The following is a 120,816-nucleotide window of genomic DNA, read 5'->3' on the forward strand; positions in this document are numbered from 1 at the left end:
CTCAGCCCTGTGTCCGGCGAGGCGCTGGAGCCTGACAGAGCTGGGCTCAAGTCCTGCCTTGGTGACTCATTGACTATGTGACTCGGGGCTGATGTCTCATCTGTAAAATGGGAATAATAACCTTGTCATTAGGTTGTTATAATAATGGTTATTATTTGCCCCAACAAGGGGTGGGCCAAGACAAACCTGGTATATTTGTGTATCTAGAGCAGGGGACACAGGTGAGTCTTGGGGTCCACCTAGAGCTGTCCTAGTAAAGAGTTCAGTGAAAGGCCCGATTAAGGGGGGCTGGTTGGGGCTTCTGGGTCCAGGAGTCTGACGCCTCGTCCAGAGAGGCCTGAGAGGGGCCTTCACGCCACAGCCTTTGCCACCAATGGTTTGTACCCGTCCTTGTCCACAAGATGTCACCCAAGCAACAGCAAAGCAGGGGCCTCGAAACCGGCCAGTCCAGACGTCAACTCAGGGAACAGCAAGGTCCGGCCACAGTCCTCTCTCACCACCACTGGAACCTCTGGGATGACCCTGGGGAAGAACCCATGCTGCCCTGGGTTCAAATCCCAGGATTTCCTACTGAACATGGTACTGTTGCCCCCAGAGGACACCAGTTTGTAGACTCCACCTAAAGTAATAAATAAATAGGGATAATAATTAATCCTACTTCTCCACAGAGTAGGATTAACCCCCGCCTGCGGAACAAAGAGGATGGGGAGGCAGTTTAAACAGACAACCGCACGTGGCCTGATTCAGGGCTGCTGCAGCCGGGCTCCACAGGGCACCTGGGATCCTCCATCCCAGCCCCGTGCTTCATAAGGGGCGGGGAGCAGACACCGGACAGGCGACAGTGTGGCATATCCTCGGTCCCCACCTGGCGCCGGGATCTGGACTGCTAAGAGGGGTAGGAAGGGCATGACCCCAGCCCCGGCTCCCCGGGGGCAGCCTGCGGCCCCGAGCGCAACACAGGACGCAGAAGGAGCCGCCGAGGCCCCGCCAAGGGTCCTGCAGTCTCCAGACCTGCGGGCCGGCTGGAGCTGGACAACCCGGGCATCCTGGGCGGCCAGCCTGACCCCACCCCCACCCCAAGCTCCCCGCCTCCAGGGACTTGGTGCCGCTGTGCCCGCACTTCGCTGGGTGCCGCGCTCCTTATCCAGCTCGGGTCTGGGCAGGGACCACCTCGGTGACCCGTCCTCTCCCACGGGGGGGTGCGTGGTCCCAGCCGGGCGGCGGCCCGCGGGAGGGAGCCCGGGCTGGACACACGCGCGAGCGGCGGGGAGGGGCTGCCGCGAGGCTGCACCCACCTCCAACTCCCCGGTGGAGATGGAGGCCTTGGGGTGCAGTGTCTTCTTCCCTGAGGACATGAAGAGCTCCCGGCCCCGGACCACATGAAGGTAGGGGAGGGAGAGCCCCTGTCCCGGCAGGGGCCGAACTGGGGAGGAAAAGAGAGCAGAATCCTTGATCCAAGGGCTACTGTCTGGCTTCTCACCCACCCCCGTCTGCAGACATTTGGGGACACCTGCCATTTGGAGTAGGACGTCCCCAAAGAGAGCACAGGCTCCAGAGAGAGCACTACGTTGTAGAGAAGTGTAGAGGGGATGAGCCTACTTGGAGAGAACGGGAAGGATGGCGGAATCTGGGGAGTCTTCCTCCCCAGGGAGCCATTGGAGGCTGGAGGAGAAGGTAGTTAGGGAGAGTGTTGGAACCAGAGGAGTCAGCAAAGGCGGAGGCTCAGAGGCAGGTGTCAACCGGAAAAAAAAAAAAAGCACAACGCGAGAGTTGTGAGTTAAGTTTTATTTGGGGCAAAATGAGGACCATGGCCCGGGAGACAGCATTTCAGATAGCTCTGAGAAACTGCTCCAAAGATGTATTGGGGAAGGTCAGTATATATGTGATTTTGGTGAAGGGGGAGTGAATGCAGTCAGGCACATATTTTTTGCAGGTTTCTGCTAGTCTCTAGTGAAGGTTACTACTAGTCATGAGCAGACGTCACCAGGAAGGATTTTAGTGCTTTTCTAGATACGAGGAGATACAAGAATTGGGCTCATAAAATCATCTCCTGAAAATATCTAACTAGCTGAAGACCTGTTCTGCCAGTTTTTTCCCAGAGCGCAGAGTGCCTCATTTCTGACCTCCACCCTGAACTCCTTTCAGGTGGTGTTGAAGGTCAGCAGCGGCAGCGGCTCATAATTTGATCCTTGTAGAGGCAGACGGTAAGTGCCAATTTGTAGCTGATGCAGGCAAAGCATGAGTTACTTTGGGGTAAAGATGAGAGGTTTGAGGGGTAAGAGTGGAGCTGGAGGGGAAGAAGGGACAGAGGCATAAGGATGAAAATCCAGATTGGAAACAAAATAGGAAAGAAAAGCTTTTGGGCAGAAGAGGAATCTGATCAGACTTGACTAACTCTAGGAGGAAGGGGTAAGGGGTGGGGGAAGGGAGGCATGGAAACCAGTCAGGGGGGTCATTGTGATAATGGAGGTGAGAAAAAGCTGTGGTAGTGAGCACACTGGAGATGCTTCCTCAGTAGACTCTCCAGGGGGCGTGAGCGATCCAGGGATTGGGGGCAGTGAGGAACAGGAGAAGCGGGATGGGGTAGGGCACTTAAGGATTGAAATATCCAAATCCAGAAGGGTACTGACAACTAAAAAGTCACTCGCCATCTGGTTCTATAATTAGTTCACTAGCCACTGCAGTCGCTGACCTTCAACACAGCCCTGAAAGGATTTCAGGGTGGAGATCAGGAATGAGGCACTCTGTGCTCTAGGAAAACTGGCAGAACAGGCCTTCAGGTAGTTTCAGGAGAAAAGTTTATGAACCCAATTTCTTGCACCTTCTCGTACCTAGAAAAGCACTAAAATCATTGATGGAGACATTCGCTTTTCCTGACTAGCGGCAACCCTCTACCGAGATGTGTGCTTGATTGCACGTACCCCCTCCACCAAAATCATACATACTGACCTTGCCCTTACTCTTCAGAGCAGTTCCTCAGAGCTATTTGAGAGCTGTCTCCTTAGTAAGTCCCCAAACAAAACTGGACTCACAGCTCTCATGCTGTGGTTTTTGTTTTTCAGTCAACAATATAAAGGGAAGTTTCAGAAACTGTGTCACTGTTTTTATTATTCATGATCACAGCAGCACAGACTTAAGCGCACAAGGGAACCTTTTAGTTAAAAACAGGTGGAGTGGTTTCTGTGCTCACAGGTGTTTCGTGTGTTCCTGGGATATCTTGAGGCAGAGCCAGTGCTGCCCCTGTGCTCCGCTGGCTGCTGTCGGGGAGGAGTGCTACTCCAGGGTTACCCGGCCTGTGTCTTGTCACCCGTAATACATCAGTCCTTTTTCTTTTTCTTAAATTCTATATGTATGTGTTAGCATATGGTATTTGTCTTTCTCTTTCTGACTTACTTCACTCTGTATGACAGACTCTAGGTCTATCCACCTCACTACAAATAGCTCAATTTCGTTTCTTTTTATGGCTGAGTAATATTCCATTGTATATATGTGCCACATCTTCTTTATCCATTCATCCGATGATGGACACTTAGGTTGTTTCCATCTCCGGGCTATTGTAAATAGAGCTGCAATGAACATTTTGGTACATGACTCTTTTTGAATTATGACTTTCTCAGGGTATAATATCATGAAGAACCTAGGGGTAAGACAGGAATAAAGACACAGACCTACTAGAGAATGGACTTGAGGATATGGGGAGGGGGAAGGGTAAGCTGTGACAAAGCGAGAGAGAGGTATGGACATATATACACTACCAAATGTAAGGTAGATAGCTAGTGGGAAGCAGCCGCATAGCACAGGGAGATCAGCTCGGTGCTTTGTGACCACCTAGAGGGGTGGGATAGGGAGGGTGGGAGGGAGGGAGACGGAAGAGGGAAGATATATGGGAACATATGTATAACTGATTCACTTTGTTATGAAGTAGAAACTAATACACCATTGTAAAGCAATTATACTCTAATAAAGATGTAAAAAAAAATACATCAGTCCTGATTCAAGTTCATTAAACCAGATTAGAAAGAAGCTTGGTGCCTAAATTTGTGTTCACTGGCTGGAGTCTCAAGTCCCTCCCTGAGTCAGCTCACTGGGCAGCCTCTCCCATCAGGGCTTCCAAACACCCATGGTCCTTCTGGCAACTTGTGCAGTGTCACTGCAGTTTACTACATCCCTCAGTTAAATGCTAGCATGGGAGAAATATTTCAAAACCATATATATGTGTGTGCGTATATATATACACACACACATATACACGTGTGTGTATATATACACAGGTATACACGTACATATATGCATATATACACATATTCATACATCCATATGTATATGTACATATATACATATATATTCACCAAGACTGGATGTCCAGGATCACTAAGGTAATAAAGCCCAACTCAGAAAAAGCCCTTCAAAGAGGTTTTCACTTGCCTTAGACCTGGTTAGTGGCAGATCTAAGATTAGAACCGTCTTCAGGCCCCTGGACCTGGTATTACAACCACACACCACTTGAAACCTGTGGCTTTCCAGTAAGTGGCAAGAGTGATCCAGAAAGGGAAAACATTTCTCTAGTCTCATTGGTGTGGCCCAGTTTTGCTGTGGAGGAGGTGTTTCTGGGCATCACTGTGACACTGTGCTAGGAGGATGGCCTTAGCACCTCCCCTTCCTATCGCCTGTTATTTTCTTATGCACGCACCTCCTTCCAGTTTTCCTCCTCACTCCCAGCTTGCTACCCCTAAGCTGCAGCAGACTCAGCCTCAACTGTCACCATCGCAGCCACAACAAGGAAAACAGGGATTGTTACTGATCAAAAAGTGAGCAGGCAAGAGGGAGGAGTTGGAACCCACATAGCGACTGAGGGGACCAGAAATAGGAGGGGAAGCTCGCTGCTTACAGGTTCTCTCACTTTCAGCAGGGGGCAGGCCAGGCTGCCCTTTGGGGGCAAAAGTCCACTTGGAGGCCAGAGGCTGCCGGAACCAATGCTGTTATTTTACATGGGACACCACTTATGAATGGAAACTAAACACAACAGAAATGAAACAGCAACGTTAAAAGCTAAAACAATGAGGAAGATTAGACAAATAAGTTTTCATACAGAAATTTGAACACCAAGATCATCAGATGTTTAGCAGTTTGAGGTTTGGGAAAGAAAGTTTTTACATAACCAGACAGATTATCAATACAGATAATACTTAGATTTAAGCAAATTAAAAAAAAACTGTCATTAAAGGATATGGACTGGATGCCAGGTCCTTTATCCTTTAAAAGGGACTTCCTCCCTCAGACCCCTTAGGGACGTGGAGCTAACTAAGCCTTTAGCAATTGAACACCTTTTTCGCAGATCACAAATTTTAGTGAGCATCAGAGTCAGAAGGGGAGTTTGCTAGGCCTGCAGATTTTTTTCCCAGGCTTTTCTCCCAAAATTGATTCAATGCGCCTGGGGTGGGATAATGAGTTGGCAGTTTATCATCCCCAGGTGGACGGTGCAGGTGGTCCACTGGTCCATACTTCGTGAAATGCTGACTCACGGTGCTCCTTAAACTTCCGTGAGAATAAGTCACCTGGAGTACTTGTTGAAAGATTCCTGTCCCATCCCCTATGGGTTCTGATTTACCAACAAGAGTACCAGATGATTCTCAACAGTGAAGTCTGGAAAACATTGGTTTCTAGAACTCCCTAGGGCACTTAATAATGGACCTGTTTTGGGTGCCACCCCCAAAGGTTATAATCCATTTGGTCAGAGTGAGTCAGATCAGATAGATCCCTTGACTGAATTCACCAGGAATTACTGAGATGAAACATCAGCAGTTATGTATATTAACCAACAGCCTTGGTAACAAAAGTTTTGTCAAAACTACAAACTAGGAGGGCTAAGGAGAGCTGAAATGAAATGTTCTATTTTAAAAAATCACACTGGATACTTTTTTTCACAGGAGCATAAAATTTAATGTTTTTGGCCAGCAATATGCTGAATTCCTAGTTAACAGAGATAAGATTACCATGGTTTTCATGTGCACTGTCTACAGCAGGTTCGGTGACTGGGAACTGAGAGCTTTTTCCATTTTAGCACAAAATGTGGAAGATGTTTGCTGGATCCCCACAACCAGAGATTTTCCAGCCTCTTCGATCAATTTTTTTAAACGTCTATGTACTGCATTTTGATACCCTAAGAAGATGGAGTAGGATTCTTCTGGAATGAAACGACTGAAGCAAAAGCTTTTCAATGAATACTTAAATCTCTAGGTAGAGGACACATTGCAGCCAGGAGGAGCTTCCGTCCTGATTTCACGTATTCCAGGCAGCACTGCAGGGAGGCTTAGCTAAACACCATCACTAGCTCTGCATCCTCTGGGAAAAGCTGCAGAGACAGTTACTTAGAGAGAGTGTTGAGTGGGCACAAATATAACAAGAGTCCAGGTGACACAGGTAATTCCAAGTTGGCAAGAAACGTTGAATTCTATTTTCAGTTCTAGGCAAGTCACAGTATTAAGTTTAATACTGAACAGACTGAATGAAAACTGAGCCCTAATCCAATTTTTAAGTGTTCCCTTCCAAATGAAGTGCAATCAATATGGGGAAAGCGCCTTTCCACCAGCGAGTGGAGTGAGCTTGCCTCCGATACAAGGGCTCCTTGGCTAACAGAAACTCCCCTCAGCTGAGATTAATATGGGCTTCGGTGACCACCGTGATTTAAACTTCTGCGCTCAGAACTAGGGCTGATGAACAGCTACCAGATACAGGGGTCAGACGGGAACCGGGTTAAAAGAGTAAACGTTCACCATCTCTTTAGGAACTGCTGGATGATTCTAATTCCTTCCTGTACTGCACTTCACAAATACCCTTAGATGTTCAGATGAAAAAGACAGGTGTGAATTCATGGAGAACATCAGTAATATCTGAGAAGTCAAAGAAATTTTCAGAAACGCTTCTGAATACAAAATAGATGATGGAAACATAAAACCCAATGAATTCAACTGCTCTCCCTTTTTTAATCAATTTTACACAATGATATCATACATGAGTAATCACATTAGGAGACATGATGGGTTTCCTGTACATATACAAGATGGTGCAAGCTCGTTAACTGAGGCTTATATAAGGTTTTATCAGTTTCGAGAGGAGGCAGTACAGAGCTATTGAATACAGGTGAAGCACAAGAATACAGTAGACAAGACAGGATATCAACTCAGCAGAGGTGAATTCTTAAGGCGTGTGGCCCCTGCCCACACTGTCTGCCATTAACCAAGTGTAGAGGACTTCCTCTCTCGTGAAGTTAACCTGCGCTGAGCACAGGCCTGTAGGACACGCAGCTCCGTGGTGACCCCACAGCTCAACTGCACCCACCTTGATGCTGAAGCAAACTGCATCTTCCTTTCTCCAAGTATTCTCAAGAGTAATAAAGCTATTCCCGGTCACCCTTACTCCTTGGGTAACCTACACTATAAAATATATTAAATGATTATTAATCTGGCAACATTCTCAAGCATTTTGGCATTCAAAGGATCTCAAATAGCTCATCACTATTCATCTACTCACAGAAAATTCTTTGAGCTTCAAGACTGTTTCTGATTCCCACCCTCCCGCCCCCCAAAGTATGGCCATTACACATAGGATAAACTTACTAGAGTCAAAAGAACTAAAAAGAGGGCAGACTTTTCCTTAAGAAATAAAGCAGGAATGGGGAGGGAAGAGAAAGTCTAGGACACACATAAATGGAGGAAGCTGAGTCCACTAACGTTTCTATCACTGCTATGCAATCCATTAACAATTTTGAGCAAGTGTTTCCTACTTTCCTTTTTCACACTCAATCTCATCAGAGAGAGGAAGTGTTACAACTTCACAACATCGACCTTCACTTGGCCCGTGGAATTCCCACGGTAGGCAATGGGGAAACGGTGCCGACTGGCACGCAGTCAGCTACAGCTTCTCGTGGCCAGAACGTGGCCTCCTCACGGTCTGACACGGGTTTTTGTTCTCTCACTTATGCATCTCAGGAACATGTATGCTGAAAGTCTACATTAAAGGCTTCCAGGACACAACAGGGAAAGAAAAACCATGCATCACATCCACATCTATTTTCGACCCTTCACAAAGCCTAATCCTCTTACAGCAATTTCATATCTGTATAAAAAAGGCTTTCCTAAGCAGGTTTTTAAAAAGAAAAAGCAGGAGAAATCAGTAACTGTGGCTGAGATTTGACCTAAAGTAGAGAAAGAAAACAAAATGTTTACTAGATTTAAAAAATAATAATTTTACAAGGACAATCTTCAATCTGTATTTCTATTACTTGTCTCCAGAAGCAGAGTATTAATACAAAATATAAACTGATTTTTCATTACATAATTCCACAAGATTTCAGTGAACATTTAACATTTATTACCTTTGTAAATTCCATGTAATAATCGGTGGCTACCGAATGTTTCCTATATGTGATTTTATACTTTTGCACAATCCTTCATATAAACTATGTACCGGGAGGAAGTGTGATAAGAAACATCTAAAGAACAACTATTCCTCTTTCCTGAAAGAGCAAAATCAAATTACTCCCTATCTCACACCCCACCACTGCCATGCAGAAAGTTACCAATTCCTAAACTCAGAAATCAACACTATAATAAACGCTGTCATGAAATTAAACCAGTGATGGTCTATGCTGAAGTAGTCCTCACTCCTGACAGGTTTCCAGAGGAAAACAGCTTAGACAGCTGGGCTGTGCTTCTCTGCCACCACATGCCTCAGGTGTAACTCTGATGCCAAAGCCCTGGGGTCCTACCCTCAACACTGTCTCAAGCCCAATCTCCAGCTCACTGCAGAGTCCAATCTCCTGCCTCCACAAAATACAAACCCACCACGCCAAACTCACCACCTTCTCTGCCACAGGAAAGAGCCCTGTGCAATGTCTACATCTTCATATTTATTTCCACAGTGACAACATGGACTAGATTTAGTAACCATCATGGGGGAGAGAAATCTCTCATTGACCTATGAGTTAAATCCCAAAACAGTGAATTTCAATTATTCCAAGTCTTCTGTTGACTTAACATTTATTGAATCAAATGCTAAACTCCCCCTAGGCCTTAGAAATAGTGGTAGACAGTTTGTCTTGTCAAGTATTTATGATGGGATTTGACTTCTAAGACCTAGACAAGCTTGACAGTTACAGCCCATGAAGTACATGACTCAACACAGATTTTTTGATCCAACATTCACAGGACATTTTTTTAGTACTACTTTAATTTTGATCTCCCCCTGAAAGGCAGAAACCACATCCCACACTCCTATGCAACTTGTTATCTCGGCATTTTAGAATAAAGGAACAAGAAGAGGTCGAGGCATAAAGAAAACCCAGCTTCTCTAGGAACAATGGAGCACACGGTTCCTGGAGAGAGGGAGGAGACAGCCTCTGTACCCATCTGCTCAAGGCTGTTGGCCACAGTTCCCTTAAAAATGCCTGGAAATGCTGCCAGCAACAAGAGACTCAAAGTAGGGGACCAAATTTTATAAAAGAAGCTAAACATGTTTAGGAAACATAAAAAGTGTAACCAGTCAGTGATGACCTATGTATAAGACTTGTGCTTGAAGCTTTGGTGGGCTTCCTTGGCCAGTTTCTCAGACACCAAAACCCATTCCTGATTAATTATCAACATAAAATCAAACCAAAATACAGAAACACATACTTTTGTTCAGAAGAGGGAAACAAAGGCACAGAAACCTGCCAAAATAGATTTTTTTTCCCATAAGAATAGTATGGTTGATTAAAATAGTTTATCACTAGTAAAACTTGTATCACTAGAGCGGACAATACAAATTAGTTTTTAATAAAATGACATTCACTGAATTCCTGGTATGTGCATTCAATGTGAATCATCATCAAAAATATATTACAGTTAAAGGTTTGTAAGGAGTTCTGTTTGGGGTTTCTACACTATATTTAGCATTTCAGATGAGAAGTACCACAAGAACGTATTAGATATCTACTGTTCCTTTGTATGTAATGTATGGCAATTAAAGAGTTTAACTCCTACTGCGGGCTCAAAGACATCCATGGTGAGAAATGTCTAAGCGATGTACTCAGTGATTTCTACACCCTTCATCAAAGGCAGCCCTGTGCATCAAATTCCACACCTAGAAAGTTCAATAAACTGTATTACACTTTAATAAATACTTCTGTGTATTTGTTCGCCTTTTGCTTTTAAGCTCAGCTTAAATTTTGTCAAGGAAACCATTTCACAAGAGGGTACATGACAACCTACTATCAGCAATATTCCTTGTTTATTAGAATCTGAAGATGTCCATATTACATCAAATATAAATATATATTATATTTACATTTACTTCTTAGCTTTTCAATTTAGGTGAGTATATTTATAGATAATGCCACTAATGTCACCACTATTATAATCCTCAGTGCAACTGGTATTTTCCTTCCATTAGATGCATATAAGATTAGACAGCACCTTAAAAGAGGTGTACTATTCTCTCTCTCTCTTTTTTTTTTAAATGAAAAGAAACAATGGGTATCCATAAACGGAAATCTAGGAATTTTCTAGGAGATTCTGTTTTGTTTTTCAGTATTTCAAAATACCTGAAAAATGTGGTCCCTTTTTGCAGTACTAGTCTCTACTTGGGGACAAGAAATTAATGAAATATGCAACTCAGAAAGGAAAAGAGCCCAAAGAAAAGAGAACCTGCTTGTTAGCTCATTAATCTGTTTAGTAAAGATCTGTTTTAAAAGGTCTCAACACTGTACAGTACAATATTATACAAAAACAATCTTCAGCCTTCAAAGCAGCTGGTACATTTTCTAAGAGATCCGTGTGCCCCCCTAACAGTCTGCTGCCTTGGTGGGCCTTGGTCTTGGTTACTTTCGGTCATCGATAGTCTTAATGAATTCAACTGCTGCTGTGAACTGCATCCACCAATAAGACTCCTCTCCAGACAGACAGCTGGCATAAAAGCTACTGATGTACTGAACAGTGGACAGCAAACAGGGTGGATTTGCCTAGAGAAGTGAAAAATAAAAGAGTCAATTACTCAGCTGTATAGCTCTGCAAATATAGTTTACAGTAACATCTTCAAATGTTTTTCTGTGGAGAGAGATACTAGTCTTTTTTCCATGTTTCCACTGCAGGGGGCACATGTTCGATCCCTGGGTAGGGAACTAAGATCCCACATCCCACATGCTGCACAGCGCAGCCAAAAAAAAAAGAAAAAGAGAGAGAGATACCAGTCTTTTTGAAAATAATCCCCCCAATCCTTTCTGGAACTAATCTGTAAACCCTAGCTACTATGAGTAGCAACAGTACTGGAAAGGCTACTCAGGTTCTAATCCTAGCTGAACTATCTAGAGCTTTCTATCCTAACAAAGCACTTGACCTCCTTGGTCCTTAAAGAGGCTGAACTAATCCCAGTGGATTTACTCAACATCCCAGGATTTCAGAATGTTAGATAAGGAAAGAAATGCTGTAGGCAAATTGAGTTATATCTGGTTCGTTAAGTCCAGCTAGAATCAGCTGCGGGGGGGGGACTAAAAAAGAGAGTATGTCCTCTGCTGCAAGAGGTAACACAGAACATTTCCTGCTTTTTCACCTTCATGTGGAGAGAAAGGACACAGGTGTATTAAGTTAGGAGGACAGGCTAAGCCCTGCTCCTTCAAAGGAGCTTAAACTGGCTCTGCCTAGAGACTAAACACATCACCTGTGGAAGAGAGAGGAGCAATGGGCAACAGGAAAAGTTATGAAGGCTGATCACACATTGATCCTAAAGGTTCTGGCTCTGAGATAAGAGTTCAGGTTGCAGAAATACTGCAAACATTAAGAATTAGTAAGCTATATGTCAAATATACTTTAGACATCAACAGAGGGCTGAGCTGACTGGAGCACATGGGTGATGCAGTTATTTGGTGGTTGTGTGCACCCAAACCGTATGGTTCCCCACCCCCCGACCAAAATGTTCAAAATAAACCGTTTAAATGATGCAACTTTAAAGTCAAAAAAAGAAAAGAAATGTCAGTACTTTTAAAAATAATATGGTAGGGCTTCCCTGGTGGCACAGTGGTTGAGAGTCCGCCTGCCGATGCAGGGGACACGGGTTCGTGCCCCAGTCCGGGAAGATCCCACATGCCGCAGAGCGGCTGGGCCCGTGAGCCATGGCCGCTGAGCCTGTGCGTCTGGAGCCTGTGCTCCGCAACAGGAGAGGCCACAACAGTGAGAGGCCCGCGTACCGCAAAAAAAAAAAAAAAAAAAAAAAAAGGTATAATTACAAAATATGAGGCTAAAAGAGGAGAAAGATGATTGGTAAATGTAGTAGTTTATGTGATAAGTACTATGAAGAATTCAATGAGAAAGAAGATGGTAAAAACATGATAAGGGCTTCCCTGGTGGCGCAGTGGTTAAGAATCTGCTTGCCAGCAGGGGACACGGGCTCAAGCCCTGGTCCGGGAAGATCCCACATGCCTTGGAGCAACTAAGCCTGCACGCCTATAGCCCGTGCTCCGCAACAAGAGAAGCCACCGCAATGAGAAGCCCACGCACCGCAACGAAGAGTAGTCCCCACTCGACACAACTAGAGAAAGCCCACGTGCAGCAACGAAAACCCAACGCAGCCAAAAACAAATAAATAAATTTACTTAAAAAAACAAACATGATAAAAAGAACTTGCCCTCATTCATCCTTTCATTCAGTAATTATCTGAGTTCCAACCAAGGCCTTCAGGTACTGCTTTAAAAGCTGAAAATGTTCTAGCAATCTAGTCCTCCCCTCCTTTCTTCTGAAAATCCTAACTTCTGGACAGAACAAAACTTGACATTAGATACTTCCTTTCTGGGTAACACAGAGCTTGAAACTTGTAAAAGAGCCAAAGTCTCTAACATCTGGTGACATCTGCACCACCCGACTCAGGACACCCAATAAACTATTCTCACTAACGGTAGTGAGGGACCCACCTTTATCAACACAAAAACCAAAACAGGGACGAAGTCATCTGCTCCTGGGACGGAGTCCTCGTTGGCCAGGCTCAGGAGGTTCATGATCGTGGAGCACATTCTCAGGATGCACTGCACTTTGTCCCGGGGCGTCTTGTAAGCACTTATTGTCCTGATTTCTGACTGTGCAGATGGCCATGGTGCCTCCCGAAGATAAACCTAAGTGAGACAACACAGAGACAGTTAGACAGATCTTGGATCAAGCGGCAACTACGTGCAGCGAACAGAGCGACCTCCACATCAGGAGGCCGAAGGGTAAGGCTGTTGCCTTTCCCTTTTTCCAGTAAAACCAAATCGCGATTCCTCCCCATCCTCCCGCTTAGGATCGAAGCTTAACTTTTAAACTTTTAAATTATTTGCTTTGCATTTTAAGATAAAACCACCCAAGGGAATTCCCTGGCAGTCCATTGGTTAGGACTCTGTGCTCTCACTGCCACGGGCCTGGGTTTGATCCCTGGTTGGGGAACTAAGATCCCACAAGCCCCGGGCGTGGCCCCCCACAAAAAAACCACCCAGATACATATTAATAGAGGCATATGATAACACAGAACCTAGAACTCATAAAATTTCAAACGTTTATCTTTCTTAAAGAGCTAGAATGGAACTTATCTCTGTATTGTAGCTGATTCCAAAAGCACAAACAAGCTACTTTTAAGATACTTTAAAAATTAATATGTACCTTTGTTGCAGTAGTTCTAGAAATCGAAGACAATTAAAAATTTTATGCCAATTTATGTTTGGATTTTATTATTATTATTTTTTGGCCACGCCATGCGGCATGCAGGATTTTAGTTTCCTGATCAGGGATGAACCCGTGCCCCCTGCACTGGGAGCACAGAGTCTTAACCACTGGACTGCCAGGGAAGTCCCCTTCATGTTTGGATTTTAATAAAACAACCAGAAAACTCGTATACCTAAAACGTTCCTATTTTCAGAGTTTGTAAGAGTTGTATGACAGATAAAAATGCTAATATAAATAACTAAAAGGTAATTTTGAGGTCACATTCAGATTCAATTCCCTCTCCTGGACAGTAGTTTTCACACTCTTTGAAGTACCACCGGATCCCTTCTTCATATGGGACTTTCCTGCAGAAACGTGACTATAAAAGCATCAGTGCAGAGCACTGCTGCCCCAGGAGGAGCAGAGCTATGGACAGGAAGACCCGTCTGCAGGGGCTGGCGTCAGGGCAGGGCCTCCTCCATGCTGGCCCTCCCTCCTCTCCACTACTAAGGTCCCTTCCCATGCCAGGGAATTTTAATCCGTGGAAGGACCTTTGAGAACTTTACAGTTAGACCAAATTGCATCTAGTGCAAGCGGTGTTGTACAACTTATCACATTCTGCTTCCTTGAAAAACTGGTAACATGCACATGGTATACCAAGCAATTTTTAATTAAATAATACCACCCACACTATATAAACCTGTATTACCTCTGGTATCTGAAGAGCTCTGTGATTTGCAGTCACTACTTTAGACAATCTCTGAATATGTTCATGAAGAACTCTGAAAACCCCAAAAAATACATAAGTAAATATATATTTCAGAAAATAAGGTACACCAATAGTCATAATTGATGTTTTTCAAAACATTTAAAACGTTTTAAACTTACTTCTAGATACAGATTACAAATACAGTTGAGACTATCTCTTAGCTGTAAGTACTCTGTCTTGTCAAAAAAAAAATCTCCTATTTAGGATCTGCTTAGAAATGCTGAGTAAGCCAAGGGGATGCAGGGAGAAGAGTAGAGAAGCCCTCCTTTCCTGGACTAGGACAGCATTCCAAGGGAGAAAGCAGAGGAGCCCTTAGTCTAGAAGCTAATTGGACAACTAATTGGTAAATAGGCCAAGAGGAAGTAGAGGGATCAGGGGTCAGAAACCAAAGATCAGAGATGCTTAGACAAGGGACTCTGAAGACACTCCACCTCTCATTTCAGAGATGACAATAACTAGGCTTAAAAAGGAGAAGGGGGATTCCCTGGTGGCGCAGTGGTTGGGAGTCCGCCTGCCGATGCGGGGGATGCGGGTTCGTGTACCGGTCCGGGAGGATCCCACGTGCCGCGGGGCGGCTGGGCCCGTGAGCCATGGCCGCTGAGCCTGTGTGACCAGAGCCTGTGCTCCGCGACGGGAGAGGCCCGCGTACCGCAAAAAAAAAAAAAAAAAAAAAAAAAAAAAAGGAGAAGGATTTGCCTAAGGCCACACAGTGGTTAGGAGCAGAGACTAAACCCAGCTTTCCTGACTTCGAGTGTTCTTTCCAGAACAGGATTAACTCTCCACTCTACAAACCCACAGAAACACCACGGAAGAGAGGGTAGGAAGAACCTGCTTCAAAGGTGCTCTTTGCAGTAAGTACAGTTTGAATGTCCCCATTCCTCATCCCACTGTGGAAGCCAAAAACTGGTGCTCTGGAAAGAAAACAGGGCCCATTTGGCAAATTCCACACAGAAACTTGGGGAGGGGTAAAAAGCCTCTGAGACTATGAACAAGTGAGAGAGGCAGGTTGGAATAAGCCTAACCCACCCACAGGAAAGTGAACTTTCTCAAATGTACATACAATATTGTAAAATTTCCATGAAAAAAAAAATCTTATGGAAACAACCAATGCCCCACCCTATTACACGGGCCCTTGAGAGTCGCCCACAGAGAGAGCCCATGTCACTGCTGGGGGACACAGTGGCCATCTCAACATGCTTGGGGCAGAAACCGCATCGTAAAGCAGTGGTCAAGAAAATGCAGAAAAGAAAAAAAAAAGCTAAGTCATCCATAGCCTCATTACCCCAAAATAACCACTGTTATCACTCCAGATATTTTTTTCAAGATTAATTTTTTTAGGTTTACTTTTAAGAATAGGCTTTATTGAGATATAATTCATATACCATACAATTCCAGATATTTTGATTTTCAAATATATAACTTTTCATTCCAAACAAATAATAAGCATATATTATAATAGAAGTCACGCATTGTGCTGGATGCCCTGATGGAGTGATGAATAAGAGCACTATGCTGCTGCTCTCACAAAGGGAACAATCCAGTGGGGGATACAGGCATTCATCAATCGATCACACAAACCAATGGCCAGGAACAGGGGCGATTCTGCCCCCAAGGGACATCTGGCAATGTCTGGAGACACCCTTGGTTCTCACACCTGGCAGGGTACTACTGGCCTGTAGCATGTAGAGGCCAGGGATGCTGATAAATGTCCTACAGTGCACAGGACAGCCTCCCACTCCAAAGAATTATCTGGCCCAAAATGTCAGTAGTGCCAGCTTGAGAAACCATGCCTCCAACAAGTGTAAAAACGCAACTGTGGCAAGTGCTAAAGGAAGGTATCCAGGCCTGAGGGAGGGCTGACAGGGCGTTTAACCTAGTCAGAAAGGCCAGGAAACGTTTCCCCGAGGAAGTGATGTCTGAGTGAAGATCTGAAGGATAAGAGTAGGTAGAAGAAAGAAGGGAAGAACAGCTGAGACAGAGTAAACAGCAGTGCCTTCCACAAAGGCCGTACCAATTTATACACCCTCCAGCCTGATTCCCCACATCTCTGAAAACAGAGTATTTTCATTCTTTCTGATAACTCGGATAGGTGAAAAAAGGTAACATGTATTTTTTCCTTCACTACTCAGACACTAAGTCTCACGTACAGCTTGTCTAAAATAATGGGGTTGGCTGGTATATTCCTACTTAGTCCAACACAGGCCGTTACACTTAGAAGCACTCACTGGTCACGGAGTATGTCCCCGTCCTGATTAGGGTAGAAGGCAAGTTTGAAGATCCGATTCATCACACTTCGCTCAATGGCGAGCTGGGCATCCTGAAGCTGCTCCTCACTCGCATTCTGCCATATGACATCCTGGGCCATGGCGCCGTACAGGAACTGCAGAAAATCTTCCACCTGAGCAGTTTTGTCATCAGCTGCCGTGAGTTTCTGAAAGTCTCCAATGCAAAATAATAATTTTTAAAATACAGTATTTGAATAATTTCAAATAGGAAATTATTAGAATTCTTTTTTTTTTTTTGCGGTACGCGGGCCTCTCACTGCTGTGGCCTCTCCCGTTGCGGAGCACAGGCTCTGGACGCGCAGGCTCAGCGGCCATGGCTCACGGGCCCAGCCGCTCCGCGGCATGTGGGATCTTCCCGGACCGGGGCACGAGCCCGTGTCCCCTGCATTGGCAGGCGGACTCTCAACCACTGCGCCACCAGGGAAGCCCTCTCCCAACTTTTTAATAAACTACAGATATTCAATCCAGGATAAACATGGAATTTATTGGTTTGACATCAAGGTTTAATAACTAAGAAATAATTGCAAATTTAAGGAACTTCTCTTAGACAGGTAGGTACTCAAAAAAAGCAGCAAAAGAAAAATTCCCAAATCTTCCCAATAACATACAGCTTAACCTAAAGGTCTCTAGTTACCTTGAATGAATTCCCTGATCTTCTTTTCTTTGCTCTCAAGCAGCAACCTCACACAGACAGTGGTGAAGTATCGATTGGCCACCTCTTTGTCCCGCAAAACCCTTTGCAGTAGCCTTTCCAAGTGAGCCTGCGTGGTCTGCAGTCCTTGTCGACAACGAGTGAGGTAAGCAATATAGGGGGCCCTTTTCCTAAAAGGAAATATGCTCTGCAGGACATCAGACATACATGGTGCACACTTTCTTCGGAGACTAAGAGTCCTGATTTTTCCTTAAATGAAAAAACTACTCCGAAGACTTTGGTTTTACAAATTAGCATGTCAGGCTGCAGACAACCATCCTGAGGACTAATTATGCTCCAGATCAAGAAACAGAACCAGATGCAAGGATGTAATGTACAGCACAGGGAATAGAACCAATGTTTTATAACAACTTTAAATGGAGTATAATCTGTAAAAAAAAGCGAATCACTATGTTGTACACCTGAAACTAATATAACATTGTAAATCAACTACAATTAAAAAAAAAAGAAAGAAACAGAACTCTTCTGCATGTGTGTCAAGAACATCATCTACTGGGCTGAACACTTAGCCCCTTAATTCCCTAAACATCGCTAAGTCCCTTTGCATCGTTGGTCTGCTATTTTGGAGCAGTCTCCATGCTGGTAGAACCTCATACTTAACAGGAAGTTGACTGCTACAATGACTAAAATGACAACAAAATACAGGTTAATATACTGCTAGATCATTAAACATACCACTAATTATTTGCTTACAGTCTAAACGTAGCAATCATTAGAGCACCCATTCCCTAAGTCTCTTTACTTCCTAAGCTTCTCAACTACATTTTAATGTCAGCAAGGGACTGGCAACAGACAAAGGGCAGTGATTCCAAGACCTACACCTGCTTCCCTGGTCCAAGGAAGCAGTCTTTTCTATCCCTCTAAAACAGGGAAATGATATCCTAGTTATCCTGGTGTCCCCTCCGCTAAAGCTGGGGCAAAGCTGAAGTAAACTGCACTCTGTGTTAGGAAGAGCTGCTCATTTATAACTACATTTCCAGACTAAATATCCAAATGTAGTCCTTGGAAATCTACATCCAGGTAAACATAGCCAAGCACTTTGTGGTGAGTCTAGATTCATTTCCGAAATAAGGACCGAGAAGAAAATACCTGCAGCTGAAAAGAGGTGTATAAGTGAAACATGTGGGGTATAATTACCTATAGTCCTCAGCGATAGAAGCCAGTAGTTTCCTACAAGTCCTGTTATCAAAGCGGCACACACAACGCATTGTTTCTTGAAGTTGAGCCATTAAGTTTTTATCTTGTAAATTAATTGCTTCTGCTATTTGAACTTTCAGGAAGCAGACAATTTCATTGTCTAAATAAAAAAATTAAAATTCTGTTATTGTTGAGAATTTCCACAGGCTTTTCATAAGCTGAAGGTCATCCCTCAGCCTTTGGGATGTCAATTACGCTTGTATCAGTAGAACTAAGCAGTATCAATCAGAGAACATTTTAATGAGCCATCAATAATCAAAGTGCCCTTAACTGATAGCTAATATAAATGTATTACATTGAACTGTACAGAACTGCTGTAGAGTTTATTTTTTTATTTTTTTAATAAATTTATTAATTTATTTATTTTTGGCTATGTTGGGTCTTCGTTGCTGCGTGCGGGCTCTCTCTAGTTGTGGTGAGCGGGGGTTACTCTTCATTGCGGTGCTAGGGCTTCTCATTGTGGTGGCTTCTCTTGTTGCGGAGCGTGGGCTCTAGGTGTGTGGGCTTCAGTAGTTGTGGCTCACGGACTCAGTAGTTGTGGCTCGTGGGCTCTAGAGCGCAGGCTCAGTAGTTGTGGCACACGGGCTTAGTTGCTCCGCGGCATGAGGGATCTTCCCGGACCAGGGCTTGAACCCATGTCCCCTGCATTGGCAGGTGGATTCCTAACCACTGCACCACCAGGGAAGCCCTGCTGTATAGTTTAAATACAGTTGAATACTGGCAATTCATATGGTTCAACGTATAAATATAGGAAAAAATAAGCTATCAGGCAGCAACTTACCTTCTGGGTCTGTATGGTCTGGTAAACCATTCCTTGTTGAATGGGTTAGCACTGGGAAAGCAACAGAATCCGCAGAACAAAGAGCGAGCCTCAGTTTCTTTTTTGCATCTCTGAAGAATGAGTTGAAGATACATTAATTTCTTTGTACACATATGGTCATATTTTATGAACTATTATCATATTTACTATACAAATCAATAGGCTACCACGTCAGGACTCAAATGTTTCAAGTGGTCATAAATAAAAGATAATTTTCAACTTACTGACACCTCACTTAAGGAGTGGGCTTTCTAGTTACCTGAGAAGCAAGGCTGCAAAAGTGCTCTGGGCAAGGACCATTCGGTAAAGTCACCAGAATCAAACAAATCCTTTTTGACCTTCTAACATACGCTGAGTTCTATGCTAAGCACTACGAGGAGAGTCAAGGCTGGATTACACCCAGGCTGGGAGGGAGTCAGCAGACGTCATCAGATCCATCTCACCACCCACATTTAGGAAGCCTTCTACCACATCTCTTGAGGAATGTTGATCCTGCCACAAGACAAGCTGACCCCCGACAAGAAGCCCTTTCTGTTGCCTTGCTGCTTGAAACTTTGTGTTGAGCCAAAACCTGCTTCTTTTCAGCTTCCGCCACTGAACCACCTGCCACCACCAGGCAGAGCACCCTTCAGTAAGGCATCACCCTCCACAGCAGGGCAGCCCTTCATACTGGGAGGGGAATGTAGGGCGTGGACCAGAGCTTCTTCAAAGCATCCAAGGCTGCCATCCAAAAAAAGGAGTCGAAACACCTCCGAGAACAAGCCAGAGTTTGCTCCTCCTGCGGGATTATCACTTGTCCACCTCATCTGACTAGTTCTGAGTCCTTCCTTATTGGTTTGCTTCCTCTAAAACGAGTAACTTACAAATCAACCCAAACAAATGTAATATTTGCCTACTTTGCAGAGACTCCGAATCTATATAACAGTAAAGTCATGGCTGGAAAATAAAAATTTAAATCTTTAAAAATTGTGAATCACTGTGTTGTACCCCTGAAACTTATATAATATTATATATCAACTATATCTCAATAAAAGTAAATAAATAAAATAAAATGATATGCTGCTTAGAGTCTGCTTTAAATTAATTGGGGGAGGAGGTAAACATGAAACAATATGGGCCACGTATTAGTAACTGTTAAATCTGGGTAACAGGCACATCACTGTACTCTTCCATTTTTGTACATACTTGAATATTTCTAAAATAAAAAGTTTAAAAACAGAGAAAGAAAGACAGAGGCAAAGTCATAGATACAAACAAAGAGATGGACGGATGATTAGTGCTTTAAAAGTGATAATCCATGTCTGGAAAAACACAGGTTCCCTGTGAAACGAAAGCAAATTTTTCAGGTTCCTAAAGTCATTTTCTTTCTCAAGCCCTGTTAGAAATGGAGAGACCTGCACAGGTAATGAGGACAATGACAAACTGGGAGGCTTACTGGGGACAGTGGGTCATTCAACAACTCTGCAGCGGACCCTCCTTCTACTTCAGTCCTGCCCTAGCACCTCTCACACACAGAGCTGGGAATTCTGCACAGGCACAGGCACTGCCACTGTTCCATTTAAATTACTCATGTGGGGCTTCCCTGGTGGCACAGCGGTTAAGAATCCGCCTGCCAATGCAGGAGACACGGGTTCAAGCCCTGGTCCGGGAAGATCCCACATGCTGTGGAGCAACTAAGCCCACGTGCCACAACTACTGAGCCTGCACTCTAGAGCCCTCGAGCCACAACTACTGAAGCCCACATGCCACAACTACTTGAAGCCCGTGTGCCTAGAGCCCGTGCTCCGCAACAAGAGAAGCCACCGCAATGAGAAGCCCGCGCACCGCAACGAAGAGTAGCCCCCGCTCGCCGTAACTAGAGAAAGCACACACGCAGCAACAAAGACCCAACGCAGCCATAAATAAATAAATAAATAAAATAAATTACTTATGTGGCCCCTGTGAGCATATGAGGTTTCCTTGTTTTTGTTTTCAATCCCTGAATTAAAGCCTTTGATGTATGACATCCACAAGGGAAGCAAAGTCTTCTCAGTGAATAGTATTTCATTCTTATCTCTCTGCTTTACACACTTATTAAGTGACTCAATGAAACACCTGACTTGAAGTGACTGCAATGGTGATGAAAAGTTCAAACCCAAAGGTCCTAAATCCTATAAAAGAAATACCTGTAAGAGAAAGCTGAATCCTGAGGGTGGGCGGCTTGGCTCGCGGAATCTGGGAGATCATCAGCTGAGATGTTTTGCAGGGTTTCGTCACGAGGCGAATCGTGCGCACTTTCACCGTCACCCATAACTTCTAAACAAAACCCAGCCCCCCAAAAGGATAAGCAGGTTAATCTGGAACATTCTGGCACTGGTAGGTATTCAGAACAACTCAACAATAAATTAACTTGCGCCTTCCAACAAGAGTTCTTTGAAAGAAAAAGGAAAAAAGGAACTTCAAACACTTAACTAAATTATTGATAGCAATGATAATATATCAAGAGAGCAGTTGTTGAAAATAGTTTTACTTCTTATCTGAATCCTAATCTAAAACAATGAAAGTCTTTATTAACTTAATAAGGATAATACTCTGTAATCACGATCACGGAACCACAGAACTAAAAGGGGCCTCAAAAATCATTTCAGGGCTTCCCTGGTGGCGCAGTGGTTGAGAGTCTGCCTGCCGATGCGGGGGACACGGGTTCGTGCCCCGGTCCAGGAGGATCCCACATGTCGCGGAGCGGCTGGGCCCGTGAGCCGTGGCCGCTAAGCCTGCACGTCCGGAGGCTGTGCTCCGCAACGGGAGAGGCCACAACAGTGAGAGGCCCGCGTACCGCAAAAAAAAAAAAAAAAAAATCATTTCACATGACACCCTCATTTTACAGACATGGAATCCTGCCCAGTCAGAAAACAGCTGGCTGTGAACCCCTTGGCCAGGCTGCACTGAGGTCTCCGGTCCTCATTACCAGGGCTGCTCCCACTGCCTGAGAATGAGCTGGGAACGAACTCACAAATGCAGCCAGGACAGACCTGTGGTTCCCACAGTTGTTTTTATGTTTTTAATGAATCAATTTAGTTAATACATGCATGTATAAAATCAAAAGAAATAAAAGTTCCTTAGTGTAATAAAGATACTGTGCCTACATAGAAAAAATATCTTTATTCTTAGGAGATAGTTTCAAATGCCTCAGGAAAAAAAAAATATAGAAAATGTGGCAAAATGTCAACAATTGATAAGTCTAGGTAGATGGAATATAGACCTTCACTGTACTATTCCTTCAACTTCTTTGTTATTTTAAAACTTTTCAAAAACAAAAAAAAAGGTGTAGGATGGGACTTCCCTGGTCGTCCCGTGCGTAGGACTCCGGGAGGCCAGATTCGATCCCTGGTTGGGGAACTAGATCCCGCATGCTGCAACTAAGAGACCGTATGCCGCATCTAAGAAGTCCACCTGCTGCAACAAAGATCCCTTGTGCCGCGACTAAGACCCGGCACAACCAAAATAAATATAAGTTAAAAAAAAATGTAGGAAGTTCTCCTCTCAAGCTCCCTATGAGTCCCCCCCCCACCCCGAGTCAACTCACGTTATCAGTTTATCAGAGATTCTTCCAGAGATACTCTAATTTATCTTGGGAATTGTACCATATTTTTCTGATAACTGTTCAAAAGTAGTTATTACAAGGTTACTTTTAATTCGGACCACCTTTATCACTGTGATACGAAGGTTACTATTCCATTCTTTATCATGATTATCACCTGCACTTTCGTAGTTTGCCAGTGCTCCTTCACTGGGACTGGTTCGTTTAATGGCATTCCTGTATTTGTCCAGAATATCCTCAGCAACCTGAGTTTGTGCACTGAGTCTAGGGCTCGGGTCATCTGAAGGGGAAAGGAGAGGGAGAGAATTAGCTCCCCTTGGTTTTCACCCACTCTGATGTTAGTACGACACCAGTAGCATAATCCCAAAGGCGGATTAGGAGGTAAGACTTAAAAAGAGCACATATCTCAATGTTATAAGAGGCACCATGCAGCTGCCTACTCATCCCATTTCTAGGTCTGAGAGCCTTGCCAAAGCACGAAATTGGGAGGATTACTCCACTTTCTCATCATTGTCAGAATTCTGCATGACAGTGTCAAAAAGTTCAGTGCAGACTGAATGGATGATGGGTTTCTAAAGTGTTTACACTCAAATCACTGTTATTATCAATTCATGCTACCAGAACTTCCAACACTGCACTTTTATATGTAGACTTCATTTATTCAGACATCTCTATGCTGAAGGAAGAAAAGTACTCCAAATTCAAATTAAAGCCTTTTAAATAATACTTTTAAAATGTCTTCCTCCACTCTTCCTTCATGAATTTCTCTCACTACACCACATTTGGAAACTTCAGATATTCACATTCTATCTTACTAAATCTCACTATGACAGTACAGCTGCTGGATTTAGAGCACTTCTGTGCGTGCAATGGTGTCAGAGGCACTCCTAGAGAATCTAGACACTGTTGGGGAGTGCTGGAATTGTACCTGGGGTGCACAGAGAAAAAGCTTATCATGATCATAGGTGCAGCACTGGTTACTGACTGGCCCACTATCCGGTCAGCAAAATCAGCACATCAAAATGTTTTCTTGGAGTCAGATGGCAGAGTCACTAATTAACAGTTAACAAAGCAAAGAAGTGCTACAGATCTATGGGACAAAATACAGTTCCATAGTGAAATGCAAACTCCTGAGACAGATCTAGGCCAAGCAGGTAATGTCTACATTCTGGTAGAATCCCATTTGTTAAAAAGTCTTAAAACAGATAAAAATCACTAGAATTTATATATGTGTACGTGTTAATAGCAGCTAATATTAACAGCAGCTAACATTTATTGAGCATGTACCACGTGCCAGGAACTGTGCTAAACACCTTATATGAATGATCTCAATTAATCATCGCAACAACCCTACATGGAGGTACTACTATCACCCCCATTTTTAAGAAGAAGAAATCAAGGCAGAAGGAGGTTAAGTAGTATGCTCATAGGCTCTTCTTTTGTTTCCATGAAAAAAATATTTAGTGTTCATGTCTCCGTAAAATTGTGGTAAACTGTAGGGAGAAACGATTTCCAAAATAATATAATCTTTCTGCTACAATGATGTTTGAATGCATGATAATAGAGTCCTAATAAAATCTGATCTTCTTCAAAATGTAAACTGATAAAACCTTTATCATTACAAAATCTTTTTTTTGCTGTTGGTTTTGAGTGCTGTTGAGGGCTCTAAAAACTGGTTAAACATAGTGAAAGCAATAACGTTGCTTATAACTTTTATTTCTGTAACACCGTTCTTAAAATTTTTATCTGAGGACAATTAAAATAGACAAAAAATGCTATATATACAAAGCTGTGAGCAGTATTTTCATAGTAAAAAAAATGGATACAATTTAAATATCGAAAAGCAAGAGAATGTTCACACCGCAATAAAATAATGACAGATGATCTCAGAGCCAATAAAAATTATTAAAAAACCAACTATGTCAAGCAGAAATTGGGACAGGGTTTATGAAATAACATGTGGTAAAAGAATACAAAGTTACATACACACTCTGATTTCATCATGAAAAGCCATGTATAGATAAGGAAAGATTGGGAGAGAACATGGAAAAAAGAAAATTAAGGCGGCGAGATTACGGACAGACTGTTAAGAAATTCCCTCTCATAACATTTAAAAAAATTGACTTAATGATACTTTTCTTTGGGTCATTAATTAGGAGTGGGTAGAAATTTCTGCACCAGTAGGGAAGCTAAACTGCTTGAATCAAACACAAACAAAATGAAATATTTTATGGAAAAAAACTTACTCTACCTAGCTTACAGTTTAGGCACCAAGGACTAAGAAAAATGTATTGCCTAAAGACACGAGTAAAAAAATAATTTATAACTTCTCTAAAGTTATTAATTCAACATTTTGAAAACCTGAGATTTTATTAAGAGCATTCTACTCTGTGAATGGTGGTGGTGTTCTAAAGCCAGGAGCATGGTAAGAAAACATAAAAATCTTGCCGAAAGGATGCCTTTCCACTGCTTCTCGATAAGGCTGTAAGTCCCTAAAGAACAAGAGTCATGTGTGATTTGACTGAACACCTACCACACTTAGCACAGTGCCTGGCATGAGTCAGATGTTCAACAAGCATTTGTTGACTGAATGAGATAGGTTTGACTGCTTTCAGCAGGGAACCTGGCCTCAAAGCACAGCTCCTGCTGTTTAAAACCCTTTATTCCAGGCAAGTCACCTCATCCAATAAACAGGGATGTACACTAGGACATGGAAACGTCTACATTTATTTTAGAACTAGACATGACAATAACTATGCACTGAAATGGGATTCTACCTGTACTACACTGAGCTCTTTGAGGAGGATGTTCTTTTGAAACCTATCCCATTTTTAAATAAAAGTCTTCATTTTACCTTAGTAGGATAACATAATTTAAAATCAAGACAAGAAAAAGAGAGGTGAGAAATTAATTTCCCTCTAGACGTTCTTCAGTCACTGGAGACAGTATACAGCTATCAAACTCAAGGTTGGGTCATCAACACTACCTCTCATACTTTTTCCTTTCAGGGTGATCATTCATAATATGCCAAAAAGAAGCTGCAAAAATACAAATGCTGAATGAGGTAAGAACCCAACCCCTAGTTGTATTTTCCTTGGGTCAGATAGCAATGTTAAAATGATTCAAGCTGTAAAAAATTGGTAAAGTTTATAAATTTACGATATTGTTTGAACACTTATCACGAAAAAAGGAAATCATTAGGTAAAATAGAATTTCACAATGATCCTGAATAATCAAGAACTACAGATGGAAGTAAATTTAGAATTCTACAATCAACGTTGAAGAAAACTATTCAGTCAATGATCCAAAGATATGGCATGCATAGCACTAAAACCATCACCACACTTTCCTGAAAGGCACTGTGTGTCATCATCCCACTAAAATGTCGGGTTCTAGGGTAGGCCTAGAGGCTCAGGATCAGGGGCCTCATCATACACGGAAGTTATGGTAATGAGGATGATGATGGTGGTGGCGGTCTGCAGGAAGAGCGCACTGAGATTCACTGTGGCCGCCAACTGGAAACCACAGAGCTATGAAGAACATACTCCCCACTGTACACACACAGACACACTCTTCTAAGAAGGCAACGCTTATGGCACCCAAGAAAAAGTGTTATGAAATATGTGCTCTGGGAATGAAGGAGCCAGGAAGTCCATGGGTCTACAAACCTGTGAGTGTTGAGAATCTGTCAGGCCCCAGATCATCTTTGTCTTTTTCTTGTTTTTCTTTCTTTCTAAATGGTATAGGAGCTGGAAATTAAATAAAGTCAGTAGTGTGACATATAACATACTGCACTACTCGGAAGACAGCAGTCATTCTGGAGTTAACTGGTGTGCCAACATTTCTAAGTGGAAGGAAGGTGAAAAGTTTAAAAGCTAAGAAATCCCGAGTGTCAACTGATAATCATTCTTAAAATAGCATTGAAGGTGCTTAAAGAAGCTTCCAGAATCTGCTTTGGGGTCATCTGCCACAGGAAGAATGATTTAACAGGAATCTCTTGGGACTGAATCAAAACCACTGCCTCTTAACCTCTGCTCAAAACACGACACATTCAAAGCTCTGAGCCTCAGTCTCTCCTCCTAAAGTGGGCTGAGTCTGGCGTGAAAGCGGTGCTCCGCGGCTCCTGAGCATCACAGAGCCGAGAAGAGGCCTTTGGAAGAAGCCCTTCCCTCTAATCCTGCATGATCTCTCCTTCCTGGAAGAGATGCTTTTGCCAACTCAAATTTCAATACCTACTGGTATGATGTCAGGCTATTCACAAGAAAAGCAAACAATTCTACACAACTGCATTCCAGAATAAACACTAATATTCAGGGTATTATCATTCTCAATGAACATAAACATAAGAAGCTTAAGTTTATTCCAGGAATGTAAAGGATAGATTTTCAATGTTTGTTTACTAAAAGCATCCCTTTTTCCTGAAATAATTATTAGCAATACGTATGTCAAAAGTCCTGTATATTTAACTTCAATGGTATATGATATTTAAACAACCGTGACCTGCCTGCCTTTCATTTATGAAACCGCTGCCACTTCCTGCAAAGAACAGGAACTGTCACTTCCAAAGCTGTACCTTGGCATTCACCTGAGTGAGATCATTTTCCATACCCTCAAAACAGCAAGAAACTGAGGCCCCACAGGCCTCACGGAGGAGGTCAGATTTTGGCTCTCTGAAAGAGATTTTGGGGCTTTACTTCTCGTTGCTGATATCACATTCTGATATTTTATAAAATTACCTTTGGGCATGGCAGAAACAAAACGCTTTCTCCACCAAGGTCTGTTCCTGTCTGATTTCTCATCATCGCTATCTTTGCGTTCTTCAGTCTGTAGAAAAAGTTTGATGCTTTATTTGGAGTTGGACAGCAGGATAAATTACTATGAAAAGGATTTTAGTTAGTCTGTGAAATACAAAAACCACTAGTTTTTCTTCAAAGCAAAACTGTTCTTATTGTTGTACAGGCAACTTCTGGAACAGGGATGTATACCTTTCAAGCACCAGACTATGATGGATCACTTGAGGGTGGGCACTATCTCATTACTGTCAGTAAACCAAAAGCTTAATACAGAGTCTAGCATAGAGTAGGCACTCAATCAATACTCATATGGGATGAATAAATGCAATGCACATAAAATCTAGAGGGGTAGTAGAGATGGTAGCAGTAATATTAATAATAAAACTATGTATATACTGTGTGCCAAACACTGAATGTGAGGACATATATTATCTCATTTAAACTTCACAGTAGCCTTAAGAGATAAATACTGTTATTAAGCCCTTTTTATAGATGAGAAATATGAGGCTAAAGAAGGTTATCTCCTCATCTTCCCAAAGTTATACAGACCATATGGGGCACAGCCAGGACTCAAACGTAGATCTGACCAACTTCAAAGTTCATGTTTTGATCACCAATTATAATGAGTTATTATTAAGACACATGTCAAAAGGCAGAACCGTAATTCCTGTACTAACCTATCATGTGACTTTAGATAAATCATTTTATTTCTGTTTTTTTCATCTACAAAACTGGAACTAAAAATACCTTCTCTAAGGGCATCCATGTGAATGGGATATCAGAACCTAAGCAGAGGAACGGCATCCAGGGAGGGTTTAGTGGTGGGGATGGGATATTGATTACATACAGGGGGACTGATCAAATGAGTACATACATGAAGAATAATGAAAGCAGTTTTCTCACTGCTGGACAAGGGAACTGCAAATATGGAATGGAAGGAAGATGAAACGAATTCTATTGTTTTTAGACTGGAAATGGTTCTATACATATAAAAAGAAAGATATAGAAATAAATACACATGTTAATGTGCATGTACACACACACACACACTCTCTCCCTAGCTCTGTCAACTGAGAGGTCTTGGGAGCAGCTACACCCCTACAACAAAGAGCACACCTAATAGCCAGATCCTGATTTCTAAAAACCATTTTCTACTAAAAGGAACAAGGGCTCCTTGGAGAAATGGCTGATTCCAGGACTAAAGCAGACACAATACAATACAAGCTTATAACGTTTTGTTCCAGAAAGCAGAGAGATACTCAAAGAAAGATACCCAAATGTCAAAAGAACACAGGAGCCAGCTTGAAGGGGTGACCATTGGCCAAATCAGGGACAACTGGGCTTCAAAATAAATGGCCGTAACAAACGCATTGACTAAAAATAGAAAATCATGAGACCATAGATATGATTAATAAGTGGATAAATTTAAAATTTGAGAAAGAACAGGATATTTACATATTTTCAACGGCCTCTCTCCTCCCAGAAATACTTATTAATTACAAAGGGGAAAAGAGTAACTTACAGTAGTGAAGCCTGGCAGACAACACCTTCATCAAATGATCCAAGTGAACACCAGAGTAGTGGGACAAATTTAAATTGTGTGCTACCTGGTAGCATGCAGTGAAATGAACACAGTGTCACTTTAGTGATATTCCTGCCTAAGATGAATAACCTGAATCTAATCATGAGAAAATATCAAGCAGATCCAAATTGAGGGACATTCTAGAAAATAACGCCTGTAACTTTCAAGAGCATAGGGACTTCCCTGGTGGCGCAGTGGTTAAAAATCCGCCTACCAATGCAGGGGACACAGGTTCGAGCCCTGGTCCGGGAAGATCCCACATGCCGCAGAGCAACTAAGCCCGTGCACCACAACGACTGAGCCTGCATGCTGCAACTACTGAAGCCTGCGCGCCTAGACCCGTGCTCCGCGACAAGAGAAGCCACCACAACGAGAAGCCTGTGCACCACAATGAAGAGTAGCCCCCACTCACTACAACTAGAGAAAGCCCGCGCACAGCAACGAAGACCCAATGCAGCCAAAAATAAATTAATTAATTTTTTAAAAAGAGTATAAAGGTCGTGAAAGTCAAGGAGAAGCTGAGGAAATGTCCTAGACTGAAAGAGACTAAAGGGACTTCCCTGGTGGTGCAGTGGTTAAGAATCCGCCTGCCAATGCAGGAGACATGGGTTCGAGCCCTGGTCCAAGAAGATCCCACATGTCACGGAGCAACTAAACCCATGAGCCACAACTACCGAGCCTGCGCTCTAGGGCCCGCGAGCCACAACTACTGAGGCCGCATGCCACAACTACTGAAGCCTGTGCGCCTAGAGACCGTGCTCCACAACAAAGAGAAGCCCCCACTCGCTGCAACTAGAGAAAGCCTTCGCGCGACAACGAAGACCCAACGCAGCCAAAAAGAAAGAAAAAAAGCCTAAAAAGACATAACAACTAAATACAAGATGTGATTTTGAATGTGATCCTTTCATTATAAAGAATGTTACTGGGACAACAGGAGACACATGAATGGGGTATGAAAATTATCATTAATATATTGATACTTTTTTTTTTAATTTAATTTTTTTTTGCGGTACGCAGGCCTCTCACTGCTGCGGCCCCTCCTGCTGCGGAGCACAGGCTCCGGACACGCAGGCTCAGCGGCCATGGCTCACAGCCCCAGCCGCTCCACAGCATGTGGAATCCTCCTGAACCGGGGCACAAACCCGTGTCCCCTGCAGCGGCAGGCGGACTCTCAACCACTGTGCCACCAGGGAAACGCTGATACATTATTATTAATGTATGCATTTTAATTTCCTGATGTTGATGGTTGTACTATGATGTGTAGGGGAAGGTGCTTGCTTGTAGGAAACTTACACTAAAGTATTCATAGGTGATGGAGCATTGGAGCATTAGGTTGGCAACTTACTCTCACATGGTTGTGGGGGAGGTTCTTTGTATCTACTTCCAACTTTTTAGTAACTCTGTGATTGTTTCAAAATTAAAAATAATAACGCACTGGAAAAAAAAGAAAAAAAGTACTTCCTCTAACCATTTCTGAAGGAAACTGTGAGGTTTAAATGAGATACAAAATTGCTTGGAGGAAAGTTAAAAGTATTATAAAAATGCAAGATACATTATTACAAAACCAGAGTAAAGGCTTTTTATGGGTTACGGTCGTGGACATATAGGATTGACAAATCACCTTTAATCATGACTACTGTCCACCCTTCATCGTAGATTTATATATTCCACACTAATTTCAGGTATCAAGAGAACTAGGCAGATGGAACACTAAAGCTGACCATAATTAGCAAGTTCTTCTACAAGGCCTGCGTCCCATACCTCTCCTCTTGAGGAGTCCTTACTCGGGGATGAAGATGATGAATGAGGTGCAGCCACCAAAGAAGTAGCACCAATGGCTGCGGCTTGGGGGAGTTCTCGCTCTTCATTCCCTGGACGTCGGTTCCAGCTGGGGTCACTCATAGGTCGCCGGACAGAAGACACTATATCAGAGCTCCTGCTGCGAACTAATCTCTCAGGGTAAGAATGCCTTTGCTTAAATGCCTCCAACTCAGCTGGAGTTAAGACATGGGAACTGAAGTTTGGCAACCTGGCCTCGTTTCCTCCTGCAGCTCCTTCCAGGATTGGGGGATCTGGTGGTGGATGCGATGGCCTGGCATAGTGAACCTTTGGCCTTACTACAGCAGAAGCCCCTGGAACACAGAAAAAAAGTCTGCAGCTGAGACACAACAAAGTCCAACAAAGGCATGAACAAAGGGTTTTGGTTTTGTTCTTCTGTCCATGATAAAACAAGAGTCAAAAAGTTCATTTGACTACTTTACCTTCATGTGAAGACAGTGGATCAAACATGGCAAGGAGAGACTCTGACTGAGAAGGAGGAGAGGTCAGCTGGTGGGCACCTAAAAGAGATGGGCAAACTGTGTGACCAAGTCAGAACTCATGACTCAGTAGGAGTTACAACACTGTGAAAAAGGTTCTCTTCCACAGTCTTCCTTTTTGACCAATTACAACTTGAGGGGCATATCAGAAAAAACATGATCTAATAAATAGCATATTCTGCTTACCTCAAATTCATTTTATGTTTTTGTCTACATATTTACATGGATTTTAATTACATTTAAGTAGTCTAGCATCCACTGCCTATTACTTCTAATGGCCAAACTGTACTATGGTTAATGCAAAGAGCAGAGCCAGAAGATGTAAATCATCAAAATTTTCAGAATGTCACAAGTTCCCTGAATCTCACCTTCCCTCCACCTATAAAACTAGGGGCAATACTACCTACAGAAGGAGTATAAATAAAAAGTTGTAAAATTTGAAATTCTAATATTGCTCTCAGCAAAAGACAATTTATAAGATAACTCATAACAAAAATGAGTAATACGGGACTTCCCTGGTGGTGCAGTGGTTAAGCATCCCCCTACCAATGCAGGGGACAAGGGTTCGAGCCCTGGTCCGGGAAGATCCCACACGCTGTGGAGCAACTAAGCCCATGCGCCACAACTACTGAGCCCGCGTGCCACAAGTACTGAAGCCTGCGCGCCTAGAGCCTGTGTTCCGCAACAAGAGAAGCTACCGTAACGAGAAGCCCGCACACCGCATCGAAGAGTAGCCCCTGCTCGCCGCAACTAGAGAAAGCCCTAGCGCAGCAACGAAGACCCAACGCAGCCAATAAATTAATTAATAAATAAATTTATTTAAAAAATGAGTAATACTACATTATACTACAAAACAAACTTGAACTTCTAAAGTACAATATTTTAAAACTACAGAGTAAAAGATGACTCCTCTAAGCATATGTCTATAAACAACCAAAATCAGAGATATTAAAATATGCAGAGACTAAAACTTATAAATATATAAAAGAAACCGTTCCTCTAAACTTTTTGAGTCTGAGCTCTTTTTTGATAATGAATAATAGTACTATTTTGCCATTTGATTTTCCTTTTGTTCTGTGTCTTATAATTACCTTCATTTAAAAAAATTAGAAATAGTGTATCATTATGAAAGATAGCTTAGAATATCAGTTCTCAAAATTTTGGTCTTAGGACACTTTTACATTCTTAAAATTTGTTGACCCTAAAAGCTTACTTATGTTGGTTATATCTAATGATAATTACCATATTAGAAATTAAAACTGAAAAGAATATATAAATAAAAATTTTAAACTTTTAATAAATTTTATATTAAAATTTTATGTTAATTCATTTAAATATACTTATTAAATGGTAACACAAATAACCCTTTTAAATGAAAAATAATTATATTTTCCAAAATAATAAACCAGAAGAGTGATACTTCTACATTTTTGCAAGTTCCTTCAATGTATAACTTTATAGAACACAGCTAGATTCTCATACCTGCTTCTGCTTTCAATCTGTTGCACATGTTGTTTTGGTTAAAGTATATATAAAGAAAAGCTGATCTCACAAAGATATGCAGGTAGAAAAGAGACAATATTTTAACAGCCTTTTGAGAAAACTGTGGATATTATTGTTTCATACTCTACCAAATCTTGCTAAGTTTTTTAAAGATTAGCTACCATTTGGAATCTGAAACCAAATCACTCTAATGTACTCTGTTACATTAAAATTCAATTGGTCTGTCTTGCACTTTGAATGGATCTTTTACCCAAGCGTGATTTTGTAACATCATACATTGATCATCTGGAAAATACTGGTTCAATTAGATATGCAGATCTTCCAAATGTTGACACATTTCATCATATAATATCAAAAAAAATGAAATTCTTGATATCACCACCCATCTCACCAGAAAAGTTTTTAACTAGCAGGAAGTTGTCAAGCTCGTGGAGGTAGACACGAGTTTTCCAAAATTCTAATTTTTATCTGTAAGCTTGGATTTTATCATTGGCATCAAACTCTGTCCTGTCAGTTGTTTTCCTTGAAATGACAGGCTCATTTAGTTAATTTTCAAGAAATGCCTGCCAAATATCCAAGTATGAATAACTACAGTTTGTCATTCTTTCAAGTAAAAATGGTATTTCATGAAAAACAAACAAGAAAAAAAGGCAGCTACTTAGTTAGCTCTCAACTCAATCAGATAAGTGCTTTTCCTTGAGACACTTCATCGTATTTCAGAATGCAGCAGAAATGCGTTAGGGGTACTTCCTATTCCTTCACAATATTAGATAGATGTGTACTCAAGGGTTGAGATATAGCATTAAATAATTTTTACCGCTTCATCAAAGACATTCATAAGCAAAGTTTGTTTTTTTTTTTTAAACTGTGAGAGAAGAATACAGTGACTGCTAGTCTGGTCTGGTGCCATTGCCTTGCTTCATGCTACGGTCTCAGCAAATTTACCCACCTTTGCAACGTCAATATGGTAGAAGGGACAATAACCTTTTATTACCATGAAACCAGTTTTGACCTCATACCTCCCCAGCCCCCAGAAATGTCTTAAGGGCCCTCAGTGGTCCATGGACACTACACTTGAAAACGGCTGGTTTAGAACAGTGGTTCTCAGCTGGGGCTATTTTGCCCCCTAAGGGATCATTTGGCAATGTCTGGGGACATTTTTAGTTTTCATCACTGCACGAGAGGGAGGGTGATGGTGTGCTTCTGACAGAGACCAGAGAGGCTGCTAAACATCCTACAATGCACAGGACAGGCCCCCACAACAAAGAATTACCTGGTCCAAAATGTCCATAGTGTGGAGGATAAAAAACTTTGGTTTAGAATACACAAAAATGTAAAAAATGAAACAAAACAAAAAAAGTACTTCAAACCCAGTGCCCAATATATAAAACCACTACTTACTAGCACTCTGGTATTTCTTCCCAGTGCTTTCTTTAGGATAGGTTTTTTAACATTTTATTATCTTATATATAAAATTCTTTAAAAATAAAATTTCCAAGTGGTATTATGTTCTAGGTATTTCTCCAAATTATTTCATATTCTTTAAAGCATTTTAAAAATAGCTGTATAAGTTCAAATAAGTGGTTACATCAAAATTCACTTAGCCATTCTATTTTTCAGTTCTTAGGTTGGTTCTAATTTTCTGCCAATATAAATATTATGAAGAACATCTTTGTGCATAAGACTTTCTCCATACATGAACTGTTTCCTTATGACTGATTCCTGAAGTGGGCTAACTGAACCAAATTTAGCATGTGAACCTTATTTTAAGGCCTTACACACATATTGCCAAACTACACCCTGAAGTGCTGCAACAGTTGATACTATCACCAGCAATGTGTCAAAGGCTGCCAGTTTCAGCCATGGATGTGATCATTTCTAAAACTCATTCTCATTTCCCCTTCTTACCATGAGTTACTTCATCCATGTCTGGACTAGTGACAGAATCTTTACCCCCAAAATCAGAGCTGCACTCAGATCTCAGGTCTTCAATCTTATTGGGAATATCCTCAGAGGTTGCACTTATGCCTTTAAAAAGAAATGGTAAAAAATAAACAGCAAGAACAAAATAACCACACAAAAAGTATATGAAGTTTGGAGAAATGTATACATTCTCACATTTTTTGTATCTCAGTTCTTTACATGTGAGTTGTTTGGTATTATATCCTTTATTGTACAATTGCTTAAATATATTTACCTTGATTTGTACAACATAATCAGAATTATCATGTGATGTCTAAATACAGTAGCAGAGGTTACAAGAACAGATAGAGTTATAGAGGGAACACACACAGACCATTTGTCAACTACTTTGACAGGCTCTATAACGGCACACATTAACTTCTCATAGATGTCAGGTCCCACAGTAATAAGTTTACTGGAAATTACTCAGATCTTAAATAAAATACATCTCTTTGCTATCAACTTTATAAATGGGGAGGTGGGAACACACCTTCAAATCCTTATTCCTTAAAACAAGCCAGACATACCCGACACAACACTGAGGCCTGGTGTGCTGGGGCGGGAACTGACCTCCCTGACATCCGTATCATCAGATGTGCTACCCAGTCCTGAACAGCTCTCCAGTTCTTGCAGTCGCTCCTCCTGCTTTAGATCTGGGGCCTCTAAACAGAAAAAGTGAGGTATCACATTAGTGATTCTACTAGCACATCACAGTTTCAACTTTTGCAACCCAGATGAAGAAAGCTACCAAGGGCATGAATGAAATCAGTGTAAACAGACTTTTAAGTCTGGGCCAGTTAGCAAAGTTAGTTAGATCAAGTGTTAAAGAGGTCTAGGTTGTGATTTTCATCCTAATACAGGCCAGTTCACTGTGCGCAGATGAAAACTCTGCTTCCAGATCACTAATCTCATACAGTATTCTATTGGTTAACAAGTAAACTAAACAAGAGAATACAGAACAGCTTAGCATTAAATCAACCACTTTCTAAAAAATAACTCCTATGGATGTTCAATACTGAGCTAATCCTACTGTCTCCTTATGTAAAGGTTAGCATGTCTGAATGTGGTAACATTAAAAAACACATATCAAGATTGCTTCATTATTCTTCAGCCAAGCGATCAAAAAGAAGGTAGTTCAGATATATAGTTACTTATATTTGCATTCTGGTAGTTGACATTTAGTTGAAGACAAGGATTTATATTCATAATCAGAAAAAAAGCAGAAATGCAATACATAAGAGAAAGTACAAAATACTTTATATATGTTTATAATAATCTTGCACAAAATAATTCTCAGGATTCCAGAGCCTCAATGTCAATGCATTTCAAAAATACATTAGGTATCTTTGGGTCAAGTTCTCCAAATCTAAACATGCTTACCAGGCATCCAACCACTCAGAGTGGTTGTGATAAGTTAGTGGGAGATACTGAACTCAATGTCCCACATAGAATCCTGATGAGTTACTAACGATTGCTTCCAAGATAACTGAACAGAGTCAGAAAGCACCTGCCATCTTAGCCTATGCCATCCAACATGGATTTTTTCTTGATGGACAGAAAATACCCTAAACTAATTTTCCATTTGAAATTCTTAGCAATGTGATGGCCTCATACTTGTCAAATGTATATCTGACAAAATGTACATAATATAGAAGTTAGGATACCTTACATTTAAAACTTCTGTGCAAATCAAAAAGCAAACAATGACAGCATACTAACCTGAGTCACTTGGCAATACCTCTACACTCCAAGCTTCGCTTGTTGTCTCTGATATGGTAGAACCAGTGCAGGGGTCAAGAAGCACTGACCCTGAACCTGGCAGGCACAGTAAACTGCCTAACATGTTCTCTGCTGCTGCACCTGTATAACCAGTGGGGAGTAAAGGGTTAACAAACGTCCTCAGGGAAAGAGCAGTGATGATGGAAAAAAGCCAAACACTAAGCTAACAAAATCTCTCTACTCACAAGAAAGAAGCCAAGGAAAGAGTAATTTCAATCAATAATACCACTAAAAACATAAATTTCCCACTTTGGTCACAATAACACAAGCTCCTTTTCATCAGTTTCCTACTGTTCACCTTAGTCTCCATCGAGAAAACACAGATCATTAGGACAAGTCATTTCAACTAGTTTTCACCTTGATTTTTTAGCAAATTTTACGTGTCCCTAACATCTCTCTAATATTTTAGTCCTTCAGGGATTAAAAACACTCAAACAGAGACTTTTAACCATAGAAAGTTATACTGGCCAAATATGTTTTCTTCTGGCACATTAGCCACATATTCAGAGCAATAAAATATATTTGCAGGAAAACACACATCTCCTCTGTAGCACTCATTCAACTGCAAATACAGCTTATTGCCCAAATACAGCTCACTGCCAGGAAAAATACTATTGTACTTTGACACCTGGAACAAAATAATGCAAAACCAATTGAGAAATCTATTTACACTGCTTAAAAAATACAAATAGAAAGATTAAACATTATTGTAAACCTGTGTTAAAAATACTCAAGTTCAGAATGCTCCACTACTTCTGATTAAACCTAATAAAAGAACAATCTTATTTCAGTAGATGAAGAACCTTTGGAAAAACTGGTAAAAGGTACCTTTTAAAGATACGTCATGGTTACCAAGGGGGAAAGATGGGGGGAGGGATAAATTAGGAGTTTGGGATTGGCATATGCACACTGCCATATATGGAATAGATGGTCAACAGGGACCTACTGTACAGCAGAGGAAACTCTGCTCAATGCTCTGTAATAACCTATATGGGGAACGAATCTGAAAAAGAATGGATATATATATAACTGAATCGCTTTGCTATACCCCTGAAACTAAGACAACACTGTATTGATAAATCAACTATACTCCAATATAAAATAAAAGTTAAATTTAAAAATTTAGAAAATAAAGATGCATCATGAAATAATTACAAATAAAATAATGTCTGGAACCTGCCTGATTAACCTGTGATTACATAACCGGGGGAGGGGATAACAAGGTGGGAGAAGAGATGAAACAAAACTGGCCATGTATGTATGTGTAATTGGTGAAGCTGAGTGATGGGTACATGGTGTTCATTATACTGCTCTCTCTTGTATTTGTTTGAAATGTTCCATGATTTAAAAAGAAAATAAAGATGGTGATTACAAGACTGTATGAATCTTTCAGAACAGACAGAACAATATCCTAAAAAGGGTAACTTTTAACGTATGTAAATTGTACCTCGATAAACTTGATATAAAAAAAAGAAAAAAAGAAAACACTGGTCATTCTTTGGAACTGAATTAAACCTTCCAGAAGTAAATCCGGTTTTTAGAGAACAGTATCATATTATTCTGAAAGATTTTATGGCTGTAAGAATTTTCATGTTAGGGCAAGGTGTTTAGTCTCAAAAGAAGAATATGTTAATCATAGACTAAGAACATATACTATGCCCTGCAAACAAGAATTGACAAGAAGTTGATTCAAAAGACTGTTTTTTCTTTTTTTGCAGGGGGAGGGGCACTTAAATGTAGACAGGGGAAAATACTACCTATATTTAAGTAAAGAAAAAAGAAATACACAAATGCCTTGTCACATACAATTACCTCAGTTTCCCAGTTACTGCTAACATACACACCATGTTTGTCAGAGCACTGAAGTTCCCTCCCATGAGGGGTGGGTGGATATGAATAAACAGCAATCTTCCAGAGACATTAAATAGCAGTTACCTGCGATTTCTTGCAAGCGATCTTCATCAATGTTAGGGTCAAAATCACTTCCCAAGACATCTGTACTCCACGTCTCACTCACTGTTTCTGATATATCCCTATCATCTGTCAGTCCCATCATGTCACGAATTTCAAACTTCCTTAGCTTATCATCGAGATTATCCTGGGTTGTAGCTATCAAAAACAAAATTAAGCACTTAAAAAATGGTAGCACAGCTATCATTTTTTATATCAACTTTAAAGACCTTTTTGTCTTTGAACTTCAAGTTACATATTTTAACATTAACACTCAGCACATAGTACTAAAACACTGAATTATTCCCTCATGGATGTACTCTTTCCCTCTCTGAATTGAGTTCTGCATATGTCCTCCCCCTTCCAGTAAATTAACTGGGGCCATCCATGCAATCAGTTGTCTCCCTGTCCTCTAGAGTGTGACTTTGGTCAAGAATTGGGATATACTCCCCTTTCTCTGAATTTGCACAGGCCTGGTTCCTTGCTTTGTCCAAAAGGTAAGGAGGAAGTGCGCCAGTTGTGAGTTTAGGCCTCAAGAGAGAACTTAGAAACCTCTGCTCTTTCTCATCCTTGTTCTCTCATGAGGACAAGCTGAAACCAGTCTGCTGGAGGATGAGGAACCACATGGAACAAAGCAAAGGTCATCCTAGATGAGCCAGCTCCCCAGTGACCAACGGACCCCCAGCTAAGATTAGCAGAGCTCCCTACTCAACCATGATGACGAGAGATGCATGAATGAGCCCGGTCCAAATCAGAACCACCACCTGGCTGACCCACAGACTTGAGAGCAAAAATAAATGTTTATTGTTTTAAGGCACCAAGTTTTGGGGTGCTTTGTTATGCAGCATTATTGTGGCAATAATTAACAGATAAACCCACACCAAAACAAAAAAAACAAAAAAAACGTGAAGCCTTAACCACTGGACCACCAGGGAAGTCCCCACTCACTTCTTAACCTAGTATTCACGAGTGTAAACTGCCAACCACCCATATCAGAATCACCTAGACGGCTTGTTAAAGAGGTGATATTCTCTCTATCTTAAGCTAATATTATTTTAGGTTTCTGTTATCTGCAGAAATTTTAATCCTAAATAATACAGTGACAAACTGATCCAGCAAAAACATAGCATTACTTTTATTCACCCCACACATAACCCAGTTGGCAATACTCTTTTCCTTTCCAAAAATAGACTGATCCAGGATTTCTAGAAATGAGACATGGGAAATGCCTGTTTTTCCCCCCTAACTCCCCAGGTGATTTTTACACACACTAAAGTCACTGCCTCAAATCCAGTTGAGGGCATCTGCCCTCAACATTCCTCTGAAAGCCACCACTGATCTGTAAATGGACAAATCCAAAGGACTTTTTCATGTTAATCTTCCTAAAGCACAAAAGGGATCCATCTACTTTTCAGCCTTACCTCACCCTATTACCCTACATGACAGTTCCTGAGTAAGTACTATGGCTTCCCACCTCCCTGACTTGCTTATACTACTATTCCTTCACCTAGAATATCTCTAGTTTCAGCCAATGCAATGCCAGCCAGGCTTTGAGGTTATTATTTTCTCCCAATAAGCTTTTCCCTACACTTTCAACCACATGTATTTCTCACTCAGAACTGCCAAAGCACTTTTATGATAATTTTAATCATTTGTGTACCATTCTCTCCCTATTCTAAGTTCCTTGAGCTCTGTGTATTTATCTTAGTATCCCTTAAAAATTTAATATTACAGAATTGAAACACCAAATATTACAGAATTCAAGCAATTCATTTTAATTATTCTATGTAATTTTAGCCTGAATAATCCACTTAGCAACTAAACACACTTTTTTTTTTTTTTTTTTGGCCAAGCCGCGAGGCTTGCAGGATCTTAGTTCCCCAACCAGGGACTGATGCTGGGCCACCGCAGTGAAACTGCTGAGTCCTAACCACTGGACCGCCAGGCAATTGCCAACTAAACACATTTTTAAGACCTGAAGGAACTATGAGTAAATGCAAGTTTAATGGTCATTATATAATCAACTGAACACAGCCAACTTACATGGAAACAGATTGTTTATTCTGCAACCAGGTAAATTCTTTTGCTGCTTGAACAGCTGAATTCAACCTCACTTTACCTTGCTCATGCTCTAACAGCTGTAGAGCTTCAACTCCATTACTCCCAGAAGGTCCTGCTCCAAGTTCTGATACAGATTCCCCTTCCAGGTCTAGTGAGGATACTGAATTAGAACGATTTGAAGGACCTAGAGAAACGTTTATACTGTGAGTGAGCTTTTTTTTGACAGTCATGAGCCACCATGTAATTTTTCATGCCTTGATAAGAGACTAAAAAGACTGATTAAAGTGCTTTTAATACTGTTAAGCCCTATAAATAAACACGCCCTTTAAGCCAGAATTTCTGCTTTTAGAAATTTATCCTAAGGAACTAATCAAAAATTCACCTAAGGTCGCTTGTTGCAGTGCTTCTTACAATGTCTGAAAAGTGAAAGCAATCTACATGTGTAATCACAGAAGAATGTTTAAATTATGATAAATGCCCAACTGAAGTTAAAGAAAATAGACATTAAAAACCATGTTATTTAAGAATGCTAAATTACAAAGGGAAATGTTACTGTTATATTGTTAAACAAAAAAAGGTTACAAAACAGCCTAAGCCTAATTTTGCTATAAACAAACCAAAATGTTAACTGTTATTAACAGAATGGTAGGGTCACAGATGGTTCAATTTTTCCTTCATTTTCTAGAATGAATGTACACTACTTATGTTGTCAAAATTGAGAAAAAAAGGAAAAGTTATTACCATCTATGTTTATTTTAAAATGTTAGTCAAATTGAAACTTTTTCATTAAAAAAGCTTGTTCTAGCGCATGGAGTGACATATTCTCACTTTACAATCTTGCCTTTTAATTTTTTTTATTCCTATCCTACTTCCATTGTATCTTTCTGCTTCATTAAAACATTAGCAGTATACACAACACCCTGAAATACTAGTGAGTCAATTTTTCTCCATTTAGACATGCATTATATCCCTCTAAAGGAGCTCTACAAGCTTTGGTATATGTTAATACTAGTGAAATAAAACTTGGTATTATTCAAGTCTCAAAGCAGACTTAGATCGTCTCCATTTTATATGACCAAAGGTCTCTTGCAATGTCAATTTTATTCAAAGAAACAATCTTTACAGCCAACTGTTCAAGATCATTAGAGGAAAACTTCATTACGCTCCTCAGTGAGAGGCACAGGTGGCATAATTGTAATTTTTAAGGCTCCTTTAAAGAACACAAAACAAAATATTACTTGAATCACACAACTCCTTGAATGAAGTAACCCTTCACCTTCAGATATTCCTTCCAGATTATCACTGCAGAGGGAAAAGCGCAAGGTTTTATCAGGTTTACCGTGGAGTTTGTTTTCATCGACAGGGACATCTCCTTGTCCTCCATCCGAAAGTTGCATGTTTAGGACCTGAAAAATAAAATGCCATTAGTTTATCACAACTGAGAGATTATTGATAAGAAAACAAACCATGGCAAATGCATATTTAAGTTCGTCTTAATATTATCATTTTTAACTGAAAACCCATTTATAGGGCTCCAATCAAGTTTTTAAGTACCCCTGGGATAAAAGTGTACCAGTTAGAAGAACTGAGCCTATGTCTTTCCATCACCCTACCAGTTTCAGCAACTGAACAGGCAACTGGACATCGATGAGCAGTGATTAGGTTTGCAGGTGTCAGAGGCTTCAGACTCAGCAGTCCGATCCTCCCAGTTCTGCCATGGGCCAACTATGTAAACTTGGATAAGTATTTTAAGCTCTCTGAGCCTCATCTTCTTCATCTATAAAATGGTGATAGTAACAGTATATATGCCATGGAGTTGTTGAGGATTAAACAAAAAGATGCACATAAAGCATTTGGCACAGTAAAGTGACATATTAATTTTGTGTGCATTTTTCTAAAAGTTAATCAACTAATTAATAGGAAAAAAACATGTAAACAAATTATTTTGCACCAGAATTAATCAGTCTAGTTAGAACCTCCACTTGATCACCATACACACGGCCACAAAGTCCATACCAGAAGCCGAAGTATGACTTCTATGCCACATCTAGCTTAGAGCTGATTGTCTTTTTACAGAGCTTTCTATCTGTTAGATGATTTCCAAATAACAATTACTTCTCACTCCCCACAAACCTCATAACTCAGCTCTGTATGTGTATCTCCAACTTAATGAAGAACTGTGTGCTTTGCTGGATGTCACAGCATGTATTAAGCACACCTGGAACTTGAACTCACAACCACTGGGTTCCTAGGCTGCTGCTGGAATGTGAAGAAGAGTGTCCTCAATTAAAAAGAAAAACAACACAAAGCCAAAAAAAAAGAAAGAAAACCCTTAAGTCGCTGTTTTGACCCTGCATTTAAATAAGTAAATTAAAGGTTTTCTAATGGTTCCATCTATTTATTCATGTGATGCTTTTAAAAGGTCATTTAAAAATAGAATATTTTCCCTGTTTGCTTGAAATTAAATGCAGACATAAAGATTTTACATTTTGTATTTGTAAAATAACTTGAGCCTTCCCACTCATCAGAGTGAGCAATGTGCAATGAATCTTCAGGAAAAATCCATCTAAAGGCCTTGAGAGTGGTATGAATTAACGAAAAACAAAAGGATCATACCACAATCTAGATATTTCCCTGCACAGGAATGCTGGCGGCTGTCTTCAAGGCTGCCATTGGGGTGGGGGGGTCGGGGGACGGTAACAGGGGGAGTAAAATGCCACAGACTCTCTTACTGAAACGCAGCAGTTCTTTTCTTCATTAAGCATTTCCCCTGGTTGCCACAAGTTTATTACATTCTAGAGTTCCCAAAAAGTTGATTCTGACAGTTTTTGCCAGCTTATTCACTTTGAATGTGTGTGGGGGGACAGGGTTGTGGATTTTGATGGTCCTCTTTCCTACAAGTCACGCCACTTAATCAACCACCATCATCACTGTATCAACCACTATAACTGGTCCCTTCTTCCCAGGCCAGGAATAGGCTTTGTTGAATAATAAGCAGGCACTGCTGAAGGTAAGAAAATGCTTCTTTCTCAAGAGGTCACAATCTATGACAAGAGGCTCCTATGTTTAGAGAGTCAAAACTTCTTTCCTCTTGCTTCTGTCCCAAGTTCTTCTGTTTACAAATATCTTAAAACTGATTCTCATATCCCCACCCCCATTTCCTTAAAATATTTTACTTAGTTTTCCTTTCAATTATCTCTTCCATTTCTTCCCAACCAGCCAAAGAACAGAAATTATTTCTATATACTGTTTGGCTCTTTAAAGCAGGAATACCCTACTATATCATTAAAAAGAAAAGAAACATAAAATATTTCCTACAGGTCACTAGAAAAGTCTCTTCAATTTCCATAACACAATTTCCTGGCTTCCTGCCTCTTCTACTACTATTAGGAAAATTCCTTTTGGTATGGACCTGGCTATCAACTACCGTGCCACAGGTTTATTAATGTGAAGGACCTCCAGAACTGTTCACAGGGAGTTGAGCATTTGATGGGGTATCATGGCAGACCCACTGAAGATAATGAAAAATATTTGTTAAATGTATACTGATTTATAGAAGCAAGTGACCTTTACTGAGAAGAAAAGAATCTGAAGTTCTTAACATTAATAGCTACAAGTTAAGGGTAACAATACAGTCATACCTCATTTTCTGACATCATCCCTGGAGTAAGCTGGGGACCTGTTCCTAAGGAAATGACCAACACCTCTTCTGGCTGCACTTCCTGGATGGTTTCTTGAGCTGATCCTTCATGGTCCATATGTAAGTCCATCAGAACATTGGTGCGGCTTCTGCTCCGAGTTGCTAATAAAACAATTTCAAGTAAGATAATTTAGAGAAAAAGACAAAATGAAGAAAATGGCACATTAATACAAAAATATATTTTCTATTAATGTAGAACATTTGCACATGCACAAAAAGAGTGGTGAGAATATGAATTTAAAAAAAAAAAAAAACCCAAATCTTCCCAGCTACTCTACTAATGACTAATACAAATTCTCCTTCAAAACTGATCAACAGAAACAATGATCCATGTTCACCTGACAGGGAGTGACACAGTTTACACGTGCAGAACAGCAAACACGTCCCAATCAACTTAAGACACGGGAGTGACAAGAAAAGCATTACTTTATTCCTTATCTTTTCAAGGTATAATAACTTCAACTATTTCTCAACAAAATGATTTAGCTGCCACAGGTCTCCCTTACTAATAACTAAACTTAAAAGCATTAGAAAATTTCATATAGAAATCTGATAGCCATAAAAAGTTATACACATCGGCAACTGCTGACAAAACCAGAATCAGTTTTTGAAAACACAGTTTTTCCTGAAATGTATTAACCTCTTCCTAACGATGCGGAAGAGTTCTCTTTGTTTGAGTATAAGTTTCCTTCCTGCTTTATGGGAACATTCTAAATTAATGAAGGATCTAATTACTTTGGGGTGTTTTTCCCCTACTTATAAGTAAAGAAGTAATACCTTTTTCTAAAGTAATCCATCCTATAGATCTTACAAGAACTTTTGTTTTTGGTGGGTTTTTGTGTTTGTTTGTTTGTTTGTTTTGTTTTCTGGCTGCACTGAGCGGCCTGTGGGATCTTAGTTTCCCAACCAAGGATCGAACCCGGGCCCTCGGTAGTGAAAGCACAGAGTCCCAACCACTAGACTGCCAGGGAATTCCCTTACAAGAACTTTTGGAAACTGAAAGATTTAGATAGTTTGTGACAATTTCTCTATGAACTTCAGTCTTCTGTGATAAGTGTCAGGTTGTTTTCAGAGGACAATAAGATTCAGTACAACCAGAATACTAAACAGATACTCCTTCAGGGCAAACAAAAGTGCAGACATCAAGCACAAACACTCAATTATAATAAAAGTCTTTCAACTTCAGTTTCGGTGAAAGCTGACCTACTTGAAGACAGAACTATAAACAATCATGTTCTCTCCACGATGCTGTAGATCAGTTCATCAATCACTCTTACTTTCAAAACTCAAAGCACACATCAACTTCCAAAAGTCTAAAATAGGTTCACTTACACCTTTCTTTGCTGACCCTCACTGTCTTCTCTTGAATTGTAAACTTAACTTCAACTTTATGAACAACTACGTGAATCTAAAGGAACAAACTTCATAATTTATAAAAATGCAAGTAATCAAAATTTATGTACCAATTTACATAAAGCAAAAGCAACATGCACATGAGGAGCAAAAGTTCATAAACTATTTCTTAAATAAAAGTTACATAAGAAAAGGAACAGCCTATTACCCACCAAAAGGGGTTACTAGAGTAATAATATGAGCAGTAAGATTGGTGGCTAAGGAATCCCAGACAGTTATGGCTGCGAACTGTTGTTCTGGGTTGTGAAAGCATTAAACAGAAAGAAAATCAACCCTCTGAATAATGGACACATCTTTTAAAATATGAAATAAGTTCAATGACCAGGTCACATGACTATACAAAATAATACTGGGCAAACATTTGAAATTTACTTTCCATTATACTCTTATTTAATGAATGACACTCTGGATGAAAAGAAACGAAAGAACACGAGTGAATCATGGAAAAAAGAATCTCTGGTTTACCAAAAATCATTTATTTCTTCATGTTAAAAAAGTGCTAATAGCCTATAATATTAAAAATCATTCAATGTCAAGTTTATTTTTTTTTCTATTTATAATTCTGAAAATTGACGTTTTGAGATGATGAAAGCCAAAGACTTGAAGAATATGATGCCACATTCCTGTTGATAATATTATTCCATATTATGTCAAAAGTAAGGTAGATTAATTTTAAGAAACTGACAATTCTTAACAAATCAGCTCATGGGAGTTTAAAAATGAAATCCCATTATTCAGAATGTATAAAATATAGGGCTTTCCCTGGTGGCGCAGTGGTTGAGAGTCTACCTGCCGATGCAGGGGACACGGGTTCATGCCCCGGTCCGGTAGGATCCCACATGCTGTGGAGCAGCTAGGCCCGTGAGCCATGGCCGCTGAGCCTGCGCGTCCGGAGCCTGTGCTCCACAACGGGATAGGCCACAACAGTGAGAGGCCCGCATACCGCAAAAAAAAAAAAAAAAAAAAGAATGTATAAAATATAATAACTATTCACGCTCACTAACTGCTGCTGAGCTCCTCATGACCGCTAAAAAGTTGGCACTAAAATACTCTGCTCCCTTGGTCTAAACACTCTCTCTGTGTCTTGTTTACTTTGTCTAACTTCCATTCATCCTCCAAGAGAAAGTGCAGCCTTCACCTGCTCCCGGATCTTCTCCTGACAGCATCACCACACCACTAAGTTAGGTGTCCCCATAACCCTCTATGCTTATCTCCATCAGACACTCAGTACACTGAAGGGTACTGGTCTCTTCTCATTCTCCCCAACTGGACTATCAGCAACTAACCTAAGTGTAAGGGCCTGACTTACGGGTCTTTGTATCACCAGTGTTGAACACAGTGCCCCGCCTGCAGGACAGTGATCAGACCACTTTTTGTGTCGATTTTTTGCATGAATTAAATGTGAAAGAACATTTAGAAAATGCTTACCCTGTGCCTGGTACATAGTATACATATGCTCAATTTGTTTGTGGATTTAATAGATATTATTACAGATTATATAGATTTATTATGGATAAATGTTTACTAAGGAAATAAGGCTTAATTAAACCTATTTCTTAAAGTTGATAAAACAGAAGTTTTGCCTTATTTTATAAAATAACAAAGCTCTTAACTCAGTCAATAAAAGACTGGCTATTAATAATAATGAAAAAATAGTAACTATATATTTTCAACTTTACTGATAGAAATTTCTAAAATAATATTATTTTATTATATTATTTAGAACTCTGTGGAAAGAACAGGGCTACATAATTCAAATGATGACAGTACATAATTCAAATGATGACTTAAAGTAAACAAAGTATACGGCAAGTGGCATGATTCCAATTAATTATGACAAGTATGTCTAGATAAAGCTAAAGCCTGGGCTTCCCTGGTGGCACAGTGGTTAAGAATCCACCTGCCAACGCAGGGGACACAGGTTCGATCCCTGGTCTGGGAAGCTCCCACATGCCGTGGAGCAACTAAGCCCATGCGCCACAACTACTGAGCCTGCGCTCTAGAGCCCGCGAGCCACAACTACTGAAGCCCACGTGCCTAGAGCCCGTGCTCCACAACGAGAAGCCACCGCAATTAGAAGCCCGCGCACCGCAACGAAGAATAGCCCCCACTCACTGCAAATAGAGAAAGCCTGCGTGCAGCAACGGAGACCCAACTCAGCCAAAAATCAATTTATTTAAAAAAAAAAAAAAAAGCTTAAGCCTACAGATGAACCTTAACTAATCTGGTGCAATTTTTTTTTTTTTAATTTTAAAAGTTGAATTAGGGCTTCCAGGGTAGCACAGTGGTTAAGAATCCACCTGCCAATAGAGGGGACACGGGTTCAAGCCCTAGTCCGGGAAGATCCCACATGCCGCAGAGCAACTAAGCCTGTGCGCCACAACTACTGAGCCTGCGCTCTAGGGCCTGCGAGCCACAACTACTGAGCCTGCATACCACAACTACTGAAGCCCACGCACCTAGAGCCCGTGCTCCGCAACAAAAGAAGCCACCCCATTGAAGAGCGGCCCCCGCTCACCGCAACTAGAGAAAGCCCTCACGCAGCAACAAAGACCCGAGGCAGCCAAAATAAAATTGAAATACCACCAGTAAAAATGAAGAGAAGAACTTCTCCAAATTATTTAAAACTATATTCCCAAATGCTAAGCAATAACAAAGGCTAAGAAAGAAATATTAAATTTAAAGGAAAGCCTCAATATGAGAAATTCTCTTTACCTATAGGCAATCGATTCTTTTTATTTGCTGGAGTGGTTGCTGGAGACAGCTGAGGAGTACTGTAGGGAGTCATTTCCAAACTGCTGCTTTTTCCTGGCTTTGCCTGGGGTAGGTTTGCCAATAAATTGTCAAGAGCCATTCTATCTTCTCTCAGTTGATCTCCAGACATCACACTCTTCATAAAATTCACCTGGCAAAAGTAAAAGGGCATTTAGCTTATGAAATCAATTTTTCAAACACAATATATATTTCTCACACAATGTACTCATCTAGGACTCTGCCCATGTTCAGATAAATGACTTTTGAGAAAGTCCTATTAAAGAATAAAGCCATTACCAGAGTAATAAGCTGACTGTAGGTTATATAAACTACAGTTCTGCTCAACCCTTCCAGAAGATTAACAGAGGACATTGGCGGGGTCTCCACTGCACGGCCTCCAATCACCACATCAAGGAAAGCAGCAACACAGCTCTGTCCAAACAGGAGAAAAAAATCACAGTGAAATACTTCCTCTTTAAAGTAAGGGAACAGGGACTTCCCTGGTGGCGCAGTGGTTAAGAATCCACCTGCCAATGCAGGGGACATGGGTTTGAGCCCTGGTCTGGGAAGGTCCCACACGCCGTGGAGCAACTAAGCCCGTGCACCACAACTACTGAGCCTGCGCTCTAGAGCCTGCAGGCCACAACTACTGAGCCCACGTGTCACAACTACTGAAGCCCGTGTGCCTAGAGCCCATGCTCCGCAACAAGAGAAGCCACCACAATGAGAAGCCCACGCACCACAATGAAGAGTAGCCCCTGCTCGCCACAACTAGAGAAAGCCTGTGTGCAGCAACCAAGACCCAATACAGCCAAAAATAAATAAATAAATAAATTTATTAAAAATAAATAAATAAAAGGAATAAAATTTCTGATTGAGGTGGACAAGCATGTAGAAAGTTTTTCTTCTTGAAAATTATATTAAACCCAACATTTAAAAAAATTAAACTCTCTATGAACTGATGTAAAATAATCTCCAAGATATTCTGGTATATGAAACAAACACGAGGCAGACAGTGCACACAGTCCTACCATTCGTAATTAGGAAAATATATTAGGAATTTGCCTGTATACATACAGACTTCTTGAAGGACAGACAAAAGATTGATAACATGAAGAACATTTAGGGAGGAAATGAAGGTTAGAGATCAGAGGTGGAAGGGAAACTTCACTATCTAACCTTTGAATTTTAGGTTGAATGTACAGCCTACTCAAAGTGTGATAAATTAAATTTTTTTATTTTTTAAAGTATTTATTTGGCTGCGCCAGGTCTTTAGTTGCGGCACGCAGAATCTTCACTGTGGCGTGTGGGATCTTTTAGTTGCAGCATGTGAGATCTTTAGTTGTGGCATGCATGCAGGATCTAGTTCCCCCACCAGGGATCAAACCCAGGCCCCCTGCATTGGGAGCGTGGAGTCTTAACCACCGGACCACCAGGGAAGTCCCTTAAATTTTTATGCAGTTATACCAACTGAACAGTGCTATGTTAACTTATGAAATACACTTAAAATTATACATTTATTGCTGATTCGTATATTCACAGACTTGATTTAGTGACAATTTTTTTAAATCAAACTTTTTTTTTAATTTTATTTATTTTTTGGCTACGTTGGGTCTTCGTTGCTGCGCGCAGGCTTTCTCTAGTTGCGGTGAGCGGGGGCTACTCTTCGTTGCAGTGCGCAGGCTTCTCATTGCGGTGGCTTCCCCTGCTGTGGAGCATGGGCTCCAGGTGCGCGGGCTTCAGTAGGTGTGGCGCACGGGCTTAGTTGCTCCGCAGCATGTGGGATCTTCCCGGACCAGGGCTCGAACCCATGTCCCCTGCATTGGCAGGTGGATTCTTAACCACTGCAACACCAGGGAAGGCCCTAAATCAAACTTTTAAAAATAATCTTAATAGCTCTTTGGCTCTCATTACAACGGCATCTCCTCAACATTTCTATAAGTGAGAATTAGTAATCTTTTTTTTTAATTGAAGTATAATTGGTATTTATATATATATATTTTGAGAATTAGTAATCTTTGATGACATCTTCCTTTATTTTCTTAATTAATTTTTATTGGAGTATAGTTGCTTTACAATGCTTTGTTAGTTTCTGCTGTACAGCAAAGTGAATCTGCTATACAGATGACATCTTCCTTTAAATGCTGCTGATCCAACACTGTATCCTCTATAGCCAAACCAAGGGTAATTGAAAAGAATATTTAGTTTACACATCACCTAGGGACAAGATTTAATAAGGAGAATAGTTAGGTTCACTAATACTTCAGCAGAACCTTCTATAAACAGTACTTCACACGACATAGTATTCACTCTTACTTTGTCAAATTTTCCAAGGCTGCTCTTTGCCCGGGGATCTCCCTCTTCAGAGCCAGTCATTGCTAATTGCTGCAAAAGACGGCCAACCTGCAACCCAGAGCAGAGGTGGGAAGACATAGGCTGTAGACACTTACACAGTCCTCACTGTGAAAGCACTTCCATTCCATTCTATAAATCTATTTCATAAGAATATTAACACACTAAATGGGTAGCTAATAAGAACCTGCTGTATAAAAAAAAATTAAATTAAATTAAAAAAAAAAGAATATTCACACCACCTGACCAGGCATACAAAACAGGATCCCAAATAAAATGTGCATCTTGTCTATGTCAGTTTTTACTATATTTTATTACATTTAGACTGAGTTATAAAGAATAAGTAGAAAATTTTGCTTTGTCTTTAATTCATATTATTACAACATTAGGAAATGAAGGTACACACCTTTGTTTCTGCTGCTGTACTTTTCATGTGTTTAGAAATTTAATTAATTTGTAAAAGCTGACTCAAACTATCTCAAGTTGTTAAGTACTTTTCCCTATAGTTCATAAAGTACTCAAGGTAAATTTTTTTTCTAGACTTAAAAGCAAAGAATTCCTTCAGAACATAAGCTGTTTTGAAAGTAAATATTAATTCCCAGAGCCAGTTCCTTACTGCCAAAAGTGAACTGTTAATCCACTCTCTCTAAAGACACTTTGCTGAAAGTTATTATCATACAGCATCATCTTCATACCTAGGACAATCCCCCTTTCACTCATTTTGAAAAGATGTGATTCAACCTCCAATGGAATGACAAAAATAAAACTATAACAACATTATCATAAGAATAAATTTAGTGTTTCAGAGATGATAAAAAAATTTTATTTCAGGGATGTCTATATAGTTAATTTCTAAACACCCCAATATGACAGAACTGATCATGAAAAAAAGCTTATCATTAAAAAAAAAAAAGTCATCCAAAGACAAGACATATTCTATTCCAAATAAACTCTGTCTCTTCCTCACAGTATTTCTTGGGATAAGATATAATTAAAAGAATCCCTTAAGAAATAATAACATGATTTCAGTAGTTCAGATGATTAGGGGAAAAAGCACTAACATAGATCCAAAAATCCTCTTTCTGAAACTTTTAGTTCCAGAGGAGTTTCAGATTTCAAAATTTGGAGATTTTAGAAAGGTTGGTTACTGCATACATGTAACATGTCTAGTACTTAGGCTGGCTTCCTATAATCAGATATATTAACATTCCTTCAGCAAAACATGAATATTCATGAACATGAAATGGAATAACTAACAATTATAAATAGCCTCATATTAGTTCAGGTTAGGTTTTGTTACCAAGTGAAGTATAAAAGACACTCAATTTTCAATCATTCTGGAGTTTGAAATCATGGGAAAGGGGTAAGGGCTTGTTCTAGATAATCAAATTCAACTATGCATTCAAGTGTATGAGGACTCCATTTAAAAACCAACACAATGTAAGAAGCAAATATTTAGGACAGTTTGGGGAAAAGGAATGGTAAGAATATATGAATAATGTCATCATATTTTCTGTTCCCACTCCCACTGCCCAATCGACTGACTTTAAACTGAATGCCTAGCAAAAGCATACCTGCATCAGATTAAATCTTGCCACCTCATTAATTGGAGCATCAGAAATTATTCCATACTGTTCTGGATTGACAACCGCAGGACAAATGAAGCAGGCCAACAGGAGGTCAGTACACATTGCTCTGACCTCCCCAACTTCCAGTCTATCTACACAGGAGAGAGTTTTGTACATCTGTGACACAATCCATCTCAAACTATGTGGAAAGCAGTATGTGTTCTGTTTGAGATAACCAATAAATTTGTTCACCAAAGCCACTAGTTTGGCCTCGTTCGAATCCACCATCTCTTGAACCTTTTGCCTGAATCTATCTGAGCCTTTCTCTCCAAAGAGTTTTTCCTGTTGAGACGGGGAGAACCTCTCAATTAGCTTGTTTGGGTCTGTTTCCAGGTGATCCTCATCTTCAACAAGCAGCTGCATGATTGGCTCATGTAAAGTTGCTGTGAGGAAAAGTTTGGCAGAAAACAGTCCTTCAGAAAAAAGTTTAAATAAGATGCTGAAGGCACAAGTTCCTCTCCTCAAAAGTCGCCTGGGGTTGTCACTTTCTTTAAGTTCAAATTCAATCAAGTATCTCAACACCTGAAGGAGGTAGCTTTCATCTTCTTGCATAATGCAGTTGCCATAGAGAGAGGTAAAAACTGTGTAAATAACACTTTGTGTGTTCTCCTGATTAAGTTTCTCTCCGGCAACCAAAGAGGAGGCAATAAGACGAGGATTTTCCCTCAATCGACTTAAGAATTCTCCATAAGCAGTCTCCTGAAATCCCAACTGCTTATACCCATCAACAAACTGTGTATCTTCCAAAATCTTGGCATGTTGGCAACATTCAGCAGGGGAAGCTTCAGCACTAAAAAACAAGCAAAGAAGCAAAATAATAAAGTCAACAACAATAATAATATACTATACTAAAACATGGAAATGTGAGTTGATGATAGTCATGGCAATGAGATCACTCAGAATTGCTAAAATCTTTTAGACCACCAGCATCTAAATGTGTAAAGAAAGTCATAACCAAAAAGTAGGACAAATTCTTCATATTAAGTCAGGTTCAATGAAAAGTGTTGAGAAATAACCATTATTCTGACTTGTATCATTGAAGATCAGTCCTGCCTCTTTTTGAACTTCATATACATGGACTCATACAGTATGTACTCTTCTATGTCTGACTTCTTTTCTTGACAGTATACCACAGCACCACTATTTCTAGACTTAAAAACTGCTTCTTGGAACAACAGAACAATCAGGTATTAACACAGTGAAAAATGAGGTTTCTAAAACTGAAAAGTAGATATACGATAGCAAAACATGCAAATGTATATATTAAATAATATTAGGAGAAAAGCAGACACAAGATAATTTACTCTCTACAATAATAAAATTTTATATAATGCCAAGATACAAAATTAACTGGTAGGGTATAAAATATTAATGCTTAAGTTATAATCCTCTACAACTGTGCTTAGGTTAATAGGTTAATTAAGCAAAATAAGCAAAGACTCACCATTGAGATGCTGATTTAAAATATCTTAAACCATGCACTTTGTTGGAAATAGATTTGTTTATTTGCAGTTAGCAATTATTAAATGCTATAAGCAGAATTATGGTGGTTTGTAACAATTAAGACCTCAAAACCTTTTCTTTACCTGGTTATAATAAGCCGATCCAAATTAATTCTCTGCTGCTTAGCGATCCATGCTGTGCGATACAACTTTTCAGCTGTCTTAAGTACATCTGCATTGAGCCTCTGAATGAGTTGTTTCTCAGAGTTTACATATAAGCGTTCCTGCTTGAGGTGATGGGCCAGAGTATGAATATCTAGCTTCACCATCTTCAAATGTGGAGAAGGTACAAAGGCTGATCACTAAGAGTAAAAAGAAAAAATTTTTATGTCACTTAAATTGTTTTCCAAAAACCAAACAGGGTAGGAGAACACATTAAATATTAGGCTACATTTAGTATCATGGTTAGCTCTAGTTTTAAAATAATCTATCTCTCTATATATTTTACAACAGAATCATTATAGGTTCAGTACAGAAAAACTGGTAAATACAGATAAGCAAAAAAAAAAAAAAAAAAAAAGGAAGAAAAAGAGAAAAGCTCTTAATAAGGCCAGTGCTCAGAGGCAGCCACTGTAAATACCTTGCATGTATCCTTCAAGTCCCGTGTCTACAAAAACAGAAACACAGATCAATGGAACAAGATAGAAAGCCCAGAGATAAACCCACGCACCTATGGTCAACTAATCTATGACAAAGGAGGCAAAGATATACAATGGAGAAAAGACAGTCTCTTCGATAAGTGGTGCTGGGAAAACTGGACAGCTACATGTAAAAGAATGAAATTAGAACACTCCCTAATACCATACACAAAAATAAACTCAAAATGGATTCGAGACCTAAATGTAAGACTGGATACTATAAAACTCTTAGAGGAAAACACAGGAAGAACACTCTTTGACATAAATCACAGCAAGATCTTTTTTGATCCACCTGCTAGAGTAATGGAAATAAAAACAAAAATAAACAAATGGGACCTAATGAAATTTCAAAGCTTTTGCACAGCAAAGGAAACCGTAAACAAGACAAAAAGACAGCCCTCAGAATGGGAGAAAATATTTGCAAACGAATCAACGGACAAAGGATTAATCTCCAAAATATACAACGAGCTCAGGCAGCTCAATATTAAAGAAACAAACAACCCAATCCAAAAATGGGCATAAGACCTAAATAGACATTTCTCCAAAGAAGACATACAGATGGCCAAGAAGCAATGAAAAGCTGCTCAACATCACTAATTATTAGAGAAATGCAAATCAAAACTACAATGAGGTATCACCTCGTACCAGTTAGAATGGGCATCATCAGAAAATCTACAAACAACAAATGCTGGAGAGGGTGTGGAGAAAAGGGAACCCTCTTGCACTGTTGGTGGGAATGTAAATTGATACAGCCACTATGGAGACCAGTATGGACATTCCTTAAAAAACTAAAAATAGAATTACCATATGATCCAGCAATCCCACTACTGTGCATATACCCAGAGAAAACCATAATTCAAAAAGACACATGCACCACAATGTTCACTGCAGCACTATTTACAACAGCCAGGTCATGGAAGCAACCTAAATGCCCATTGACAGACGAACGGATAAAGAAGTTGTGGTACATATATACAATGGAATATTACTCAGCCATAAAAAGGAACGAAATTGCGTCATTTGTTGAGACATGGATGGATCTAAAGACTGTCATACAGAGTGAAATAAGTCAGAAAGAGAAAAACAAATATCGTATATTAACGCATGTATGTGGAACCTAGAAAAATGGTACAGATGAATGTTTGCAGGGCAGAAGTTGAGACACAGATGTAGAGAACAAACGTGTGGATGCCAAGGGGGTAAAACCGCGGTGGGGTGGGGATGGTGGTGTGCTGAATTGGGCGATTGGGATTGACATGTATACACTGATGTGTATGAAATTGATGACTAATAAGAACCTGCAGTATAAAAAAAAATCAAACAAAAACTAATACTAACACTTCTTTGGGTTATTTGTATAGAAATATGTTAATATAAATGTTTCAGACATTACATGAAATTTCTAAAAATCTTACATGTTCTGGTATAATGTTATAAGTCATAATTCTAGTTATTACTTTAAAATGTATATCTCAGAAAAAACTAAATTTCCTTGTCAATTGCAAAAAAAAAAGAAAAAAAAGTCCCGTGTCTATTTATCAACACTGGACTTTCCTTGCCTGCTCTCTTTCACACTGCAATCAATCAACATAGCCTGTTGACTCTTTCTTCAAAACACATCTCACCACCTCCATCATCATCTCTCACCCAAAGGTCTCTAACCACCACTTCCTAACTGAACTCCTGCTTCATTTCTTGTACTACTGGAGTATCTACATAGCATAGAACATCCTTTAAATATAAGTCAGACCACTTCATTCCCCCACTAGAAGCTGTCCAAAGGCTTATTTTACACTTAGAATGAAATCTGAAAGTCCCACATGATCTAACACTGCTATTCCTCCAACCTCATCTCCTGCCATTCTAACTCCTGCTCACACAGCTCCAGACACGCTGGCCTCCTCTTGAACAGATCAAGCATGCCCCTTCCTCAAAGCCTCTGCATCTGATGAACCCTCTCCCTGGAAGGCTATTCCTCCAGATGGCTTTGCAAGGCTGGTGCCTTTAATTCATTCAGGTCTCTGCTCAAATGTCTATTTAGAAAGGCCTTCTGAGACAAATCATTCTAAAACAGAAAATATCACTTTCTATTCCCTCTTCTGGCCTTTTTTTTTTAAAAAAAGCACTTGCCCCAACCCAGCATGGGTTGTTGTTACATGCATGTTCATCATGCTTAGAGTATGGCTGCCCCACTGAAAGGCAAGGGCCGCCAAGGCCAAGATTTGTCTGTTTTGTCGACTTACTGCTGTAATTTCAGGGCTGAGGAGAGGGCTTGGTTCACAGCAGGAGTTGAATAAGTATTTGCCAAATGAATGAATGAAATCACACAATTCTTGTTTATCTAGTAGCTAAACAAACTGATAAAAATAGCACACATATTTTAAAGCATTATTATTTAAGCTATACCCTTGAAGCTAGAATGCCTGCCAGACCACAAACATTTTATCTCAGCAACAGAAGTGCTTGTGGGCCAAATAGCAGAATACAACATTGTGTCGAGGCAGCAGTCACTAAGTTAGAAAAATGCTTCTCATTAAGAATTAAACATTAGGGGTGGGGAAGGAAAGGACTGGGAGTTTGGGATTAGCAGATGCAAACTATTACATATAGGATGGATAAACAGGTCCTACTGTATAGCACAGGGAACTATATTCAATATCCTGTGATAAACCATAATGGAAAAGAATATGAAAAGGGATATATATATGTATAACTGAGTCACTTTGCTGTACAGCAGAAATTAAACACAACATTGTAAATCAACTATACTTCAATAAAAATTTTTTAAAAAGAATTAAACACGATTATATACTTAAAAACTGCTATGAGAGTAAAGCTTTAAGTGTTCTCACCATAGTAACAAGAAAATGGTAATTACATGAGGTGAAGGATGTGTTAACAAACCTTATTGTGGTAAACATTTTGCAATATATGTGTACCAAATCATTATTATATGACTTAAACTTACACAATGTTATATGTCAATTATAGTTCAATAAAGTTAGAAAAAAAGAAGTTGTCCCAGCCAATCGGATTCATAGTGGATTTATTTGGAATTGATAAAATACAATTTGTAGTGAATTCAGATTCTGAAAGAGGTGACAACCTAGCTCACAGAACTCTCAATATATTTACAGATCCAATGAAAATATGTTCATATATATGAAATAAATTTTTTTGGTGCTAAGACTAAAAGAAAGAGTTAAGCATATGGTAGCAGATGGAAATATATTTAAAGCCACCTTATTTAAAGAAATAGATTCAACAATTTTTAATTAAGTTTGATTACAGAAATTATTTTAATGAACTACTGATGACTAGAAAAGTTTCAGATATTATCATCTAACTTGAATTTAACTGCTTTAAAAACTTTCTTGTACCTTATCAATTCCCTAGCAAACTATACAAAGCTATTATTCCAAGTCTCCTGTATTAAAACCCTCAGAGTGCTTTCCTCTCAAAAGGTTTAAATATGTCTACTTCACCAAGATGATTCACTATTAACTCACAAAAGCATCCGAGTACATTCAAAAAAATTGGTGCCATACATACATATATAATCTCACTAACTCAGCCGAAAGAAAACACATGACTTTGCAGACTTTCATGAGGGAATTCTAACATCCTCTAGGGGGCTCTAAATCCACAGACTAAGAACAGAATCACTGAACAAATGGTTGTAACTATGAGAAATATTATAGTTAATGAAAATAGTACTGAAATGGGCTCTTAAAGATCTGTATGCTTTGGGGACTTCCCTGGTGGTCCAGTGCAGGGCGTGCAGGTTCGATCCCTGGTCAGGGAGCTAAGATCTCATGCCTCACAGCCAAAACCCCAAAACATAAAACAGAAGCAATACTGTAACAAATTCAATAAAGACTTTAAAAATGGTCCACATCAAAAAATCTTTTAAAAAAAGATCTGGGGGCTTCCCTGGTGGCGCAGTGGTTGAGAGTCCGCCTGCCGATGCAGGGGACACGGGTTCGTGCCCCGGACCGGGAAGATCCCACATGCCGCGGAGCGGCTGGGCCCGTGAGCCATGGCCGCTGAGCCTGTGCGTTCGGAGCCTGTGCTCCGCAACGGGAGAGGCCACAACAGTGAGAGGCCCGCGTACCCGGAAAAAAAAAAAAAAAAAAGATCTGTATGCTTCATTAATTAGTTCTGTTACCTTGGGGATATAATGCATATTCTGCGAACCTCAGGGGTTTTTTCATCCATATAATGTGGACACAGTATCTACATTTATTTTGTGCCTGGCATGAGCAACATATTAGGTACTAGGGATACAAAAAAAGGATAAAATCTAGTATGTGTTCTCAAGGACTTCCTAATCTAATAAAACGAGTTAGACACACAAGCAAATGGCTTCCCCAAAATGTTATGGGTATAATGCTATGGCTGAATGAAGGCTGTACAACGTAGAATACAGACAAAAGAGAAGGAATGACTGAGGAGTTAGGTACCTGTGCCTAGTCTTAAAAGACAAGTATGGGGGTGGGGGATAAGTATTTGCCAGACATAAAGAGGATAATTGGTAGGGGTAGACGTCTAGATACGGGCAGCCAATCAAGCAAAGGCACAGAAGTGTGTGACTCAGTACATTCAGAGAACTACACATGGCTTGCTACAGTTTGGGGGCATGTGTTGTGTGTGTTAAGAGTGAGGCAGGGGGTAGGGGAGGAAATGTATAATGAGATAAGGCTACAGAGACCAAACGTACACAGAAGTCAGTGTTAAGAAACTGGGACTGGACTTCCCTGATGGCACAGCAGTTAAGAATCCGCCTGCCAATGCAGGGGACACAGGTTCGATCCCTGGTCCGGGAAGATCCCACACGCCATGGAGCAACTAAGCCCGTGCTCCACAACTACTGAGCCTGCGCTCTAGAGCCTGCCCACGAGCCACAACTACTGAAGCCCGCACGCCTAGAGCCCATGCTCTGCAACAAGCTACCGCATTGAGAAACCCGCGCACCACAACGAAGAGTAGCCCCCGCTCGCTGCAACTAGAGGAAGCCCGCGCAGAGCAATGAAGACCCAACGCAGCCAAAAATTAATTAATTAATTAAAAAAAAAACCAAACTGGGACTTTGCACTGTGGGAGACGGGAAAAGAGTTTAAATGGATTAACATGATTAAATTTACATTTGAGAACATAAACTTTGGCAGTAAAGAAAAAGATGAGGTGGTTTGGGTGGAACTAGATGAAGAAAGACTAAGAAATTGTTGATAGGCAAGAACCACTGGCATTTTTCACAGAACTAGAACAAAAAAATTCACAATTTGTATGGAAACACAAAAGACCCTGAATAGCCAAAGCAATCTGGAGAAAGAAAAACGGAGCTGGAGGAATCAGGCTCCCTGACTTCAGACTATTCTACAAAGCTACAATAATCAAGACAGTATGGTACTGGCACAAAAACAGAAATATAGATCAATGGAACAGGATAGAAAGCCCAGAGATAATCCCACGCACATATGGTCACTTTACCTTTGATAAAGGAGGCAAGAATATACAATGGAGAAAAGACAGCCTTTTCAATAAGTGGTGCTGCGAACACTGGACAGCTACATGTAAAAAAATGAAATTAGAACACTCCCTAATACCACACACAAAAATAAACTCAAAAGGGATTAAAGACCTAAATGGGGCTTCCCTGGTGGCGCAGTGGTTGAGAGTCCGCCTGCCGATGCAGGGGACACGGGTTCGTGCCCCGGACCGGGAAGATCCCACATGCCGCAGAGTGGCTGGGCCCGTGAGCCATGGCCGCTGAGCCTGCGCGTCCGGAGCCTGCGCGTCCGGAGCCTGTGCTCCGCAACGGGAGAGGCCGCAACAGTGAGAGGCCCGCGTACCACACACACACAGAAAAGACCTAAATGTAAGGCCACTATGAGTCTGTCATACAGAGTGAAGTAAGTCAGAAAGAGAAAAACAAATACCATATGCTAACACATATATATGGAATCTAAAAAGAAAAAAAGAAGGTCATGAAGAACCTAGGGGCAAGATGGGAATAAAGATGCAGATCTACTAGAGAATGGACTTGAGGACACAGGGAGGGGGAAGGGTAAGCTGGGACAAAGTGAGAGAGTGGCATGGACATATATACACTACCAAATGTAAAACAGATAGCTAGTGGGAAGCAGCCGCATAGCACAGGGAGATCAGCTTGGTGCTTTGTGACCGCCTGGAGGGGTGGGATAGGGAGGGTGGGAGGGAGGGAGACGCAAGAGGGAAGAAATATGGGGATATATGTATATGTATAACTGATTCACTTTGTTATAAAGCAGAAACTAACACACCATTGTAAAGCAATTATACTCCAATAAAGGTGTTAAAAACCAACAACAAACAAAAAAAGAAATGTTGCAGTGGCAATGGAAAGAACAGGACAAATCTGAGAGATACTGGAGATAGAAAATAGACTTGCTGACACCTACACTAGGGGAAGGCGAGGTAGAAGTTTCCAACTCTGGTGACAAGGGTTGGGGGTGGTGTTATTCACCACAATTTCGTATCATATGAGAAAACACTTTATAAACTGAAAATTGTGCCTGGTATGGTTCTAAGAACTTTACACACTTAATCTTCATAACATCCCTCTGAGACAGGTACTTTGCCACAAAAGAAACTGAGGCTCAGGGATATTACGTAACTTACATAAGGCCACAGGGGTGAGAGGTGATAGAGCCAGTACACTATTATTATAGCCCTGATCTCTATAAGAATGACTCAGAAATCGTGTGGTTACACAGGTGAATTATTTTTGAGAGATGCACATTCAAGTACATAGAAGTAAATTGTTAGGATGTCTGGAACTCACTTTTACATGGCTCAAAAAAACTAAAAGATTTTTTAAACGCAGCAAAATGTAAACCACTGTTGAATCTGGTCGGTGGGCATATGGTGATCATGGTGCCACCCTTCAACAGTTTCTGTAGGTTAGAATTTTTTCATTATAAAATGATAGAGGAAAATCCTTTAGAAATTCTCAAGCCGTATCCCTCTTGCTACCTTAATACAATTTAATTCAACAAATACGTTATTGACTTGTTGGAACCTAGCCAGGTCCCCTAATCTCAAGGAGTTCACAGTCTAATTACAACCAAAATGCTGTTCAAGATAGGATGCATAAAATGTTTCCAATGACATAGCAAAATATGAATCAATTTATGCAATTCAGAAATTAAAACCTTCAAATATAGCTTCACGTAAAAAAATTAACACATGAAAGCAACGCTCCACCTGATCTACATAAGAACTCACCTTCTAAACCCTTCAGTGGTCCCAAATGTCTTCAAAGACATTTTCATAAAGATATTTTACATAAGGGGACTTCCCTAGTGGTCCAGTGGGTAAGACTCTGCACTCTCATTGCAGGGGGCCTGGGTTTGATCCCTGGTGGGGGAACTAGATCCCGCATGCATGCCACAACTAAGAAGTCCAAATGCTGCAATGAAGATCCCATGTGCTACAACTGAGGCCCGGCACAGCCAAAATAAATAAATATTTTTTTAAAAGATATTTTAAATAAACCCAGAACACTAGATAACTTGCTAAATTTTCTTTCTTTAATCAAGTTCATCAGACTATATGACCTACTACCCACCCCTGTTGCCATCATATACTATAGTCTCTCTCCTTCCTTCAACACCCCCAAACTCCAATGATCATTTGACCCTACCAAGACTTTCAAGCCATTAGTCCTACCACCTTTTTTGCTAACCTTCACTCTCCTCCTGTCTCTGCTTCCCTCCTTACCCAGATAGCATAAACCCATGTTCAATCATTATGATCACTGGCTGAATGTACTCTCAATTTGCCCCCTCACTCGTCTAAACCTCAATCCCAGTTAAATCCAACGCGGGACTTCCCTGGCGATCCAGTGGTTCAGACTTTGCCTTCCAATGCAGGGGGTGTGGGTTCGATCCCTGGTCAGGGAACCTAAATCCCACAGGCGTCAGGGCCAAAGAACCAAAACATAAAACAGAAGCAATATTGTAACAAATTCAATAAAGACTTAAAAAAAAATGGCCCATATCCAAAAATCTTAAAGAAAAAAGAAAATGTGCTGCCTACTCCTAATTTATACCTGTGTATGAGAAAACCAACACACACAACCATGCTAAATATCACTTTAAACTCATGATCACAAACCCTATACGAGCCCTTACTGATGCATGATACGCACACTATTACTTCCCCCGTCCATCCATCACTCCCCCACTCTCCCAGGCAACTAATTCATACCACCATCTCTTCTCAAATCTCCAGCCTCTTCCCCTCTCCTTATTCTCAGCTCCTTGCTTCCTACTTCACTGAGGAAATTGAAGCATCAGAAGAGATTTTCCTCAGGCTCCCTGCTTCAGTCTTTGCTCTCAGCCTACTCTCAACACAGCAGCCAGAGTGAGCCTGTGAAATCCTAAGTCAAATCACATCACTCCTGTGCTCAAAATCCTCCAAAATCTTCTTTTCTTGGCTTTCCATGGTCTGCCTCCATCCCCCCCACCTGACCTCACCTCCTATTACCAGAAGACCATACAACTTACCATCCAAACTAGGACACTACTGGGAGTGAAAGTGGACACTATTAATAATTTCATTGAGACAAGAGACATAAACAAGGACATACGACCACTCTCTTACCAGATCCCTCATTCACTCTGCTCCAGCCATATTCTCCAACATGCCAGGTATACTTGCACCCTAGTACCCTTGTACTTGCTCACCACCCAGGTCTCTCACTTCCTTTGGGTCTTATCAAGAGTCATCTTCTTCAGTGAGGTCTTTCTTGGTCACCCTACCTAAAATTCCAACCCCTGCCCTGCCACACACACATACTACCTCTCCCTGCTTTAGTTTTTCTTGTTAGCACTAGTCGTATTATACATTTCACTTATTTATCTTGTGTACTGTCCATCTCCCCAAGAAAATGTAAACTCCCTAAGAAGAGGGATATTTGCCTAATTTCTTCCCTGCTCTATTCACACTGACTAGAATAGAACCCGTCACATCATGAGCATTCAGTAGTACACATTTGCTGAATAAATATATGAATGAAAAAGAGGTATTTCAATAACCTATTCACGTTAGAAACATCATAAGCAGAGGTAGAAATAACACAGGAGGAACAGAGGTGTAGTCTTTGATGGACAGGAAAAGAAGAGGTAAACACTATGAAATTATCAATAGATGCTAAATAAAATAAGCACACCATACTGAAAACATTAAATATACTATGTGGAAGTTTCATGAAAGACTTAAAGGAAAAACAAAAGTGCTCAAAATTTACATTTATTCCTTACTTCTTAGCGGATAATTTCCAAACTCCTTAACCTAATGTTTAAGGGCCAACCTTGCCTTAACCCTCACCTCCAGTCCTATCTCACACTATTCCCTATATGAACCCTCCTGTCCCAGCAAATCTGCCTTTTCATTTTTATTTTTAATTGACCTTCATGTTTACATTTACATCACGTTATTTGCTCCTTCTAATTTCCAAGGCCTGGCTCAATAAAACCTTCCTTCCCAACCATATAGTCTGCCCCTGTGATAAATCCCAACTCTGAACTCTTAAAGCAGTGCTTATCCATACCATTAAATTGGAACTGTTAATTTTTATTTTCATCTTTTTTTTTTTTTTTGGCTGAGGTGTTCGGCTTGCAGGATCTTAGTTCCCCAACCAGAGACTGAACCCAGGCCCTCAGCAGTGAAAGCACCGAGTCCTAACCACTGGACCGCCAGGGAATTCCCTATTTTCATTTTTAGTGTCTATATCTTGTCCTTCCAGCAAGAATGAAGGGTCCCCTCAAAGGATGAGAACATCTCTTAGACCTATGCATCCCCAACCCCCAATACCATGGCCAAACACAAGAAGTTCTCACATATCTTTGCTAACTGCATTGTCACAAGGTGCTCTGAGAAAAAGAACATAAGTAAAATCAAAGGATTTTTAAATTAACATTAGGCACATTTCACAATAATAGAATTTTTTTTTCCCTGAAATTTGCCAGCATTTTCCAAGTTAGATAATTTCTTTTTGGAGTGGTCAAAAATTGGACTTTGAAATTCTATAAAAGCTCACTTGCACTTGCCACATTTTCTACAAAAATAAAAGCAATTATACCCATACATGTCAAGTCAGATTTTAAGCTTTTCAACTCATGAAGACTTATCACTGACAGCCCAGCAGGGATATTTTAGTTGAAGTAGTGAAGCGCATGGAGTTTTTGTATCCTTCCAACACCAGTATAGAGGCTGGAAAACTACAGCCTGTGGGCCAAACTTGACCAGTTGCCTACGTGTATAAATAAAGTTTTACTGGAACACAGTCATGCCTCTTTGTTTATGTATTATCTGTGGCTGTTCTCATGCTGCATGGCTAGATAGTCGCCATCGTCCTCCAGAGTCCATATGGCCCCCAAAGCCTAACATATTTACTAGCTGGCCTTTTACAGAAAAAGCCTGTCAAGTGCTGATAAGCAAGCATCCCTACGGTAATACAGAGCATGGAGAGGAGGCACAACCTGATAAGGTGAAATGCGTGAATTAGAAAGTACATTAAAAGTTCCAAGGAGGATACACATATTATAAATGTTAGCAACTATGCCTGAACAAACCCCTGTGACTCAAAAGAAGGACTCTGAAGTAGGGGGAAATTATTTCAAATGTTTTATGGAATGAGAATCATGTTTCATATTTTCTTTGATGAAAATTTCTAATTAAAAGCATCCCAAGGGACTTCCCTGGGCAGTGGTTAAGAATCCGCCTGCCAATGCTGGGGACATGGGTTTGATCCCTGGTCCGGGAATATCCCACATGCTGTGGAGCAACTAACCCCATGCGCCACAACTACTGAGCCTGCGCTCTACAGCCTGCAAGCCACAACTACTGAAGTCCTCGTGCCCAGAGCCCGAGCTCCACAACAAAAGAAGCCACCGCAATGAGAAGCCCGTGCACTGCAACGAAGAGTAGACCCTGCTCGCTGCAACTAGAGAAAGCCCACACTCAGCAATGCAGACCCAAAGCAGCCAAAAATTAATTAATTAATTAATTAATTTTTAAAAAAAGATCTCACGTGCCGCAACTAAGACCCGACGCAGCCAAAGATAAAATAAAAATAAATAATTTTTTTTTTTTTTAAGAAGTAAGGTAGGGAATTCCCTGGCGGTCCAGTGGTTAGGACTCGGTTCTTTCACTGCAGAGGGCCGAGCTTCAATCCCTGATCGGGGAACTAAGATCCCACAAGCCGTGCGGCGCAGGCACCACCCACCCAAAAAAAGAGGTGGGGTAATTTTTATCATTTCACTAGGACACAATGAGACATACTCCACGTCCATCACATGACAGAAGTGACCAAAACGAACTTTCCCATGAAAATAAGTGGTAAATATCAGAGTCATAACTAAAGAGGTGAGACAGACAACTTGCTAACATGATGAAACCTACACTTGTAAAAGGCTTATTAAAAGTGAAATTAAAGGCCAACTATCTTCAATTGAAGAGCGTTTTTAGTAACATAATATGCCATGCACAGGTATGGCTTTGAAATGTGAGAATAAAGCATGCTTTGCAAATAAATTAATGTGTGTAAGATGATCCAGTTAAAAATTACAGAGATGATGACAACTAAATGTAACGTGGTATCCTGAATGAGGTCCTGGAAGAGAAAAAGGACATCAGGTAAAAACTAAGGAAATCTGAGGGCTTCCCTGGTGGCGCAGTGGTTAAGAATCCACCTGCCAATGCAGGGGACACGGGTTCAAGCCCTGGGCCAGGAAAATCCCACATGCCGCAGAGCAACTAGGCCTGTGAGCCAAAACTACTGAGCCTGCACGCCACAACTACTGAAGCCCACGCTCCTAAAGCCCATGCTCCACAACAAGAGAAGCCACCGCAATGAGAAGCCCACGCACCGCAATGAAGAGCAGCCCCCACTCGCCGTAACTAGAAGAAAGCCCGCACGCAGCACCAAAGACCCAACACAGACAAAAATAAATTAAAAAATAAAATAAAAACATTAAAAAAAACCCTAAGGAAACCTGAATAAAGCATGAACTTTAGTTAATAATAATTATCAATACTGGCTCACTAATTGTAGCAAATGCACCATTAATATGAGATGTTAATAATAACAGGAACTTGATTCTGGGTATATGGTAACTCCCTGTTCTATCATCTCAGTTTTTCTGTAATTTAAACTGTTCTAAAAAGTAAAGTCTATTTAAATTTTTTAAATTACATAAACAGGCGCTTCCCTGGTGGCACAGTGGTTGAGAATCTGCCTGCTAATGCAGGGGACATGGGTTCGAGCCCTGCTCTGGGAGGATACCACATGCCGCCGAGTAACTAGCCCCATGAGCCACAACTACTGAGCCTGCGCGTCTGGAGCCTGTGCTCCACAACAAGAGAGGCCACGATAGTGAGAGGCCCGCCCACCACGATGAAGAGTGGCCCCCTCTCGTCACAACTGGAGAAAGCCCTCGCACAGAAACGAAGACCCAACACAGCCAAAAATAAATAAATAAATAAATAAATAAATATTTTTTAAAAAATTACATAAACAGGGACTTCCCTGGTGGCGCAGTGGTTAAGAATCTGCCTGCCAATGCGGGGGACACAGGTTTGATCCCTAGTCCAGGAAGATCCCACATGCCGCAGAGCAACTAAGCTCGTGCACCACAACTCTAGAGCCCACGAGCCACAAATACTGAGCCCATGTGCCACAACTACTGAAGCCTGCACGTCTAGAGCCTGTGCTCCACAACAAGAGAAGCCACTGCAATGAAAAGCTCATGCACCGCAACAAAGAGTAGCCCCCGCTCGCGCAGCAATGAAGACCCAACACAGCCAAAAAATAAATAAATAAATTACATAAATAACATAATTCTAAAACCAAGCATCCAATTTAGCAACTTTTTTCAGTATGAAAAAGATATACAAATTTGAGAAATGCATGTGAACACTGTAATTTAGCAGTCTCCAACAACCACCATCTAGAAGGATTAGCAGGTATCCCATGATGTCCCAGAACCCATTTCTGGTTACCATCTGGTAACACATTGCGATGTTTAAACTATCACACTAAGAATATTTTATCTTTCAGTTCATTGTGATCAGAAACGAAATACGGAAACTTCCTAACACAAAATTTCCACAGCTATGTTACATTTTGCACTAAATCCTTGCCAACTGAAGCAAGGCAAATATATTTCCTAGCCAGAATTGTTTAAGAAAAGCCAGTTTTTATATTAATTTCCATTTAATATCAAACTTTAAAAAAAGCCATTATAAGTAGTAATGGTTGAGCCTGAAGAGGAGAGTTTTGACTGGTGGTAGTAAAGCATACAGGTGCTTAGGAAATAAAAACAATAATAACTACCATGCATTTCAGGCTCGTCATGTACTAGGCACCAACCAGGTGCTTTACATGGACGTTCTCATTTAACCTGTGTAACACTCGTGAAAGGTAAGTATTCTTAGCCACTTTTTACAGATGAGGAAACTGAGGAAATTAAATTATTTTCCCAAGGTCAAGTTAATAACTAGCAAAGCTGCGACTAGAATCCAGGTGTATCTGGTTCACCCAGCTTTTACCCACCAAGCCACTTGCCTCCCAAGAGTGAGTGCTTTAATTTACAGTCAAGGTTACTTCTTCTAATCACCCCACTCTTTCAACAACTATTAATATGTCAGTCAGTAGCTGAACAACTCCCCCTTTCTTGGAAAGTTTCAAACTGCCTGGCAAAATCAGGTTTAGTTGGACTTCAGGACTAAATAACCTAAATTCTACTAAAGAAATGGTATATGAAAGTTTAGAAAAAGTTACTAGGGACTAATCTAGATTATTACCCTGATAATTAAACACACACGCACATAGCAGGTGCTATCTAAAGTATCTTTTTTAAAAATTTTTTTTAGTATTTATTTATTTATTTTGGCTGCACTGGGTCTTTGTTGTGGCACGCGTGCGGAATCTAGTTCCCCGACCAGGAGGGAGTTCCTATCTAAAGTATCTTTTAAGACTTAAATGTGGGATTTCCCTGGTGGTGCAGTGGTTAAGAATCTGCCTGACAGTGCAGGGGACACGGGTTCCAGCCCTGGTCCAGGAAGATCCCACATGCCACATAGCAACTAAGCCCGTGCACCACAACTACTGAGCCTGTGCTCTAGAGCCTGTGAGCCACAGCTACTGAAGCCTGTGCACCTAGAGCCCGTGCTCCACAACAACACAGAAGCCACTGCAACGAGAAGCCTGCGCACCGCGACGAAGAGGAGCCCCTGCTCGCCACAACTAGAGAAAGCCCGCACACAGCAACGAAGACCCAACGCAACGCAGCCAAAAAAAAATACATATATATATATATAAAAATAAATAAACATTTAAAAAAATATGTAAATGTACTAACAGTTCTGGGTATAGCAGTCTAAAGTAAAATACAATGAGCTCAAAACTAGCTATATAATCTCTAGTGATTAATATAATCTTTCTGGAATTCAGTTTTTCAATGGAAAAACAAGGAATTATGGGTACCATTCCTTTCCCATAATTTACACTCTACGAATCTCCAAATAGATCCAAGTTCCCTAACTGGTTCCAGAACTTCTTGGTCACCTCACTCTCTTTCTCTATGAGCTAACAGGGATTTTCTGTGAGCAGGTAACCTCAGATAGTAACCAATATTGTCAAAGTGATCTATACTCTTAGCGTATCATCTGCCTTCTTCCAACGTGGGAGCGCATAAGATCAAAATGGCCCTTTATTGGAAAAGGTTCGGAAAATTCAAGATTATCATCTTCCTCCCAATCCTTCAAACTATTTAGAGTCTCATCATCTCAATAGTTTCCTTCCTGGTCTCTCCTTCCTACTGTTGAAGCAATCTTCCTAAAGCACAAACCTTGTCATGCTACTCTCTTACAGGATAATGTCTACAATATGCTACAGGGTATCAAGCTCTCAACCATAAATCCCTCTTTTTATAACTCCTATCTCATCTCCCACCATCTCTCCACTTCCCCAAAATCGGATTTTGCTGCCATACTATATCTTAAAGTCTCCAACATTTGCAGATGCTATTATCTAGGCTTAAGGGGCTCAAATCTTCCTTATCTTCAAGTGAACTCAGATTTCTCCTTTAAGGCCCAGCCCCCAAATCTCTTCCCTCTGTGAAGCTCTAGGAGAACTGCTCCTGACAACAAACAGGGCGCATCCTTCCTCCCTTATGACACTGAGTGGGAAAGTTACCCCATTTTAAAGTCTCTTTCAGTTTTTCTGTTTACATCATGCAGAAAATCTAAGCAAGGTGTCAATTTGTCTTCAACACTTCCCTAACACTTGCTAAACTCTTCTTTTAATTAAAGACAGAGGTCTCAAACTCAGCACCTTCTGCAAACAGTAGCAAGCTAGGTTTTATAACATTGCTTTGTTTTTATTATATTCAAGTTGCTTTCTATTTAGGGCAAGAGATGGTAGCCTTTCATTATGGTAATAACATAAAGCTTCTTTAAAAAAATTTTTAAAGGTGTCCAAATTTAAAAAAAAAAGACATTTTAAATAAACAATAGTATAAGTAGTTTGCAGATTTGGGAAAAATCATGATGTTACTCAAAGATTAAGCATGGTTAACATTGTTATATACTGATGCCTACACCTTGACAGAACTGTCAGTTACTTTTTTTGTCCATTAAACAGGTACATTTCATCATAGTATTTATGTACTATTTATACTAACGTGATAGGGCAAAAAAGGACCTAACTGCCATTTTTTAATGACCTACATACTACAATGTTAGCTGTATTTTATCAATCAAATAATTTGAAGATTTATTTTAATTACCCACCACTTTTAAGGGACCTAACCAATTCATACCAGAGATGAGTGTCCTTTGCAAATTTTTTTTTATAAATATAATCATGTTGAATTACAATGGTTTGTCTAAATGTGTTTCCCCTTACAAGACTTACCTCCTCCAATGCAGGAATAGTTTCTTATTCATTTTATGTTTTGCTAAATTACATACTCTAAAAATCATTAGGTATTAAAAATAATGAACTCATCTTTTTCCAAAAAATGGACAGACAAGCACAGTAAGCTTTATTTAACATACATCCTTCACTCATGCATTCAAAAAATGTTTATTAAACACCTACGAAGTGCTAGGCACTGATGAATGGGACAGTTTAAGGTCTGCTCTTGAGGGACCCACATTCTCATAGGGATACATGACATTCTAATGACACTTTTGAGTCGTTGTCACAGACTGGATTTCTGCATACCCTCTATTTAGAATCCTTTGCCTACTCCTTTTAGTGGTCAGTTGAGTCCCAGGTAGGCAGCAGGGCCCAGCTCAAACTGAGGAGCCTTTACCAATCTCTTGACTCAGATACTTTCTCATAGACTATTTGCAACAAAATGTTGTTTTCTCAACAAAACTCCAAGTTCCCTAAAGTAGGGACATAGTCATCTTGGTATCCCCATTACTTGGCAGAGGAACTGGCATTTAGCAGGTGCTGAATCAATGTCTGAATTTATTAAAAAATTAATAAGTGACTGAATGATGAAGAGCAATACTCCAGTTAGGAATCAGCCAAGCTGCTGCTAACTCAGCTGCAAAATGACTGAAGAACAGTAACTAAATTTAAGTTGAAAACATCTACTAACTTCCCAATGAGCATGTTTGAAATAATTATTAATGTACCAAAAAGATATTTCCTCACAATCAAGAAAGGTATATCATTAGAGGGGGAAAAAAATGGAAACAAGTGATACTTTAATATCTTTAGTTGGTATTTTTGAAACAAAAGTAAAACACTGTAGAAAAAAGAATGGACTTAGTATCAACTATTCCTGGCACAAGTACAGGGAACTGAAAGGCACACTACTTTGAAGATATAAGTATATAATATAAAGCTAGATAGTATCCAAAATTCAAATTAACAGTATAAGACTTCTTGTTATTACAGAAAACTCCAGACCCTACCAAAAGTGAATAAAACACAGATGTCAATTTTACCCCCAATACATTAATTAATTTTCCAGAACTAAAAAAGACAAACCACAAAAATAATGAAATTCATGCATAATAAATGGCTTGTGGATTAAGCTCAGATTTTATTAGACCACACAACTGACAGAGTATCAAAACACTTGGACAGCTAATATGCATTACTTAGTAAATACTAATGTATCCTCACTATTCCATTATAAAACCTTGGCTTTTTAAAATATTACTTGAAATCATTACTAATGGGACTCTTAAACAAGATTAAGTTTGAAAGACATTAAGTAAGTTATGGTACACCCCTACCATGGAATACTACATAATTATTAAGAAGGAGGTAGAGGTACATGGAAAGGTATCTACCATGTACCACTAAGTGAAGAAAGCAAACTGCAGAACGACATGCGTGGTAAGATCCCAGGGGCAGTACAGGCGTTAAAACACAAAACCCCTCCCCCCCCAAAAAAACACAAACCCCACAGTAAGACTACTTGAGCTCAAATCTCGGTTTTGCTGCTCACTAGCTAAGCAACCTTTGGCTAATTACTTCTCCTTGCCTCGGTTTCTTCATCTGCAAATGGATGTAAAATTGAAGCTTACTTCGTAGGGTATGTTCATAAGTTTGTGAGGGTTTAACAGGTTAACATATGTAAAACACTTAGAAGAACAAGTGTTAACTATAATTTGGGGTGAAAAAAAGAAAAAATCCAAATCATATAGCATATGCATATACATGCAGGGGAAAAAAGCTTTCATTTTTGCATTGCTTTTAGTTGTTCTTTCTTTTTTTTTAACAAAGAACATTTATTACTGTAGTAATTTAAATTTTTTTAAAAAGGAAAACATAATAAAAATTTGGCACTAAGAGCTCCCCTGATGAAAGATCTGCTAGTACAATTACTTAAACACTCAAGACCAGACAAATTCTGTGAATAATAAAAAATGTGAAATTTTCAAGTCCAACAAAAAGGACACAATACTTAATCTCTCGGTATAATTCAACAATAACATGCTACACACCAACAAGGAGAACTGCAATGGTATTAAAATTATATCCCTTTTTTTTCCCCAAAGGCAATAAGTAACACAAAAATATCCACCTATTCTGGAATGCATATCAGGAACTTTCACAATTATTTAAACCTTCATTAATTTTATTAGTCTGAAGTTATATACCACCAAATCTAATTCCCTCTTATTCAACAATCTCTAATGACATCTCACTAAGACATATATAAATCTGGAGATCAAGATAAACCAAATAGTTAAAAAAAACCCTAAAACCCTTAGAACTCTTGAGAGGAAGATTTCACCACCCACATGCTTTGAGGAAGCTTTGGTCCCCAGCATAAACTTAGCTTCTTCCATAAATACAGTGGGTGTACAAAACTACCAAACATAAGAGCAGAAAGAGGACTTTGAGCTTCAGCTGCATTTTTGCTGAGCTGTAATACTGGTAAAGCCTGTTTCAAGATCCAAGGGTACACCCTCAAATTTAAGGAAAGCATGTAAACAGCAGACTGACATGTCTATGTCGTCACATTTACCAGAATGGTACTTCATAAAATTACAACTATTTATTATCAAACTTCAAATAGCATTATTATCACTGTGTTCTACCTACAAGGAACCTTCCAGAACAAAAAAAAAGGAAGAAAATCTTGTTAGTTAAATAGCTTTTCAAAAATAAATAGAAGTCTGGGCTTCCCTGGTGGCGCAGTGGTTGGGAGTCCGCCTGCTGATGCAGGGGACGCAGGTTCGTGACCCGGTCTGGGAAGATCCCACATGCCGCGGAGCGGCTGGGCCCGTGAGCCATGGCCGCTGAGCCTGCGCGTCCGGAGCCTGTGCTCCGCAACGGGAGAGGCCACAGTAGTGAGAGGCCCGCGTACCGCAAAAAAAATAAAAATAAATAAAAAGTAAATAAATAGAAGTCAATAAATGTTAGCAATTACTGTCATTACTGTTATTATGATGTTTTGGAATGATGGAATAGAAACTTACTCAGAGGGAGACTTACTTAATAAGTTACGTTCCATCAGAATCCAAGTTGGCCCACCACACCCCTGAATAATTAGATATTAAAAGGCACTTTATTTTAGAGAAATCGAAGTTAGATTCCTTGGTTCTAAAGGAGGTAAAGATGAAATAAAGTCTGTGAAAAGAATTAATCTATTCTTTCCTAAGCTTTTCTGACATAGAAATCCATATTTGTAAACATTTTGCATTTCTGCCTTAAGTGCTATGACTTTTAGGCCTAATGCATTTTTGTCAGGTAGTCAGGATTTATAAACAGTGAAAGTAAAATCAAGAAATGGGTCAGAGTTCTGCATTCGAAAATGAAAGGAGACAGTTCAGAGTGGGTTGAAAATAGATGACTTTAGCCTAAGTCCTAAAAACTTTTAAAATAGATGTATTTGGATAAAATTTAGATTGCTTGGGAAGATAATTCGGTTCTGATCCTGAAAAAAAGGAAATAGGCTAATATCCCAACTAAATTTCTGTCTTTTAAATTTTCCAATATTAATCCTTTCAAAAATTCATAGAAAATAAACTAAAAACATAAATTAGGTAAGGGAAAAAAAAAGAACTGAACATGTTTGATGACACGCTTCCCACTAGTCTCCAGCGTGGGTGTACAGGCATTACATGGGTGCAAGCCCAAGCAAGCATCTTTTCAGACAGACATCTTAGATTAATGAACAGACATCTTGCCTGTTTTTACAGTTAAAGTATGCTTAAAGCCTTATATTTTTTTTCTTTTTATTGAAGTATAGTTGATTTACAATATTGTGTTAGTTTCAGGTGTACAGCAAAGTGATTTAGATATATAGATCTTTTTTTCAGATTATTTTCCCTTATAGGTTATTATAAGATATTGACTATAATTCCCTGTGCTATACAGTAAATCCTTGTTGCTTATCTATTTTATGTATAGTAGTTTGTATCTGTTAATCCCATACTCCTAATTTATCCCCCCACCCCCTTTCCCCTTTGGTCAGCATAGGTTTGTTTTCTATATTTGTAAGTCTGCTTCTGTTTTGAAAATAGAGTCATTTGCATTATTTTTAGATTCCACATATAAGTGATATATTTGTCTTTCTCTGACTTACTTCACTAAGTACAATATTCTCTATGTCCACTCATGTTGCTGCAAATGGCAATATTTCATTTCTTTTATGTAGAGCCTTATCTTTTTATTTTTATTTATTTTATTTATTTATTTTTGCGATATGCAGGCCTCTCACTGTTGTGGCCTCTCCCGTTGCGGAGCACAGGCTCCGGACGCGCAGGCTCAGCGGCCATGGCTCACGGGCTCAGCCGCTCCGCGGCATGTGGGATCTTCCCGGACCGGGGCACGAATCCGCGTCCCCTGCATTGGCAGGCGGACTCTCAACCACTGCGCCACCAGGGAAGCCCGAGCCTTATCTTTTTAAAATGGCTGACAAAAAAGGTGAATATGAAGATAATTTTGGTTTAATATACATAATTTAATTACAGCGTTAGTATTAAGTTATATTTTCCTTTCAGGTATAAATACTTATCAATTATCTGGTTCATCTTCAAACTTAAAAAAAAAGAAAAAATACATTATAGAGACCCTTCAGAAGTCTGTATTTTTTTAAAAAACATTTGCTCAACTGTTCATTTATATATATTAAATATGAGAACTTGAAGTATCAACAGATGTTCACCACTTCTTCTGATCTTTGCATTGCAGAGTTCAAAACTGGGTTTCAGCTTAGAAGCAATGAAGAACTTCCCTTCTAAAAATGTTTTTACAAAATCGTAATACAGGGCTTCCCTGGTGGCGCAGTGGTTGAGAGTCCGCCTGCCGATGCAGGGGACACGGGTTCGTGCCCCGGTCTGGGAAGATCCCACATGCCACGGAGCAGCTGGGCCCCTGAGCCATGGCCGCGGAGCCTGCGCGTCCGGAGCCTGCGCGTCCTGTGCTCCGCAATGGGAGAGGCCACAACAGTGAGAGGCCCGCGTACCGAAAAAAAAAAAAAAAAAAAATCATAATACATATTGAAACATACTTAAAAAAATAAGGAAATATAGGTAACCATAAAGAAGGAAACGTTAATTATCTATAGTTCTAAAAACCAGAAATCAAACAATTTAGTGTCTAAAGCTTCATCTAAAATGTGTACACAATACAGAAAGTATTGATCCTAGTTCCTTTACAAATGAAAATATCTTGATTAGGATTAAAGAGTTTAGGCCACAAATAATTCTATACAAACACAAGTTTAGGTAGTTCAAATGTAAAAAAACACATAACTGAAACCCTTCTTACCTAAGAGAAAATTAACTCCAGAGAAGGAAATGTGTGGGTGAAAAAACCATAAAGTTGAAGGGGAAAATTTAATCATTTAAGAAAAAATTTTTTTCAATTTTTTTTGGTCTTTCCAAAGCAAGTAAGAAGAATTCCACTTACATCAGACTTTTACTCGCCACCCCCCCCAAAAAAATCATACTTTATCTTGGAGAATTGTAATGTATAACCAACTCCCCAATACTCTCACTCCTAAAAAAAAATAATAATAAGTAAAAGTGAAACATTTTACAATTGGGAATATATCCACTTCCCTGCTTCAGTTTTCTGCAAATATCAGGGGTACTTTTCCCAAATAAACCAATTTAAACTAAAGCGCATCATGTTTAAAGAGTGGCAAATTTTGTATTGTTAGTTTCACCAAATAAGAGTTAATACATATTGTTGCTGTTTCCAGAATGCCATTATCAGGCAGCATCACCTGGTAAATTGCTAAGTGCCATCACTGGAAAGCTGCTCACAAACTCACAGTGGAGCCAACTGGGTGAAGTGGGAAGTGACAACGCTGTGACAGTGGCCAGGAAGGCACCAGAAGAGTAGCACTTGTTTTAAAGTCAGGGATGTGGTATGAAGGTAGAAAAGGACGAAACCAGGTTGAAAGCTGGAACACCAAAAGGTAACTACCAATTACTGAGTGAAAGCCATGTTCCCGAGGTTTTACATATATTATTATTTTTGAAGTTAATCCTGTGTGATAGCTATTTATCAACCTCCATTTTACAGCTGAGGAAACAGGATTAGAAAAGTCAAATAACTTACTGCATAATCATTCACCTATCATGAAGCAAACAAGGAATTCAAAACTAGATTTATCTGACTCCAGAGCCCAGACTCTTTTCATTTCCCCAGGCTGCCTCTCTGGTTCTTCAGTATATAGAATTCAGGTTCCCTGTGAGCAATTTCACTGTTGTGGGCTCTAGGAGGGAGAGATCCACCTGGAGGCAAACAGTCACATGCTATCACCTGGGGAGCCTAGAGTTTTCAGCCTTTGTTAGTCCCAAGCCACCTTTATACATAAGCTTTTCTCCCGTTTTCCCTTTTACAGACCTAACACACTGGATGGATGGATGGAAGGAGAGAGGAAGGGAGGGATGGAGGTAGGGAGGCAAGCTGACTTAAGATGTTTATTTCATTTACAAACTCCTCTATCCTTGTCTTTGTTCAAGTTGTTCCCTGCACCTGAAGCCCTTCTCCAATATCCCTATAGCTAATCACATCTATGACTGAAGGTCCAGTTCAAATGCCATCTCCACACAGCACTCCCCAGTCTCCCACTCTCTCATTCAGTAGTAGTATCTCCAATCTAAATTTTCCTGACCCTTTATGTATAAAATAAATATACAAATAATATGATGCCAGATAGATATATGCTATAAATAAAATAAAGGGGCAGGGGAGAAAGAATGGCCAAGGGGGCAGTGTAAGGACCCAGAAGGTTTATCAGGCAAGACCTCTCCAAGGCAGTGATTTGTAATACGGTGTGTTTAATTCAACACAAACTATTTCGGCACCAATATCTGTTTCACAAAATACTCTTCTTCAATTCTCCATACCCTCCCCTTAATCTTTTCCACAAATAGTCTGCCGTAGTGGTTTTTCATTACTGCTATTCTTTTAGAGGGAAAAAAAAATCTCACACAAGATGTTGGCAGGTGCTTTACAAACAGGTGCAAATTTCAAATCACGAATATTCTGAAAAAATGTTAAAAGTGATTTGTCAGTGAGAAGTCTGATGCCAAAATGAAGCTGAACTACAAGAATTTAAAATGGAATTTCAAGAAAATGACGTATCAACTCTTCAACTCTATAATCTGCAAGTTTACTTTCTATCATATATGAAAAGAAGAATGGCAACAGGAAAATATACTTGAAGAGAGATCCTGCAGTTTTTCACTTAAGGATAGATGGGGATTTCCCTGACAGTCCAGAGCTTTCACTGCCAAGGCCGGGGTTCGATCCCTAGTTGGGGAACTAAGATCCCACAATCCACACACAGCACAGCCAAAAAAAAAAAAAAGACAGAAAAATTAGAATATCCTCACCCCTTTAAAAGCCACACTATCTACATGACTTAAAGAAAACCAGCACATGCTAAAATTTTCTTTCACAGGCTTATACAAGAGCTTGGAGGGCTCAACCCCTTCAATCACTTGGAACTAGGAGATGCCTTAACACAAAAGTCTAAGGGCCAAAGTACTCACTTCCCTTTCTTCCTCAGATTATTTTGCTGATTCCCCAGTACGCTGAAAGAAATATCTGTGGTCTATTCTATCTTTCAAAACTATTACTCTGATCCCAGTCAAATCTTTTCTCTTACTTCCCTGATTACAAAATTCCCTCTTTCATCGACACTATCGTCCTCTCTGCCTTGACTTTTTTATTATCTAATGAGAAAAATATTCTTCCAGGCAGGCTTATAGATCCCCAAAACTTATTTCTACTTCAGGAATTCTTAATCTTTTTGTGCCATGGGTTTCTTTGGTGGTCTGGTAAAGCCTATGGACCCCTCTCAGATTGCTTTTAAATGCATAATTAAATATATGCGATTACAAAAACAACTAATTATACTGAATATTAGCAAAACAATGAAAAAACCCTGATATTGCAATATATGTACACCTTTATTATCACATTAAGTAACAAGATCTAACAGTGGATTCAGTAATACCATAATTCAAAAAAATTATAAGCATAAATGATATTTTTAAATGTTTATTGGAGTATATCACAAATGATATTTTAAGATATCTGCAACAACTGTAAAAAGGACACAAAAATATCTGTAATTTTTATTGGTGACAAAGTCACAGGCATTGCTAATTCTACTGCGGTTTGTTGCTTACATTCATTATTGAAGGAAATGATAATACAGTTATCAGATAATAAAAATAAAAACATGATTTTATCCCCATTCTAGTTCAAGGAGCCCCTGATTTCTATCCACCAACTGGTGAATCCCAGGTTAAAAATCCTTTTAGTTCAAAACCTTGCTCAAACTGATTTTTGCCACAAATTTTAAAATAAAAACACTGATTTCTCCTTTGATCTAGCTCTCATCTGAACATACCACCATACCTCCCTGTTTTTACGCAGATGTATACACAGAACCCTGTTTATTTCTATGACTTGCCTATCCAGCACCCATTTAAATTTTGCCAGTCAATAAAAGGCGAAATTGAAGGAAAGGAGATGGAAGCAACCAACAGCTCCTCACTTACAGACCTCCAACAGGAAGTATAAAGATGCCAAGTATGGTGTGTACGTTTTTGGTAGGTGGGCTGCCCGACCCGTGAGTCCAGCTTGTCAAGAGTCTCCGAAGCAAGACATCTTCACCAGCGGCACTCAGAAGACATTCCACCTCCTCCTCGCCTCCCATACTCAGTTCCCTTGGCTGCCAGGTCGCTCGCCTCTGGCTCTCACCCGAAGCCACCCCGCGGTCCTCCTGTCTCTTCCCATCCCATCCCCCACGCGTCCCTCCCTCCAATCCGCCCCAGGCTGCCCTGGCCCCTGAGCGCTGCCACATCTCTCCCTGGACCTAACCGTGTGCCCCCACCCCCACTTCTCCCCTCACTGCAGAGAAGGGCCCAGGGGTCAGCTGGACCCGGCGGCCCACCGTCAGCGCAGGCTGCGGCCCTAGGCCGAAGCAGCACGGCCGCCAGGCAAGGAGCCGCGCACTCCGCGCAGCTGGATCGGGGACGTGCACTCACCAAGATCATGCGGAGGAGGGCACCGATGTCTGCGCAGGACCGCCACTCGGCCTCGGAGCCGTTGCCCTCGCGGCGAACTGCCACCGCCACCGCCGCCGCCGCCGCCGCCGCCGCCACCGCCGCCACTCGCTAGTTGGCTTCCCTGCGTCCTGCGGCGGCGCTGCCGCCACGCCATGGCGCGTGCGCGGCGCCGCGGGGGCCCCTGGGACTAGTAGTTCAGGCCGGCAGCCAGCGGTGCTTCTTCCGCTTTTACCACCCAAGTCCGCTGCAGGCTGGAGCCGTCTTGAGCTACTGGGGTACCGCGAAACGGCTTCCGGAAAATTGTTCACCAAACACTCGCCCTTGCTTCCGCGTACGGTACTGCTGTATGTGAATAATCCGGCTGAGCAAGTATGTGTAAAGTAAAACAATTTAGAGCATTTATGTTTTAGATAACAAGTGTCACTTGGCCAGAACACATCATTTGAAACACACACACCCATACACCACTCTTCTTCCTTTCTGTCAAAAGGGTCGTTAATTGCCTTTGTGTTATCTGGATTTTCAGTCTTAAATCTGATTTCCCACTCCTTTTATCAAATTTTACTTGACCATACAGTTTTTTAGGTCGATTGACAATTTATCTAATACAAAATTTTTTATAAAAACAATTCATATATATTCAAATATAAAGTTAACTGAGCTGAACAGTCCTGGAAACCTTAGAATTGGAAGACAGCTTAAAGGTCATTAGTCCACCTCCGGCCCAGGCAGGAACTCCAGCCAGATAGTCATCCAACTTCTCTTTCAAACAGTTCAAATTTCAGGGTGCTCACTTCCTTAAATAAGGAGGCCTGGTCAACTGTTGGGCAGCATTAAATGTTAGAAAGTTCTTCTGCTGAACAAAATCTACTTCCCTTTTACTTTCTTCCATTGCTAGTTGTTATGCTGCCTGGAGCAATATAGAATGTTTTGCACTTGATAGTCTTTCAGAAAATTGAATACAATGATTATATCGTCCAACACTAGGAGTCTCCAGACCAAAAAAAAAAAAAAAAAAAAAAGGCGTCAGTTTTGCAACAAGTTCAGATTTGATTCAGCTCCCAGACTGCTTTCCATTCAGTCATCCTCCTTGATGTATTATCTTTAAAAATTGTCAAAATTTGCCTCAGATTTATAGCCTTGTTTTATTACCACAAGAGCATTCTATGGTAAACTGGTCAGGTATTAATGCTATCATATTGCCATTCAACTGAATCAAGAATTCCACCAGAACAAAGATTATTCCTCAGCTCTGTTATAAAACATTGTCCAAAGCAACAAGGGAATGAAAAAAGCAACAGGATATGGTTTACAATTTAGGGTAAAAGGATAATTCACACAGATTAAGGATCATAATAATAAGCCAAGGTGCAAAGTACTCCAGATTCCTGGCGAAAGTCTTCATCAAATTGAGTGGCCATGACTTTAAGAAGGAAGTTAACACTTGGGAGTTACTGAATGGTTGGATTTGAAGAAAGAAATGGCATGTGACGATTGCTAAGGAAGAACCCAGCCTGAGCAGTTTGCTCTCACTTAACACTGAGTACAGTACTATAAATGGGCTGGACCACACAGGCCAGGTTAAGGGGAAAGGAAAGGGCCCCCAAAGTTGCAAAAAGCTCTTGAGGGTTGTGAAAAAACCGCACTGTATGTAGTAAGTAAAAAGGGCACTGAGATGGTCAATTAGTTGTTCTGAGCCCTTCTCTGTCAACCTACAAATGAAGAGCTTGAACTAGGTAAGTTGTTCTCAATCTTTTTTTCCAGCCAGTGCATCCAAGGAACACAACCTGCACATTAGAACAATGATCACAACAACAGTAAATCTTGTGGAATATGAAGTATTTTTCTCAACGCCTTTTACACAGGGGAAAGTGAACTCAAGAGGTGAAAAGACACTCAATAAATAGTACTCCTTGAGGGCAGAGAACCCCGTCTTATTCACCACTGTCTCTCTGGAACCTGCCATACTACCTAGGATGTAATATATATCTTCTTTAAAAAAAATGAATGGGATAAATAAACAGTAAACCATGGCCAAAGCCTTTTTCCTTCCACTATATCATTCAGCCTTCCTTGACATACAGGGATATGAAATTGCTTGTCCATAGTCACAGAATTCGTACCAGATCTTGATCAGAGCTCAGTTCTTCACACGCTCAACCTCATACTCTGCAGACCACTCTGCCACAGAAGCAGAGAGCAGTGACATACTCAGAATTTTTTTTAATGTTCTTTCCTTCATTTGTGCACAGCCAGTCTTGGAGGTAAGAAAAGAAAGCAGGTGCTATGCCAAGTGATTTCGGGGTCTTTGGCAAGTATTTCTGGACAAAAATATTTTTTCCTCACATCCATGAAAGCCCCCTGAAATGTCATCCTTAGTGTTAGAAACATTGAATCCTGGATGTTAGAGCTGAGTATCAGAGATCATCTAGTCCAGTACCTGCATTCGTTTGAATTTGGAGCCTGTCCTCAAGAGATCCTAATTAAAAAGCACATGCCCCTGGGAAAAGTAACATTTAAGTTATTATGCATCTATACTTAGGAAAGAAATACGACAGTTAATTGAGAGCAAACCATACCAGAAAGAAAAGCAGGGCCATATCCAGAAAAAAATAAAGATTAGGAAGACGGAGAGCAAGATGAAAGGGAGAAAAACAAGGACTTCATCTATGTGCAATTTTTTTAATCTATTTGGCACACAGTTTGGGAAATGAATTAATTTGAACCAGTACATACTTAGGTGTAGATAGCTACAGCTTGTGCAAAGATTAATCTTAGTGTCTAATCTGAGTCAATTAAATTATAAACTAGGTGATATGTAAATATAGCAATAACATGGATAGAAACCAATACAGCAGAGAATGAACTCTGAGACTGTATTTTTTTAATTTATTTTTTAAAATTTAAAAAATAATTATTTGTTTGTTTTGGCTGCGCCGGGTCTTAGCTGCGGCACATGGTGCATCTGGCTCTTTAGCTGCGGCATGCATGCAGGATCTAGTTCCCCAACCAGGGATGGAACCTGGGCCCCCTGCACTGGGAGCTCCGAGTCTTACCTACTGGACCACCAGGGAAGTCCCTGAGACTATATTTTCAACTGTAAAACAGAAACGTCACCAACCCTATCTATCCCGTAGGTCAAAGCTTTTTACCATAAAGCAAAACACAAATGTTATGCTTTGACATAGTTCAAACTCAAACAGCAGGCAAACATTCAATGCTAAAGGCTAACTTAGTCATTTTTTGTTTCTTAATTTCTTTTATAAAATTTATTTTCAATCTGATAAGTAATATATTAATTCTTGTTCTTGAAAATGTATACAATACACAACATGGATGGACCTAGAGATGTCATACCAAGTGAAGTAAGTCATACAGAGAAAGACAAATATCATGATATCACTTAATGTGGAATCTAAAAAATGATACAAATGAACTTATTTACAAAACAGAAACAGACTCACAGACTTAGAAAACATACAGTTACCAAAGGGGAAAGGTGGGGGGGAGGGATAAACTAGGAGGTGGGGATTAACATATACACAGTGTTATATATAAAACAGATAATCAACAAGGACCTACTGTATAGCACAGGGAACTCTACTCAATACTCTGTAATAACCTATATGGGAAAAGAATCTGAAAAAAAATAGATGTATGTATACGTATAACGAAATCACTTTGCTGTACATCTGAGTCTAACACAATATTGTAAATCAACTATACTCCAATACAAAAATTTTAAGAAAAAATAAATAAATAATAAAGTTTAAAAAATGTATACAATACAAATAAGTCAAAAGTTCCTCTTGATTCCCCCCCAATTCCATCCAGTAGCTACTCTTGTCAATTTGATAGGTATCTGCCCAGATTTGGTGGTGGGTTGTTTAACCCAAATAGAATCACACTGTACATAATGTTCCATGTTCTATAACGCTTTTTTCATGTAAGAGTAAATCCTGGCATCTTTCCATATAGATACATAAAAATCTACCTCATTGTTTTGAACCTTGCACAGTATTTCCATAGTACAATCTACCCTAGTTAATTTAGCATCCCCTGTTGATGGACATTTAGGTTGACTCATCACATTTTGAATAACAAAAAATACATGTGAATTAACTATATGTTATTTCTTAATGGGAAAATTTTTCTAAATCTCTGGAAAATCCAGAGAGACAGACATGAAAGCTGTCCTATACACAGGTGGCACAAAATATCCTTCATAAAGTCCTTTTTGCGCTTAAACTATCCAATTGAAAGTAAAGGACAAGATTCCAGTCACAGCCCTACTCCATGCTCTGGGCTCTTGGTTGTCCTGCACTGGCCCCCACTGGCAGGTTCAGAAATAGTGATACTCAGAGGTCGATTTACTATGAAGCTGATGGAGCTTATGATTTAAGGCAGTGTATTCACATAGTCGTATGGTTTTGTAACACTTGCCAAGGAATTTTAAATTATTGGCTAAATCGAGGACAACAGATAAAAGCCTAAAACTTGAGACTACTGGAAATGAGGATCATTTCCTGTAGAACAGGATCATAAATCATGCTACTCACACTTCAGCCCAATGAAATCTACTATAAAACTTATTTTTCTACCAGTGCAAGGGATGTCCAGACTGATAGGAGCTGTAATGTTAATGGATCATAAAGCTTTTGTGTATTATCTGTATTTGAATTTAACCCATGACTAATTATATGAAATATCTTTAACGTAATCACATTTTACATCTTTCACTGACAACTTTTTTCATTGTCTTGTATTACTTAGTTAAGTTCTCGAAGTTTCTCAAGCTTGTTAAGCTCCTGATAGATAAACAGAGATTTTTTTTAATAACAAAAAGTATAGACAGGGGCTCCCTGGTGGCGCAGTGGTTGAGAGTCCGCCTGCCGATGCAGGAGACACTGGTTCGTGCCCCGGTCTGGGAGGATCCCACATGCCTCGGAGCGGCTGGGACCGTGAGCCATGGCCGCTGAGCCTGCGCGTCCAGAGCCTGTGCTCCGCAACGGAAGAGGCCACAACAGTGAGAGGCCCAAGTACTGGGGAAAAAAAAAAAAAAAAAAAGAAAAAAAAAAAAAGTATAGACAAAAAAAGTAACATGCTTACAATTTATATACTCTTTGAAAATCAGATATCAACAATTTTAATGGCTACATATTTCATCATACTGACAAATCATAAATTGTCATTTCAAAATGGAAATTGTTTACTCCTGATAACAAATTTTTAAATGCCAAATTCATGCAAATTAAAGAAATTCTAGAACACAGAAATAAGTTAAATAGAAACTTAATACTTTGTAAAGCTTATTTTAAAAGTAAATGGTGTAATACTCTCATACTATTGAGTAACCTGCTTTTTTTACTTAATAAAATTTGTTTTGCTAACTTTATAAGCTAATTCTAAAATTTATATGGAAATACAAAGCACCAAGATTAGCCAACAACACTCCTGAAGAAGAGTAATGTGGAAGGAAGGACTTGTCCTACCAGGTATCAAAATTTATTACAGTTGACCCTTGACCAGTGTGTGGGGTTAGGGGCACCAACCCTCTGCATAGCAGAAAATCTGAATGTAACTTACAGTTGTTCCTCTGTATCCACAGTTCTGCATCCACAGATTCAACCAACCTCAGATTGTATAGTACTGTAGTATTTCCTATTGAAAACATGTGTGGACCCATGCAGTTCAAACCTGTGTTTTTCAAGGGCCAGCTCTCTATAGCTATAGAAATTAAGACAGAGGCTAACAAAATACTATGAAAAATGGTGCTGGGACATTTGTGTATCCATGTGGAAAAAATTAATTGTACTCACGATATATACAACTCACACATTTAAAAAAATAAATTCCAGGGCTTCCCTGGTGGCGCAGTGGTTGAGAGTCCGCCTGCCAATGCAGGGGACACGGGTTCGTGCCCCGGTCCGGGAAGATCCTACATGCCGCGGAGCGGCTGGGCCCGTGAGCCATGGCCGCTGATCCTGCGCGTCTGGAGCCTGTGCTCCGCAACGGGAGAGGCCACAGCAGTGAGAGGTCCGCATACCGCAAAATAAATAAATAAATAAATAAATAAATAAATAAATCCAATTGAATTATATAGATATAAAAGAGACAGGTTTTAAAAAATAAATTTTTAGCAGACAATTAAGAACAATGTCTTCTTGGACTTCCCTGGTGGTGCGGTGGTTAAGAATCCACCTGCCAATGCAGGGGACCACGGGTTCGAGCCCTGGTCCGGGAAGATCCCACATGCCGTGGAGCAACTAAGCCCGTGTGCCACAACTACTGAGCCCGTGCCCTACAGCCCGCAAGCCACAGCTACTGAAGCCCCCGGGCCTAGAGCCCGTGCTCTGCAACAAGAGAAGCCACCGCAATGAGAAGCCCACACACAACAATGAAGAGTAGCTCCCGCTCACCTCAACTAGAGAAAGCCCGCACAGCGACAAAGACTCAACACAGCCAAAAATATATTAATTAATTAATTAATTTAAAAAAATAAGAAGGGAGGCTATAAAAAATTAAAAAATAAAACAGCGATACACACATACACATTGCACATGAAGAAAACATCTCTAGAAGGCAACATAGTGACAGTGGTACCCTTCATTAGTGTAGGGTAACAGGGCTGGGGACTGGGTGGCAGGCCAACTTATTTTCACTGTATATTGTATATTGCACCCATTGAATTTTACACCATGTATATATATTTCCTATTTTAAAAATTTAGAAATTTAAGACATATATCAAATATTATCACTCAGAAGCTATAGAGGTATCTCTTTATCCTCAGTAGCTTATTTTACTTCAAAGGAAAACTTAAGATAGAAGAAAATTAAAACTAACATTTTATGTATAAAATTAAAATGCTTTACAATTAATCAAGTATCTTAATCATAAATAGTTTTGTGAGGAGGCAGAATTATATCCATTTTACATACTAGTAAACAGAGCCTCAGAGAGATTCAGTGACTTGCCCTAAGTCACACAGCTAGTTAGTGCCAGAACTGGAACTGTTTTTAATGCTTGCAAACCCCATGATCTTTCCCATCATACTGACACAACATGCCCTCCTAAATACCTTTCTCCAAAAAAACATGTGAACTACAGAAAATGCTTTGTTACTTTAAAAAATTTATTTATTTAATTTATTTATTTTTGGCTGCATTGGGTCTTTGTTGCTGCACGCAGGCTTTCTCTAGTTGCAGCGAGCGGGGCCTACTCCTCGTTGCGGTGTGCAGGCTTCTCATTGTGGTGGCCTCTCTTGTTGTGGAGCACGGGCTCTAGGTGTGCGGGCTTCAGCAGTTGCAGCACGTGGGCTCAGTACTTGTGGCTCGCGGGCTCTAGAGCTCAGGCTCAGTAGTTGTGGCGCATGGGCTTACTTGCTCTGCGGCATGTGGGATCTTCCCGGACTAGGGCTTGAACCCGTGTCCCCTGCATTGGCAGGCGGATTCTTAACCATTGCGCCACCACGGAAGCCCTGTTTGTTACTTTTGTGTGTGGGGAAGGGCGGGAAAGGTTCTCTTTTAATGATTAAATTCATTTTCTAAAAGTAAAGACAAAACTTATTGAATAGCACATTGCACCTTCAGAAGTACTAAAAAGTCTTACATGATTCATACCTCCTATTACTCCCAGCTCAGGTATTAGGGAGATACTTTTCTTTCACTCCCCTATTTAATGAAGGCTAAGGAATTATTCCCAGTCTCTTAATAAAAAAGACATCTTTGTGGCCAATATAAGAGAGATTTTTTTTTTTTTAATTTTGTCTGCATTGGGTCTTAGCTGCGGCATTCAGGATCTACACCGTGGGATATTCGCCGCGGGATCTTTAGTTGAGACATGCATGTGGGATCTAGTTCTCTGACCGGGGATGGAACCCAGGCCCCTTGCATTGGGAGCGCAAAGTCTCACCCACTGGACCACCAGGGAAGTCCCCAAGAGAGTAATTAGATGTAGCACTTTTCAAAGCATTTCCAAAAATCTTTGTCAAATTCAGTGTAATCACCAAACTTATTATTTCCCATTGAAAGTAATCTTGAAAATTCACTCTCAAGAGGTGGTTTTCTTGAAGAGCTTCTAAAATTTATTCTCATAGTATATTTACATGATAAATAATAGCATTACCACTATTCTACAACTTTCCCATACAGTATCTCATTTGATCCTTGAAACAAGACACTAAGACAGGCAGGGACAGAAATCCCTGACATTCAATAGATGAAGAAACTGAGGCTCCGGGAGGTTGTTTTTTCCTACGGTCACGTGTCCTGTCTCTTAGTTGAATATTTTCTCCAACAAAGCATGTGAAAAATTCTTAATTATCAGAACTTCAACTTCTCAGTCAACATTCAACTTGTCAATTACATAGGACTTTTCCTTTTCCTTCTTGCTCTATGCCTTTAATGCCCTTTCAGAAAGGAAGATTTGGGGACTAAATAACATTCAATCCTAATCAGTCCTGACTCTGCTTAGTTTTCTGAGATCAGATGGGAAATAGAAATCTATTTTCTTACCCATAAGAGCACAAGTGAAATGAGCTGGTTTAAATTACTGGATAAACTCTACATTTGTCTATCGCCCAGTATCAAAATACTTGTAAACTATGTAACTACTCTATATCCTAAAAACGATATGTAAGTGTTCTAAACCTGAAGCTCAGGATGACAACCTAGACTATAGAAATTAAAAATTAAACTGCCAAAGCTCAAATCCTGGCTCCCTATCTTCTCAGCTGTGTGATCTCCTGGGCAAGTTTCTTTGCCTCTTGGAGCTTCGGATTCCTTAGCCCTAAAATTAGGGGTTTAAAAAAATGTTTTCATAAGGATTAAAAGAGATAATGCACTTAAAACATTTAGCATAGTGTCTAGCACTTATTTAAATATTGATAACTTGGCACTGACACTATTATTAGCATTTACGATTCAGCTAACTAGATTTATCTATGCACTTTCCTATTCAATCCATAAATGACTGCACTTTGCAATATATTGTAATATATAACATACCTAATATACTTGATGTTTAAAAGATACTACAACCACCAATATACTCAATTCCCTTTAGCAGTTAGCCAGATATCACTTTTCTAAATCTCAGAAAAAGTAGAGTTGCAAAGGTTACTCCATCAATCAAGGGTGAGGCTGAAGCTAAGAGCTCTGTTTTTAATGGATATGGACAATGGTATATACAGAAAATTTGCTTGAAATTATACATAGCTGTAATGTGGTGGAATGGTGATTTCTATCTTTATAATGGACTAAGGTAATCTAAAGAAGGGTCAGTGTTACAGCAGTATACAAATCCTTGTATACTGTATACAATACAATCCTTGTATACAATCCGTTGAAAGAGATGGATGATGCAACTTCTGTAGTAAGAATGGAGTCAACTCTGAGTCACCAGTATAACCTTGAGGAGCACTAAAGGAGATAGGAAAATTCTTGAGTACTGACTCCTAGGCTCAGCATCTTAGTCAACTGTGTGTAAGATGTTTCAGTGCTATTTGGACACAGTATTGTTCATACAAGTGAATCTCAAGAAAACATTTAGTGCAAAAAATACTAGAGTCATTAGCTCCTGACTATGATAAGTCCCATGAATTTTCTGTAATCATCTCAAAAATATTTTGTGTCAGGCCTCTGGCCCGTCTCTAGTAGGTCCCCCAAAAAGATTTGTTGAATAAATGAACTTCATTTTTAAAAATTGTTAAGAGCATTGGCTACAGAGTCAAGCTGACTTGGATATCCTAACTCCATCACTTATCAGCCCTATGACTTCAAGCTAGTTAACTAATCTCTTTTGGTTTCAGTTTTCTCATCTGTAAAATGTGAAATGCCAAGTATTGAACTGTAAGGACCAAAAGGCACAGGAGACAGACTAATGCTTGGCACATAGTAAGCCTGAAGTAAATAGCAGCGTTTATACTTTTTGCTACAAGAGTAAGGCTTTATCAAGACGTCTTTGTCTATCAAATGCGTTTAAGCACAGATCAGACCTTTTCCAGGAGTGAAGGTAAAAACATATCCAAAAAGGATGAGGAAGGCCTTGTAAATGATAATCTGATCCACAATGGGAAATGATGGGCAGGAAGAGGAAAGACAGGGCGTGACAAGCTAGGAAAATGATACATCCCAGGGTGGGAGTGATGGCATTAGTAAGCTCTTCAGGGGAGAGCTGCCACATGGGGAGGGGACTGCGGAGTCAATTACTTTGGCCAGGCCTGCCCTGGAACTTACCGTGGGGCAAGGCAATGTGGAGAGGCCTGGTATAGACAAAGATAGCGGGCCAGGGGGTGCCGGGGAAAAATAACTGGCTAGTAGGAGCCATGACTCGCGACCGGGCAGTGCCCAGACCAGGCCCCAGTCGAGGGCTGCAGCCCGGTGAGCAACAGAAGGCCCTGGGGCTTGTACACTCTAGTACCTGTAGTAGCTATGAAGGGCAGAGAAATTTGTTCTGAGGTGATCACAGCATCTACGCTGATACCTGCCTGCCTGGGACGGGATGGAGGCGAGGAGGAAGAAGAGCCGCTTCCATCGGGAGGGATGGAGGAAGGGCAGGCGGGCGGGCAGTGGAGAAGCAAGGGACCCAGGTCCCACTGCCTCGGGGGAATCAGGCACGCTGGACTGGCTCCGGCATCCTTAGGGCCCAGCGTGGAGGCGGGACCTCAGCGGTTACCGACGGAAACCGCCTCGGGGTGGGAGGTCGCGTCACGGACAGGCAGCTGCTAAACCAATGGAGCCGGAGCATGGGGCGGATGTTGCCTCCCATTGGTGGCTGTTGAGCGCGCCCAGCAGCCAATGAGTCAGCCCAAGGGGCGTCGCGGTGACGTTAGCTGCGGAGGAGGCCGCTTCGAATCCGCAGCGGCCAGCTTGGTGGCCTGGACCAATCAGCGGCCTCCAACGAGCAGGGCCTTCGCCAATCGGCAGCCTCCACGACGGGGCTGGAGGGAGGTTATATAAGCGGAGTAGGCAACGGCGCGGTCGACGCTGACTGAGCTCTCACGAGCGCGTCGAATTGGGGTTTTCGTGCGTGTGAGAGGTAGGTGCCGCGGCCTGCAGTTCCGTACCTGCCCTTCGCCTTGTACGCTGCTCCTCCTGACCCCGGGCTGTGTCGCCCTCAGCTCGGGCACCTCGGTGCGCTCTTGTGTTGCGGCCTGTGGCTGGTTTGCCTGCGAAGCCCTGCCTGCCTGCTGAGTGAGTGGACGACGGTGCTGGCAAGATGAAGCCCTCCCTGGTGGCTGCGGTGCTGCTGCTGATGCTCGGCGCGGCGCGGCCGGAGGAGGAGGACAAGAAGGAGGACGTGGGCACGGTGGTCGGTATCGACCTGGGCACCACGTACTCCTGGTAAGTGGGGTTTGTGGAAAAGGGGAGAATGGGGAGTGGCTTCCTGGGCTGCCGTGAGCGTCGCTGATTTCTTCTGTTCGGTTTTTCCGTCAGCGTCGGGGTGTTCAAGAACGGCCGCGTGGAGATCATCGCCAACGATCAGGGCAACCGCATCACGCCGTCTTATGTGGCCTTCACTCCTGAAGGGGAACGTCTGATCGGCGATGCAGCCAAGAACCAGCTCACCTCCAATCCTGAGAACACGGTCTTCGACGCCAAGCGGCTCATCGGCCGTACATGGAACGACCCGTCTGTGCAGCAGGACATCAAGTTCTTGCCTTTCAAGGTTCGACCTGGTTTTTCACTTCTAAATAGAAAGTGAGAGGAAAAAAAAAAGAAAGTGAGGGTGGTGGTGGGAGTATTTAGGATTAAGAAGTTACTGAAAAACAGTGCAGAGACGAGCAAAAAGGATACAGACATGGTGTATCTATAATTTTTATTTAATAGTTTCAGTGTGTTACAGAACTTAAGAAAGTTAGGTTGGCAAAGAAATTTCATGCGTAACTACTCTGTCCGCAGTAGTTTAGCATTAAGAGACTGGTTAAAACTGAAGAGGCTTGTAATTATCAGGCACCTATACTCCTTAAAGTGTTTCTGTTCACTATTCAGCTCCAAAGGACCAAAGTAAACCAAACTGGGGGGGAAGAAGTGGGTCTCAGACATTCCTCTTTTTAAAGTTTAAAATGTCATTGCTTCTACGTCTGAAAATAATTATTCTTTAAAATAGGTGGTTGAAAAGAAAACTAAACCATACATTCAAGTTGATGTTGGAGGTGGGCAAACAAAGACATTTGCTCCTGAAGAAATTTCTGCCATGGTTCTCACTAAAATGAAGGAAACTGCCGAGGCTTATTTGGGAAAGAAGGTAAGTATTTCTAGAACAATGTCGAGCAGTTTTATTATTACTATTCTTAATTGATTGTGTTGTGTTGATGCTTTCATCGTTTTAAAAATCTGAATGACATCCATGCATCAGTTTTAATTACTTGCGTGCTTTACTGTAGGCCAAACAAAATACTAGCGCCTTTCATGTGTTATCACTTAATGCTTGCAAATCCATGGGTATAAAATTATATATTATACCCATCTTAATAAAGCGATGGTTTGGCTGTAACTTAAATAAAGGTTAAGCCGTGTGATAAAATATGTTTAATTATCTTTTGTTATCATTTTAGGTTACTCATGCAGTTGTTACTGTACCAGCCTATTTCAATGATGCCCAACGCCAGGCAACCAAAGATGCTGGAACTATTGCTGGGTTGAATGTTATGAGGATCATCAATGAGCCGTAAGTGTTAAATTAAAAAATATGGCATATTTGCCAAATGGGGAAAGGTAGACTTAACTAAGTCATTTATTTTTTTTCTTTCTCATTCTCCTAACAGTACAGCAGCTGCTATTGCTTATGGCCTGGATAAGAGGGAAGGGGAGAAGAACATCCTGGTGTTTGACTTGGGTGGTGGAACCTTTGATGTGTCTCTTCTCACCATTGATAATGGTGTCTTTGAAGTCGTGGCTACTAATGGAGATACTCATTTGGGTGGAGAAGACTTTGACCAGCGTGTCATGGAACACTTCATCAAGCTCTACAAAAAGAAAACTGGCAAAGATGTTCGGAAAGACAACAGAGCTGTGCAGAAACTCAGGCGTGAGGTTGAAAAGGCCAAACGGGCCCTGTCTTCTCAACATCAAGCAAGAATTGAAATTGAGTCCTTCTATGAAGGAGAAGACTTCTCTGAGACCCTGACTCGGGCCAAATTTGAAGAGCTAAACATGGTATGTTCCTGTTTTTTGCTTTGCTAATGAGATCTAGTTAGACTGTCTGAGTTTGGGACAATGCATTTAGGTATTTTGACTATACCTGGGTACGACAGGCATCATCACAGTAATTTGTCACTTATTCTAGGACCTGTTCCGTTCTACCATGAAGCCTGTCCAGAAAGTGCTGGAAGATTCTGATTTAAAGAAGTCTGATATTGATGAAATTGTTCTTGTTGGTGGCTCTACTAGAATCCCAAAGATTCAACAACTGGTTAAAGAGTTTTTCAATGGCAAGGAGCCATCCCGTGGCATAAACCCAGATGAGGCTGTAGCGTATGGTGCTGCTGTCCAGGCTGGTGTACTCTCTGGTGATCAAGATACAGGTAAGCCGGTGTCACAGCATCTTCCATAGTGCTTCAGAGTATAATTAGCTGTTGCTTTAGAAAGCAATAGATTATGAGCAGCAAGCTCACACAACTAGTAAAGGGTACAGTGAGGTCAAGACCTGGCACAGTCTCAAGATCCTTAGCAACTATATTTAATTCATTGCTTCTGAAATGATTTTGCATAGAACCTAATCAAGTGGCAAGATGGAGAAGATGAAGTTGTATTGTTTGTGGGGTCTGCTTGGAATTGCTTCTGTGACTCCTGAATTAGAACTTAGCTTGATTAACTTACCTTTTTAGGTGATCTGGTATTGCTTGATGTATGTCCCCTTACACTTGGTATTGAAACCGTGGGAGGTGTCATGACCAAACTGATTCCAAGGAACACTGTGGTGCCCACCAAGAAGTCTCAGATCTTTTCTACAGCCTCTGATAATCAGCCAACTGTTACCATCAAGGTCTATGAAGGTAATTGCTTACATTTGTTAATACCATGGTATGTTTTTGAAGAGCTTGACTTCTTTTAACATACTCTATTGAAATGTCTAGGGAAAGAAATATCTGCTATTTTCAGGTGGGAGGGCCCTAATTTTTAACTAGCATTGAGTTTGGTAGAGCCAGTACTAAAATCTATTTCTTATCTAGCTATCTAGCACTCTTTCCCATTAAAAATACCTTCTGGGGGAATTCCCTGGCTGTCCAATGGTTAGGACTCCACGCTTCTACTGCAGGGGGCACAGATTCAATCCCTGGTCGGGGAACTAAGATCCCACATGCTGCGCGGTATGGCCAAAATAAGTAAATTCAAAAATACAAGAAGGACTTCCCTGGTTGTCCAGTGGCTAAGACTCTGCACTCCCAATGCAGGGGTCCTGGTTTCAATCCCTGGTCGGGGAACTAGATCCCTCATGCTGAAACTAAGAGTTCTCATGCCACAACTAAAAGATCCCTCATGCCACAGCTAAGAGCTGGTACAGCCAAATAAATAAATTAAAAAGATAAATATTAAAATACAAGAACAGGGCTTCCCTGGTGGCGCAGTGGTTGAGAGTCTGCCTCCCGATGCAGGGGACACGGGTTCGTGCCCCGGTCTGGGAGGATCCCACATGCCGCGGAGCTGCTGGGCCCGTGAGCCATGGCCGCTGAGCCTGCGTGTCCGGAGCCTGTGCTCCGCAACGGGAGAGGCCACAACAGTGAGAGGCCCGCGTACCGCAAAAAAAAAAAAAAAATACAAGAACAAGTAAAGGGTTCATACTGCTGTAAAGTAGATGAAATTCAATTAAGAGTTACTAGTAACTTAACTCACTGTTCCTTTCCCAACACTGACCCACTTCTAGGCTGATAGAGTGCCCTTGACACTACAGGCACTAACAGAATGAAACGTAGGGATCCAGATGTACTAATGTTTGTCGGTAACAGCTAACAAAGTTTTTTGTGTGTGACTTCTAGGTGAACGACCCCTGACGAAAGACAATCACCTTCTGGGAACTTTTGATCTGACTGGAATTCCTCCTGCTCCCCGTGGGGTTCCACAGATTGAAGTCACCTTTGAGATAGATGTGAATGGCATTCTTCGAGTGACAGCTGAAGACAAAGGTACAGGCAACAAAAATAAAATCACAATTACAAATGACCAAAATCGCCTGACACCTGAAGAAATTGAAAGGATGGTCAATGATGCTGAGAAGTTCGCTGAGGAAGACAAAAAGCTCAAGGAGCGCATTGACACCAGAAATGAGTTGGAAAGCTATGCCTACTCTCTAAAGAATCAGATTGGAGATAAAGAAAAGCTGGGAGGTAAACTTTCCTCTGAAGATAAGGAGACCATGGAAAAAGCTGTAGAAGAAAAGATTGAGTGGCTAGAAAGTCACCAAGATGCTGACATTGAAGATTTCAAAGCTAAAAAGAAGGAGCTGGAAGAAATTGTTCAGCCAATTATCAGCAAACTCTATGGAAGTGCAGGCCCTCCCCCAACTGGTGATGAGGAACCAGCAGACAAAGACGAGTTGTAGACACTGCTCTGCTAGTGCTGTAATATTGTAAATAACTGGACTCAGGAACTTTCGTTAGGAGAAAATTGAGAGAACTTAAGTCTCGAATGTAATTGGAATCTTCACCTTGGAGTGGAGTTGAAAATGCTATATAGCCCAAGTGGCTGTTTACTGCTTTTCATTAGCAGTTGCTCACATGTCTCGGGGTGGGGGGCAAGGAAGAATTGGCTGTCATCAAAAGTGGGTAAAAAAGCTGGGTTAAGGATGTGTGTTCACCTTGAAAATGTTCTATTTAACAATTGGGTCATGTGCATCTGGTGTAGGAACTTTTTTCTACCATAAGTGACACCAATAAATGTTTGTTATTTACACTGGTCTAATTTTTGTGATAAGCTAATTAGGTTAGTCATTTATTTTAAGGTTAGAGTCTCGGGTTGAGGGGAGTGTTTGGCGTTTTGAGGTAAGGAAAACACTTTTTTTATTCAGTCATTTCTGGAAATCTGCCTAACCTAATCTAAGAAAAGGGGTGGGAGGTTCATCCATATCCTTAACCAGGCAAGGGCCACTTTACAGGGCCCAAGGATGGAGTTTCCTCAGCATAATTGAAATTTCCTATTTCCCCTTACCTTTCAAAACCTTCTGGTGGCTTTTTAGTACTAATGATGCTTTATACCTGCTTGGATTCCTTTGAGATTTGATAGAGTGATGGATCACTAATGATAACGTTACACACCTGGATTCAATTCATAATTTTAGAATGTGAAGGTATATTTTTGAACCTCAGCTATGTCGATCTCCGTCTCAGTGGTACAGGAGTGGGATCTAGAATGGTGACCTACATTTAGCCCTACTAAAGTTTAATAAGTATGGTCAATAAAGGGCAGGCTATCATGCTAGCATGAAATCCAATTCAGCCCAAGGATAGGTATTTTATAGATGGGCAACCTGCTGGAAGGTTAACTTGCAGAACTAGGACCTGACAGTGTGATAGTTTTACTCTGAGGCCTGGACCTCTGCTGCATTGCCCAAAAGCATTTGGACAGAGGGTCTTCAGGCCAACGTCCATACAAACGTTAAAAATGACCTGCAGGGCTTCCCTGGTGGCGCAGTGGTTGGGAGTCCGCCAGCCGATGCGGGGGACACGGGTTCATGCCCTAGTCCTGGTCCGGGAGGATCCCACACGCCTCGGAGCGGCTGGGCCCGTGGGCCATGGCCGCTGGGCCTGCGCGTCTGGAGCCTGTGCTCCGCAACAGGAGGGGCCGCAACATTGAGAGGCCCGCATACCGCCAAAAAAAAATGACCTGCAGTGCTATGTGCAGTGGGATAGGGCATAGTGGGGACAGATAAGGGCCAGTGGCTCTCAATACCAAGAGCCAACAGTCTGCACTTCTTTCTGAGGAGCAGCTCATGAATATTAAAAACACTTCAGCTTGTGAATGTCCACTCCCTAATTTCTACAGCTTTTGTTGTATCTAGCAATTAGGATTTCTGCAACATTTTTGTGATTAGTATTCTTAACAATCAGCCAATCTATTAGTTACCTGGGTTGTATTGCTGGTAAAACTCTTTATATGATAGAGGTTTTTGCCCTGGGCTATCCAGTTCATCTCTTTACCTACCAAAGTAGGTAAAAGCCAGAGGGATATATAGTGCAGAAGATTTTGGAGGTATGAAACAACTAAGGTTTCATTTAACTTTTCTGAAAGTAATTGACATCTAAAAGTAGTAAAAATGTGGTTTTATTAATCAACTACAGTCACAATACAATCATTATAGATTTCCCCTTCTGTATTCATCCCACCAAACACAAAACAGAGTAGTGTGTCAGTCTGACCTTCTTCGTGAGAGTCACCACCTTGGGTTACTCCTTTCTCAGTGGAATCCCCTTTCTCAGCAGCACAGTTTAGAGTGGCAGAATTTGAATCTTCTTTCTCAGAAGTACATGTCACTGGCCATGGAATGATACACATGGAATGGTCCAATCGTCCAGGGGGTAGAAAAGTATCAAATTTAAGCAAGGTCCAATGCTGCTTTTCTATTTTGGAAAAAAAAAAAAAAAGAAAAGGGTCTGTGTTAAGAAATTTCCAGAAATGCTCTGTGATGTGCTGTATCACCTGAGCCCTAACAGAAACAGGAAATAAAAGGGAAAAACCCCTAATGGCACTGTTACTGCTTTGATGATGTCATTCCCTAAAAGTTTGGTTGTCATTCTTTCGGATTTAGATGTGGAGGGACCAAAATGAAAGACCAAAAAGCATTGTGATACTTATCAAAGAATGGTCACATTTGCTTAAAGACTCACAGTGAACAACACCTGCTCACCTATGTGATACTGGTACATTGTGCTCAGGGCTCCAGTGGGAGTCATCCCTCCAAAGATATACAGGCGCTTTCCTACAGCCACCGCTGAGTGGGCAGCACAGCCTGTGGGAGCTGCCCCCGTGGGACTTAGCTTCTGCCACTTCATGTCACCTGCCAAGAGATAGAAAGTGTTTAGGTACAACATGGCCTAGACTGTGGTTGCCAACTTAACCTGTCAGACTCCTGCAGTTTGCAAACCAATCACTGAACTTCATTCACTGAGAGCTCTGAGAGATCCTATAGCAAGGTTTGGTGTGCACAAAAATCACTGGGGGAGCTGAAATTCTGTTTGGCTAGTCCAGGGAGGGAGGGAGGGGCTCAGTAATCCATAAGTTTAACAAGCATCCCAGGTGATTCTGATGTGGGTGGTCTTTGGAGCACACTGAGGAATGTGATCCAGTCTTTGGTGACCATCACCAGGTTCCAACTGTGTGTGTGTGTGTGTGTGTGTGTGTGTGTTTTGTGTGTGCAAGCATGCCTGTATGTGCACACACGTGCATGTTTGAAATACAGTTCCTTAAAAAGCAACTTTGTGAGTACTGGCTAGACACTTTAAGTATCTTGCTTACTTCATTCTCTTAATAGCGGTATGCAATTGCTATTACTTCTGCCTACCTTCTTTCTTCTTAAAGATGAAGAAATAGGATTAGAGAGGGAAAGAGACTTGGAGATCCCACAGCTAGCAGGTGGCAGAGCTAGAATTGTACTCAGGTCTGACTCCAAAACCTGTGTTCTCTATGCTGTAATGTGCTGCCTCAGCACCTATTTCCAACCTATTTCTGCAGGTAGTTGCAACTTTTCAGACAAGAATTTAAATGAGGCAGGATATCGCTGGATTTTAGGTTTTAGAGAACTACCTGGGCTGGAAAGGAGGAAAAATAGTTAGGAAGTAGTTCCTTGCATAAGAGAAAAGGACTTTCTTTTTTAAAATAAGCATTAAGGGACTTCCCTTGTGGTCCAGTGGTAAAGAATCCACCTTCCAATGCAGGGGACGCAGGTTTGATCCCTAGTCAGGGAACTAAGATCTCACATGCTGTGAGGCAACAAAGCCCATGCGCTGCAACTACTGAGCTCGCACGCCTCAACTAGAGAACCCCCGTGCCACAAACTACAAGAGCCCACGCTCTCTGGAGCCCGTGCATCACAACTAGAGAAGAGAAAACCCACACGCCACAACTAGAGAGAAGCCCGTGCACTGCAACGAAAGATCCCACATGCTGCAATGAAGATCCTGTGTGCCTCAACTAAAACTCAAGGCAGCCAAAAAGCTAAATTAAAATAAAAATTTTTTAAGAAAAAATAAAATAAGCATTAAAACTCTGTTTGACTTCTTGCAAGGAATGCTTCTGTGAAGATATTTTCCATCTGTCAGTTCAAGGCAGGGGTCCAGCAACTCAGAGTTGGAAGGGAGAATCACCCAGTCCAGCCAAATATCCTAGGCAATGCAGGAATCCCAGCCAGTATCAGCTGGCCTCAGATGTCACCAAACCAGAGAACCTATTGTTTGGCAAGGTAGCCCGATACATTGCACAGCAGTTCTCATGCATTCTGCCCATAATTCCAATTCCTGTCGTCTGGAGCAACGCAGAGCATATTCATTTGTTCATCTGTCCACCTTTTTAAAAAAATATTTTAAATTTTTTGGCTGCACTGTGCGGCATACAGGATCTTAGTTCCCCAACCAGGGATCGAACCCATGCCCCCTGCAGTGGAAGCACGGAGTCTTAACCACTGGACCACCAGGGAAGTCCCTATCTGTCCACTCTTAACAGATATGCACTCATCACTCAAGACCTGCCAGACACCGTGCTCAATGCTGGAAATACACTGGCGGAAAAAAAGAGACAAAGTCTCTGCCCTAAAGGAGCTCATAGTCTGCAAGAATGATCCAGAAAGAGTCCAGGCTCTCTAGGGCACATCAGCCCTTCAGACTTAAAGACAATTCTCATATTATCACTAACTTTCCTTTTCTCAGTGTTCTTAACAATTTAGCGTGACAGTTCTGGTTGTCCACCTCCAGACACACTCTAGAAGTTATCCATGGGGTTAATGGGTACTGCTTGAAAGAAATCCAGTCGGGAAACACAAAGCATAATGAATTTTAATGAAAGAGCAGGGTTGTTGGAAGGATAAGAAATAATGAATGGGTAGGTACATGGCAAACAGAAATACCTGCTTTTATTGTTATTATTATTTCTTATTATTATTCAGGCCACATTTCACAGAATCTAGTGAAGATTCTGCTGGCTGGTCAAGAGCAAGGCTCTAGTCAATCAAAGCTATTTTATTCAATCTTAAGCAGACAAGCCCCCATGCCCTCCACCCTACTTACTGATATCAATGCAATGGAGATCATCATAGAAGCTGTCCTCTGCCAAGCCTCCATGGATGAAGAGCTTTGTCCCTGCTGCCACCATCACATGACCATGCCGGGGGGATGGAGGTTTTCCAAGTGTCTCTGGTTGTGACCAGGTCAGGGTATCTAGAAAAATAAATTCAGTGACGTTAGATGACAAAGCTATGAAGCAAGAACCCGAGAAATATACCAAGCCTCACCTCCCAGTAAGCAGAGATGCTCCAAGCAGAAAGGGACCTGGGGGGTCATTCACTGCAACTTGCCAACCCAACCCAGGCCTCCCTCCATCCACAGCCTTTACAGCCTCTACTGGTACACATCCAGGGCTGGAGAATTCACTGCCTAATATGCCCGCCCCTTCTACTGGGCAATAAGGAACCACTTCTTGCTTTGAATTAAAAAAAGACCTCCCTTAAGTTTCTTCAACCTAGAACTGCCACAGATTAAAAAGAATGAATCTACTTCTTCTGGGACAGGCCTTCAGAGTTTTCTCTTTTTTTTTTTTTTTGGGTTTTCTCTTTTTTAAGACAATATTCTTAATTGATTTGCTGGAAGGGTGGAGAAAAAAATAGACTACTTTTAAAGTTAGCAGGGCCTCCTGAAGTGGTTGTATAGGATAATGGTTAGAGCATGGGATTTGGAGTTAAAACCAGGTTATTTCATTGAATAACTATGTGGCCTTGCACCAGTTACTTCTATAAGCTTCAATTTCTGTAGTTGTAAAATGAGGAGAAATTACCTGATAATACCTACCTCTCAGGGTTGAAGCGTGGATTAAATGAGATAATATACGGAAAGCACAGGCACAGAGAAAGTACTCAATACATGAGAGTTATTAATATGGGTATGATCCAAATAGTGCAGATGTATTTTACGTGTTGAAAACCCTTCATATCTTCAAAATTGTACATATACAGAATTCAGGAAAATTAATCATTTCAACATACCAGATAAGTCTTAAAGGAGTGCTACAAAAATTATCTGAGACAAAAGCCTGCCAAACAACTTATCTCTGAATTACCATTTGTGACATGCCTGAAGGTTGTTCAAGGAGCCCCTAGAGTCCCAAAGAATACAATTTGAAATAATCAGAAAAAGTTTATGCATAAATATGTTTACCACAGCATTGTTTGTAATAGAGAAGAATTGGAAATAGCCTAAGGCCATCAACAGGTGAATGGGTGAGTTATTGCTACAGTCATGATAGAATACTATGTATTCATTAAAAACATTGAAAGAACTTTGTGATTACAGGGGAAATGCTTAAGTGAAAAATACAGGATACAAATAGTACACCTAGAATTATCTCTGCTATTTAAAAAAAAAAACCACCATAGTTGTACTGAAATGTTAACAATTTTGGGGTGTACACCAAAGTACATCAAAGTTGTACTGAAATGTTAACAATTTTGGGGTGACAGTATTTTATATACATATATATTTTTTTCTCTTACAGTTTTATATATTCAAAACCAATATTATTAAAAAATTTAAAACCGCTTTAAAAGAATCACACAGTTCATTCTTTCTGGATAAAGTCATACTGTGACATGTCTTAATTCTTAAACTTTTTAAGTTTGAAATTTTGCTTATTGCCTTTTCTCAAAAAAGGCTGCAAAAACACACATGAAAATTATTTTTGTCACATGCTATTTGTGACATGAATATTTGTGCTATGAATATTTGTAAAGTATTCATAAATGCCCACTAGTAAGAGGAAGAAATGTAAATAAATACTACTTAGACAAAAATTTGGCAAGAGGTCTCACAATTTTAAATGTTCATACCATTTTGACCCTACGTAATTCCACTTCCTAGCATCTAGTTCATACTAAATGTTGTAACATGTACAGAAATTAATGTATATATTCACTCTAACACTGTCAGCAAAATGTCAGTCAATGGGAAAATGACTGAATGAATAGGGATTCCCACAGAAAGATATGCTTTGCAAGGAAATTTCTGACTTAGGAAAGATCCATGATGTGTGATTAAATGAAGGAATAATAATGATAATACAGTGATTATTTATTAGGTGCTTCCTATGTGTCAGGCACTGTGCTATGCACTGTATCACATTATCTCATTTAATCTTTCCAACTCTTTGTGGTAGGCACTATTACTATCTCTATTTTACACACTAGAGAGATTAAGAAATTAGTCTTAAGTAATACAGAAACTAGATGTCAGATCTGGTCTTGAGTTCCTGTCCTATGGCTTCAAAGTTTATACTTTTGACTAGTACTAAGATCTACCCTTAGACCTGCAAAAGTAAGAGGCAGACCAACATTTATAATTTAATAATTCTATGTGTGTGTTTTAAAGTTTTCATATAATTTCAAAATCCATAGAAAATTCATAGATGTTCATAAACACATGTGCATATGATTTATAATTGCACAGAAAAATCTGGAGGTAGACATTAGGAATGGCTAACAGTGTTTACCTCTGTCTGGGGAGTAGGAAGGAAAGGTGTAAGGGGCAACATTTTACTTTTTTGTTTTATAAACTATACTGTTTAAATTTTTTTAATTGATCAAATTATTCCTTTTTAAATGCAAATTTTGCTATGGGTAGAAGATATCAGCTAAGAGATATACTGCAGAAGTCTAGAAGTGAGACACACAGCCAGGTTGTCATATTCTAACCTCTGCTTCCTACATCGGGTAAGCTGCAGGCCGGGGTAACCCCAACCAGGTAAGTGGCAGCCCCAGGGTTCCCCCGAGTCCATACTTGCATCAAACACATGCAGCTTCACATCCTGCACGGGCTGGGCGCCTCTCTCTCCGCCCCCAAAGACATACAGCTGGTTTCCGATGGTTGCCGATGACGTGTGGAATGTTCTTGGGGATGGTGGTGGGCTGGTCACCTTTGGCATAGTCCAAGTCCTCGTTTCTGGTCCACAGAGAAGGTAGGTATCTAAAACATCCAGGCTGAGGGGCCTCTGACATCAACTCTGGGGCTGGGCAAGGTCACTTTGCAAACCCCAATCCTTAAGGCAGACAGTGTAGGTCTAGGCGGGGATCTCATGCCACCAAATTCAAGGAGGGGTAGGGGGCAACACTTAGAGTTTGCCCAGATAGACCCAAATTCCCAAGATTGAAAAGCCACAAGTACAATTAAGAATGAGGCCAGTTTGTTTTTGGAGGCCTTCAAACATCCTCTCTGAACCCTCTTCCCCTTTGATGACTGACTACCCTGCCCTGTGCCCATTCAGAGGAGCCCAACAGCTGCTAAAATTCATTCCCACTAGATGCAAGAAACTAAATGTGCCAAGTTTCTCAGGATATGTGGCCATTAAAAGAAAGTAGACAATATTATTACAGTTTCAGTAGTAGCAGTAATTGTCCCTACTACACAGTAAGTACTAAATAAATACTAGTTTCCTCATTTTACAGATAAGGAATTGAAGCATAGACAGATTAAGTCACTCATTTAAGGTTACATGGCTAGTAAATGGCTGAGTTGGGATTCAAATTCTGTTTCAACACCACCAAGATCTATGTATTTTCCACTCTTCTGACTTGAGAATAAAATTTCACCACGTGGGTAGGTGGACAGAAGCTTATTTCTTTCCAGAATGAAGCATGAATTTTATAGAAACACAAGCAGTAACTGAGCACCTCCCTTGTGCGGAATCATTGCCCTGAGCACTCTGCCATCCCCAACATCCTCAGTCAACCCTGGGAGGCGGACGGAAAGTATCTCCACTTTGCAGATGAGGGAACTGAAGCTCAGAAAGTCTAAATCCTTTCTCCCAGGTCACAGTGTTAGTGAGTAGGAGAGCAGGGCTCTGAACACAGATCTGTCAAAACTCCCATACTTATTCCACTACAACACACCAGGAATTCTTCCTCCCTCCCTTCTTCCTTCCCTCCTGTGCCACATGGCTTGTGGGATGTTAGTTCCTCAATCAGGGATTGAACCTGACCCCACGGCAGTGAAAGTGCCAGGGAATTCCCAGGAATTATTTCTTGACTGGGAAATTCTGTGCCTTTTGTAAAGGTCTTCATTCAGTAATACAAAGTGGCGCACGAAGCATGTGTAATATGTGTAGGACTCAAAACATGAACCTGGAGACCAAACAAGTCTCAGCCTATATCCAAAACATAATGGGGACTTCCCTGGTGGTCCAGTGGTTAAGATTCCACACTTCCACTGCAGGGGGCACGGGTTCGATCCTTGATTGGGGTACTAAGACCTGCAAGCTGCATGGACAAAAAAACAAACAAACCCCAAAACAAAGCATAATGTAATTGTCTCTATAGCTACAGGTCTTGGGTAGTTTTTGGATTTTAGGGGGAGTTAGAAGGGGCACAACCTCCAAGTTCAGAAGATCCTGGGATCCTGGTGTGGCTACCAAGCCAAATGTTAGCACAAATAATACGAAAGGAGTCCTAAGCCAGCTGAGGGACTCGCCTTAGTAACAAAAGCAACTAATGATTCCCCTACATCTTTCATATTTCTTGGGCATGGTGTCAAACTATACTTTCTAGGAGAGAAAAAGGATCTGGTGGAAAATCAATTCCTTTGACAAAAGCTTTCCAAATTCTCACTATTTTATTTAAATAGATGCCATCATTGAAAATCAAAGGAACTGATCTCCATCCAATCTAGAACTGATTTCCATCTGTCGAACCATAGCTACATCAACCACAACAACAATTACTGAGCATTAAGTATGTGCCAGATTTGAGTTAATTTAAATTCTTGCCAAACTTAACAAGGTAGGAACTGTTACTATCCCAAAATGACAAAGACCAGCTGTTGTAAAAATAAATCTGTTATCGATAGAGGGAACTGGGCAAGAGTTGACTGTTACGTGAAAAATGTCCAGATTCCTAGTAATTAACAAAATGCATATTTAAACAATTAGATACAAGGAGGTTTTTGCCTATCAAATTAGCAGTGCTTAAAAATGATAAATTCGATACTGGTCAGGAGTGAAACAAGAACAATTAAACACAGTTGGAGAGAGGATAAGTTGAAAAAAATCTTTCTGGATAGGGAATTCCCTGGTGGTCTAGTGGTTAGGATTCTGGGCTTTCATCGCCGTGGCTTGCGTTCAATCCCTGGTTGGGGAACTGAGATCCCGCGAGCCATGCAGTGCAGCCAAAAAGAAAAAAAGTTTAAAAAAAATCTTTCTGGAGAGCAATTTGATAGCATGTACTAAAATCCTTAAAGTCCAGTGTTTTATCCAGTTCTTTTATTTCTGGGCATGAGCTCTAAGACAATAATTCTTTTTTTTTAAAAACATGGAAGAACTTTTTTTTTCTTTTTATTTACTTATTTTTGGCTGTTTTGGGTCTTTGTTGCTGCGTGTGGGCTTTCTCTACTTGCAGCGAGCGGGGGCTACTCTTCGTTGCGGTGCGCAGGCTTCTCGTTGAGGTGGCTTCTCTTGTTGCAGAGCAGGGGTTCTAGGTGCACGGGCTTCAGTAGTTGTAGTGAGTGGGCCCAGTAGTTGTGGCTCGCAAGCTCTAGAGCGCAGGCTCAGTAGTTGTGGCACACGGGCTTAGTTGCTCCGTGGCATCTTCCCGGACCAGGGCTCGAACCCGTGTACCTTGCATTGGCAGGCAGATTCTTAACCACTGAGCCACCAGGGAAGCCCCTACCTAAGGCAATAATCTGAAATACAGTCAATGATTTCTGAACAAAGATGTTCAATGCTTTGTTATTTATAATGATAAAAATCTGAAGACAACCTATATGTTAAAAAAAAAAAAACAACCGGGGAATTATGGTATTGTCATAAAAATTGAGGGACTTCCCTGGTGGTACAGTGGTAAAGAATCCACCTTACAAAGCAGGGGATGCGGGTTCGATCCCTGGTCAGGGAACTAAGATCCCACATGCCACGGGGCAACTAAGCCCTCGCGCCTCAACTAGAGAGTCCGCATGCCGCAAACTACAGAGCCCATGCGCCCTGGAGCCCGCGCGCCACAACTAGAGAGAGAAAACCCACACGCCACAACTAGAGAGAAGCCCATGCGCCACAACGAAAGATCCCATGTGCCGCAACTAAGACCCAATGCAGCCAAAAATAAATTAAATAAATTTAAAAAAATCTTTAAAAAGTGTGATTCAGCCATTAAAAATGATTTCAACAAAGCCTTATTAATAGGGAATTATTTCTGTGCTAATTATGAAATTAAAAAGATACAAGAGCGTAGTGGTGAAACAGGATGATCTCAGGTTTATAAAAATGCAGAGAAAAGACAGAAAGGAAGTACACCGAACTGTTATTAATAGCCTTAGGTCACAGGATCGTGGATGGCTTTTGTCCACTTATTTACATTTTCAAATATTTTACAATGAATACAAACTATATTTATAAAGAGAAAAACAACAACAAAAAATGTGTTTAACTGACAAAAAATCAGGTCCACCTCCCATGGGTGGTTCAGCAACATCCTCGCAGTAGTGATGTCCCCAAACTGCTTCCTCTATGATAAAACTGCCAGTGAGACTTGTCAGGAGCTTTGCACTTTCTGACTAAAAGAAACATACTAGGAGGATCTAGATCAGGGTTTCTTAACTTTGGCACTACTGACATTTTAGACCATATAATTCTTTATTGTGAGGGGCCTTCCTGTGCATTACAGGATGTATGGCAGCGACTCTGGCCTCTACCCACTTGATTCCCTGCCCCGAGGTGTGACATAGCCAACTGTCCCCTGGGGGGCACCATCGCCCCCATTTGAGACCTCCGATGTAGGTGATTTGGGTTCTAGCCTGCCCCAGTCCCTGGCTCCCTGGTGACTTTACGAAAGTCACTTCCCCTTGTGGGACCTGGGTTGCCCACTTGGCATAGCTTTTCTCTGAAGCCTCATCCAGCTTTGGCTTTTAAGAAATGGATAATTTGTACACGTTACAAGGAAAACAAAATGTAACTCTATTCTTTTCAGATTCTGCCAGAAGTTAAAATTTCTATTTTCTATGAGGTCAGCAAAGTTAAGCGGATTAGTCAGTACAATCCAAATGCGCTTTGGTACAGGTACTGGAATTGGATTTATTTATCCATTTTGGTAAATAAATAACCTTTGGCTACTTACCAGGATTCAGAACTTGTAGGCAATTTCGATTACCTGACTGGTCGGCACCTCCAAACACCCAGATGCTGTGAGGTGTGCAGGAGGGAACAAAGCTGGCATGCTCGTACCGGGGCAAGAGGCCCTCCGAGATGGTTAAATCCCACTGGTGTGTTCCTAGAAAACATTTCACCCGGTTCCTAGATTGGGGCTGCCAATGGCTTATACTGGTTGACAAACGTGGGGGAGGGTACTGAGGAGAAAAGGGTCAAAAGCATAAGTGAACAACCATCAGATCACTTAAAGGGAATGTGGTCAACCTCCAAAAATTTTTATATCAGACACTTGGTGGGGGGGCGTCTGACTCATCCATAAACACTCTTCTATGGGAACTGTCCCCACTCTCCCAACCCCAGGGATAGATCCCAGGAGACTTGGTTGTACTATACCTTGACTTTCTAGCCTTAACTGATAGGGTCAAAGGTAGTCACTGGACCCAAAATGGGCCAATCAGATCCTCTCTCCCAAGAATTTGGAATTCAAACAGATTTCTGGGTTTGGGTGGCCATCTTCTACCATGTGTGGCGAAGGAGAGAAAGCCAAAGTATGGGGAAGAGAAGAATGAAACATCTACATAAAGAAGCAGATCTCTCCAAAGAGAGTGAGGGAGGAAGTAGATGGTTTTTGACAGCTTTCTAATTCTTGCTTCCACTCTCTCCTGAGGCTAGGCCAAATCTTCTACCTTTGGATTCTCATTCTTTCTTTTTTTTTTTTGCTGGTTTAAGAGAGTTTCTATTACCTGCAAGTAAATGACTTCTGGCTAAAACAATTTCACAGACTTAATACCTGACTTATTAGTTATTTTAATTAGTAAACCACTTACATATGACCTTTACAGGCATTATCTTGTTACATCATTACAAGTGCCAAGTGAAGCAAGTTATTATCCCTGTTTTATGGGACACTGAAGTCCAGAGGGTTTAAGTGGTTTAGCCAGAGTCACAAAGCTAGTAATAGGTCACGAAAGAATTGTAACTGTACTAGACAGCAAGCTTCTTGAGAGCTGAAAGAGATTTAATTTACCTTTGATTTCTTAGTGCAGGGTATAGAAATTCAAATGCCTACAGAGGATTGGAGGAAATTGGAGAATGAGAGCCCCACTGATAGGTGGCAGCTCAGTTGCAAAAAACTGTCACCATGTAGACATACAGGCATACGGATGTCAGATCTTCCAAGATTATCAAGAGAGGCCAAACCACTTCAAGTTTTACATGTAGACTCTCCTGCACACTTGGTTAGTAAACAACTGAGATCAAAACAATACACAGGGGCATCCCTGGTGGCGCAGTGGTTAAGAATCCGCCTGCCAATGCAGGGGACACGGGTTCGAGCCCTGGTCTGGGAAGATCCCACATGCCACGGAGCAACTAAGCCCGTGGGCCACAACTACTGAGCCTGCGCTCTAGAGCCCGCCAGCCACAACTATTGAGCCTGCGCACCTGGAGCCCATGCTCCGCAACAAGAGAAGCCACCGCAATGAGAAGCCCATGCACCGCAACGAAGAGTAGCCCCCGCTCACCACAACTAGAGAAAGCCCACGCGCAGCAACGAAGACCCCACGCACCCAAAAATAAATAAAATAAAATAAATAAATTAAAAAAAAAAAACACACAACAGTAGACAGCAACATTACACACAGACCTAACAAAACATGTAACAAAACACCAATTTTCTTTTGCCATTGTGTGGTACATAGTAGTCACTCATTCATTCATCCAAATACTTATAAAGCACCTACTCTGTGCCAGGCCCTGTGGTAATGGCTGGGGATACAATGAGAAGCAATATAAAAGACAGACAACAAACAATCACATGTGAAAAGGGCTGTGAAGGGGGATAAAGATGGGAAAGTACAGGATACTATGGAAACACAGAGAGTGGTTGTGTCATTGTGATTTACATTAAGAAATACATATTTGGTCTTCATCTGTTCCAGGCACAGAGCTCTGAAAATCCCTGTGACGACCTAAGTGATAAGACTGATAAAGGTGTCTTTTATTATTGATAACAAATCCCCAGTCAACCACACCTGAGTTTATGTTAATGAGGTGACTTTTGGAAAGCCCCTAAGGATGGGAGCTGGTTGCCAGGGGAACTAACCATGACATTACGGGGTTAGAACTTTTCAGCCCCAGACAATGCCCCCTACCCCCAACTCTGGGGAGAGGAGAGAGTCACCAATGGTCATAACTTACTCAATTATCCCTCCATAAAAAAAGGAGGGGTTGCAAGAGCTTCCAGGCTGGTGAACCCATGGAGGTATTGCAAAGGTGGGGCACCTGGACAGGGCACGAAATGCCTCTTCCCACATACTTTGCCCTATGCATCTCTTCTATCTGGCTATTTTCCTGAACTCTGTGAGCCTCTCTAGCAAATTAATGGAACCTGAGGCGGGTGACATGGGAACCTTCCATTTATAGTTGGTCGGTCAGAAGCACAGGTGGACTTGTGATTGGCATCTGAAGGGGAGCAGGGAGAGTCTCGTGGACTGAGCCCTTCATCTGTGGAATAGGATGCTAATTCCAGGCAGAACTGAACTGAGTTGTAGGACGTCCAGCTGGTGTTGCAGAATTATTTGGTGTGGGGGAAAATCCCCACACATCTGTCAGTCAGAAGGGAAGTACGGAAGACTAGTGTTGAGAGGAGGCATGGGAATAGAGAAGGAAAACAGAAGAGTCTCTCCTTTACAGTGGCAGTGCCTAAACTAGTCCTAAACTAGTGGCAGATGTATCAGGGCAAGGTTCCTGATGAAAGTGTCATTTAACTGGGATCTGACAGATGAATAGTAGCCAGATGATAAGGAAAAGGAAGAGCCTTCCAAGCAGAGGGAACAATACGGTAAGTTCCCTACATACGAACCTTTGAGCTGCAAACTTTCAAAGATGTAAACGTGCATTCGCATGTCCAAATCACATAAGTTTGTTCACATGTCTGGCGTTATCTGTAAAAGTTGGGTACCTAGGCTAACTTTGTTGGACTTAAGAACAAATTGGATTGGCTTCCCTGGTGGCGGAGTGGTTAGGAATCCGCCTGCCAATTCAGGGGACATGGGTTCGAGCCCTGGTCCAGGAGGATCTCACATGCCGTGGAGCAACTGAACCCGTGCACCACAACTACTGAGCCTGCGCTCTAGAGTCCACGAGCCACAACTGCTGAAGCCCGTGCACCTAGAGCCCGCACTCCACAACAAGAGAAGCCACCGCAGTGAGAAGCCCGTGCACTGCAATGAAGAGCAGCCCCTGCTTGCCGCAACTAGAGAAAGCCCACGTGCAGCCCACGCGCAGCAATGAAAAAACCCAACTCAGCCAAAAATAATAAATTAAGGAAAAAAAAGAACAAACTGGACTTACGAGTGAGCTCTTGGAAAATAACTCATTCTTATGTAGGACATTTACTGTATATGCAAAGGGTTGGAGACCAAAAGAGTTCAAGGAACTGAAGGATATTCAGTGGAGCAAGTGTGGGTTTGGGGGAGCTAAGAAATGAAGTTGGGGATAGCCTGAAATTGGGGAGTGACATGATCAGATTTATATTTTAGAAAATACTCAGCTAAGTATGGAAAATGCAGTGTACATGAGGTAAACTTGGAAGCAGGCAGACCAGTGAGGAGGCTGTTGTAACAGTCTAGCTGAAAGATAATGATGCTTCGACTACAGTAGTAGCAGTGCAAATGGACAGACATGGATGAAAATAAAAGATATTTAGGATTTGGTGATTAATTGGCTACGTGGATAGAAGAGGTGGAGGCATCAATGCCTCCCAGAGAAATAGTTGATGAATGAATGGCTGGTTATCCAGGGCTCCATATGGGCTCTTTCCCCCAAATCAAGGAGGTCTTGGTTGGGTGGATATATTCCTGGAGTCTGTTGAGACCTTAGGGACCTCTCAGTGACATTCATTTTCTCAGAGAAAAACCCTACTGTCTGGTCTGAACTGATAGTCTTAGGAATGGTCATGGCCGGCAGCACAAAGTCCTGCTCTCTGGCCATATAGGGTATGTGCTCCGCAGCTGCTGGTCTTTTTTTTTTTCTGGCCACGCTGAGTGGCATGCAGGATTCCAGTTCCTCGACCAGGGATCAAACTGCAGTAGAAGTGCAGAGTCCCAACCACTGGACCGCCAGGGAATTCCCCACAGCTGTTGGTCTTACCCAGATCTATGGTGTGCACATCTGAGAAGCTCCTGTTTGGATCTGCTCCCCCAACAATGAAGACCTTCCCTCTCTCGGCATCACCAACAGGGGGTAAATATGAGCAGCTATGGCCAACTCGAGCACAGGGGCTGTCTCCAACCGGGGTCAAGGTGTACCTGCCAAAGGGAGGGTATATTCAGGAGGCCTGAGCAGAGAATAAATGCAGCAGTATATTCTTTGCATTCCTCATGGAACAGTCACCAGAATGAAGGGTCTTATAAATACACAGTCATTTTAGATCATGTCCAGCAAAGCAGCATTTTCCTAATTAATGAACAGTACCTTCCCTTTGCACATAACCTTTGACTTTTCAATTTTGTCACTACTTTCATCTCACATTAACTTAGTGGAGATGCCCTGGGCTAGTAACTGTCCCCATTTGGTAGAGGGGGAAACTGATACCCAGAAATGTCCAGTGTGTGTCCTGGCACAGGATGGTAGTTATGAACATGATTTGCAAATTCAGACAGACCTAGTTCAAGTCCCAGTTCAAGTGCTTTCTTGATGTGTGCTCTTTTGGAAGTCACTTTACCTTTCTTAACCTTAGTTTCCTCATTTGTAAAATGAAGACAGCAACAGTTCTCACCCGTGAAGAATGAGATGCAATCTTGTAACATGGCAGGAAGGACTCAGTTAATCATGGCTAGAGCTTTATGTGTAATCACATGAGAACAGCCCCAAAGCTCTTGCCACTAGCCAGTGATGCTTCCCTCTGCCATGTAATATTCTCCATCATTCACTGATTCTTTTTTTTTTTTAATTTAATTTATTTATTTTTGGCTGCACTGGGTCTTTGTTACTGTGCGCGGGCTTTCTCTGGTTGCAGTGAGCGGGGGCTACTATTCGTTGCAGTGGCTTCTCTTGTTGCAGAGCACGGGCTCTAGGAGCCCGGGCTTCAGGAGTTGTGGCTTGTGGGCTCTGGAGCGCAGGCTCAGTAGTTGTGGCGCACGGGCTTAGTTGCTCCACGGCATGTGGGATCTTCCTGGACGAGGGCTCAAACCCATGTCCCCTGCATTGGCAGGCGGATTCTTAACCACTGCGCCACCAGGGAAGCCCCATTCACTGCTTCTTAAGAGCTTTTCCAGATTACTCATAAAGCTCGACCTGATGGAAGACAAAACTAGGACTTTGAAAAATCAAATACAGGATCCATTCATTCTGTTCTGTAAAGTTATTCTGAATGCTGACTGAGAAAGCACACTTCTTCAAGCTTTCTGGTTGGAAAAGAAAGCTCTGCAGCTGTTTTTCAGGCCCAGTCTTATCTGTCCTCTCCAACATTTGGTACTCTCGGCTCTTCCCTCCTTCTCATACCTTTCTCCTGACCTGGCTTCCCCACACCCATTCCATTTGGTTCTCTATCCACCTGTCTGGCTGCACTTTCTGTTTCCTTCTCTGACTCCTTTCCCTCCAGCTTTCTCCCAATCCTCATGAGTTCTCTTCTCAGTCTAGGTTTGCTTGCCTGATCAATTTTATATGTACTGATGGCTTCAATTACCACCCATCTACCGTACATGTTCATCAGTGACTTTCAAATCTCTATTTCTTTTCCAGATCTCTCTTCTGATGTCCAGATTCACACATTCCACATTGTCACCTGAATGACTACTAACCACATACCATGCATGCTGCTAACTTCGCCACAACCCTGGATTCACTTAACTTGCACAAAACCCCTCTGGGGACAGTACTATTATCATCATCTGAGGTTTACAACTGAGGACCTGTGGCTTAGAAAGGTTAAATGACTTATTCAAGAGCACACAGCCATCCAGCTACATGGTGAATAAGACAAAAGAAGTCCCTGCCTTTACAGCCCTGACAGACTAGTTGGGAAGAAAAACACTAAACAGATAATTTCCAAATATCCATTTCATTTCAGTTGTGTTATAAAGGAGTACAGGATATATACAGGATATATAGTATGAGAACATATCACAGGGGGACCCTACCCTGTAAGGAGAGGTAGGTGGGGACAGAGGTGGTCAAAGAAGTCTTCCTGAAGGAGCCCCATTTGAACTGAGATCTGAAGTATGAGTAGAAGTTAGCTGGGCAAAGAGAGGGACAAAAGATGGGGGGAAAGGATGATCCAGGTAGAGGGACCAGCACATACAGTTCCTGAGTGGGACAGTGCAAGCCACATTAAAGGAAGAGAAAGAGAACAAAGGTTGAGTAACGGGACTTGAGGTTGGAAAGACAGGCAGGGACAGATCACGCAGGGCCCAGTGGGCCATTTTAAGGACTCTGGTTTTTATCCTAAGACCAATGGAGAGGCACAAAAGGTTTTAAACCAGGGAATGCCATGATCAGATTTATGATGTGTAGAGAGCAAGAGTGGACGCATGGAAGCCAGATCAGGGGCTCTCCTCCAAGGTCCTGCAGAAGCATTGCCTCCTCTCTACAGCCCTCTGTGCGTCCTGCTTCAGCACCGGTCACTGTTCCCCCACTACACTGAGACTATTCACCTTTGTACCTGCAGCACCTACACAGCGGCTGGCCCTGTCAGGCCAGTGTTAGTTGCTGAACGAAGGGTTGGTTGAACAAGCGCTCAAGAAATAGTGAAGCCAGTTTAATCCAAATCCAATTCCCTGAAAGTCTTACAAATGAGTTAGAGCTTGGGGGAAGACACAGTGTTGGAGCTGAGGATGCCAGATGGTCAGTGCCCTACTCTTCCTGGCAAATGGATTTTAATAAAATCAACATCTGCTCTGTGATAATTATTGCCCCACTACCTTTCCTCTGAAGACCTTCTCAGACAGTTTGAGTCTAATTACCAGAAACCGCAGACAGTTTCAACTCTACCCTTTTTCAAAGAGGATCAAATATGTTAGTAAAGTACTTATAAATGAAAAAAAAACTCATGTGTTTCTTTGTTTGAATCCTTCCTTACAGACCATGTTGCTTTCCTGGGCTTGTCTCCAGGCTCCAAGACTGGCAGCTGCTTCATGGTGTCCTATGCCTAAGAAAGAAAGGTACTTTTTAGACATTTACAATTATCTTCTACCTAAAAAACACAGCAAATCAGGTTACTTGCCTCTTTAAAAATTTTCCTGTTGATGTACCAATTTCTAGGGCCTGATTAATTTGAATAAGCATTACCAACCTTTTGATATAAACTTATATTTGGGAGGCAACTATGACACAACTTTCGTAATCCCATTACAGAGTTTTTTTGTTTTTTGCCTAAAGTTTTCTGTGTCCGTGGTTTTCATAGGAAGGGGTATATATCAAAATAATTTTCAGAGGTCATAAGGTATTTATGTTTATCAAAAGAAAACATTTTAAAAGGCCAAGAAATACTGAACTCTAGGATAAATCCTGGCCTCAGCATGACATTCAAAGCCTTGTGGTCTCAACCTTCTTTTCAGGAACTCACCACAATTTGTTGCTATATTGAACTGTTCTTACTATATTTGTTCCCCTAAAATGCCAGGTCCTTTCATAACTTGCATCCTGTGCTGCTTCCCTTACCTGAAATGTCCCTTCCCTTCTGGTCAACTAGAAAACTCCTAGTCAACCTCCAAAGCCCAGTTCAAATGTCCCCTCCTTAGTGAAACCTTCCCTGATTTGTTGCTTTCCACTTACATCCTCAAGTTACTTTATTCTCTACCTGAAGGTATCTATTAAGCTATCGTCATTGCAGGGATCACCCTGAATGTAATCATCTATTTAAAACTCTCTAGATTCTAGAATAAATTCCACTAGACTAAATTCCAAGCGAGCTGGGCCTCTCGGATTCATTCAGAGAACCAACCAAGAGGCCCGGCATAGAGCAGAAGTGAGGGATGAGTGAATGAAGAAAGAAAATGGATGAGGTTTCTGGGAGGTGAATGGATAAATCCAATCTTCAGCCTAAGTCACTAACTGCTGTCCCCAAAGCCTAAAGCTCAGTGGGGTTAACTTCACCTGGACCGGGACTTCCAGCAGTCGCCCCTGCCAGGTCCATCCCCCAGTCCCATCCCCGCTTGGCAGCGCTAGGGGATAGGAGACAGGGTCAGGAGAGAACAGGCCGATTCCTTTCCGTCAGTGTGGCTAGGCCGGAGCCAGAGGAGGTCTCCCGAGCGCTTTCCACCCAGCCCAACTCCACTCCCTTAAAGGATGAGGCACCCCCGCCCCACCCCGCCCGGGAACACTTCACACCGGGGTCCCAGAGCCCCCCCACCTCCGGACGGCATTACCTGCAGCGGCTTACGCCAGTCTTGGGGCCGTGGCTCCGCCCCAATAGGGGCGGTTCTTGGATCTTCGCCCCTCCTTCAGACCCCGGAAGAGCGCCCCGGCCAACCGCTCTCCACTCCCAGGGCCGGGTCCCCAGGGCGCGCCCTTGGAAGGGAGCCGGGAGGGGTCCTAGCGGCCTGGGTTCGACCTAGCTGTGTATTTCTCCAGAACTAAACTGGCCGGGTCGTCCTGGGGCCTGAGTAAGTAAGCCAGAGCTACTTGGAGACGACTTACAAGCGAAATGCCAGGGGTTGGGCATCCAGTTAGGTGACCCAAATCCCTTGGGCTATTTTAAAGGAGCTAGGATATTTTCAGTTCCAGCGGTTGTTAGAATGGTTTCTGAAAGGGAGAGTTGAGCGTGCTTTCCTAGGTGTGAAATTTCCCTACGTAGTCTTTTTTTTAAAAAATTAATTTATTTGGGTATGTGTCGGGTCTTAGTTGTGGCACGGAGGATCTTAGTTGTGGCCCGTGGGCTTCTCTCTAGTTGTGGCCTGCGGGGTTTTTCTCACTAGTTGTGGTGCGCAGGCTCCAGGGTGCATGGGCTCTGTAGTTTGTGGCACGCGGGCTCAGTAGTTGTGGCGCACAGGCTTAGCTGCCCCGCGGCATGTGGCATCTTAGTTCCCTGACCCGGGATCAAACCTGCGTCCCCTGCATTGTATGGTGGATTCTTCACCACTGGACCACCAGGGAAGTCCCCCTGTGCAGTCTTTAGGCCAGTTCAAGCTTTGGCGCCCTAAAGAGCTGACTTACTCCATAATTCGCGTTTGTAACTATAGCAGGCACTATGCCGAACCAGGCAAACCTGGCCCCTGGCCTCCTGGAGTTTACAAATTAGAGAGAGATTAAACAGAAAAACAAATAACTAGGTACGCTTGTAAAAAGTGCAAGGAATAAAAAGTTCATCAAGGAAATATCTATTTTTGCGGAAGATACTTTTCTCTGGGCCCCAGTGTCACCGGTCTGTAAAATGGAGCTAATAAGACTTCGGTCACAAGGTTATGGTGGGGAATACATGAGCTAATGTATATAAACTGCTTAGTGCCCAGTTACTGGCGCAGAGCTGGTTGTATGTAAAATGTAATGCTATTCCTAGGTGTAAATGAACTCTAGACACCAGTCGTGAGTGAGATGTATTCATCTACATTACTGTGGTCTCCTTCATAACCATAGGTTCCCTGTGGCTTTCCTGAAAATGGAGAGCTGGCTCACCTATGTCTATGTTTCAGAGAACCCCACAATCAGGAGGGCTGAGTTGTTCCATCCTAGGAGTTGGAGGAAACAGCTAAGGAAGGAAATCACAGGAGCGCCTGCTGCACAGAGCTATGGTAGCAGAGTGGGAAGCAGACAGACATACTTGGGTTCACATCCAGGGTCCCGCACTAACCATCTACCTTGACCTTTGGCAAGTTCACCCTCTCTGAGCTCTAGGTTCTTCATCTCTAGAATGGGAATAGTAATTACCTACCTCAGAGAGGGAGCAGTTGAGAGGATTTGATAGTACAGCTGAAAGGTGAACTTGGTAAATCTTTTCGCTACTTGAAACCATAACAAAAATTTATCGACAAGATGGAATTTGCAGTCTGTAGCTCTTTTTATTGTTCACATATCCTATTCCAAAGACCTGGAATCTTTGTGAGTTCCCATGTTAATGGAAAAATCTCCACTGACTGTTTGCCAAAGAGGAGTTTCCTGCTCTCTTTCAGGAAAGAAAACTAAGGCCAGGTTGGCTCTGCCATATGTCCATGTGCATCCAGATGGAGATTCCTGCTCACAGATGCAGAATGCCCTCTCACCCCCTGTGTCTTTAGGCTAAATCCATTTCAAGGTGCCATGCTGGAGTTGCACATAAACAAGAAAAATTGGAAGAGGTTTGTGGGCAAAATAGCAACTAATTTTCATTGTGGGATCTATGCTTTTAGACTAGAAATCACTTTTCAGGAAGTGCTGGAAAGAACTTTGGAGATCTATTTTTAAATTGGAAATTGAGGCCCAGAGAAGTTAAAATGACTAACCCACATAAATGGGAGAACAGGAACCCAGGTCTCCTGTTTCGTGCAAGGAAGACTAAGAACATATTCCAGTCAGCAAGCTCTGTACACTGTCTCTGTAACACACCACCCAATGTGTCTATCATCTTTTCTAAGAACTCACCCAACTGGGAATGTCAAGAGTGAGGTTCACTGAATGAGGTGGGTCTGCAGGAGGGACCTTCTTACTGCCAGACAGTTTGGTAATGTGAGGACTGCCCCCTATTTTCACAGGAAGGGGATTGTCTTCATTACCTACCTGTTCACTGACTTATCAGCAAGGGAAGCAATGATGCTGGTGACACCTTCCTTTCAAGCACTTTATTGTTTGTAAAGAACGTTCATATCCATCTCCCTATTTGTCTCCCTTCCCAATTCTGAGACGATATTTGAATAGGATTAATTCCCAATTACTGAGGTTCAAAGATGAAAAATGAATTGTCAGTTTTTCAGAGGATTGTAAAAAAAAAAAAAATCAAACAACAGTAGCATCTTTCCCTCATTTGGGGTTTTTTTTCCTCCAAAAAACTCTAAGCATATTATCCCTATACTTTTTTTTCCCCCTAAAGTCTTAAATCTTACCTCTTCAAAAAGGCCTTTTTTGCCCACCCAATATTCAGAGCTAACACAATGCACTCACTGTACACGACATTGTTTTAAACCCTTTCCATATATTAACTCTATTTAACCTCAGTACAAGCCTAGAAGGTAAGTATTCTCATCATCTCCATATGAGGCAAGCACTGTTATTATCGCCACATTGGAACTGAGAAAACTGGAGCACAGAAAGGATACATAACTTTGCCAAAGTCACACAGGGAGTAGTAGAGCCTGGGCTTGAACTCTAGCCATTTGGTGCTAAAGTCTGCACACTTTACCTCCACTATGTTGCCAAGCTAAAGTAGGCCTATTCTACCCCATTTTTCTTACAGCACTCCTTCTTTCCCTTTTTTCCCCTTTTTTGCCATTAATCATACTTTGTAATTAATTCTTTCCTTATTTACATGTTTGTTATCAGATTGTAAGTGCCGTAGGGCAGGGATCATATCTGTCTCATTCACATCATAGGTATTTGTTGAATAAATGAAGAAATCTATGCTTGTGGGCACCATTCTGCAACAGACTGTTAAAAATTAATTTTACTTTGAAACGATTTCATACTTACAGAACAGTTATAATACAAAGAACATCACCCAGAGACCTCAATAAAGTTTCACCACATGTTGTCAAAATACACTTTAGGGCCAGAGGATCCAGTCCAGGGTCACTTGAACAACAAATATTTATTGAGCACCTGCTACTATTGGACTATATAACCGTCTCCTAACCGGTCTTTCAGCTGCAATCATTGCCTCCTACAGTCTTACATAGCAGCCAGAGCAACCCTTTTAAAAGGAGTTACATCATGTTACTTCTCTGCTCAAGACTCGGCAATAATTCCCCATTACATCGAAAGTAAAAATCAGTGTTCTTTTCTCTCATCTCCTCTCCTACTCCTCTCACCTTGATCCAACCACACTAATCTTGCCATTTCCCAAAGATTCTAGACATGCTTTTATCTTAGGGTCTCTGTATCAGCTCCTCTCTATAATTTGTCTCAAGTAACTGCGTGGCTAACTCCCCCACCTCCTTGTTGATTCCTAAACATGCATCACTAAATCTCCCTTGCTCTGTTTTTTTTTCCCCCTAGCACTTACCACTTTCTTTTTTTTAAATTTATTTATTTATTTTTGGCTGCATTGGGTCTTCTCTGCTGTGTGCAGGCTTTCTCTAGCTGTGGCGAGTGGGGGCTACTCTTCGTTGTGGTGCACGGGCTTCTCATTGCAGTGGCTTCTCTTGTTGCGGAGCACAGGCTCTAGGCGTGTGGGCTTCAGTAGTTGTGGCACGTGGGCTCAGTAGTTGTGGCTCGCAGGCTCTAGAGCACAGGTTCAGTATTATGGCGCACGGACTTAGTTGCTCCGCAGCATGTGGAATCTTCCCAGACCAGGGCTCGAACCCGTGTCCCCTGCATTGGCAGGCGGATTCTTTTTTGTTTTGTTTTGTTTGTTTGTTTTTGCGGCATGCGGGCCTCTCACTGTTGTGGCCTCTCCCGTTGCGGAGCACAGGCTTCGGACACGTAGGCTCAGCGGCCATGGCTCACGGGCCCAGCCGCTCCGCAGCATGTGGGATCTTCCCGGACTGGGGCACGAACCCGTATCCCCTGCATCGGCAGGCGGACTCTCAAACACTGTGCCACCAGGGAAGCCCATGGCAAGCGGATTCTTAACCACTGTTCCACCAGGGAAGCCCATCACTTTCTCATATACTCTGCAGTTATTTACTATATTATTGTTTAATGGTTTATGTTCTGTCTCCTTTACTGGAATATAGCTACAGGTTGAGGATAGGGATCTTCTTCTATTTTGTTTGCAGAATACCCTAAGCACCTACAACTGTACCTGGCATATAGTTAAGTGTTCAATTAATAGCTGTTGAGTGAAGGAATGTTGAAAGTGTACTAAGTACCAGGTCCTGTTCTTAGTACAACAAAAAAACTCTCTGCCCTTATAGGACACGCACTGAAGTAGACTTAAGCCACCCAGACCTATTCCAGTCTTGGCTCCCCTGCCTATACCCTGTGAGATCTGGGCAAGTTACTCAACCTCTCTGAGCCTTCCTTTGCTATCAATCATTATAAGGATTAGACAGAAAAACAACATTTCTATAGTGCCTGGCCTAAGAAGAGCTTTAATATTTGTTTCCTTTCTTTCCAGGCTGTAAAGTTGGTAGCCTGACATCTCTGCCAAGGGTTTAGGCAAGGTTTCTATTAAGGCCTTGGAAAGGTGCAAACAGGTTACTATACGGCCAGGCCTACTCAACTTTTTTTTTTTGGCCCTACCGTGCAGCATGCGGGATCTTAGTTCCCTGACCAGGGAGGAACCCGTGCCCCCTGCAGTGGAAGCGCATAGTCTTAACCACTGGACCGCCAGGTAAGTCCCCAGGCTTACCCAATTTTTAAGT

General features: G+C 41.2%; 3 protein-coding genes across 8 annotated transcripts; 1 reads left to right on the forward strand and 2 right to left on the reverse strand.

Annotated features, from left to right (window-relative positions):
- Positions 1–10,701: 10,701 nt before the first annotated feature.
- On the reverse strand, positions 10,702–80,123 carry GAPVD1 (GTPase activating protein and VPS9 domains 1). 3 transcript variants are annotated; one of them, XM_060154361.1, is made up of 26 exons: positions 80,040–80,123; positions 54,442–54,659; positions 52,802–53,645; positions 51,192–51,278; positions 49,173–49,307; positions 48,837–49,026; positions 44,650–44,810; positions 42,285–42,414; positions 41,067–41,192; positions 38,933–39,106; positions 36,938–37,078; positions 35,746–35,880; positions 35,165–35,284; positions 31,697–31,774; positions 31,197–31,567; positions 27,797–27,884; positions 26,729–26,809; positions 23,218–23,340; positions 21,646–21,775; positions 19,442–19,551; positions 18,601–18,760; positions 17,386–17,573; positions 16,692–16,905; positions 14,407–14,479; positions 12,938–13,135; positions 10,702–10,996 (listed from the first exon to the last, which is right to left on the reverse strand). In XM_060154361.1, the coding sequence occupies exons 2-26, from the start codon at positions 54,624–54,626 to the stop codon at positions 10,856–10,858; spliced, it is 4,383 nt and encodes a 1,460-aa protein (XP_060010344.1). In that variant the 5' UTR covers positions 54,627–54,659; positions 80,040–80,123; the 3' UTR covers positions 10,702–10,855. The 3 variants fall into 3 exon arrangements, 2 of the variants coding, with proteins under 2 accessions (XP_060010344.1, XP_060010345.1); XM_060154362.1 differs by lacking the exon at positions 26,729–26,809; XR_009541493.1 differs by lacking the exons at positions 10,702–10,996; positions 12,938–13,135; positions 14,407–14,479; ... (7 more) ...; positions 27,797–27,884; positions 31,197–31,567 and having other exon boundaries at positions 31,759–31,774; positions 35,789–35,880.
- Positions 80,124–91,008: 10,885 nt separating this feature from the next.
- On the forward strand, positions 91,009–95,951 carry HSPA5 (heat shock protein family A (Hsp70) member 5). 2 transcript variants are annotated; one of them, XM_060154364.1, is made up of 9 exons: positions 91,009–91,100; positions 91,183–91,405; positions 91,499–91,730; positions 92,172–92,309; positions 92,620–92,732; positions 92,830–93,220; positions 93,351–93,588; positions 93,892–94,059; positions 95,041–95,951. In XM_060154364.1, exons 2-9 carry the CDS (start codon positions 91,281–91,283, stop codon positions 95,601–95,603), a joined length of 1,968 nt encoding a protein of 655 aa, XP_060010347.1. In that variant the 5' UTR covers positions 91,009–91,100; positions 91,183–91,280; the 3' UTR covers positions 95,604–95,951. The 2 variants fall into 2 exon arrangements, with proteins under 2 accessions (XP_060010347.1, XP_060010346.1); XM_060154363.1 differs by having other exon boundaries at positions 91,035–91,405.
- A 1,354-nt stretch (positions 95,952–97,305) lies between these two features.
- Positions 97,306–115,820, reverse strand: RABEPK (Rab9 effector protein with kelch motifs). 3 transcript variants are annotated; one of them, XM_060154365.1, is made up of 8 exons: positions 115,753–115,820; positions 114,469–114,533; positions 111,536–111,693; positions 107,352–107,504; positions 103,033–103,194; positions 100,276–100,425; positions 97,905–98,054; positions 97,306–97,617 (listed from the first exon to the last, which is right to left on the reverse strand). In XM_060154365.1, exons 2-8 carry the CDS (start codon positions 114,519–114,521, stop codon positions 97,325–97,327), a joined length of 1,119 nt encoding a protein of 372 aa, XP_060010348.1. In that variant the 5' UTR covers positions 114,522–114,533; positions 115,753–115,820; the 3' UTR covers positions 97,306–97,324. The 3 variants fall into 3 exon arrangements, with proteins under 3 accessions (XP_060010348.1, XP_060010350.1, XP_060010349.1); XM_060154367.1 differs by lacking the exon at positions 107,352–107,504; XM_060154366.1 differs by lacking the exons at positions 111,536–111,693; positions 115,753–115,820 and having other exon boundaries at positions 107,352–107,580; positions 114,465–114,533.
- Positions 115,821–120,816: the final 4,996 nt, after the last annotated feature.

Source organism: Lagenorhynchus albirostris, chromosome 7 (assembly GCF_949774975.1).
Source record: "Lagenorhynchus albirostris chromosome 7, mLagAlb1.1, whole genome shotgun sequence".
Classification (NCBI taxonomy): domain Eukaryota; kingdom Metazoa; phylum Chordata; class Mammalia; order Artiodactyla; family Delphinidae; genus Lagenorhynchus; species Lagenorhynchus albirostris.

Bases quoted from the DNA above. Each gene is read 5' to 3' on its own strand.
- RABEPK (XM_060154365.1), bottom strand. From the start codon at position 114,521: ATGAAGCAGCTGCCAGTCTTGGAGCCTGGAGACAAGCCCAGGAAAGCA. The intron at 103,195-107,351 runs GTAAGTAGCCAA...TCTGTGGACCAG, and splicing joins CCTACAAGTTCTGAATCCTG to AAACGAGGACTTGGACTATG. The intron at 98,055-100,275 runs GTAAGTAGGGTG...ATCTCTTGGCAG, and splicing joins TCTCCATTGCATTGATATCA to GTGACATGAAGTGGCAGAAG.
- GAPVD1 (XM_060154361.1), bottom strand. From the start codon at position 54,626: ATGGTGAAGCTAGATATTCATACTCTGGCCCATCACCTCAAGCAGGAA. The intron at 44,811-48,836 runs GTAAAGAGAATT...TTGTTTTATTAG, and splicing joins AAAGAATCGATTGCCTATAG to CAACTCGGAGCAGAAGCCGC. The intron at 35,285-35,745 runs GTATGTCTGGCT...TTCTTTTTAAAG, and splicing joins AGGCCTCAGTGTTGTGTCGG to GCATAAGTGCAACCTCTGAG.
- HSPA5 (XM_060154364.1), top strand. From the start codon at position 91,281: ATGAAGCCCTCCCTGGTGGCTGCGGTGCTGCTGCTGATGCTCGGCGCG. The intron at 92,310-92,619 runs GTAAGTATTTCT...TTATCATTTTAG, and splicing joins AGGCTTATTTGGGAAAGAAG to GTTACTCATGCAGTTGTTAC. The intron at 92,733-92,829 runs GTAAGTGTTAAA...TTCTCCTAACAG, and splicing joins ATGAGGATCATCAATGAGCC to TACAGCAGCTGCTATTGCTT.